The sequence below is a fragment of the Panulirus ornatus genome, chromosome 3, assembly GCF_036320965.1.
Source record: "Panulirus ornatus isolate Po-2019 chromosome 3, ASM3632096v1, whole genome shotgun sequence".
Taxonomy (NCBI): Eukaryota; Metazoa; Arthropoda; class Malacostraca; order Decapoda; family Palinuridae; genus Panulirus; species Panulirus ornatus.
The window spans coordinates 42,519,372-42,663,550 of NC_092226.1; the positions used below are offsets into that span (position 1 = coordinate 42,519,372).

The 144,179-nt window shown below is 40.3% G+C and overlaps 1 protein-coding gene across 3 annotated transcripts; it reads left to right on the plus strand.

Moving 5' to 3' along the window:
- Positions 1-10,285: 10,285 nt before the first annotated feature.
- On the plus strand, positions 10,286-98,225 carry jagn (jagunal). 3 transcript variants are annotated; one of them, XM_071687426.1, is made up of 6 exons: positions 10,319-10,601; positions 73,766-73,894; positions 76,076-76,217; positions 76,511-76,603; positions 96,581-96,703; positions 97,496-98,225. In XM_071687426.1, the coding sequence occupies exons 1-6, from the start codon at positions 10,513-10,515 to the stop codon at positions 97,625-97,627; spliced, it is 708 nt and encodes a 235-aa protein (XP_071543527.1). In that variant the 5' UTR covers positions 10,319-10,512; the 3' UTR covers positions 97,628-98,225. The 3 variants fall into 3 exon arrangements, with proteins under 3 accessions (XP_071543547.1, XP_071543527.1, XP_071543536.1); XM_071687435.1 differs by lacking the exon at positions 73,766-73,894 and adding an exon at positions 59,843-59,872 and having other exon boundaries at positions 10,366-10,601; XM_071687446.1 differs by lacking the exon at positions 73,766-73,894 and having other exon boundaries at positions 10,286-10,601.
- The last annotated feature ends 45,954 nt before the right edge of the window (positions 98,226-144,179 follow it).

Sequence of the window (144,179 nt, forward strand, 5' to 3'; positions counted from 1 at the left end):
ATATATATATATATATATATATATATATATATATATATATAAAGAGCGTGGTTGAGAGAGCAGAAGAGGGTGTTTTGAAATGGTTTGGGCACATGGAGAGAATGAGTGAGGAAAGGTTGACCAAGAGGATATATGTGTCGGAGGTGGAGGGAACGAGAAGAGGGAGACCAAATTGGAGGTGGAAAGATGGAGTGAAAAAGATTTTGTGTGATCGGGGCCTGAACATGCAGGAGGGTGAAAGGAGGGCAAGGAATAGAGTGAATTGGAGCGATGTGGTATACCGGGGTTGACGTGCTGTCAGTGGATTGAATCAGGGCATGTGAAGCGTCTGGGGTAAACCATGGAAAGCTGTGTAGGTATGTATATTTGCGTGTGTGGACGTATGTATATACATGTGTATGGGGGTGGGTTGGGCCATTTCTTTCGTCTGTTTCCTTGCGCTACCTCGCAAACGCGGGAGACAGCGACAAAGCAAAAAAAAAAAAAAAAATATATATATATATATATATATATATATATACCCTAGAGAGAGAGAGAGAGAGAGAGAGAGAGAGGAGAGAGAGAGAGAGAGAGAGAGAGAGAGAGAGAGAGAGTGAGAGAGTTCATGAGATGACATTTGATTAAGACTTCAGCTGCACGCGCTGCCTCTGCTAAAGCAAAGAAAATGCCCAATCAACCTCAAGTCGGTTTCTAAGCAAAATGATGGAAAAAGTAATGAGACAAAATTCTATATTTTCTGGACCGCGTGTAATAACAAACAAAAAAAAAAAGATTTCTTAAATGCTATACATGACAACAGGAACTGAACAACACCTTCAGATGTAATGCACTTAGCTTTTCGCGAGGCTCCTCCTGAGTAATCGCAAAGTATTACTGGTCCAACTTGCCGATTCAGACCTCCAGCTGCCCTGTTGTTCATGATCCTTGGCCAACCTAGCGTCTCTTCGTCCATACCATCGATTAACTTTACACCACAGACGTTGTGACTGAAATGGTTCAGGTTATCCAGGAGGGCCAGAACCTCCTCCCTGCTTACATAGCAGTTCCGCTCTGGTTGGCTGACACTGGTTGAAGCAGACGACGACGCTCTGCTCCTGGCCATTCTGCCACTATAACAACGCATTCACTTCAGTATCTAGGATGGCCGACAAGGTGGGGCCCGGGAACTCTAGTATCACGGCACTCGTCAGGGTGTTCTTCAGACTCTTCTAAGTCCACTTTTCGCGTTATGACAAAGGTGCAAAGGCGCTGCGATGGTAGCGAATTGCTTGACAGACTTCCTGTAGTATTTGCAGACTTAGCCCAAGGATAAATCTTAATTCCTCCACGCTGGCCGGTATGCTTACGTCTTCTAAGAGTCATTCACTCACTCACTACGTGTCTCGGGTAACTTCCTTCTTACGAAGCTAACAGCTTTTCTTGGGATTCAGCTTCAGACGTACCTCACGGAACCTGATGAACACAGTCTCGATCATCCTTCAAGTAGTTCAGCTTCTTAGTATGAACTGCTGGGAACAAGTCTTCGTGTACGTGTGTTTCCAATCTCAAAAAACGAGTGCCCAAGCAGCCATAACGGGGAGGCAAGAAGAAGATCATCCAGCACCTAAGGAAGTGTTCAGCAAAGCCTGCTTGGGAGAGAGTAGCAGCCATCACCTCCGTCACACATCACTAGCAAGCACAGTGGGAGCTTCTACAGTTGGAGGATATCTTGCAACATCAGTAAGAGAGCTGGTGTCACACAAAGGATATCAGAGTTTTGCTGAAGAGGATGTGGACCGCCATTTTGAAGATAGCACGGCTATTCAGCAACCCTAGCAGGTCGGAGAGCCCATAAAAAAAGTTACCATGGTCGGGAACAATAACATTTGGCTTATGCCGTCCCGGCCCAGAAGGCCACCAGTTCTTCACCAGATATGATACAGCGAACGAGATGCACCCGAACCAGGATCAGAACTTCGAATCTGCAGTCTTCTCAGGAGTGCTGCCAGCTGATGGATAGAGAAAGAACCTTGACGACCCTTCTTAGGCCCATATGACGAAAGGGTGAAGTTCATCCGATTCTTGGGACAAGATCCAGAGAAATGTTGATGACATACTAGTTTACCCAGCACGAGTCCAAAGGAAAAACCGAGCGTCAGCTGTGACTGCTGTTTGATACTCTGACAAGACAATCACTGATAGGTCAGAAAGCAATACGTCCTTCCGAATGGGCGAACTAGGCCATGGCCGAGAGCGGCAGCTCAAGGTGGGTCTGCATAGTTTAACAGCTACGTATGTACTTTATCATGTACAATTATGTAGTAAAATCATATGAACATAGAAAGTCACCATGTTCATATGTCAATTTAACCATCAATACTATGCTAAAAAACATGTATACACATAGGTAGCGTTTGGGTATGAGTAGGGCGGTCGCGAAGATAAATCTGCCGTCCAGTTTATAAATGTTGATAAGGCAGGAACAATAGTGGAGACACGTCAGTCTGAGGGGAACTACATATGAGGATACAAAGTGAGGGAGGAAGCCAGAAAAGCAACGCCTGCAGATGAAACATACTTGTTAGATAGGAAAGGACATCACCAACGCAACTTGCCTGATGGTCAGAAAGAAGACTGAGATTCAAGGTGCTTAAAGAAATCTCAGTTGAGGAGAGATTCAAACACTGGAAATAATAGAAGTCAGAACAAGAAGGCGATAGTTGGAAGGGTTGGAGCAGTCTCCCTTCTTTGAGAAAGGCTGTACCAATGTGTATTTCCAGGAAAAAGGAAAGGTTTTGGCTGAAACAGAAGCGGAACAGATGAGCAAACACAGGCGCAAGCTCAGCGACGTTTCCTCAAAACACGAGGATGTATCCCCCCCCCCCCCCCATCTTGTCTTTGTTGTGGGGGAGGCAGGGGAAGACCCATGCGCCCTGCTAAAGTCAAGAGAGAGGAAAGTGCTTAGATTACACAGTACATCACAGGGTTAGGAAAAGTCAGGGTCATGTAAGGTGGAGTTCAAAGAGAAAAGCGAACCATAAAAAGTTATTTTTTCAATGAGTCGCAGTTATTGTACTGTGGGAACGAAACTGAAGAAATTTTAGTACGACAGAGTGTTAGGGATGCGTTTGGCTAAATATTGTAAGAAACTATTAATAGATGAAGAAAACAAGTTGTTGCGTTTCCTTTGGTTAAGGATTGCTTAATATAAAGATAACATACTTACATTGATTTCAAACAGACGACTGCGGAATGCGATGTCCGATTTACCAGGTCACTTGTCGGAATGGCCACAGCACCGGAGAAGGATGGACTGGAAAAAGAGGTAGTGTTAGAGGTAAAGTGGATATATACTTCTGTTTCAACAACAATAACCTATGCTATACGCTCAGCAGAAAAATAAGCATCGACATAGGAGAAACAATAATCTACTGGAAGTGAATACATAAATTTCTGCTTAGTCTCGTATTAGAAAAGTGCCAGTATATGCAAAGGGCTGCTGGATGAGAGAGTGCTGTTAATAAAGATGTATTTACAAGGTGTGACACATGAACCAAATGAAAGTGAGATTGTGCAACTACAACGCAATGGATTACAGGTATTAGGAGAACAGTTATGACAAATCTGAAATATGAGTAGAGGGAATAACGATTTTCGCCAGATCATTAAGAATGGAAACTGTGTGGGCTTCAATACACCATCTGCATGGAAGGAGTTCAACCATTCTCTGTGGTGTAGGTTCAAGTCTCTTACATAGAGGATCACACCTTGAGGATGTCACGACCTCATGATTGCAATCTTGACAGTCGAAGAAAAAAATTATAATATGTAAATTGCAGAGAGCAATGCATGAAATTGAGAAAAATTGTAATTTGGAAACAAATCTTAAACCAAATAACGTTTGAAGTCCTTAAAAAAAATGCTACAGATGTACCGGTATTATCAAACTCCTCCTTTGACTCAGAATCATAAGTAAAGATTATAGTTGATGTAAAAGTGGCTCCAGAATACATTATTAGACAGTAGGATTTCTGAGGTACCAAGCCGTACAAGCCGATGGTGCTCAACAGGAGAAAGGTTTCTAGAAAGACCACAAATGTTGGTGAAAAAGAGGGACGATTAGAAGGGTTGAGATCATAGAAAAGGACGGTACTGCAACAGCTTGTGTCCTTCCTCTAATGGCAACAAAGACAGACGGGACTCACAATTGTTAAAGCTAAGATAAACCTATGGGTCATTTTTGGAGCTAGGATAAACCTATGGGTCATTTTTGGAGCTATGATAAACCTATGGGTCATTTTTGGAGCTAGGATAAACCTAAGGGTCTATTTTTGGAGCTAGGATAAACCTATGGGTCATTTCCTGGGTCATTTCTTGGCCAACTTGTGAGCATGCATATCCTTTTCTCGTTTTACTAACGTTCGCTGGTGTATAGCTTAACCTTAAACTCCTGATATCGACAAACACTTACACCCAGTAACAAGATTCTACGGAGGAACCTATGAGGCGGCCGCCCCTTTCCGTTTCCTCCTTTGCAGCCCAGACATGGAAAGCGTCTGAGCTACTGCCATCACAGTGTTTGGCCGATCAGGTCTTGAGGCAGCTAGTGGTGATCTTTATGAGCGTACAGCTGGTGGTGATCTTTATGAGCGTACAGCTGGTGGTGATCTTTATAAGCGTACAGCTGGTAGTGATCTTTATGAGGATACAGTTGGTGGTGGTCTTTATGAGCGTACAGCTGGTGGTGATCTTTAAGAGCGTGCAGCTGGTGGTGATCTTTATGAGCGTACAGCTGGTGGTGATATTTATGGGCATACAGCTGGTGGTGATCTTTATAAGCGTACAGCTGGTGGTGATCTTTATGAGCGTACAGCTGGTGGTGATCTTTATAAGCATACAGCTGGTGGTGATCTTTATGAGCGTACAGCTGGTGGTGATCTTTATGAGGATACAGTTGGTGGTGATCTTTATGAGCGTACAGCTGGTGGTGATCTTTATGAGCGTACAGCTGGTGGTGATCTTTATGAGGATACAGTTGGTGGTGATCTTTATGAGCGTACAGCTGGTGGTGATCTTTATGAAGTACAGCGGGTGGTGATCTTCATAGGCGTACAGCTGGTGGTGATCTTTATGAGTGTACAGCTGGTGGTGATCTTTATGAGTGTACAGCTGGTGGTGATCTTTATAAGCGTACAGCCGGTGGTGATCTTTATGAGGATACAGTTGGTGGTGATCTTTATGAGCGTACAGCTGGTGGTAATCTTTATGAGGATACAGTTGGTGGTGATCTTTATGAGCGTACAGCTGGTGGTGATCTTTATGAGGATACAGTTGGTGGTGATCTTTATGAGCGTACAGCTGGTGGTGATCTTTATGAGCGTACAGCTGGTGGTGATCTTTATGAGGATACAGTTGGTGGTGATCTTTATGAGCGCATAGCTGGTGGTGATCTTTATGAGCGTATGTCACTTCAGGAATAAAACTGGTCCATTCCGTTACGGGAAACATGGAGCAAGAGGAACATGATCTTGATAGACCATTCTTTTCTTCTTGTTATTAAACGTAATTGTTCTAATCATTCACCCTCCCTTTTGCATTGACCATAAGCCTAGGATGGTGACTATATATCTCCAGTGAAATAAATATAACAGGTTGAAGAAAATTAATGGTAAAATTCACAGATTTTCTTTTTTGGGGGGAGGTGAAATATCAATTGGTAAGTTTGTTAACTTTTTTCGTAAGAATTAGAGATTGGTAGGACTGTAGGTATATTTGGTTATAAAAACTGTGGGTTAGTAAGACTGCAAACATTTTTTTGTTAGGAAAATACGGGTTGGCGAATCCTTAGATTTTTGTTAGTGAAATCTGTTGCTAAGTCAGCCTACTTTCTTGTTCACAAAATGTAGGTTAGTATGACAATAAACTCTCCGTTGGAGAAGTGTGGACTTGTATCCCTGTAAACAAAATTGACAAAATTTGTTAGTGATATATGAGTAGGCAAATCCATCTGCCATTAGTTTTCATTAAACATATGCTGGTAAATCCGCAAACTTTTTTTGTGCAAAATTTGAGGTCAAAGAATATTGTCAACGTCGATAAATGAGTTGGTAAAGTATGTAAAAATACTGTTGTAAACCCGCTGTGCTTTGAATTTTGAGAAGTGGATAAAACCTTTTAGCTTTGATAGGTAGGTTAAGGTTATAAATCCGTACACTTGTAAAACTGTCTTTCCAAAGCCTTGTACTTTATAGTTTGTGAAAAACGGGTTGTATATCTGTAGACAGAATGCAGTTTAAGATTCGTACAACTTTATTTGTGAAACATGGGTTGTAAGTCTGCAGACCTGCTTGTTTATCAACTGCAAGTTTAAAGAAATCGAAAAACTTTAATGACCCCGAGGGTCTGCTTCTAAACAATGGATATAACTGTGTGGACTCCAGCTGTGAGGCGCGGGTTGCTAAGTTTGTACACTGTAAATGTGGGTCGTAAGTGAACAATTTTTCTCGCGAAACGCTGGTTTTATCTCCACCTTATTGTGTATCATGGAATGTAAATCCGCATTTTATTCATTTAATAAGTTATAATTCTTTTAACGTTTTCCTGCGAAATGTGGGTTGTACGTTCGAATACTCTACAATTAAACATTGGATTCAAGTCTGTACATTGCCGAAACACTGGGTTTCATAAACATTTTTGTTTGTGGGTCGTATATCCGCATATTGCTTTTTGTAAAAAAAAAAAAAAAAGCTTTACGTCCGTGACTGGAGCCTTCAACATCAAAAAAAAAAAAAGTTCATGAAATGCGTTGTACGCCATGTAGCCTCCGTGTGAAAGGAACATTCAGCGAGCGAAATTTGTGATGGTATCCTTTCGTGAATATATTTTTACAGGATAAAAAAAAAACAATCGTTAAATTGTCGTCTATCTAGAAACAAATTCCTATTAAAATTTCATTCAATGCCTCCAATTTGATCTATTACTTTCACTGAAAAAGGAACATAGCTCCATTTTCAGAAAGGTTGTGCCACTCTACATTGAACATCCATTTTGGGGGAACCTTTCGTCGTCAGTGATGATGAGCTTGATATTGCCAGAGGTTTGTCAGGGGTCTCTGCACTCTGCTGGAACGATGAGCAATAAATACCGGGATGGGACAGCTAAGTTGCCGGACTGTGTTTTGGTATGACGGGGTCACTTCTCCCGGTGCTGTTCCCCTGAGTTATACTTCTCTTGCTCAACTTCCAGTTGTGCCCTCGTGTCTATGGCTCTCCTCTACCTTCACTGAACTGTTCTATGTTAACGTTGTCATGGCCTCTTAGGAATCCACATGTCGTCACTACGTCTCGTTTTCTACCTTTTCCCAGAGTGGGTGTGATGAGTTTCCCCTGTTCTCTTCTTAGCTTATTCCACTCGGGTGTGGCGACAATTTTTACATTCTTTGGATCATCTCATTTAATGTTTTTTTTCTTTAATCCTTCCCAGCAGGTCTGTGGGATATATGTGAACCAGTGTTCAGGCATATTACAGCTCTGGACAAATCTTCAATATGTAGATCTGTGCTGGAAATGAGTTCAGGAAATTGTGTACTTGCCTGGTGGTGATGGGGGGGGGGGGGGATGGAAGAAGAGGGGTGAAAGGGGGAATGAATGAGAACTAATCCAAATTTTTGTGAAAAAGAAGATCGCCGATATTGTTAAAGTAAACTACCTTTTGATGTTTTGATGTAAGTCGTAACTAGCGAAGATCATATCAATGTCAAGAAAGAACAGCAGCCTAGGAAGTGGACACAGGGCACATACTTCCGTGTGTCCTCAGTTCCATCCCTGGTGTATATATACCATCCCCAACACCACACTGTCCCTGGACCTAAGGATAAATGAGTAACCAAAATAAAATTTGCCTCCTTGTCGATCTTTCTCACAAGGACGTCTCATGCAATTTGTTTTGCCTGACAGATGTATCCAGTCTTTTCAGCACTATGTGCATCAAACTGGTCAGTGGTTATCCACAAAATCGACTCTATGGTTCAACACATTTATGTGCACACATTGTACATGCCTTACCATATCTGACATTCGTACTATACTAGTCAGATTGGTATATAAATATTACCAAGTGGTTAATTTGTGACGGAACACTCTAAAGTGATTGTTGGTCTATACCTATATCAGAAATATATAATTTTGCATTCAATGTGTTAAAGAAACTTTCAATATAATATCAACATTACAAAATATGAGGTTTAACAGCAAACATGAACCAACCTCATTATAATGGTATATGTTCCACTTTCTTTCCATCTACAAATAGATCACTGGCTATTTCCTATCTTTACATAACAGACAGAGAGTTTTACACTCTTACGTTCCAGTCTCCTAAACTTCCTGTTATGTTCTCTGGGTGATTACTCTGGTGCCGCTTTCAGTGTCGTCCAGCTGATGCAGAAACCCAAAGGCTGTTGTCGGGTTCTTCCTCTCTCTCATCCCCTCCACTGTAGCCGTCAGCCTCTCACTGTGGTTAGGTCCTCTTACAGTCCTAGTTACTCTTCTCCATCCCCTCACAATCAAATCTTTGTGCTTCTTCAGGTGCGGTGACCAGGACTGCAAGTCGCTGTCCAATCTTCCTCTGACATTGGTTGATAGCTTACCAAACATATCTTCATCTTTGTAAATGAATGTGATTTCTGTCTGCCAGCAGACAGAAGACAGAGGAACACGTCCAAATTATCCTTGCCCTATCTTACAAGACCAAAGGTTTGGTTATTATGCATAAACTTTTCCTGAAAACATGGCGAGTCGCTACACAAACTAATGCACCACTTCAAAGCACAAGTCAGGTTAGACGCATCTTTACTGAATAATCTAAATATGTGAATCAAAAATATTTTGGGTTAACTTGCTGCTGAGAGCGAGTTGTTTAAAAAAAAAAAAAGGGGGGGGGGGCTTTTGAAGTGACGCTTACGGAGGGGTCAAGCACATCTTTATTACAGCAAGGGGTAAAATTTTAGATGACAGACGCATAGGGGAAAGGGGATAACAGAAATAATCCTTTTGGTTCTGACGGACTTATAATGTGTACAGTGCACAGAGAGTGTGGCATTTTATGTGTAGCACTTGGATGACAGATCTTTATTCTGTTTGTCTAAGTTGATATACAAATCGAAAGAAGCTGTCACTCAAGAAAACTTGCCGGTCCAGATTAAAATGCTCATTTTCCTCTACCATTTATGCATTGCACTGAATGCCGCCATGCATCGTAACATTCAATTCAGTTCAGTTCACATGTGCTGAATTCAGATCTTTGAAACGTTACCTCCCTTTTTCTGTTGATGTATCAAATCAAATGTAATCTTGTTTGCTATGTAAGGTTACTGTAAATTTTTATATTGTTACTTCCCGTCTTCTCTGTTATTTTCCAGAATTTATAAATTCGATCTTTCAGTTCCTAAATTTTCACTTCCAAACGAGATCTCATTATCTTTTGTTCTTCTATACATGGTTGTTGTTCTTCTTCATCAGCTCTACGTAAATCAAAACTTTTATCACCACCGGAAAATAAATTTTTATCACTCAAAGGTACATAGTTTTCCATTTATACTGTATTACAGATGATGACCTACTATAATTTTTCTTCTTTCATATCTTCCTTCTACTTCCCACAGATATCCAGGCTTGGCAAATATCTTGGGTGAGTTCTGACTCTCTATAGATTTAGGGTTCTATTTAATGCTTAAGATCTGTCCTACACAAGGTCAGATTCCTTTATCTATACAGACACTTAAACTCATCGTTTACCTTCCATATCATGGTGTGGTGTAAATGTTTTGATAACATCATGTAACTCATAATAAAACCCACGTGACATCTGAAACATTAAAATAGGCATCTTAACTTTCATGTTTATATATAAGTATCGTATGCTATCCTTTAACTCAACATTTCACTCCCTCATAACCCTACCACTATCCAGTTATTCAAAACCGACAGATCAGTTTTGAAACAGAAAAAAAAGCTACTCCATATCTTTAGAGTAGCAATAATACAACATAAGGAGCGTACATAGAAACCCTAAAAAACGCGCGAAAGTCTAAATTATACAATTTTATTGTCAAAGACCATCTTAACTGCGCCCTCAAATACCTCAAATCACAAGTGTAGACAAAATGAAAACATTGATAAACATGGAGAAAATGTTTCTCATCTCGTTTGGAGAAAAGCAATAAACAAAATATTTAGACATTACTTTCATATTTATAAGGAATTAATGTTCGCGACGGCATGAAACCGCATTATTCAATACCTTGGGACACAGTACAGGATCAGGATATGATGCACACCGTTTTCTGTGTGTTGTGTTGGCCAGACTGACGTGTCCGAGAGACGGCCGCCAGGTGCCAGTGTTGTTGCCAGTGCCAGTGGCTTTGGCTGCAACTGTTGGCGGAGGAGAGGCCCTTGCCCGCCTGCCGGTCCGCTCACTCGACCTTCCATCTCTCGCTAAGCTGGAGGAGAGGCGGAAGGACTGTGAGAGGTCAGGATGGCGTCCCGGGACGGACCAATGGTGGCCGGGACCGATGGTTCCGACTTTATACACAGGGAGACCGTAGCCACACATTACCAGATTAGGTGAGTGTAACGCGATGCCTGATCCAACAGTATTCCTGGCACCTATTTCAAGGCATCTCGGCCACGTTTTCGCTACCGTTGTCTCTCATTCATTCATACGTTCCTGTCATATTCTGCGCTCACAATGACAACTGGAAATCAACAGCTGGTTGCTCAGCATGAGACATGCTTGGCCTGCTGTAGGGGGTGTTTTATCAGCTGCTGGTTTTGCTGTACTTGCCATTTGAAGGTAAAATAGTAACATGGGAAAACAACAACAACTATTTGTCACAGGAAATGGCATTAGTAATTATTTACACTGATAGCATGGCTAATTGGTAACGTTCAGTTTTGGTATGCCCCAAAAATAGTTTTGAAGAAATTGTGCACTATGTGGGGAATAGTATAATTGGCAGTATGATTTATAGCCATTTTTACTAATAGTATGAACATTAGGGAAAATGTAGAGGTAATAATACTGGTGAAGTTTGTAGGAACCACAAAAATATAGAGTAAATAAATAACTTCCCATACCAAATACACATTTACCTTATCTCTAACATACTTGAAAATTATTGTGATTGATAATCCCTCATTTACATCCTGGTTTTGGGCGCTGGATGCAGATGAATATAGTATGTTCCAGTGCACATTCTTTAGCATGTGTAATGCAGTAGAAAACAAAGTTGTTTGAACATTATGATAATTTCACTGAAAATTAAGGCAACTTGATTCATAGGCAAAAGTAGGTGAAGTTTTCATACATTATAAATAAACATCTATTTTAGCTCTGCATCAAAACTAGCTGTGGGAAAATAAGTGGCTACATATGTTTTAGGTGCTTGTATAGTTAATTGTTAAAATAGAACTACCTGCTGCAGATCACTCAAGTATTTGTACCTTGAAAAAAATGAGTATTTTGTATAAAACTTTTGTAAGACCCCCCACCTTGAGGATGGTGTCCTGGATTGGTCTCCTTATTTGAGTAAGGATATTGATATGACTGAAAGAGTACAACAGCATGCCAAATAACTAATCCCAAAAGTAAAAGAATTATAAACAAAGACTTAGAAGACTAGATATGCCAATACTGGAAAATAGAAGGAAAAGAGACCTTATTAAACGTTTACACTTATTAAAGGAGTGGAACTGAATGACAATACAAAACTGTTTGAAGACTAGGAATAATTCCAAGAGGGAATACACATAAACTTTATAAGAAGCAATGTAATAGAAATACTAGGAAGTATTAATCTTAGACAGTGGTGTATGACTGGAATGAGCTTTTAAATTACATAGATCATACAGTGTTTACCATTTTAAGATATGACACTATGATAAATTAAAATGAGTATTGTTATATACAGACAAGTACCCAAGATGACCAATAAAGCATTGATAGGTGTAACTTTAGTCTCGCACATTTCTACTGGTGTGTACATCAGACAAATTGTAGGGTTGATTAATGTAAAAGACTTTTAAGACTCAACAGAACCTTTGAAAACTTCATCTAACTCTCCTAGCTAATGTAAAAGACTATTAAGACTCAACAGAACCTTTGAAAACTTCACCTAACTCTCTTAGCATTCAAGATTTACCTTAATGCTCGATATCCTGTCAGAAATATACCTGTCACACTTCGTGAAAATGCACCTCTAATATGATGTAAGATGTTAACAAACAGATGCTGTATTAAATGGTTTAACAATTTTACTATCATAGGTTATCTTGATATTTTACATATACCAAGAAAATTAATTAACCCCAGATTTTTTTTTCACCATTCATTGACCCAAATTTTCCCTGATATGCATACCCTTTCTCACCTTACTTATTTAATATTGTTTAAGATGTAATGCTCTAACTCGTGCTCTGTTATTACCATCTTATTCTTTAAACATTACACTAGCACTAGAGAACAATGAAAGTTTTCAGATGGTGATGATACCAAGTTATTTTAGACAACTGCTGTTGTACTAGGTATGGGGAAGATGTGGAAGACTGGAAGATGTGACACAAACAAATTAGTATCTTGGAGCGATCTTAGGCATGTTTGTTAAGATAAAAGAGAAAGCAGTACAGGGAAGAAGAGTCACTGGGTCCCATTCCAGAATAATGAAGAGGATTAAAGGACAGCATAGTCCTTCCAACCCAGACCAATGCAGGTGAAACATGGACATGGTCACAGAGCTCATGAATCCAGGCTGTGGAAATGAGCTATTTGAAAGGACCTTTTGGTGTGACTAGATGGAATGAAGAAACTAATGAGGGGAACGTATGAGAAATTTGTTATAGCAGGGAATGCAAAGGGCATGAGTTGAGAAGGGGGGAGTGTGGATGAAACATTATACTTTGAGGTGGTTTGGGCATGTGGAAAAATTGCAGGACAGAGTTCACAAGCAGTGTGTATGACTATGATTAAAGGGGTTAGTGAGATGGTGACCACCTGTGACATGAGAAAACAGAAAGGAAGATTTCTAGAAAGAGGGAAATGGTGAAAGAATGCATGGAACAGTGCATGCGAGGGAGGCATTTAAGGACAGAGATAAGTGGGAGTTCCACAAGGGAACATGCTTCAGAGATGCAGACAGATAGACAGATTACCACTTCCTTTGATTTCTATAGATATTTACCTACTTTTATGTTAATCCCACATTTCCTCACCCCCCAAGCTCCAAAAGCCTCCCCACCTGTGACATTTTATTGGTGAAAAAAAAGAAAAAGAAAATAACTCCTTGCCATTCTTATTGTGTTCTCCACATACTACTTTACTGTTGGAAAACAAAATCACCTATTCCAAAGGTCTACCTAAATTGCTATTTTACCTAATAGATTATTAATATGGAAGAAAATCATATCATTAAACATGCCAGACTTAGTAAAACTATATGAAACATGCAACAGTCATATGTTGTTATGGAAGGATAAGTTCCTTTAAAAGTGGGTAAGGCCTTTAACAGAAAGTGTAAAAACTGGAACTGGGGAAAAGTCCAGTTTAACTCCATTCTGCTGTTAGCTTTGGATATTAAGTGATTTTCTTTCATATCTGTAGTGTAATTTTTAGAGAACAGAAAAGGCGTAGTGGAGCATGATTTAGTACATTGTATTTCATTTTGTGGTATTAAAGCAGTTGTGGGAAGGGCTGCGAAGATCAAGGAAAACTAAGGGACCAGTTATCATAAAAACTAAACAACTGAAAAAAGAATCTATGAAAAGCTTACTTAACTGCCCTTAGCTATACAATTGAAAAAACAAGAATCTATGAAAACTGCCTCTAGCCGCTGAGATTTATATTAAGAAATTACAAAAATTAATGTAGTATGCTGCTTGGAACTGCACAGAATGGTTGCTCATGGAAAAGGGGCACAAACATCCATTCAATTTGCTGTGTGCTTATGTTAACCTATAAATTGTGAATATGATCCTGAGATGCTTTTTTTGTGAAAAAACAAACTTATAAAGCATTTGTGTATTAACCAAAATAAAACAAATTTGATGAAGCATTTGCACGTTAACCCAAATAAAAACCAAAATAAAAAAATAGTAGTGTACTTTCCTCACTATTGTCATAGTAGAGTTTTGAAGAGAACACCGAGTTAGTTGAGTGACCAGCATACAATAATTTTTTTTTCTTAGGAAAGATTTCACAAAGATTTACTTGCAGCATTTAGATACACCTAACCTCAATACATAATTTTTATTTGATTGGTTGGTTGAATGGGCTTTTGGCCAGTCAGATGCCAGGGCTAGTAAGGCAGTCAATATCAACCAAAAAATATTGAACACATCCTTTAATTAATCAGAATAATTTTCAAACCACAAGCACTCTCACTAATTATATAGCCTATGACTTTATATTAAGTTGGTTGGTTGTTTGGGCTTTAGACCTGTCAGCTGCGTTGGTCGTTAAAGCACCACAAGCTGCAACCACAAATCAAAAAATCTTTAATATGTATATGTTAAACATATTCCAAACCTTCATAAACCTTAATGTGATTTCACTATGTATGTAGCCCTTGTTTGTGTAACTTTTTAGGAAAAAATTTCATACTACATGTGCCAGCCATGCAACACATACACACTCACACAAAATCTATATATATATATATATATATATATATATATATATATTTTTTATTATTTTGCTTTGTCGCTGTCTCCCACGTTTGCGAGGTAGTGCAAGGAAACAGATGAAAGAAATGGCCCAACCCACCCCCATACACAATGTATATACATACACGTCCACACACGCAAATATACATACCTATACATCTCAATGTACACGTATATATACACACACAGACACATACATATATACCCATGCACACAATTCATACTGTCTGCCTTTATTCATTCCCATAGCCACCTCGCCACATATGGAATACCATCCCCCTCCCCCCTCATGTGTGCGAGGTAGCACTAGGAAAAGACAACAAAGGCCCCATTCATTCACACTCAGTCTCTAGCTGTCATGCAATAATGCCCGAAACCACAGCTCAATTTCCACATCCAGGCCCCACACAACTTTCCATGGTTTACCCCAGACGCTTCACATGCCCTGATTCAGTCCACTGACAACATGTCAACCCCGGTATACCACATCGATCCAATTCACTCTATTCCTTGCCCTCCTTTCACCCTCCTGCATGTTCAGGCCCCGATCACACAAAATCTTTTTCACTCCATCTTTCCACCTCCAATTTGGTCTCCCACTTCTCGTTCCCTCCACCTCCGACACATATATCCTCTTGGTCAATCTTTCCTCACTCATTATCTCCATGTGCCCATACCATTTCAAAACACCCTCTTCTGCTCTCTCAACCACGCTCTTTTTATTTCCACACATCTCTCTTACCCTTACATTACTTACTCAATCAAACCACCTCACAACACACATTGTCCTCAAACATCTCATTTCCAGCACATCCACCCTCCTGCACACAACTCTATCCATAGCCCACACCTCGCAACCATACAACATTGTTGGAACCACTACTCCTTCAAACATACCCATTTTTGCTTTCCGAGATAATGTTTTCGACTTCCACACATTCTTCAAGGCTCCCAGGATTTTCGCCCCCTCCCCCACCCTATGATTCACTTCTGCTTCCATGGTTCCATCCGCTGCCAGATCCACTCCCAGATATCTAAAACACTTTACTTGCTCCTGTTTTTATTTAGTAATTTTGCTTTGTCGCTCTCTCCCGCGTTAGCAAGGTAGCACAAGGAAACAGACGAAACAATGGCCCAACCCACCCACATCCACATGTATATACATACATGTCCACACACACAAATATACATACCTATACATCTCAATGAATACATATATATACACACACAGACATATACATATATACACATGTACATAATTCATACAGTCTGCCTTTATTCATTCCCATCGCCACCTCGCCACACATGAAATAACAACCCCCTCCCCCTCATGTGCGCGAGGTAGTGCCAGTAAAAGACAAAAAAGGCCACATTCCTTCACACTCAGTCTCTAGCGGTCATGTAATAATGCAATGAAACCACAGCTCCCTTTCCACATCCAGCCCCACAGAACTTTCCATGGTTTACCCCAGACGATTCACATGCCCTGGTTCAATCCACTGACAGCACGTCGACCCCGGTATACCACATCACTCCAATTCACTCTATTCCTTGCACGCCTTTTACCCTCCTGCATGTTCAGGCCCCAATCGCTCAAAATCTTTTTCACTCCATCTTTCCACCTCCAATTTGGTCTCCCACTTCTCGTTCCCTCCACCTTTGACACATATATCCTCTTGGTCAATCTTTCCTCACTCATTCTCTCCATGTGCCCAAACCATTTCAAAACACCCTCTTCTGCTCTCCCAACCACACTCATTTTATTACCACACATCTCTCTTACCCTATTATTATTACTTACTCGATCAAACACCCTCACACCACATATTGTCCTTAAACATCTCATTTCCTGCACATCCACTCTCCTCCGCACAACTCTATCCATAGCCCACACCTCGCAACCGTATAACATTGTTGGAACCACTATTCCTTCAAACATACCCATTTTTGCTTTCCGAGATAATGTTCCCGACTTCCACACATTCTTCAACGCTCCCAGAATTTTCGCACCCTCCCCCACCCTATGATTCACTTCCGCTTCCATGGCTCCATCTGCTGCGAAATCCACTCCCAGATATCTAAAACACTTTACTTCCTCCAATTTTTCTCCATTCAAACTTACCTCCCAATTGACTTGACCCTCAACCCTATTGTACCTAATAACCTTGCTCTTATTCACATTTACTCTCAGCTTTCTTCTTTCACACACTTTACCAAACTCAGTCACCAGCTTCTGCAGTTTCTCACATGAATCAGCCACCAGCACTGTATCATCAGCGAACAACAACTGACTCACTTCCCAAGCTCTCTCATCCACAACAGACTGCATACTTGCCCCTCTTTCCAAAACTCTTGCATTCACCTCCCTAACAACCCCATCCATAAACAAATTAAACAACCATAGAGACATCACACACCCCTGCCGCAAACCTACATTCACTGAGAACCAATCACTTTACTCTCTTCCTACATGGACACATGCCTTACATCCTCGATCAGGGCCTAAACATGCAGGATGGTGAAAGGCACGCAAGGAATAGAGTGAATTGGAATGATGTGGTATACCGGGGTTGATGTGCTGTCAATGGATTGAACCAGGGCATGTGAAGCGTCTGGGGTAGACCATAGAAAGTTCTGTGGGGCCTGGATGTGGAAAGGGAGCTGTAGTTTTGGTGCATTATTACATGACAGCTAGAGAGTGAGTGTGAATGAATGTGGCCTTTGTTGTCTTTTCCTAGCACTACCTCGCGCACACGAGGGGGAAGGGGGTTGTTATTTCATGTGTGGCGAGGTGGCGATGGGAATGAATAAAGGCAGACAGTATGAATTTATATACATGTGTATATATATGTATATGTCTGTGTGTGTATATATATGTATACGTTGAGATGTATAGGTATGTATATTTGTGTGTGTGGACATGTATGTATATACATGTGTATGTGAGTGGGTTGGGCCATTTTTTTGTCTGTTTCCTTGCGCTACCTTGCTATAGCGGGAGACAGCGACAAAGCAAAGTAAAAGATAATAAATAATAATTCTTGAAAGCAAACACCTGATCTACACATCCTCTACCACTTCTGAAACCACACTGCTCCTCCCCAATCTGATGCTCTGTACATGCCTTCACCCTCTCAATCAATACCCTCCCATATAATTTACCAGGAATACTCAACAAGCATATACCTCTGTAATTTGGGCACTCACTCTTATATATATATATATATATATATATATATATATATATATATATATATATATATATATTTTTTTTTTTTTTTTCCCGCGTTTGCAAGGTAGCGCAAGGAAACAGACAAAAGAAATGGCCCAACCCACCCCCATACACATGTATATACATACGTCCACACACGCAAATATACATACCTACACAGCTTTCCATGGTTTACCCCAGACGCTTCACATGCCCTGATTCAATCCACTGACAGCACGTCAACCCCGGTATACCACATCGCTCCAATTCACTCTATTCCTTGCCCTCCTTTCACCCTCCTGCATGTTCAGGCCCCGATCACACAAAATCTTTTTCACTCCATCTTTCCACCTCCAATTTGGTCTCCCTCTTCTCCTCGTTCCCTCCACCTCCAACACATATATCCTCTTGGTCAATCTTTCCTCACTCATTCTCTCCATGTGCCCAAACCATTTCAAAACACCCTCTTCTGCTCTCTCAACCACGCTCTTTTTATTTCCACACATCTCTCTTACCCTTACGTTACTTACTCGATCAAACCACCTCACACCACACATTGTCCTCAAACATCTCATTTCCAGCACATCCATCCTCCTGCGCACCACTCTATCCATAGCCCACGCCTCGCAACCATACAACATTGTTGGAACCACTATTCCTTCAAACATACCCATTTTTGCTTTCCGAGATAATGTTCTCGACTTCCACACATTCTTCAAGGCTCCCAGAATTTTCGCCCCCTCCCCCATCCTATGATCCACTTCCGCTTCCATGGTTCCATCCGCTGCCAGATCCACTCCCAGATATCTAAAACACTTTACTTCCAGTTTTTCTCCATTCAAACTCACCTCCCAATTGACTTGACCCTCAACCCTACTGTACCTAATAACCTTGCTCTTATTCACATTTACTCTTAACTTTCTTCTTTCACACACTTTACCAAACTCAGTCACCAGCTTCTGCAGTTTCTCACATGAATCAGCCACCAGCGCTGTATCATCAGCGAACAACAACTGACTCGCTTCCAAAGCTCTCTCATCCACAACAGACTGCATAATTGCCCATCTTTCTAAAACTCTTGCATTCACCTCCTTAACAACCCTATCCATAAACAAATTAAACAACCATGGCGACATCACACACCCCTGCTGCAAATTTACATTCACTGAGAACCAATCACTTTTCTCTCTTCCTACACGAACACATGCCTTACATCCTCGATAAAAACTTTTCACTGCTTCTAACAATTTGTCTCCCACACCATATATTCTTAATACCTTCCACAGAGCATCTCTATCAACTCTATCATATGCCTTTTCCAGATCCATAAATGCTACATACAAATCCATTTGCTTTTCTAAGTATTTCTCACATACATTCCTCAAAGCAAACACCTGATCCACACATCCTCTACCACTTCTGAAACCACACTGCTCTTCCCCAATCTGATGCTCTGTACATGCTTTCACCCTCTCAATCCATACCCTCCTATCTAATTTCGCAGGAATACTCAACAAACTTATACCTCTGTAATTTCAGCACTCACTTTTATCCCCTTTGCCTTTGTACAATGGCACTATGCAAGCATTCCACCAATCCTTAGGCACCTCACCATGAATCATTCATACATTAAATAACCTCACCAACCAGTCAACAATACAGTCACCCCCTTTTTTAATAAATTCCACTGCAATACCATCCAAACCCATGGAAGCGTAAGTGAATCATACGATGGGGGAGGGGGTGAAAGTTCTGGGAGCGTTGAAGAATGTGTGGAAGTCGAGAACATTATCTCGGAAAGCAAAAATGGGTATGTTTGAAGGAATAGTGGGTCCAACAATGTCATATGGTTGCGAGGCGTGGGCTATGGATAGAGTTGTGCGCAGGAGGGTGGATGTGCTGGAAATGAGATGTTTGAGGACAATATGTGGTGTGAGGTGGTTTGATCGAATAAGTAATGTAAGGGTAAGAGAGATGTGTGGAAATAAAAAGAGCGTGGTTGAGAGAGCTGAAGAGGGTGTTTTGAAATGGTTTGGGCACATGGAGAGAATGAGTGAGGAAAGATTGACCAAGAGGATATATGTGTCGGAGGTGGAGGGAACGAGGAGAAGAGGGAGACCAAATTGGAGGTGGAAAGATGGAGTGAAAAAGATTTTGTGTGATCGGGGCCTGAACATGCAGGAGGGTGAAAGGAGGGCAAGGAATAGAGTGAATTGGAGCGATGTGGTATACCGGGGTTGACGTGCTGTCAGTGGATTGAATCAAGGCATGTGAAGCGTCTGGGGTAAACCATGGAATGCTGTGTAGGTATGTATATTTGCGTGTGTGAACGTATGTATATACATGTGTATGGGGGTGGGTTGGGCCATTTCTTTTGTCTGTTTCCTTGCGCTACCTCGCAAACGCGGGAGACAGCGACAAAGCAAAAAAAAAAATATATATATTTTTATTTATTTATTTTGCTTTGTCGCTGTCTCCTGCGTTAGTGAGGTAGCACAAGGAAACAGACGAAAGAATGGCCCAACCCACCCACATACACATGTATATTCATACACGTCCACACACGCAAATATACATAGCTATACATCTCAACATATACATATATATACACTCACAGACATATACATATATACACCTGTACATAATTCATAGTCTGCCTTTATTCATTCCCATCGCCACCTCGCCACACATGGAATAACAACCCCCTCCCCCCTCATGTGTGCGAGGTAGTGCTAGGAAAAGACAACAAAGGCCCCATTCGTTCACACTAATTCTCTAGCTCTCATGTAATTATGCACCGAAACCACAGCTCCCTTTCCACATCCAGGCCCCACAGAACTTTCCATGGTTTACCCCAGACGCTTCACGTGCCCTGGTTCAATCCATTGACAGCACGTCGACCCCGGTATACCACATCGATCCAATTCACTCTATTCCTTGCACGCCTTTCACCCACCTGTGCATGTTCAGGCCCCGATCACTCAAAATCTTTTTCACTCCATCTTTCCACCTCCAATGTGGTCTCCCACTTCTCCACGTTCCCTCCACCTCTGACACATATATCCTCTTGGTCAACCTTTCCTCACTCATTCTCTCCATTTGACCAAACCATTTCAAAACACCCTCTTCTGCTCTCTCAACCACACTCTTTTTATTACCACACATCTCTCTTAACCTATTATTACTTATTCGATCAAACCACTTCACACCACATATTGTCCTCAAACATCTCATTTCCAGCACATCCACCCTCCTGTGCACAACTCTATCCACAGCCCACGCCTCGCAACCATACAACATTGTTGGAACCACTATTCCTTCAAACATACCCATTTTTGCTTTCCGGAACAATGTTCTCGACTTCCACACATTCTTTAAGGTTCCAGAATTTTCAACCCCTCCCCATCCTATGATCACTTCCACTGGTTTCCATCCACTCTTCAAATCCACTCTCCACGATATCTAAAATCACTTCACTTCCACAGTTTTACTCATTCCCAAACTTACCTCCCAATTATTATATATACTATATATATATATTTTTTTATTATATATATAGATATATATACTATATCTATATATATATATTTTGCTTGTGGCATGAGAAGAGTGGGAGGTGGGTTGTTTAGAGAAAAGGGTTAGTGAGTGGAGGGGTTGGAAGATGTTAAGTGTATTTATGTGAAAAAAGAGAAGAGAGAGATTGGATGATTTTTGCAGGGGGAAAAAAAGCAATTGGGTGGGGGAGAATGTATAAAAGTAAGAGACAGGAGGTCAAGAGAAGGTGACAAGAGGTGAAAAAAAATGCAAAATGAGGTTGGGGTGAGAGAGTATCATTAACATATTAGGGAGAATAGAAAGTGTACTGGAAGGAGGTAAATAAAGTTGTGTAAGACAAGGAGCAAATGGGAACTTCAGTGAAGGGCGCAAATGGGGAGTGATACAATTAGTGGGTGATTGTGAGAAGGAGATGGAGCGTGGAGTATTTTGTAGGTTTGTTTGAATGTGTTTGATGATAGAGTGGCAGATTAGGGTTGTTGTGTCGAGGGTTTGTGTGCAAAAGTGAAGAGGGTTAGGGAAATTGATTTGGTAAATGAGAAGAGGTAGGTGAAAGCTTGTGCGGAAGATGAAAGCCGGCAATGGAAGAGGGTTTGGATGGTATTGCAGTTGGAATTTATTATAAAGGGGAGGTACTGTATTGTTTTGAACTGGTTGGTAAGGTTATTTAATGTATGTATGACTCATGGTGAGGTGCTGAGGATTGGCGGATACGGAATGCGTGAATAGTGCCATTGTACAAAGGCAAAGGGGATTATAGAGTAGTGCTCAAATTAAAGAGGTATAAGTTTTTTTGAGTTTTCCTGGTAATTATATGGGAGGGTTTAATGATTGAGAGGGTGAAGGCATGTACGAGCATCCAGATTGGGGAGGAGCAGTGTGGTTCAGAAGTGGCAGAGGATGTGTGGATCAGGTGTTTGCTTTGAAGATTGTATGTGAGAAAATAATTAGAAAAGCAAAATGGATTTGTATGTAGCATTTTTTGGATTTGAGGAAAGGCATATGGATAGTGTTGATTGAGATGCTCTGTGGAAGATATTAGAATATATGGTGTGGGAGGAAAGTTGTTAGAAGCAGTGAAAAGTTTTTATCGAGGATGTAAGGCATGTGTATACGTAGTAGGAAGAGAGGAATGTGATTGGTTCTCAGTGAATGTAGGTTTGCGGCAGGGGTGGGTTTTGTCTGTCGTGATGTCTCCTGGTTGTTTAATTTGTTTATGGATGGGTTGTTAGGGAGTAAATGCAAGAGTTTTTTTTGGAAAGAGGGGCAAGTATTATGAAGTCCTGTTGGGGATGATGTGAGATTGGGAAGTGAGTAAGTTTTTGTTCGCTGATGATACAGCGATGGTGGCTGTTTCATGTGGTGAAACGGCGGAGCTCTGTATTCTGCTGCTGTTCGCTCCTGGACGGCTGTTAAGAACTTTATGCTTTTCCTAATGCTTTTATTCTTGTGTGGAAGGCTAGCGTGATTGCTGTCTAGCTGTGGGACAGCATGCCTCTTGGCTTTAAGCAGAGCCTGCGCCTCTTTTGGTGTAAAGCCTTCTGCTCTCATCTTCTGCTTCAGGCTGTGAGCCGCGGGCTCTCTCCCTTGTGTACAGCAAGCGAGCTGTGCTGAGAGGCTTCTTGGGGGCCCTATTCCGGCAGATGCAGCCTTCTCTGGCTTCTGTATGTCCAACAGCCTGCTTCTCTCTGATCCCTACCCCCCCCCCCCCCCCCCCCCCCCGCCCCCCCCCGGTTGACTGCTCTGTGCTCAGCTGCTGGCTTGTAGGGGCGCAGCGACTTCTTTTTGTGTGAGCTGCCTCTATACAGCTGGTGGCCCAGCTTTGGTCTCTCCTTGCATGCAGCTCTGTCCTCCCTCTCCTTCCAAGCCGCCTGCGGGCTGCCTTGTGTTGCCTCTTGCTGTGCTTGCTTTCATTCGCTAGCTGCTTAGCTACTGCTGCTGTGGAGCTGCTCCTTCCCTGGGTTTATCTGAGCTCCAGGCTGTCAGGCTGGCTTGGCCTTTTGTTAAGCTGTCTTTATAGCCTTATGTTTTGCAGCTAAGGGGCTGCTGTCCTGAGAGCCTTAGGGCTGCTCTGCTCTGCCTGCCTTGCCTTTGCATGGCTTTCTCTCCCTTGCTAGCTGCCTTTTGCAAGCTCAAGGGCTTGGGTTGGGCTCCTTGTGTGTCTGCGCTTGTCCTTTTGGCTGCTGAGCTGTAGCTTCCCTGCTTGCTGGAGGCCTCTTGGCGCTGGCTAGGAGAGCCCGTTACTCTAGCCTATGCTTCCTGCTGTTTGATCTGATGCTGTTTGCGCTCTCCTGCCTGACTGGTTGCCTGACCTGTCTTCTAGCTGCTGGCTGTTGGCTACCTGGCCAGCAGGCTGTTGCTGTGTGCCGCCTGTCTTTGCTGTGTTGTCTGGCTGTCCCTTTTGTTGCTGCTGTAGCTGCTCCTGTTTTCTTCTTGTTCTTGTGTGCCTTCTCATGCTTAGCCTAAGGGCTTCTTGCCTTTTCCATCCTTCTCTTGGGCTAAGCTCTGTTCTTTCTGTCTCTTGCTTTTCCTCTTCGTCCCGCTGGTGACTGGGAGTTTGGTAAGTAGTTGTGGAAGAAGAAAAGTTAAGAGTAAATGTGATAAGAGCAAGGTTATTTGTACAGTGGGTTGAGGGTCAAGTCAATTGGGTGGAGAGTTTGAAGGAGAAAAAAATGGAGGAAGTGAAGTTGTTTTAGATTTCTGGGTAGTGGATCGAGCAGAGGATGGAACCATGGGAAGCAGAGAGGATCATCGGGTGGGGGAGGGGGCGAAATCTGGGGGCCCTTGAAGAAGGTGTGGAAGTCGAGAAATATTATCTCGGGGAAAACAAAAATGGGTTGTTTGTAGGAATAGTGGTTCCAACATGTTGTATGGTTGCGAGGCGTGGGCTATGGATAGGTTGTGCGCAGGAGGAATGGCAATGTGCTGGAAATGAGATGTTTGAGGACATATGTGTGTGAGGTGTTTGATCGAGTGAGTAACGTAAGGGTATCGAGAGATGTGGGGAAATAAAAGAGCGTAGTTGGAGAGCAGAAGAGGGTGTTTTGAAGTGGTTGGTATTTGAGCACATGGTGAGAATGAGTGGGAAAGATTGCCAAGAGGTTATATGTGTTTGTCGGAGTGAGAGGGAACGAGGAGAAGAGGAGACCAAATTGGATGGTGGAAAGATGGAGTGAATAAGATTTTGTTGTGATCGGGGCTATGAACATGCAGGGAGGGTGAAAGGAGGGCAAGAATAGAGGGAATTGGAGCGATTTTGTGGTATACCGGGTTTGACGTTGCGGTCAGTGGATTGAATCAAGGCATGTGAAGCGTCTGGTAAACCATGGAAAGCTGTGTAGGTATGTATATTTGCGTGTGTATATATTATAGTATATATATATGTATATATGTATATATGTATATATATATATATATATATATATATAATATATTTATATATATATATATATATATATATATATATATTATATATATATATATTCCTTTGAGTCCAAGGGGATAAATGAAACACAATTAAGTTCCAAGTGCACTTTCGTGTAATAATCACGTTATCAGGGGAGACACAAGAGAGAAAATTTGTCAGTTGATTACATGAATAGACGAAGCTAGGACGCCTTTTGGTAAAAACATGATAAAAAGTGTTGTGGTGAGTGTGAGGAGTGCTAATAGGTTGGATTTGATATGTTTTGGGTCACCATCGAGAGAATGAATGAGGGAAGATGTCAAAGAGAAAAATGTGTCAGGTGGATGGACGAGAAAGTGGGAGACCTAATTGGAGGTGAAAGGATTGAGTGAAAAAGTTTTTGTAAGCGATCGGGGCCTTAACATACAGATAGGGTGAAAAGGTTTGTGCAAGGAATAGAGGTGTAATTGGAGCGATGTACTAGGTTTATACGAGATGGACGTGCCGTCAATGGATTGACCAGGGCATGTTGAAGCGTCTGGGGTACCATGGAAAAGTTTAGTGAGGGCCTGGAGGTTGTGAAAGGAGCGCTGTGGTTTCGGTGCATTACACATGACTGCTTGCAGACTGTTTGAACGAATGTGGCTTTTTTTGTCTTTAACTAGCGCTTCTCGCTACCGTGGGGGGGGGTCTTTTTACATTTATGTGGGATGGCGACGAGGATTGGATAATGGCAATAAGTATGAATAAATAATCATGTTTATTTATGTTTATGTATGTGTATGTATTATGGATATATACATTTTAAATGCATATGCGTAGTCGGTAGGTGTTTATGTAGATACATGTGTGTTTGGGTGGGTTGGGCCATTCTTTCGTCTGGTTCTTGCGCTACCTCGCTACGCGGGAGACAGCGGACTAATGTATATTAAAATAAAATATAAAAATATATTATTATTGTTTTTTTATTTTACTTTGTCGCTGTCCCCCGCGTTTGCGAGATAGCGAAGGAAAAAATAAGAAAATCCCCAACCCCCCCTACACTTTGTATATACTTACGTCCAACACGCATATATCATCCCTACCGCTTCTTGGTTTACCCCAGCGCTTAACATGCCTTGATTCAATCCACTGACAGCACGTCAACCCGGTTTTCCAATCGCCCCATTCACTTTTATTCCTTGCCCCCTTTTCCACCCCCCTGCATGTTCAGGCCCCGGGATCACCCCAAAAATCTTTTTACTCCATCTTCACTTCCATTTTGGTTCCCTTTTCCCTCCTGTTCCCTCCCCCTCGACACTTATACCCTTTGGTCAATCTTTCCTCACTCATTCTTCCATGTCCAAACCACTTCAAAACACCTCTTCTGCTCTCTCAAACGCTCTTTTTTTTTCCCAAAACATCTCTCTTACCCTTACGTTACTTACTCGATCAAACCACCTCACACCACACATTGTCCTCAAACATCTCATTTCCAGCACATCCATCCTCCTGCGCACAACTCTATCCATAGCCCACGCCTCGCAACCATACAACATTGTTGGAACCACTATTCCTTCAAACATACCCATTTTTGCTTTCCGAGATAATGTTCTCGACTTCCACACATTCTTCAAGGCTCCCAGAATTTTCGCCCCCTCCCCCACCCTATGATCCACTTCCGCTTCCATGGTTCCATCCGCTGCCAGATCCACTCCCAGATATCTAAAACACTTCACTTCCTCCAGTTTTTCTCCATTCAAACTCACCTCCCAATTGACTTGACCCTCAACCCTACTGTACCTAATAACCTTGCTCTTATTCACATTTACTCTTAACTTTCTTCTTCCACACACTTTACCAAACTCAGTCACCAGCTTCTGCAGTTTCTCACATGAATCAGCCACCAGCGCTGTATCATCAGCGAACAACAACTGACTCACTTCCCAAGCTCTCTCATCCCCAACAGACTTCATACTTGCCCCTCTTTCCAAAACTCTTGCATTTACCTCCCTAACAACCCCATCCATAAACAAATTAAACAACCATGGAGACATCACACACCCCTGCCGCAAACCTACATTCACTGAGAACCAATCACTTTCCTCTCTTCCTACACGTACACATGCCTTACATCCTCGATAAAAACTTTTCACTGCTTCTAACAACTTGCCTCCCACACCATATATTCTTAATACCTTCCACAGAGCATCTCTATCAACTCTATCATATGCCTTCTCCAGATCCATAAATGCTACATACAAATCCATTTGCTTTTCTAAGTATTTCTCACATACATTCTTCAAAGCAAACACCTGATCCACACATCCTCTACCACTTCTGAAACCACACTGCTCTTCCCCAATCTGATGCTCTGTACATGCCTTCACCCTCTCAATCAATACCCTCCCATATAATTTACCAGGAATACTCAACAAACTTATACCTCTGTAATTTGAGCACTCACTCTTATCCCCTTTGCCTTTGTACAATGGCACTATGCACGCATTCCGCCAATCCTCAGGCACCTCACCATGAGTCATACATACATTAAATAACCTTACCAACCAGTCAACAATACAGTCACCCCCTTTTTTAATAAATTCCACTGCAATACCATCCAAACCTGCTGCCTTGCCGGCTTTCATCTTCCGCAAAGCTTTTACTACCTCTTCTCTGTTTACCAAATCATTTTCCCTAACCCTCTCACTTTGCACACCACCTCGACCAAAACACCCTATATCTGCCACTCTATCATCAAACACATTCAACAAACCTTCAAAATACTCACTCCATCTCCTTCTCACATCACCACTACTTGTTATCACCTCCCCATTTGCGCCCTTCACTGAAGTTCCCATTTGCTCCCTTGTCTTACGCACTTTATTTACCTCCTTCCAGAACATCTTTTTATTCTCCCTAAAATTTAATGATACTCTCTCACCCCAACTCTCATTTGCCCTTTTTTTCACCTCTTGCACCTTTCTCTTGACCTCCTGTCTCTTTCTTTTATACATCTCCCACTCAATTGCATTTTTTCCCTGCAAAAATCGTCCAAATGCCTCTCTCTTCTCTTTCACTAATACTCTTACTTCTTCATCCCACCACTCACTACCCTTTCTAATCAACCCACCTCCCACTCTTCTCATGCCACAAGCATCTTTTGCGCAATCCATCACTGATTCCCTAAATACATCCCATTCCTCCCCCACTCCCCTTACTTCCATTGTTCTCACCTTTTTCCATTCTGTACTCAGTCTCTCCTGGTACTTCCTCACACAGGTCTCCTTCCCAAGCTCACTTACTCTCACCACCCTCTTCACCCCAACATTCACTCTTCTTTTCTGAAAACCCATACAAATCTTCACCTTAGCCTCCACAAGATAATGATCAGACATCCCTCCAGTTGCACCTCTCAGCACATTAACATCCAAAGTCTCTATTTCGCACGTCTGTCAATTAACACGTAATCCAATAACGTTTCTCCTGGCATCTCTCCTACTTACATTAGTATACTTAATGTATTATCTCGCTTTTTAAAACCAGGGTTATCCCATATGTCAGTCCTTTTTCAGCACATAAATCTAAAGCTCTTAATTGCCATTTACAACACTGATACACCCCATGTCTTACCAATTATTCCCTCAACTGCCACAATACTCACTTTGCATTCAAATCACCCATCACTATACCGGTATCGTGCATCAAAACCACTAACACACTCATTCAGTGCTGACTCCAAAATACACTTGCCTATCATGATCTTTCTTCTCATTGCCTGGTGCATATGCTCCAATAATCACCACCTCTTCTCCATCAACTTTCAGTTTTACCACATTTTTTTTAATCGAGAATTAACTTTCTTACTATTCTATTCACATTACTCCCACAATACTCCTGTTTCAGGAGTATTGCTACTCCGGACCCCTTGCTCTTGTCCTCTCACTAACCCTGACTGTACTCCCCAGACATTCCCAAACCAACTCTTCCCCTATACCCTTGAGCTTCGTTCACTCCGGCCAAACATCCAGGTTCCTTTCCTCAAACATATACTATCTTCCTTTTTTTTCAAACATCTTTGTTTACATCATTACACATTTAGGCACCCCACTCGGAGCCTTCGAGGAGGTTGAGCACTCCCAGCTCGGTGACTCCTTCTTTGTTTCCCATATTTAGAAAGTTAGTACAAGAGAGGGGAGGATTTCTGGCCCCCCGCCTCCCGTCCCCTTAGTCCTTTATCGCCACGCTCAGGAATACGTGGGAAGTATTCTTTACCCGTATCCCAGGGATTAATAGACATATATGATATATTTATATATTTATATATATAATATATAGATATATATATATATATATATATATATTATATACATATTATATATATAGATTTATATTTATTCTTTCATATATTCGCATTTCCCGCATTAGCGTAGTAGCGTTAAGAACAGGAGGACTGGGCCTTAGAGGGAATATCCTCTCTGGCCCCTTCTCTGCTTCCCTTCTTTTGGAAAATTAAAAAAAAAAACAGAGAGGGGAGGATTTCCAGCACCCGCTCCCTCCCATTTTAGTCGCCTTCTACGACACGCAGGGAATACGTGGGAAGTCATTCTTTCTCCCCTATCCCCTTTATATATATATATATATATATTATATATATATATATATATATATTTATGTTCATGGGGATTAAAAGACTAAAGAATACTTCCCACGTTTCCTGAGTGTCGTACTGAGGCGGGACTAAAAAGGGGAGGGAGCAGGGGGCTGGAAATCCTCCCTTCTCGGTTTTTTTTTGTTTTTTTTTTTTTTTTTTTTTTTTTTTTTTTCACAACAGAGAATTGGGCCAGGTGAGGGTATTCCTCAAAGGCCCAGTCCTCGTTCTTAAACGGTACCTTGCTTAATGCGGGAATTTGGCGAATGTTTGAAAGAAAAAGAAAAGAAAAATATATATATATATATTATATATTATATATATAATATATATAGATATATATATATAATATTTCTTTTTCTTTCTTAAACTATTCGCCATTCCCGGTTAGCGAAGGTAGCGTTAAGAACAGAGGGATATAGGCCTTTTTTGGTATATTCCTCACCTGGCCTCTGTTCTTCTTTTGGAAAAATTTAAAAAAAAAAAAAAAAACGAGATGGGGAGGGATTTCCAGCCCCCCGCTACACTCATATATATATATATATATATATATATATATTTCCCCCTTTTCCCCTCACCATATATTCTTAATACGTCCACAGAGCATCTTATCCTACTCTTTCATATGCCTTTCCTGGCGGGAGACAGCGACCAAAGTATAAGAAATAATTTTATATATATATATATATATATATAATATATATATATATATATATATATATATATATATTAATTTATATATTTATATATATATATTCTCCAGGATTTGCGAGGTAAGCAAGCGGAAACAGACGTAAGAAATGGCCCAACCCACCCCTATACACATGTATAAAAAAACATACGGTTTCCACACACGCAAATATACATACCTACACAGCTTTCCATGGTTTTTCCCCTGACATTCACATGCCCTGTTTCAATCCACTGACGCACGTCAACCCGGTATACAACCAAAATTATCGATCCAATTCACTCTATTCCTTGCCCTCCTTTCACCTCCTGCATTTTCAGGCCCCCATCACACAAAATCTTTTTCAACTCCATCTTTCCACCTCCTATTTGGTCTTCCCACTTCTCCTCCATTCCCTCACTCCCCCCCCCCACACACATATATCATCTTGGTCATTTCTTTCCTCACGCATTCTCTCCATGTTGCCCAATACCATTTCAAAACACCTCTTATGCTCTATCTACCACGCTTTTTTTATTTCCTACCATCTCTCTTACCCTTACTGTACTTACTCGGTCCAAACCACTCAAACCACACATTAGGCCTCAAACATCTCATTTACAGTACATCCATCCTCCTGGCACAACTCATATCATAGCCACGCCCCCGCAAACTTACAGCATTGTTTGGAACCACTATTCCTTCAAACATACCTTTTTGCTCTTGCGAGATAAATGTTCTCGACTTTTCCACACATTATAGAGGCTACCAGGATTTTCGCCCCCTCCCCAACCTATGATCCACTTCACTTCCTGGTTCCATCCGCTGCCAGATCACTCCCAGATTATCTAAAACACTTTACTACATCCAGTTTTTCTCCATTCAAACTTACTCCCCAATTGGGACTTGACCCTCAACCCTACTGTACTAATAGCCTTGCTCTTATTCACCCTTTATTTATATATTATATCTATTATATATTATATATATATATATATATAATATTTATATATTCGTTTTTTTGTTTTTTTCAAACTATTCGGCCATGTCCCGGTTAGCGATAGTAGCGTTAAGAACAGAGAACTGGGCCTTTAAGGGAATATCCTCACCTGGCCCCTTCTTCTATTCATTTTTTGGGAAAAATTAAAAAAAAATAATGAGAGGGGAGGATTCCAGCCCCCCGATCCTCCCTTGTACGTCGCCTTCTACGACACGCAGGAATAGTGGGAAGTATCTTCTCCCTATCCCCAGGGATAACATATATATATATATATATATAGATATATATATATATATATATATATTTTTTTTTTTTTTATATTTGGTCGCTGTACTCCCGCCATTTGGAGGGTATATATATATATTATATTTAGATATATATATATATATATATATATATATTATATATATTTATCCCTGGGATAGGAGAGGGAAAAGATATTTCCCATACATTCCCCCCGTGTAATAGAGGCAACTGTAGGGACGTGGAGCAGGGGGCTAGAAACCCTCCCCTCCTTTTATATTAACTTTCTAAAAGGGAGGAAACGAAGGAGTCATGTGGGGGAGTGCTCATTCATCTCGAAAGGCTCAGATTGCTGGTGTCAAAATGTGTGTGGATGTAACCAAGATGGAAAATAAGGAGAGATAGTAGTAGTTTGAGGAAAGGAATATTTGGATGGTTTGGCTCTGAGTTAAAATCCTGAAAACAGGAGTATGTTGGGGGATCTTACAGTATGTGATAGAGTGTAAGAAGTAAACTGTATTGATATAGGTAAAACTGAGAAAGTGGTTGGGAGATAGTGGGGTTATTGTTGGTGACTAAGCACCTGGGCATGAGAAGAATGATCATGAGAGGCAAGTGTTTTGGGAGGGCTGATGTGAGGGTGTTTGTAGTTTTGTTGCCCTGAGACTGGGTTGATAGTGATGGGTGATATGAATGCCAAAGCCGAGTAATGTTGGAAAGTTGGAGGGGAATAATTGGTGTCATGGGGTGTTTCAGTGTTGTAATTGGAAATGGTGAAGAGCTTGTAAAATTGTGTGCTGAATACCTGGATCAATAAGAAGATTATACACAAAGTATACGTAATATAAAGTATGGAGAGATGCCAGAGAGCGTTATTGGATTACATGTTAATTGATAGGACGTTAAAGAGACTTTTGGTTGTTAATATGCTGAGAGGTGCAACTGGAGGATGTCTGATTGTTATCTTTCTGGATGTGAAGGTGAAGACTTGCTTAGAGGTTTTCAGAAAAGAAGGAGAGAATGTTAGGGTGAAGAGGTGGTGAGAGTAAGTGAGCTTGGGAAGGAGACTTGTGTAAGGGAGTACAAGAGAGACTGAGTGCCAGGAATAGGAAAAAAGTGAGAGGTAAGGAAGTAAGGGGAGTCGGGAGGAAGGGGATGCATTTAGGGGAGCAGTGTATGGCTTGCGCAAAAGATGCTTGTGGCATGAGAAAGAAGCATGGGAGGTGGGCAGTTTAGTTTAGAAAGGGTAGTTTTGCTTTAGTGTCGTGGTGGGATAGGAACTAAGTAGGATTATTAGTGAAACGAATAAGAGCGAGGCTTTGGAACGTGTTTTGAAGGGAAATAGTGCAAATGACTGGGAGATGATAAAAGATTTAAAGAAGGCGCTCCCCCCCTCCCCCCCCCCCCCCCAACCACCCCCCCTCTCACCCCCCACCCCACCCCCCCCCCCCAAAAGTGCCCCCCACCACCCCCAAACAACCCCCCCCCCCCCCCCCCCCCCCCCCCCCCCCCCCCCCCCCCCCCCCCCCCCCCCCCCCCCCCCCCCCCCCCAACCCCCACCCCCCAAAAGGTCAAGAGAAAGGTGCTGAGATGAAAAAGAGGGAAATTGAGAGTTGGAGTGAGAGAGTATATCATTAAATTTTAGGGGAATCAAAGGATGTTTTGGAATGAGGTAATAAAAAAGCACAAGACAAATGAGAACAATTAGGGACATCTGTTGAAGGGGGTTAATGGGAGGTATAACCAAAGTAGGGTGATGTGAGGAGACTGCAGTGTGTATGGTTGAATGTATTTGACGATAGTGTGGCAGGTTATAGGGTGTTTTGGTCAGAGGTGATATGCGATGTGAGAGGGTTAGGGGAGAATGATTTGTAAACAGAGATGAGGTAGTGAAACGCTTTGTTGGATGATGAAAGCTGGCAAGTTGGCTTGTTGGATGGAATTGCAGTGGAATTGTGGTTGTTGACTGCGTTGGTAGGATTTCAGTGTATGGTATGGCTCATGGTGAAAGTGCTGAGGATTGGCGGAATGATGCATAGTGCATTGTACTAAGCAAAGGGATACAGGTGAATGCTCAAATTACAGAGGTTATAAGTTTGTTGAGTATTCTGGAATCATATGGGAGGGTATTGATTGAGAGGGTGAAGGGCATGTTCAGAGCATCAGGACCCTTGGGGAAGGCAGTTGTTGGTTTCAGAAGTGGTAGTGGATGTGTGGATCTGGTTGTTTGCTTTGAAGAATGTATGTGAGAAATACTTAGAAAAACAATTGGATTTTATGAAGCATTTATGGATTGGAGAAGGCATATGATGAGTTGCTTTTTGGAGGTATGAGAGTAATTATGGTTGTGGGAGGCAAGTTGCTAGAAGCAGTGAAGTTTTTATCGAGGATGTAAGGCATATGTTCGAGTAGGAAGAGAGGAAAGTGATTGGTTCTCAGTGAATTTGTTGGTTTGTGGCAGGGGTGCTGATTGTCTCCAGCGTTGTTTGATTGGTTTGTGGATGCATTGTTAGAGGCGAATGCAAGAGTTTTAGGGAGAGGGGCAAGTATGCAGTCTGTTGTGGATGAGTGGGCTTGGGAAGTGAGTCAGTTGTTGCTCGCTGTTGATTGACAAGCACTGGTGGCTGATTCGGTCGTCAGAAACTGCAGAAGCCGGTGGACTGAGGTTTGGTAAAGTGCGTTGAAGAATGTGTGGAAGTCGAGAACATTATCTCGGAAAGCAAAAATGGGTATGTTTGAAGGAATAGTGGGTCCAACAATGTCATATGGTTGCGAGGCGTGGGCTATGGATAGAGTTGTGCGAGGAGGGTGGATGTGCTGGAAATGAGATGTTTGAGGACAATATGTGGTGTGAGGTGGTTTGATCGAATAAGTAATGTAAGGGTAAGAGAGATGTGTGGAAATAAAAAGAGCTTGGTTGAGAGAGCAGAAGAGGGTGTTTTGAAATGGTTTGGGCACATGGAGAGAATGAGTGAGGAAAGATTGACCAAGAGGATATATGTGTCGGAGGTGGAGGGAACGAGGAGAAGAGGGAGACCAAATTGGAGGTGGAAAGATGGAGTGAAAAAGATTTTGTGTGATCGGGGCCTGAACATGCAGGAGGGTGAAAGGAGGGCAAGGAATAGAGTGAATTGGAGCGATGTGGTATACCGGGGTTGACGTGCTGTCAGTGGATTGAATCAAGGCATGTGAAGCGTCTGGGGTAAACCATGGAATGCTGTGTAGGTATGTATATTTGCGTGTGTGGACGTATGTATATACATGTGTATGGGGGTGGGTTGGGCCATTTCTTTCGTCTGTTTCCTTGCGCTACCTCGCAAACGCGGGAGACAGCGACAAAGCAAAAAAAAAAAATATATTTTTTATTTATTTATTTGCTTTGTCGCTGTCTCCTGCGTTAGTGAGGTAGCACAAGGAAACAGACGAAAGAATGGCCAACCCACCCAATACACATGTATATTCTACACGTCCACACACGCAAATTACATAGCTATACATCTCAACATATACATATATATACACTCACAGACATATACATATATACACCTGTACATAATTCATAGTCTGCCTTTATTCATTCCCATCGCCACCTCGCCACACATGGAATAACAACCCCCTCCCCCTCATGTGTGCGAGGTAGTGCTAGGAAAAGACAACAAAGGCCCCATTCGTTCACACTAATTCTCTAGCTCTCATGTAATTATGCACCGAAACCACAGCTCCCTTTCCACATCCAGCCCCACAGAACTTTTCATGGTTTACCCAGACGCTTCACGTGCCCTGGTTCAATCCATTGACAGCACGTCGACCCGGTATACCACATCGATCCAATTCAACTCTATTCCTTGCACGGCCTTTCACCCACCTGTGCATGTTCAGGCCCCGATCACTCAAAATCTTTTTCACTCCATCTTTCCACCTCCAATGTGGTCTCCCACTTCTCCACGTTCCCTCCACCTCTGACACATATATCCTCTTGGTCAACCTTTCCTCACTCATTCTCTCCATTTGACCAAACCATTTCAAAACACCCTCTTCTGCTCTCTCAACCACACTCTTTTTATTACCACACATCTCTCTTAACCTATTATTACTTATTCGATCAAACCACTTCACACCACATATTGTCCTCAAACATCTCATTTCCAGCACATCCACCCTCCTGCGCACAACTCTATCCACAGCCCACGCCTCGCAACCATACAACATTGTTGGAACCACTATTCCTTCAAACATACCCATTTTTGCTTTCCGGAACAATGTTCTCGACTTCCACACATTCTTTAAGGTTCCCAGAATTTTCACCCCCTCCCCCATCCTATGATTCACTTCCACGGTTCCATCCACTCCCAAATCCACTCCAAGATATCTAAAACACTTCACTTCCACCAGTTTTACTCCATTCAAACTTACCTCCCAATTATATATATATATATATATATATATATATATATATATATATATATATATATATATATATATATATATATATGCTTGTGGCATGAGAAGAGTGGGAGGTGGGTTGATTAGAAAGGGTAGTGAGTGGTGGGATGAAGAAGTAAGAGTATTAGTGAAAGAGAAGAGAGAGGCATTTGGATGATTTTTGCAGGGAAAAAATGCAATTGAGTGGGAGATGTATAAAAGAAAGAGACAGGAGGTCAAGAGAAAGGTGCAAGAGGTGAAAAAAAATGCAAATGAGAGTTGGGGTGAGAGAGTATCATTAAATTTTAGGGAGAATAAAAAGATGTTCTGGAAGGAGGTAAATAAAGTGTGTAAGACAAGGGAGCAAATGGGAACTTCAGTGAAGGGCGCAAATGGGGAGGTGATAACAAGTAGTGGTGATGTGAGAAGGAGATGGAGTGAGTATTTTGAAGGTTTGTTGAATGTGTTTGATGATAGAGTGGCAGATATAGGGTGTTTTGGTCGAGGTGGTGTGCAAAGTGAGAGGGTTAGGGAAAATGATTTGGTAAACAGAGAAGAGGTAGTGAAAGCTTTGCGGAAGATGAAAGCCGGCAAGGCAGCAGGTTTGGATGGTATTGCAGTGGAATTTATTAAAAAAGGGGGTGACTGTATTGTTGACTGGTTGGTAAGGTTATTTAATGTATGTATGACTCATGGTGAGGTGCCTGAGGATTGGCGGAATGCGTGCATAGTGCCATTGTACAAAGGCAAAGGGGATAAGAGTGAGTGCTCAAATTACAGAGGTATAAGTTTGTTGAGTATTCCTGGTAAATTATATGGGAGGGTATTGATTGAGAGGGTGAAGGCATGTACAGAGCATCAGATTGGGGAAGAGCAGTGTGGTTTCAGAAGTGGTAGAGGATGTGTGGATCAGGTGTTTGCTTTGAAGAATGTATGTGAGAAATACTTAGAAAAGCAAATGGATTTGTATGTAGCATTTATGGATTTGGAGAAGGCATATGATAGAGTTGATAGAGATGCTCTGTGGAAGGTATTAAGAATATATGGTGTGGGAGGAAAGTTGTTAGAAGCAGTGAAAAGTTTTTATCGAGGATGTAAGGCATGTGTACGTGTAGGAAGAGAGGAAAGTGATTGGTTCTCAGTGAATGTAGGTTTGCGGCAGGGGTGTGTGATGTCTCCATGGTTGTTTAATTTGTTTATGGATGGGGTTGTTAGGGAGGTAAATGCAAGAGTTTTGGAAAGAGGGGCAAGTATGAAGTCTGTTGGGGATGAGAGAGCTTGGGAAGTGAGTCAGTTGTTGTTCGCTGATGATACAGCGCTGGTGGCTGATTCATGTGAGAAACTGCAGAAGCTGGTGACTGAGTTTGGTAAAGTGTGTGGAAGAAGAAAGTTAAGAGTAAATGTGAATAAGAGCAAGGTTATTAGGTACAGTAGGGTTGAGGGTCAAGTCAATTGGGAGGTGAGTTTGAATGGAGAAAAACTGGAGGAAGTGAAGTGTTTTAGATATCTGGGAGTGGATCTGGCAGCGGATGGAACCATGGAAGCAGAAGTGGATCATAGGGTGGGGGAGGGGGCGAAAATTCTGGGGGCCTTGAAGAATGTGTGGAAGTCGAGAACATTATCTCGGAAAGCAAAAATGGGTATGTTTGAAGGAATAGTGGTTCCAACAATGTTGTATGGTTGCGAGGCGTGGGCTATGGATAGAGTTGTGCGCAGGAGGATGGATGTGCTGGAAATGAGATGTTTGAGGACAATATGTGGTGTGAGGTGGTTTGATCGAGTGAGTAACGTAAGGGTAAGAGAGATGTGTGGAAATAAAAAGAGCGTGGTTGAGAGAGCAGAAGAGGGTGTTTTGAAGTGGTTTGAGGCACATGGAGAGAATGAGTGAGGAAAGATTGACCAAGAGGATATATGTGTCGGAGGTGGAGGGAACGAGGAGAAGAGGGAGACCAAATTGGAGGTGGAAAGATGGAGTGAAAAAGATTTTGTGTGATCGGGGCCTGAACATGCAGGAGGGTGAAAGGAGGGCAAGGAATAGAGTGAATTGGAGCGATGTGGTATACCGGGGTTGACGTGCTGTCAGTGGATTGAATCAAGGCATGTGAAGCGTCTGGGGTAAACCATGGAAAGCTGTGTAGGTATGTATATTTGCGTGTGTATATATATATATATATATATGTATATATGTATATATGTATATATATATATATATATATATATATAATATATATATATATATATATATATATATATATATATATATATATATATATATATATTCCTATGAGTCCAAGGGAAAATGAAACACAATAAGTTCCCAAGTGCACTTTCGTGTAATAATCACGTTATCAGGGGAGACACAAGAGAGAAATATGTCAGTTGATATACATCGAATAGACGAAGCTAGGACGCCATTTGGTAAACATGATAAAAAGTGTGTGGTTGAGAGAGCAGAATAGGGTGTATTGATATGGTTTGGTCACATCGAGAGAATGAATGAGGAAAGATTGACAAAGAGAATATGTGTCAGGGGTGGATGGAACGAGAAGTGGGAGACCTAATTGGAGGTGAAAGGATAGAGTGAAAAAGATTTTGAGCGATCGGGGCCTTAACATACAGAAGGGTGAAAGGTGTGCAAGGAATAGAGTGAATTGGAACGATGTACTAGGTATACCGAGATGGACGTGCCGTCAATGGATTGAACCAGGGCATGTGAAGCGTCTGGGGTAAACCATGGAAAGTTTAGTGGGGCCTGGATGTGAAAAGAGAGCTGTGGTTTCGGTGCATTACACATGACTGCTAGAGACTGTTTGAACGAATGTGGCTTTTGTTGTCTTTTCCTAGCGCTACCTCGCACGTGGGGGGGGGGTCTTTTACATTTATGGTGGGATGGCGACGAGATTGGATAAAGGCAACAAGTATGAATAAATAATCATCTTTATATATGTATATGTCTGTGTACGTATATGTATATATACATTGAAATGCATATGCGTGTCTGTAGGTGTTTATGTATATACATGTGTGTTTGGGTGGGTTGGGCCATTCTTTCGTCTGGTTCCTTGCGCTACCTTGCTAACGCGGGAGACAGCGACTAAGTATAATAAAATAAAATATAAAAATATATTATTATTGTTTTTTATTATACTTTGTCGCTGTCTCCCGCGTTTGCGAGGTAGCGCAAGGAAACACATGAAAGAAATGGCCCAACCCACCCCCATACACATGTATATACATACGTCCACCCACGCAAATATACATACCTACACAGCTTTCCATGGTTTACCCCAGACGCTTCACATGCCTTGATTCAATCCACTGACAGCACGTCAACCCCGGTATACCACATCGCTCCAATTCACTCTATTCCTTGCCCTCCTCCACCCCCCTGCATGTTCAGGCCCCGATCACACAAAATCTTTTTCACTCCATCTTTCCACCTCCAATTTGGTCTCCCTCTTCTCCTCGTTCCCTCCACCTCCGACACATATATCCTCTTGGTCAATCTTTCCTCACTCATTCTCTCCATGTGCCCAAACCACTTCAAAACACCCTCTTCTGCTCTCTCAACCACGCTCTTTTTATTTCCACACATCTCTCTTACCCTTACGTTACTCACTCGATCAAACCACCTCACACCACACATTGTCCTCAAACATCTCATTTCCAGCACATCCATCCTCCTGCGCACAACTCTATCCATAGCCCACGCCTCGCAACCATACAACATTGTTGGAACCACTATTCCTTCAAACATACCCATTTTTGCTTTCCGAGATAATGTTCTCGACTTCCACACATTCTTCAAGGCCCCCAGAATTTTCGCCCCCTCCCCCACCCTATGATCCACTTCCGCTTCCATGGTTCCATCCGCTGCCAGATCCACTCCCAGATATCTAAAACACTTCACTTCCTCCAGTTTTTCTCCATTCAAACTCACCTCCCAATTGACTTGACCCTCAACCCTACTGTACCTAATAACCTTGCTCTTATTCACATTTACTCTTAACTTTCTTCTTCCACACACTTTACCAAACTCAGTCACCAGCTTCTGCAGTTTCTCACATGAATCAGCCACCAGCGCTGTATCATCAGCGAACAACAACTGACTCACTTCCCAAGCTCTCTCATCCCCAGCAGACTTCATACTTGCCCCTCTTTCCAAAACTCTTGCATTTACCTCCCTAACAACCCCATCCATAAATTAAACAACCATGGAGACATCACACACCCCTGCCGCAAACCTACATTCACTGAGAACCAATCACTTTCCTCTCTTCCTACACGTACACATGCCTTACATCCTCGATAAAAACTTTTCACTGCTTCTAACAACTTTCCTCCCACACCATATATTCTTAATACCTTCCACAAAGCATCTCTATCAACTCTATCATATGCCTTCTCCAGATCCATAAATGCTACATACAAATCCATTTGCTTTTCTAAGTATTTCTCACATACATTCTTCAAAGCAAACACCTGATCCACACATCCTCTACCACTTCTGAAACCACACTGCTCTTCCCCAATCTGATGCTCTGTACATGCCTTCACCCTCTCAATCAATACCCTCCCATATAATTTACCAGGAATACTCAACAAACTTATACCTCTGTAATTTGAGCACTCACTCTTATCCCCTTTGCCTTTGTACAATGGCACTATGCACGCATTCCGCCAATCCTCAGGTACCTCACCATGAGTCATACATACATTAAATAACCTTACCAACCAGTCAACAATACAGTCACCCCCTTTTTTAATAAATTCCACTGCAATACCATCCAAACCTGCTGCCTTGCCGGCTTTCATCTTCCGCAAAGCTTTCACTACCTCTTCTCTGTTTACCAAATCATTTTCCCTAACCCTCTCACTTTGCACACCACCTCGACCAAAACACCCTATATCTGCCACTCTATCATCAAACACATTCAACAAACCTTCAAAATACTCACTCCATCTCCTTCTCACATCACCACTACTTGTTATCACCTCCCCATTTGCGCCCTTCACTGAAGTTCCCATTTGCTCCCTTGTCTTACGCACTTTATTTACCTCCTTCCAGAACATCTTTTTATTCTCCCTAAAATTTAATGATACTCTCTCACCCCAACTCTCATTTGCCCTTTTTTTCACCTCTTGCACCTTTCTCTTGACCTCCTGTCTCTTTCTTTTATACATCTCCCACTCATTTGCATTTTTTCCCTGCAAAAATCGTCCAAATGCCTCTCTCTTCTCTTTCACTAATACTCTTACTTCTTCATCCCACCACTCACTACCCTTTCTAATCAACCCACCTCCCACTCTTCTCATGCCACAAGCATCTTTTGCGCAATCCATCACTGATTCCCTAAATACATCCCATTCCTCCCCCACTCCCCTTACTTCCATTGTTCTCACCTTTTTCCATTCTGTACTCAGTCTCTCCTGGTACTTCCTCACACAGGTCTCCTTCCCAAGCTCACTTACTCTCACCACCCTCTTCACCCCAACATTCACTCTTCTTTTCTGAAAACCCATACAAATCTTCACCTTAGCCTCCACAAGATAATGATCAGACATCCCTCCAGTTGCACCTCTCAGCACATTAACATCCAAAAGTCTCTCTTTCGCACGCCTGTCAATTAACACGTAATCCAATAACGTTCTCTGGCCATCTCTCCTACTTACATAAGTATACTTATGTATATCTCGCTTTTTAAACCAGGTATTCCCAATCATCAGTCCTTTTTCAGCACATAAATCTACAAGCTCTTCACCATTTCCATTTACAACACTGAACACCCCATGTATACCAATTATTCCCTCAACTGCCACATTACTCACCTTTGCATTCAAATCACCCATCACTATAACCCGGTCTCGTGCATCAAAACCACTAACACACTCATTCAGCTGCTCCCAAAACACTTGCCTCTCATGATCTTTCTTCTCATGCCCAGGTGCATATGCACCAATAATCACCCACCTCTCTCCATCAACTTTCAGTTTTACCCATATTAATCGAGAATTTACTTTCTTACATTCTATCACATACTCCCACAACTCCTGTTTCAGGAGTATTGCTACTCCTTCCCTTGCTCTTGTCCTCTCACTAACCCCTGACTTTACTCCCCAGACATTCCCAAACCACTCTTCCCCTTTACCCTTGAGCTTCGTTTCACTCCGAGCCAAAACATCCAGGTTCCTTTCCTCAAACATACTACCTATCTCTCCTTTTTTCACATCTTGTTTACATCCACACACATTTAGGCACCCCACTCTGAGCCTTCGAGGAGGATGAGCACTCCCCGCGTGACTCCTTCTTCTGTTTCCCATTTTAGAAAGTTAGTACAAGGAGGGGAGGATTTCTGGCCCCCCGCTCCCGTCCCCTCTAGTCGCTTTCTACGACACGCGAGGAATACGTGGGAAGTATTCTTTCACCCGTATCCCCAGGGATAATATACATATATATATATATATATATATATATATATATATATATATATATATATATATATAATATATATATATAATATACTATATATATATATATATATATATATATTCTTTCATACTATTCGCCATTTCCCGCATTAGCGAGGTAGCGTTGAGAACAGAGGACTGGGCCTTAGAGGGAATATCCTCACCTGGCCCCCTTCTCTGTTCCTTCTTTTGGAAAATTAAAAAAAAAAACGAGAGGGGAGGATTTCCAGCCACCCGCTCCCTCCCCTTTTAGTCGCCTTCTACGACACGCAGGGAATACGTGGGAAGTATTCTTTCTCCCCTATCCCCTATATATATATATATATATATGTATATATATATATATATATATATATATATATATATATCCCTGGGGATAAGGGATTAAGAATACTTCCCACGTATTCCCTGCGTGTCGTAGAAGGCGACTAAAAGGGGAGGGAGCAGGGGGCTGGAAATCCTCCCCTCTCGGTTTTTTTTTTTTTTTTTTTTTTTTTTTTTTTTTTTTTTTTTTCAAACAGAGAATTGGGCCAGGTGAGGGTATTCCCTCAAAGGCCCAGTCCTCGATTCTTAACGGTACCTTGCTAATGCGGGAAATGGCGAATAGTTTGAAAGAAAAAGAAAAGAAAATATATATATATATATATATATATATATATATATATATATATATATATATATATATATATTCTTTTTTCTTTCTTTTAAACTATTCGCCATTTCCCGCGTTAGCGAGGTAGCGTTAAGAACAGAGGACTAGGCCTTTTTTGGAATATCCTCACCTGGCCTCTGTTCCTTCTTTTGGAAAATTAAAAAAAAACAAAAAACGAGAGGGGAGGATTTCCAGCCCCCCGCTCCCATATATATATATATATATATATATATATATATTTCCTCCCACACCATATATTCTTAATACCTTCCACAGAGCATCTCTATCAACTCTATCATATGCCTTCTCCAGCGGGAGACAGCGACAAAGTATAAAGAAAAAATATATATATATATATATATATATATATATATATATATATATATATATATATATATATATAAATATATATATATATATATATATTTGTCTCCCGCGTTTGCGAGGTAATGCAAGGAAACAGACGAAAGAAATGGCCCAACCCACCCCTATACACATGTATAAAAACATACGTCCACACACGCAAATATACATACCTACACAGCTTTCCATGGTTTACCCCAGACACTTCACATGCCCTGATTCAATCCACTGACAGCACGTCAACCCCGGTATACCACATCGATCCAATTCACTCTATTCCTTGCCCTCCTTTCACCCTCCTGCATGTTCAGGCCCCGATCACACAAAATCTTTTTCACTCCATCTTTCCACCTCCAATTTGGTCTCCCACTTCTCCTCATTCCCTCCACCTCCGACACATATATCCTCTTGGTCAATCTTTCCTCACTCATTCTCTCCATGTGCCCAAACCATTTCAAAACACCCTCTTCTGCTCTCTCAACCACGCTTTTTTTATTTCCACACATCTCTCTTACCCTTACGTTACTTACTCGATCAAACCACCTCACACCACACATTGTCCTCAAACATCTCATTTCCAGCACATCCATCCTCCTGCGCACAACTCTATCCATAGCCCACGCCTCGCAACCATACAGCATTGTTGGAACCACTATTCCTTCAAACATACCCATTTTTGCTTTCCGAGATAATGTTCTCGACTTCCACACATTCTTAGAGGCTCCCAGGATTTTCGCCCCCTCCCCCACCCTATGATCCACTTCCACTTCCATGGTTCCATCCGCTGCCAGATCCACTCCCAGATATCTAAAACACTTTACTTCCTCCAGTTTTTCTCCATTCAAACTTACCTCCCAATTGACTTGACCCTCAACCCTACTGTACCTAATAACCTTGCTCTTATTCACATTTATTTATATATATATATATATATATATATATATATATATATATATATATATATATATATTCTTTTTTTTTTTTTTCAAACTATTCGCCATTTCCCGCGTTAGCGAGGTAGCGTTAAGAACAGAGAACTGGGCCTTTAAGGGAATATCCTCACCTGGCCCCCTTCTCTATTCCTTCTTTTGGAAAATTAAAAAAAAATAATGAGAGGGGAGGATTTCCAGCCCCCCGCTCCCTCCCCTTTTAGTCGCCTTCTACGACACGCAGGGAATACGTGGGAAGTATTCTTTCTCCCCTATCCCCAGGGATAAAATATATATATATATATATATATATATATATATATATATATATATATTTTTTTTTTTTTTATACTTTGTCGCTGTCTCCCGCATTTGCGAGGTGTATATATATATATATATATATATATATATATATATATATATATATATATATATATATATATATCCCTGGGATAGGAGAGAAAGAATATTTCCCATACATTCCCCCCGTGTCATAGAAGGCAACTGTAGGGGACGGGAGCAGGGGGGCTAGAAACCCTCCCCTCCTTGTATATTAACTTTCTAAAAGGGGAAACAGAAGGAGTCATGTGGGGAGTGCTCATCATCCTCGAAGGCTCAGATTGCGGTGTCTAAATGTGTGTGGATGTAACCAAGATGAGAAAAAAGGAGAGATAGGTAGTATGTTTGAGGAAAGGAATATGGATGTTTTGGCTCTTGAGTTAAACTCCTGAAACAGGAGCTGTGGGAGTATGTGATAGAGTGTAAGAAAGTAAACTAGATTGATATAGGTAAAACTGAAAGTGGTTGGAGAGATATGGGTTATTGTTGGTGCCTAAGCACCTGGGCATGAGAAGAAAGATCATGAGAGGCAAGTGTTTTGGGAGGAGCTGAGTGAGTGTGTTAGTAGTTTTGTTGCACGAGACTGGGTTATAGTGATGGGTGATATGAATGCAAAGCCAAGTAATGTGGCAGTTGAGGGAATAATTGGTGTACATGGGGTGTTCAGTGTTGTAAATGGAAATGGTGAAGAGCTTGTAAAATTGTGTGCTGAATACCTGGATCAAAAAGAGATATACACAAGTATACGTATATAAGTAGGAGAGATGGCCAGAGAGCGTTATTGGATTACATGTTAATTGATAGGCACGTTAAAGAGACTTTTGGTTGTTAATATGCTGAGAGGTGCAACTGGAGGATGTCTGATTGTTATCTTCTGGGTGTGAAGGTGAAGACTTGTAGAGGTTTTCAGAAAAGAAGAGAGAATGTTAGGGTGAAGAGAGTGGTGAGAGTAAGTGAGCTTGGGAAGGAGACTTGTGTAAGGAAGTACCAAGAGAGACTGAGTGCAGAATGGAAAAAAGTGAGAGGAAAGGAAGTAAGGGGAGTCGGGGAGGAATGGGATGCATTTAGGGAAGCAGTGATGGCTTGCACAAAAGATGCTTGTGGCATGAGAAGCATGGGAGGTGGGCAGTTTAGAAAGGGTAGTGAGTGGTGGGATGAACAATTAGGATTATTAGTGAAAGAGAAGAGCGAGGCATTTGGACGAGTTTTGCAGGGAAATAGTGCAAATGACTGGGAGATGTATAAAAGAAAGAGGCAAAAGGTCAAGAGAAAGGTGCATGAGATGAAAAAGAGGGCAAATGAGAGTTGGAGTGAGAGAGTATCATTAAATTTTAGGGAGAATCAAAGGATGTTTTGGAAGGAGGTAAATAAAAAGCACAAGACAAGAGAACAAATAGGGACATCAGTGAAGGGGGTTAATGGGGAGGTAATAACAAGTAGAGGTGATGTGAGGAGATGCAGTGAGTATGTGTTGAATGTATTAGACGACAGAGTGGCAGGTATAGGGTGTTTTGGTCGAGGTGATATGCGAAGTGAGAGGGTTAGGGAGAATGATTTGGTAAACAGAGATGAGGTAGTGAAAGCTTTGTGGATGATGAAAGCTGGCAAGTTGGCTTGTTTGGATGGAATTGCAGTGGAATTGTGTTGTTGCCTGGTTGGTAAGGATATTCAGTGTATGTATGGCTCATGGTGAAGTGCCTGAGGATTGGCGGAATGCATGCATAGTGCCAATGTACAAAGCAAAAGGGATACAGGTGAATGCTCAAATTACAGAGGTATAAGTTTGTTGAGTATTCCTGGGAAATCATATGGGAGGGTATTGATTGAGAGGGTGAAGGCATGTACAGAGCATCAGACTGGGGAAGAGCAGTGTGGTTTCAGAAGTGGTAGAGGATGTGTGGATCAGGTGTTTGCTTTGAAGAATGTATGTGAGAAATACTTAGAAAAACAAATGGATTTGTATGTAGCATTTATGGATCTGGAGAAGGCATATGATAGAGTTGCTTTTTGGAAGGTATTGAGAGTATATGGTGTGGGAGGCAAGTTGCTAGAAGCAGTGAAAAGTTTTTATCGAGGATGTAAGGCATATGTACGAGTAGGAAGAGAGGAAAGTGATTGGTTCTCAGTGAATGTTGGTTTGTGGCAGGGGTGCATGATGTCTCCATCGTTGTTTGATTGGTTTGTGGATGCGTTTGTTAGGGAGGCGAATGCAAGAGTTTTGGGGAGAGGGGCAAGTATGCAGTCTGTTGTGGATGAGAGGGCTTGGGAAGTGAGTCAGTTGTTGCTCGCTGATGATACAGCACTGGTGGCTGATTCGGGTCAGAAACTGCAGAAGCCGGTGACTGAGTTTGGTAAAGTGTGTGAAAGAAGAAAGCTGAGAGTAAATGTGAATAAGAGCAAGGTTATTAGGTACAGTAGGGTTGAGGGACAAGTCAAATGGGAGGTTAGTTTGAATGGAGAAAAACTGGAGGAAGTGAAGTGTTTTAGATATCTGGGAGTGGATTTGGCAGTGGATGGAACCATAGAAGTGGAAGTGAGTCACAGGGTGGGGGAGGGGGTAAAAGTTCTGGGAGCATTGAAGAATGTGTGAAAAGCGAGAACATTATCTCGGAAAGCAAAAATGGGTATGTTTGAAGGAACAGTGGTTCCAACAATGTTATATGGTTGCGAGGCGTGAGCTATAGATAGGGTTGTGCAGAGGAGGGTGGATGTGTTAGAAATGAGATGTTTGAGGACAATATGTGGTGTGAGGTGGTTTGATCGAATAAGTAATGAAAGGGTAAGAGAGATGTGTGGTAATATAAAGTGTTTTTGAGAGAGAGGAGGGTGTATTGAAATGTTTTGGTCTCATGGAGAGGATGAGTGAGGAAAGATTGACAAAGTGGATATATGTGTCAGAGGTGGAGGGAACGAGGAGAAGTGGGAGACCAAATTGGAGGTGGAAGGATCAAGTGAAAAAGATTTTGGGCAATAGGGGCTTGAACATGCAGAAGGGTGAAAGGCTTGCAAGGAATAGAGTGAATTGGAACGATGTGGTATACCGGGGTCGACTTGCTGTCAATGGATTGAACCAGGGCATGTGAGGCGTCTGGGGTAAACCATGTAAAGTTTTGTGTGGCCTGGATGTGGAAAGGGAGTTGTGGTTTTGGTGCATTATACATGACAGCTAGAGACTGAGTGTGAATGAATGTGGCCTTTGTTGCCTTTCCTAGTGCTACTTCGCACGTGTGCAGGGTGAGGGGGGGTGTCATTTCATGTGTGGCGGGGTAGCAACGGGAATGAATCAAGGCAGCAAGTATGAATTATGTACATGTGTACATATGTACAAAAGGTCATATTAGTTCACACTCAGTCTCTAGCTGTCGTGTATAATGCACCGAAACCACAGCTCCCTTTCCGCATCCAGGCCCCACAAAACTTTCCATGGTTTACCCCAGACGCTTCACATGCCCTGATTCAATTCATTGACAGCACGTTGACACCGGTATACCACATCGTTCCAATTCACTCTTTTCCTTGCACCCTCCTGTATGTTCAGTCCCCGATCGCTTAAAATCTTTTTCACTCCATCCTTCCACCTCCAATTTGGTCTCCCACTTCTTGTTCCCTCCACCTCTGACACATATACCCTCTTTGTTAACCTTTCCTCACTCATTCTCTCCATGTGACCAAACCATTTCAATACACCCTCTTCTGCTCTCTCAGCCACACTCTTTTTATTACCACACATCTCTCTTACCCTTTCACTACTTACTCGATCAAACCACCGCACACCACATGTTGTCCTCAAATATCTCATTTCAAACACATCCACTCTCCTCCACACAACCCTATCTATACCCATTTTTGCTTTACAAGATAATGTTCTTGCCTTCCACACATTCTTCAATGCTCCCAGAGTCTTTGCCCCCTCCCCCACCCTGCGACTGACTTCCACTTCCATGGTTACATCCGCTGCTAAGTCCACTCCTTTATATCTAAAAGCCTTCACTTCCTCCAGTTTTTCTCCATTCAAACTTATCTCCCAGTTACCTTGTCCCTCAACCCTACTGTACCTAATAACCTTTGTTTTTATTCACATTTACACTCAGCTTTCTTCTTTCACACACTTTACCAAACTAAGTCAACAGCTTCTGCAGTTTCTCACCCAAATCATCCATCAGCACCGTATCAACAGCAAACAACAACTGACTCACTTCCCAAGCCCTCTCATCCACAACAGACTGCATACTTGCCCCTCTCACCAAAACTCTTGCATTCACCTCTCTAACACTCCCATCCATAAACAAATCAAACAACCATGGAGACATCATGCACCCCTGCCGCAAACCGACATTCACTAACAACTAATCACTTTCCTCTCTTCCTACTTGTACACATGCCTTACATCCTCGATAAAAACTTTTCACTGCTTCTGGCAACTTGTCTCCCACACCATATACTCTTAATACCTTCCAAAGAGCATCTCTATCAACTCTATCATATGCCTTATCCAGATCCATCAATGCTACATACAAATCCATTTGTTTTTCTAAGTATTTCTCACATACATTCTTCAAAGCAAACACCTGATCCACACATCCTCTACCCTTCTGAAACCACACTGCTCTTCACCAGTCTGATGCTCTGTACATGCCTTTACCTTCTCAATCAACACCCTCTCATATAATTTCCCAAGAATACTAAACAAACTTATACCTCTGTAATTTGAACATTCATCTTTATCCCCTTTGTACAATGATATTATGAATGCATTCTGCCAATCCTCAGGCACTTCACCATGAACCATACATACACTGAAAATATCCGTACCAAGCAGTCAACAACACAGTCATCCGCTTTTTTAACAAATTCCACTGAAATACCATCCAAACCCGCCGCCTTGGCAGCTTTCATCTTCCAGGGCCTGATCATACAGGAGGGTGAGACGCGTGCAAGGAATAGAGTGAATTGGAATGATGTCGTATACCGGGGTCGACGTGCTGTAAATTGATTGAACCAGGGCATGTGAAGTGCCTGGGATAAACCATGGAAAGATTTGTGGGGCCTGGATGTGGAGGGGGAGCTGTGGTTTCAGTGCATTGCACATGACAGCTGGAGACTGAGTGTGAATGAGTGTGGCCTTTGTTGTCAATTCCCAGCGCTACCTCACGCACGTGGGGGGGAGGGGGGTGCTGTTTTTCATGTGTGGTGGGTGGCGACTGGAATGGACGAAGGCAGCAAGTATGAATATGCACATGTGTATATATATATGTTTATGTCTGCAAGTATATGTATGTATACTCTGAAATGTATAGGTATGAATATGTGCGTGTGTGGATGTTTACGTATATACATGTGTTTGTGGGTGGGTTGGGCCATTCTTTCGTCTGTTTCCTGGCACTATCTCGCTAATGTGGGAGACAGCAACTAAGTATAATAATAATAGCAGTAAATAAACAGATAAATGAAACACAATTAGTTCCCAAGTGCACTTTCGTGTAATGATCACATCATCAGAAGAGTTACAAAAATGAGATAGAAGATGTAGAACAGTCAATTGATATACAAAGAAGAGATGTAGCCAAGATGCCACTGGTAAACAAGCATTAACAGATGGTTGTGTTTGGCTATGGCAACATGCCTGTCATAATATTACGTGGACAAGAAAGGGAACTTTACAAATTTTGCCTACAATAAAGCTATTCATGTATAAACCTTCACTAATATTGTTACAATTCTTTGTGTATTTAATAGTAGAAGATTCAGTGATATTTCTTGAGGTAAAGGATTTACAATTAATAATTGAAGTTTCTGACCAGTCTAACCAACAGAAAACATTATAATTTTTACAAGGTGTGTAAACACAGCCCACTGACTTTTGGTGAGTTTTTTATTAAGATCTCTTTTATAGTATTGTTACTGCTGAAGGCTACATTTACATAAAAGGATTTAAGCAACCTAGGAAGTACTGTGAAATTGTCACTAGAAGGGAGAAGTAAAAGATTCTTGCAATCAAGATATTAAGGGATATATCAATGAAAGATTCAGGATACTTTAACTTGAATCCAACAGAATATATCTTCTCAAACTCATCGTCAATAAATTCCGGGACTTAACATACATAATGCCATAAAGAACATCGACTGGAATGATGATAATTTAACTCTGTCATAATGAGCTGAGTAACTGAATATATGAAAAAAACATTGGTGGGTTTTTTGTATATGCTAAACTTAAACTAGTTTCTATCCTATAATGGATCATGGAATCTAAAAATAGTAACATACAATTATTTTCCCCTTCTACAGTAAAGCTGATAGAAGAAACTAAATTAAGTATAAAAGAAATTACTGTACATTTTTGTTTGTTGGCCAAACACAAAGAACATCATCTACATACCTAAACCAAATTGCTTTAAAGGGTAAGATATCCCATAGTAACTTTGTTTCAGAGATTACTTAATACTGGTGAAAGAGGGTTACCCATCACCAGACCAAATTTCTGAGTACAATATTTTCAATTATATTGAAATACACAGTCTTTTATATACAATTTTATCAATTCAATAAAAACAGAATTTGAAACAGGTTAATCAATACATCCAAGGACATCAACCAAATATTCTAAGAGGTCATCAACTGGCATTTTTATGAACAAGGATGAAACATAAAAACCAGTTTGAAATCAAAATCATCATGGATATCATTAAGCTTCTTAATTAACTAAATCTACATTCTTTATAACATTAGAATTGGATATCTTACCCACTCATGGGCTTAATAATGAAACTAACCATTTTGATAAATTACATGTGATGGAGCCCACTGAACTCACTATGGGTCTTGCTGGAAAGAGTGGCTTATGTGTTTTGACAAGTCCATGCATATATGGCAATGAAAGGGACAATGGTAAGGATCTTTATGTTATTAGCTGTTACTCCTTTACCAGAAGAAATATCACTGAATCTTTTACTAAAATACACAAAGAAGTGTAACATTAATATTAGTGAAGTTGAAGTTCTATACAAATTGGATAGCTTTATTGCAGGCAAAATTTGTAAACAGTTCCCTTTTTTTGTCTACATAAAAATCTTATGACAGGCATGTTGCCAGAGCTGACCACACCAATCCAAACACCATGGGCTGTTCTTTGTCTGTTTTCTGGTGCTACCTCACTGAATCAGGAGATGGCAATCAAGTATAATGAATAATAGATATATATATATTATTTGTTTTTATTATACTTTGTCGCTGTCTCCTGCGTTGGCGAGGTAGTGCAATGAAACAGACGAAAGAATGGCCCAACCCACCCACACACATGTACATACATACACGTCCACACATGGACATATACATACCTATACATCTCAACATATACATACATATACACACACACACACATATACATATATACACATGTACATAATTCATACTGTCTGCCCTTATTCATTCCTGTCGCCACCTAGCCACACATGAAATGACAACCCCCTCCCCCTGCATGTGCGTGAGGTAGCACTAGGAAAAGACAACAAAGGCCACATTCATTCATACTCAGTCTCTAGCTGTCATGTATAATGCACAGAAACCACAGCTCCCTTTCCACATCCAGGCCCCACAAAACTTTCCATGGTTTACCCCAGACACTTCACATGCTCTGGTTCAATCCATTGACAGCACGTCGACCCCGGTATACCACATCGTTCCAATTCACTCTATTCCTTGCACACCTTTCACCCTCCTGCATGTTCAGGCCCCGATCACTCAAAATCTTTTTCACTCCATCTTTCCACCTCCAGTTTGGTCTCCCACTTCTCCTTGTTCCCTCCACCTCAATCTTTCCTCACTCATTCTCTCCATGTGACCAAACCATTTCAAAACATCCTCTTCTGCTCTCTCAACCACACTCTTTTTACCACACATCTCTCTTACCCTTTCATTACTCACTCGATCAAACCCCCTCACACCACTTATTGTCCTCAAAAATCTCATTTCCAGCACATCCACCCTCCTCCACACAACTCTATAGCCCACACCTCGCAACCATATAACAATGTTGGAACCCCTATTCCTTCAAACATACCCATTTTTGCTTTACAAGATAATGTTCTCGACTTCCACACATTTTTCAACACTCCCAGAACTTTCGCCCCCTCCCTCACTCTATGATTCACTTCTGCTTCCATGGTTCCATCTGCTGCCAAATCCACTCCCAGATATCTAAAACACTTCACTTCCTCCAGTTTTTCTCCATTCAAACTTACCTCCCAACTGACTTGTCTCACAACCCTACTGTACCTAATAACCTTGCTCTTATTCACATTTACTCTCAGCTTTCTTCTTTCACACACTTTACCAAACTCAGTCACACACACCTGAATCAGCCACCTGCACTGTATCATCAGCGAACAACAACTGACTCACTTCCCAAGCTCTATCATCCACAACAGACTGCATACTTGCCCCTCTTTCAGAAACTCTTGCATTCACCTACCTAACAACCTCATCCATAAACAAATTTGACAACCACGGAGACATCACACACCCCTGCCGCAAACCAACATTCACCGAGAACTAATCACTTTCCTCTCTTCCTACACATACACATGCCTTACATCCTCGATAAAAACTTTTCACTGCTTCTAACAACTTACCTCCCACACCATATATTATAAATATCTTCCACAGAGCATCTCTATCAACTCTGTCATATGCCTTCTCCAGATCCATAAATGCTACATACAAATCCATTTGCTTTTTTAAGTATTTCTCACATACATTTTTCAAAGCAAACACCTGATCCACACATCCTCTACCACTTCTGAAACCACACTGCTCTTCCCCAATCTGATGCTCTGTACACGCCTTCACCCTCTCAATCAATACCCTCCCATATAATTTCCCAGGAATACTCAACAAACTTGCACCTTCGTAATTTGAGCACTCACTCTTATCCCCTTTGCCTTTGTACAGTGGCACTATGCAGGCATTCCACCAGTCCTGAGGCCCCTCACCATGAGTCATACATTCATTAAATAACCTTACCAACCGGTCAACAATAGTCACCCCTTTTTTTTCATAAATTCCACTGCAATACCATCCAAACCTGTCGCCTTGCTGGCTTTCATCTTCCGCAAAGCTTCCACTACCTCTTCTCTGTTTACCAAATCATTCTCCCTAATCCTCTCACTTTGCAAACCACCTCAACCAAAACACCCTATATCTGCCACTCTATTATCAAACACATTCAACAAACCTTCAAAATACTCACTCCATCTCCTCACATCACCACTACTTATTATCACCTCCCCATTTTTCCCCTTCACTGATGTTCCCATTTGTTCCCTTGTCTTACGCACTTTATTTACCTCCTTCCAAAACATCCTTTTATTCTCCCTAAAATTTAATAATACTATCTCACCCCAACTCTCATTTGCCCTCTTTTTTTGCCTCTTGCACCTTTCTCTTGACCTCCTGACTCTTTCTTTTATACATCTCCCAGTCATTTGCAGTATTTCCCTGCAAAAATCATCCAAATGCCTCTCTCTTCTCTTTCACTAATAATCTTACATCTTCATCCCACCACTCACTACCCTTTCTAATCTGCCCACCTCCCACGTTTCTCATGCCACAAGCATCTTTTGTGCAAGCCATCACTGCTTCCCTAAATACATCCCATTCCTCCCCCACTCATATATTTTTTATTCATTGATAAGTACTCTACCAAGTTCCAAATTCAAAATAAGCAGGTAACAGGAAATGGGTTAATACTACAGAAACAATTTCCCTTATTCTGAAAATTATTAAAAGTGAGCATGTATCTTTGGCATCATGCCAATATGATGTATGATTATTAGGATTTGTAAGTGACTGAGCTGTGTGATATTTTTCAAGGGGTGGCCAGCAATGTCCCCTGATTTCTCTGTAGGTGTTTCTCCAAATCAGGCAACTGGCACAATGGCGGGAAGAATTAATACTTCTGTTGACATGCACCACAGTTGTGTATGATCATGTCTGTTGACACACGCTGCATTTTAAGTTCAAAACACAACCACCGCAAAGCAAAATAACTTGGTATCCAAAGGCAAATGCATTGTGGAGCTACTCTGGAATTGACACAAAATGGAAAAAAAGAGCTAGCCTACCATAGAAACATTAGCCATTAGAATGTATTTAGTTTTACTTTAGTTAGGAGAGTACAGATCAGCAGCAACAGAATCAAACAAGTGAAACCTTTTGTTGCTTTCAAGACATTATTTAGCAAATGGATTGGCCTTAGTTTTCAAAAGGGATTGTTCAAAAATTAGTATGTATTTACTTTGGGGCATGGTGAACATGACTCTTTTGATGGAAACTATTTCAGTGGATTTGTTTCAATTAGTAGTAATAATCCACAGTGATGTAGCTAATTGGGAGTAGGGCACCATATGCAACAAAAGAAATGAAGGACATACAGTTACCGCATGAATACTATTTTACAAGTAAGCACACCTTATATTTATTCAAGGTAAATTTTACAATGCTGTACTTACTTTCTTCAGTGCATTTTGGTTCAATAATTATTGAAAGCATTGTGACCTTAACCATGGGAAATAGTCTTGATTGGACCATGGCCCCCTTGGCTACTCCAATACTGTTCCACCCACAACAAACATATTAAAAAATGTTAGGTTACATTAAGCTAAGTTTTGTTAGTTGGTATTGTCTTTCTTTAGTTAAACAGCGAGTAAGTATGAAAAGACAGACAATACTAGTTCAAAAAATTTATCTAACATTCTATAATGATGACTGTAGGCAAAATAGAGTTCTACTATTGTAATGAATCCATGATTTTTGTTGATATTGATCATTCATTTTCAAAGTGCCCCTGAAGTAAATGATATTCTAAAAACTTCATATGAAAGCACCTATGCAAGTTCATCTCGTCTCACAGTTCCACACGGGAAGGAGTAGCACTACTCCTGAAACAGGAGTGGTGGGAGTAAGTGATAAAGTGTAAGATAGTAAATACTAGATTGATATGGGTAAAACTGAAAGTGGATGGAGAGAGATGGGTGATTATTGGTGCATATGCACCTGGGCATGAGAAGAATGATCATGAGAGGCAAGTGTTATGGGAGCAGCTGAGTGAGTGTGTTAGTAGTTTTGATGCATGAGACCAGGTTATAGTGATGGGTGATTTGAATGCAAAGGTGAGTAATGTTGCAGTTGAGGGAATAATTGGTGTACAAGGGGTGTTCAGTGTTGTAAATGGAAATGGGGAAGGGCTTGTACATTTATGTGCTGAAAAAGGGCTGGTGATTGGGAATACCTAGTTTAAAAAGAGAAATATACTTAAGTATACGTATGTAAGTAGGAGAGATGGCCAGAGAGCGTTATTGGATTACGTGTTAATTGATAGGTGCGCGAAAGAGAGACTTTTGGATGTTTATGTGCTGAGAGGTGCAACTGGAGGGATGTCTGATCATTATCTTGTGGAGGCGAAGGTGAAGATTTGTAGAGTTTTCAGAAAAGAAGAGAGAATGTTGGGGTGAAGAGAGTGGTGAGAGGAAGTGAGCTTGGGAAATAGTCGAAGTACCAGGAGAGACTAAGTACAGAATGGAAAAAGGTGAGAACAAAGGATGTAAGGGGAGTGGGGGAGGAATGGGATGTATTTAGGGAAGCAGTGATGGCATGTGCAAAAGATGCTTGTGGCATGAGAAGCGTGGGAGGTGGGCAGATTAGAAAGGGTAGTGAGTGGTGGGATGAAGAAGTAAGATTATTAGTGAAAGAGAAGAGAGAGGCATTTGGACGATTTTTGCAGGAAAATAATGCAAATGACTAGGAGATGTATAAAAGAAAGAGGCAAAAGGTCAAGAGAAAGGTGCAAGAGGCAAAAAAGAGGGCAAATGAGAGTTGGGGTGAGAGAGTATCATTAAATTTTAGGGAGAATAAAAAGATGTTTTGGAAGGAGGTAAATAAAGTGCATAAGACAAGGGAACAAATGGGAACATCAGTGAAGAGAGCAAATGGGGAGGTGATAACAAGTAGTGGTGATGTGAGAAGGAGATGGAGTGAGTATTTTGAAGGTTTGTTAAATGTGTTTGATGATAGAGTGGCAGATATAGGGTGTTTTGGTCGAGGTGGTGTGCAAAGTGAGAGGGTTAGGGAGAATGATTTGGTAAACAGAGAAGAGGTAGTAAAAGCTTTGCAGAAAATGAAAGCCGGCAAGGCAGTGGGTTTGGATGGTATTGCAGTGGAATTTATTAAAAAATGGGATGACTGTATTGTTGACTGGTTGGTAAGGTTATTTAATGTATGTATGACTCATAGCGAGGTGCCTGAGGACTGGTGGAATGCTTGCATAGTGCCATTGCACAAAGACAGGGGATAAGAGCGAGTGCTCAAAATTACAGAGGTATAAGTTTGTTGAGTATTCCTGGGAAATTATATGGGAGGGTATTGATTGAGAGGGTGAAGGTATGTACAGAGCATCAGATTGGGGAAGAGCAGAGTGATCTCAGAAGTGGTAGAGGATGTGTGGATCAGGTGTTTGCTTTGAAAAATGTATGTGAGAAATACTTAGAAAAGCAAATGGATTTGTATGTAGCATTTATGGATCTGGAGAAGGCATATGATAGAGTTGATAGAGATGCTCTGTGGAAGGTATTAAGAATACATGGTGTGGGAGATAAGTTGTTAGAAGCAGTGAAAAGTTTTTATCGAGGATGTAAGGCATGTGTACGTGTAGAAGAAAGTGATTGGTTCTCAGTGAATGTTAGTTTGCGGCAGGGGTGCTTGATGTCTCCATGGTTGTTTAATTTGTTTATGGACGGGGTTGTTAGGGAGGTGAATGCAAGAGTCTTGGAAAGAGGGGCAAGTATGCAGTCTGTTGTGGATGAGAGAGCTTGGGAAGTGAGTCAGTTGTTGGTTGCTGATGATACAGCGCTGGTGGCTGACTTGGATGAGAAACTGCAGAAGCTGGTGACTGAGTTTGGTAAAGTGTGTGATAGAAGAAAGCTGAGAGTAAATGTGAATAAGAACAAGGTTACTAGGTACAGTAGGGTTGAGGGACAAGTCAATTGGGAGGTAAGTTTGAATGGAGAAGAACTGGAGGAAGTGAAGTGTTTTAGATATCTAGGAGTGGATTTGGTAGCAGATAGAACCATGGAAGCAGAAGTGAATCATAGGGTGGGGGAGGGGGCGAAAGTTCTGGGAGTGTTGAAAAATGTGTGGAAGTCGAGAAAGTTATCTTGGAAAACAAAAATGGGTATGTTTGAAGGAATAGTGGTTCCAACAATGTTATATGGTTGCAAGGCATGGGCTATAAATAGAGTTGTGTGGAGGAGGGTGGATGTGCTGGAAATGAGATGTTTGAGGACAATATGTGGTGTGAGGTGGTTTGATTGAGTAAGTAATAATAGGGTAAGAGAGATGTGTGGTAATAAAAAGAGTGTGGTCGAGAGAGCAGAAGAGGGTGTTTTGAAATGGTTTGGTCACATGGAGAGAATGAGTGAGGAAAGATTGACCAAGAGGATATATGTGTTGGAGGTGGAGGGAACGAGGAGAAGTGGGAGACCAAATTGGAGGTGGAGAGATGGAGTGAAAAAGATTTTGAGTGATCGGGGCCTGAACATGCAGGAAGGTGAAAGGTGTACAAGGAATAGAGTGAATTGGAACGATGTGGTATACCAGGGTCAATGTGCTGTCACTGGGTTGAACCAGGGCATGTGAAGCGTCTGGGGTAAACCATGGAAAGTTTTGTGGGGCCTGGATGTGGAAAGGGAGTTGTGATTTCGGTGCATTATACATGACAGCTTGAGACTGAGTGTGAACGAATGTGGCCTTTGTTGTCTTTTCGTAGCGCTACCTCACGCACATGCGGGGGAAGGGGGTTGCCATTTCATATGTGGTGGGGTGGCGACGGGAATGAATAAGGGAAGACAGTATGAATTATGTACATGTGTATATATGTATATGTCTGTGTGTGTATATACACGTATACACTGAGATGTATAGGTATGTATATGTGATGTGTGCGGACGTGTATGTATATACATGTATGTGTGGGTGGGTTGGGCCATTCTTTCGTCTGTTTCCTTGCGCTACCTCGCTAACACGGGAGACAGCGACAAAGTATAATGAATAAATAAATAATTATATATATTTTTTTATTATTATTTTGCTTTGTCGCTGTCTCCCACGTTAGCAAGGTAGCGATATATATATATATAATACTGTTGTCCTGTTACATTCAACATGTTTTTTCTATTGAGGGAAGCCAGCAAGTAACATCTTCTGATTAGTAATGTATGTAATTAAGGAGTAGGTTCATGCAAACTTACTCTATTGTTTAAATTTTTTTATTTCATGTATCCATGAGTCACCTAGAGAGTAAAGCTAGAAAGTGTGCAGATCTATATTTACACAATCAAATGTAGATTTTAGATACTTTAGGTACATTTTTTCTTTTATGCACTCATAATGATAATACCCACTAAAAGCCAGTGGGTGACATGAAGAGACATATACTGTATACAGTACAGAGGTTAAATGGCTTTGTACTGTAGCTCATTCTTGGCTCCTTGGGGATGTTAGGTAAAATGATATTGTACTGTTTGTACTGTAGCTTATTCTCAGCTCCTTGAGCACATTATATGGGGTTTTCAAGTATAACGTTGAATTTTGGATATTTTTCATCTAATTTTACTTTATCCAACCTCATATTATTGCTGATCTTCATGGCCCTTTCCATTATCAAGTTATGTATTGTTTTAGTATGCTGAAAGTGAAAATTATCATCTTGCCTTTGATCATCATCCTTACCATCTTTGTATCTTTAATTGGGATAATTTTTGACATCCAATACAATTATCCTCACCAACACTACATCTTGAATTGGTATAATTTTTTAGGGATCAGACATCACTTGCCTCTGATAATTGTCTTCACTTTCACTGTATCTTTTATTTTTGTGATTATATTCACTTAAATCACTTATGCTGGCAAGGATGAAAGATCTGGTGGGTCAGCTGTGGTGTCTGTAAGTATTGGTACAACTGAGAGTAGATTAATATTATTATTATTATTTATTAATGTATGGAAAGTTGTTATATGCATGGATATTGGCTTCTACAAACAATTTTTTATAGTATAGTTTATTAAAATGTTTATGGTAAATTTTCTTCATAGATATATGAAAAATCTCTTTCATGCTTAGCTTAATCACAGATAAACTAACCATCCATATCAGTCCATAACAATATACAACATATTTTGCTAACTTGATATTTAATTGTTGCAGCTGGCCTCCAAAGAAGAAAATTTCTGAAGTGTAAGTGATATTGTGGCTACTTGTCTATTGTCTGCCAGTCCAGTATGTTATCACAGTAAATTAGTATCATGTTCCTGATTTGATGGATATACAGCCGTAGAATGCACAGTAATTAGGAAGAACTGCTTTTTTTATTTTCCCCAACTTAAGAAGATAGCACCAGGAAAATTGAAAAACAGCCCCATTTCCTCACATCTACTCTCTTGCTGCCAAGTGTAATGCACTGAAGCAGAGCTCCATGGACTACTCTGTGGTTTTTCTTGATTGCTACATATGTCCTGTTATGGACCAATGACAGCACTTCACCCCCTCATATATAAAATTGATCCAGTTCACTGTTCCATGCATGCCTCTCACCCTCCTGAATGGTTAGGCCACAATACTTCAGAACCTTCTTCACTTAATTGTTGCATCTCCTCAATCTCCCATACCCACTTGCTCTCACCACTTTTGACAAGTAGGTCTTCCTGCTCATCTTCTCCATGTATCTGAACCTTTTTAGCACACCCAGGTCAGCTCTTTCAGTTGGACAATGTTTACTACCACAACTTGCTGTTGCTGTTACATACTCATTTCTTAAAAATGATCAACCCTCCTTACACTAGGCATTTCATTTCCAATGCATTTACCCTCTTCCATACTTTTGCATTTAGGTCCCAATATGATACTTCCATACAGGACTACTATACCTTCAAACATATCTTTGTTTTCCCAATCAGACACTGCTCTCTCCTTCCACAGATTTTGCAGTGCACCCAGGTCCTTATCCCTCTCTCCCTCCCTATAACTCACTTCATTCCCCATGGTTCCATCCACTGCCATGTCCAATCCCATGTAGCTAAAGCACTCCACTTCTAGTTCCTTTCCATTCAAATTCGCACTTAGACTATCATGTTTCACACCTTCCCCATGCTGCACTTTCCTTTTTCACCCCTACCTTAACTGTACTTTATTACCTTGCTTTCGATCACATTAATTCTCAATTTCCTGCAGCTTCTTGCCATTATAGCATTAATGAATTCAGCATCCACACCGTAAAGAAGGAAAGCAAATCTACCAGGAAAGTCTTCTCACAGCCACCTATGTTGAATATGGTGTTACATCCCAGGCTACCAACATATGTAAAGATGGAGGATGCTCATCCATTTAACTCCTTACCATCCATAAAAAATGTTCTCCCTACCATTACAATTCAGGAATTTCAGGATTAATGGAAAGTTTTTTTTTTTTTTTTTTTTTTTTTTTTTTTTTTTTTTTACTTTGTCGCTGTCTCCCGCGTTTGCGAGGTAGCGCAAGGAAACAGACGAAAGAAATGGCCCAACCCCCCCCATACACATGTACATACACACGTCCACACACGCAAATATACATACCTACACAGCTTTCCATGGTTTACCCCGGACGCTTCACATGCCTTGATTCAATCCACTGACAGCACGTCAACCCCTGTATACCACATCGCTCCAATTCACTCTATTCCTTGCCCTCCTTTCACCCTCCTGCATGTTCAGGCCCCAATCACACAAAATCCTTTTCACTCCATCTTTCCACCTCCAATTTGGTCTCCCTCTTCTCCTCGTTCCCTCCACCTCCGACACATATATCCTCTTGGTCAATCTTTCCTCACTCATTCTCTCCATGTGCCCAAACCATTTCAAAACACCCTCTTCTGCTCTCTCAACCACGCTCTTTTTATTTCCACACATCTCTCTTACCCTTACGTTACTTACTCGATCAAACCACCTCACACCACACATTGTCCTCAAACATCTCATTTCCAGCACATCCATCCTCCTGCGCACAACTCTATCCATAGCCCACGCCTCGCAACCATACAACATTGTTGGAACTACTATTCCTTCAAACATACCCATTTTTGCTTTCCGGGATAATGTTCTCGACTTCCACACATTTTTCAAGGCTCCCAAAATTTTCGCCCCCTCCCCCACCCTATGATCCACTTCCGCTTCCATGGTTCCATCCGCTGACAGATCCACTCCCAGATATCTAAAACACTTCACTTCCTCCAGTTTTTCTCCATTCAAACTCACCTCCCAATTGACTTGACCCTCAACCCTACTGTACCTAATAACCTTGCTCTTATTCACATTTACTCTTAACTTTCTTCTTCCACACACTTTACCAAACTCAGTCACCAGCTTCTGCAGTTTCTCACATGAATCCGCCACCAGCGCTGTATCATCAGCGAACAACAACTGACTCACTTCCCAAGCTCTCTCATCCCCAACAGACTTCATACTTGCCCCTCTTTCCAAGACTCTTGCATTTACCTCCCTAACAACCCCATCCATAAACAAATTAAACAACCATGGAGACATCACACACCCCTGCCGCAAACCTACATTCACTGAGAACCAATCACTTTCCTCTCTTCCTACACGTACACACGCCTTACATCCTCGATAAAAACTTTTCACTGCTTCTAACAACTTGCCTCCCACACCATATGTTTCTAAAAATATCAATGGTTAACAAAATATAGAAAAATATAGAAGTTTAGTTTGTGTCCAAAGCATAATTACAGTCAGACTCAATTTTGCTTGACATATGGTTGCCACCATGGAAACAATACTTTTATGTCATTTTGTATGACTTACATGAAATTTACAGTTTTAATTTACATATTGCACACTTTTTCATAGAATTGAATGTAATACTTTTGAGAAATACTATGTGATGTGTGGATGGCATCATCTGAGGATGGTCATGAGGGTGCATCAGCCTAACTGCCAGCCAGGCAAGCAATTCCTTATGTCATCTCTATTTAGCCTACCTTACTGTACTTTCCATTTTTACAAACACATTTCACTTTGAAAGAAGAAAAATGAAAAATAATGTCATAGTGAATATTACTTACTAATAGAGCAATAGCACATGGTAAATGAATAAAATTCAATAAGACTCTTATAATATGAAAAGAACATTAGCTTTTATTGTATAATCCATGCATATCTTCCTCATACATCCTCCTGATCATCAACCTTTCCTAACCTGCTGCTGAGATGGAAATAACAATCTCTCCTAACATGCTACAGAAAGGAAATAACTGGCTACAGCATCAATTTATGCCAACTAAGATGCACATTTTACCACATACAACACATGTCACCACATACAACACACAACTCCTGGCCTAATTTATACACTAAAAATGAATTACATAGAGTACAACACTAAGAAAAATGCTGTATCAGAAATATAGACAGTACAGCAACATACAGTTTAGAATGTTTCCATTTCAGGGAGGCAAGTGGTTGGTTGTCTCATTGTTGAGAATGTACATAGTACTTGGTGAATGACATGTTAAATTGTATTCTAGGGTGTCAGAATGTGTGAGGATGTAACAAGGATGAGAAGAGAGGTGATGTAGGTAGTATGTTAGAGGAAAGAAACCTGATGATCTGGCTCTCCATGAAATGATGCTCTTGGATTAAAGTAAGGGGTTGCTGAGAAGAAAAGAGCTAAGGAAGGAGTAGCCCTACTCCTGAAGCAGGAGTTATGGGAGTGTGTGAAAGTGTATGGAAGTAAGTTCTTGACTGATGTGGATAAAATTGAAAGTGGATGGTGAGAGATGGTTGATTATATTAGTGCTTATACACCTGGCCATTTGAAGAAAGAGCATGATATGCAAATGTTTAGGAAGCAGCTGAGTGAGTGTGTCAGCAGTTTTGATGTAAGAGACTAGGTATTAATGATGGGTGATCTGAATGCAAAACGCAAAGATAAGTAAAGTGGTGATTGAGGGTATAATTGGGGTATATGGGGTATTCAGTATTATAAATGGAAATGATGAACAGCTTGTGGTGTTGTGTGTTGAAAAAGGACTGATGATTGGGAATACATAGTTTAAAAAGAGGGACATATACAAGGATATGTATGTGACTAGAAGAGATGGTCAACAAGCTTTACTGATTTACATATTAACTGACAGGCATGTAATAGAGACTTTTTGGTTGTGCACGTGCTGAGAGAGAAAGCTGATGGGATGTCTGACCACTGTCTTGCTGAGGAGAGGGTGAGGATTTGTAGAGGTTTCCAGAACAGGAAACAGTGACAGAGAAAAAAGTGGTGAGAGTGAGCTTGTGTGAAAAAATACCAGGTGGTGAGAGTGAGCTTCTGTGAAAAATACCAGAATGTAAAAATGCTAGTGAAAGAAAAAAGCATTTTCGCTGTACTTAGTACAGGGAAGGAGTGCAAGGGGTTCAAAAAGAAGGCAAATGAGAGTTGGAGTGAGTGAGTACCATTAAACTTGAGAGAATAGGATGTTTTGGAAGGACAATAATGTGAAGAAAAAAGTAAATAAATAGGATCATCAGTGAAGGGGGCAAAAGGGGAAGTTGTAACATGTATAGATGAAGTGAGGAGGAGATGGAGTGAATATTTTGAAGGACTGCTGAATGTGTTTGATGACAGGGTGGCAGATGTAGAGTGTTTGGCTCGGGGTAGTACATGAAGTGAGACAGTCAAGGAGAATGATTTGGTGAAGAAGAGGTGGTGAAAGCCTTACATAAAATGAAATGTGGCAAGGCAGATGGAGTGGACGGTACTGCAGATGAATTTATCAAGAAAGGGGGTGATGGTGTTGTTGATTGGTTGGTAAGGATTCTAAGTGTAGGTATGGTTCATTGTGAGGTGCATGAGAATTGGTGAAATGCATTTATAGCACCATTGTATAAAGGCAAGGTGGATAAAGGTGAGTGTTCAAATTACAGAGGTATATGTTTGTTTAGTGTACCTGGTAAGCTGTATGGAAGGGTACTGAGAGGGTGAAGGCATGTACAGAGTGTCAGATGGGAAGGAGTTGTGTGGTGTCAGAAGTGGTAAAGGATGTGTGGATCAGGTTTTCGCTTTAAATGTGAGTGAGGACTGCTTAGAGAAACAGATGGGTTTGTATATGGAATTTCACATGTGCTGAAGATGTATGCAGTGTATGATGTTCAGTCAGCCACAAATGAGGCTCATACTATGTCTGACCACAAATGTGACACAGATCAATGAAAGAGTTAATGGGTCTGCTCTTTAAGTTTAATGATAAGCTTCAAGAAATGTGGTGTTTCTACACTGTAACAGTATATTCTGGTTAACTTGAGACTTTGAATGATATGAACCTTTTATAGATATAATATTTCAGCTTAACTTTTCTCTCAAGTAATCTATGTGTGTGTGTGTGCTATGTTATGTCAATACTGCATCTTTTCCTTAAAAGGTTACATCTTTCATATAGCTAAATCTTCCATTATCATAAACTAGTCTCCTGAAAGTCTGGTGTGATTTATTCTAGATGCAAAATGGACTAGGGACTTTTTCATACCACTAAATTCCCTACCCCTACAACCTGGTATGCATCTTTGGTACATTCCTGTACGTTGACATTTGCAAGAGACAGCACTAGCATTATCACCCAACTGTTTCAAAACACTTAAACCTTAGAAAGAAGGTTTGGAAGAGTTTTGGTCTTTGGTTGCCCACCTACCTTTTAACTTTAACCACTTAACTCCAGAGTTTGGTTTCTTTTCCAACTCTGTGAATCTCAGTTTTTCAAGTTGTATTAAAACTATTTTACAATTTAGAATATATAACAATAACAATGAAAATAAATCACTTCATGAGTATATTTCATGAGTATATTTCATCCACTGCACAACTCCTAAAAAGGACTGTGTTGCTTTGCTACTACATGTTTTTATCATTTATTTTATGTACACTGGAAATGATTCCCGATTTATTTTATCTTATGTAATAATAAAAGTCCTTATGTGAATTACTGATAATTTCTAAATAATAGCAAAATGACCAGCTGCACTAGTCACACAAAGTGTTGTCAAGGTCATGTATATGCTGGAAACAGTAACACTGCCTCCAACACATGAATTTGAAATACCTTCTCCTGCCTCATCTTGGTCCACTTACATTGCTGGAAGTAATTTCTATAAAATCACTCTCTACACACTCAAAAGGAAATCATCATCAAGTGATTTAAGATAATCTACATGATCCTCTAAATCCCTGAAACTGTTCAGTGTCCTTCCTAGAAAACCATGAAAATGTGCTTTTCTTGATATGGCTGGAGGATGATTAATTGTGGAAAGAAATTATCATGGACAGTTAATGTGGCAATCATCCAGGCTCAGCAAGCAACCTTAAAATATAGCTGTAAAACTTGATGCATCAATTTGTGTTGAGTGGAGTCACTCTCCTTGCATAAATATCGATTTACAGGAATTAAGGGGATAATGCCTAATTATTTGTTATGTTGTTAGACCATAATTAGTGTAATTGATAGTGAAAAGTGTTGGACTGCTAGGTTACCAGTGTACCAATCAGCCAGACTGTCTGGAGTTTAATGCACTATGATCACTCTTCCACTGGCTGGAGTTTAATGCACTATGATTACTCTTCCAAACTCATATATTCCTCTTTGAAATTCATCAGATACAGTTATGTCCACTAATAATATTTTTCATATGTTGGAATAGCTACTGTACTACAGAAATAGACTTATAATGATGCTTATCCTTTTTTCATTTACTTAAAGAATTGCATTTCTTGATGAAAACTGCAGTTCTGTTGAAGCACTGTAAAACTATTTCATATGCCATAGAGGTTCCCAGGCAGTAAACTAGATATTCAGCTTAGACAGTTGAACAAAATTACAATTAGGGCTGTAAGACAGGACAAGTAGCCACCTGAGTGACAGGCATTGACCTTTGTGTTTCTTGTGTTATGCAAAATTGCTTGATGCATGCTGATCCCAAGATCTTCATGCAAGAGAAGGGAGACTGAAAACTCTTAACATATTCTATTTAGAGCTTTCTTTTGTGCAGAAACTGAATGGAAAAAGCTTTAATGATGGTATCTTAATAAAAGATAAATAAATGTGAGGTATAGCGTAAGCCATGATTACTACGAAAAATTGATGACAGAGAGATTCGAATGTTTGCTTTCTTTGATTTTTGTGTATGTGTGGTTCATTTATATTTCCACAAGTTCCTCTGTTGTACATTTTACTTTTTTCTCATCAGGTTCAAGAATGAATGCACAGTATTTTAAGTTCTTATAATAATAATGTGCTTCTTATATATTAGCATTTGGTTTTTACTGATGAGTGTTTTCTGTAACCCCTTTCTTTAACCTGCTTGTAGGTGCTAATATGGTTTTGCACTCTAGTTTTAACTAATCATTATTGATTACCTTCCGATTTTTCAGCATCACTGCTTATTCATATCCTTTCCAGTTGTGCATGGTAAAACCTCCAATTAACATAAGTGATGAAAAGATAAGGATGATCATTGATAATTATAACAATCCATACCATTCCTGTTACCCTCTGTACTTTCTCTAGGAAGTGAATCACATCAAGCAGAGGCACAATGGTAATGTTTTTAGCCCTCTTAAATGAAACCAGTGAGCTTATGCCATGTTCTCATTCATATGTGCATCATCAAATATCTTTTATATTTTCATCAACAATCAGCCAGATCAACTTGATATATGAATGATGAAATATCATGACCAGTCAATTGTGACAAGGTCCATAAAGAGTTGGCTTGGGAAAGATTCTTTAGGCTAGGAATGTGATGTTTGGTTATCGAGAAACAGGATAAGAAGTTAACGCAGTTGAAGGAGGAAATAAACTGAGAAATCAAATTGTAGATCATAAAAAGTGTCATCAGGTGGGATAGGAAATTAAGGAATTGAAAAAGATGTTCAATGGGCATGAACATAAATCAAGTAAGTTGAGGGGATTCAGAAGGTACAGTATAATACAAAAGGAAATAAGTAGCAATGAATGAAAAGCAAACAGGGTCAGAAGGGTCTGTTCTGGATGACCAAAAGACAGTTCAACAAAAGGAAATGCCCATAAGATATAGTACAGAGACTATTGACAGTACATAGTACAGAGACTATTGACAGTACAGCTTTATGTAATGGAACTGGGACCAGGGTACAATGAAATGGGACATGGAATATATGGTCTGGTAGACAGAAGTTGTAAAAAGTGCAAGTATACAGAATTAATGTATTTTGACAAAAAGATATTTTTAGAAAACCAGAGACATGGAGGTTGCTTAATCAACATCAGTGGATTATCATACAAATAGATAGCACCAAAATTAAGATTACTAGTGGAGCAGTAGGTTGACATGTAACTCACTGATGATTTACTTTTCTGTGGCATGTACTGTGGCCTTAAGATATGGAATGTAGGGTTATGATCATCCCTACCCTCACTGAAACAGTCTTTGCTAATCAAAGAAAGTTTATTATCAGCCAATCAGTGAATGCCAGTAGGATGACATCACCAACCCTACAGTTCCCAAACAGCCAGACCCTCACGATTCCTTAAGATTGCTTTATGTTCACACATTCTGTCATCTGCTGCAATTAGTTGGCTTATCATAAATTAGTATCCCTTTTCTTTTGTTTGATAATTATTCATTCTGATACATGTACATACACTTAGTTGATTCATGTATATATATATGCCTACGAGTTCACGGAGAAATAAAACATGATAATTTCCCAAGTGCAATTGTATGTATAATAAATAAATAAATTATTTCCCAAGTGCAATTTCATGTAATAATCACATCATCAGGGGAGACACAAGAAAGAATCATAACAGTCAGTTGATATACAATGAAGAGATGTAACTAGAACGCCATTTGGTAATCAAGTGACTACCCGAATGGAGGTCCAGTGTGTTTGAGTCTGGCAACATGCATATCATAAATTTATTATGTGGACAAGAACTGTTTACAAAGTGTATCAACAACCAAGCTATCCAATTTGCACAGACCTTCGCTAATTATATTTTATTTATTTTGCTTTGTCGCTGTCTCCCGCGTTTGCGAGGTAGCGCAAGGAAACAGACGAAAGAAATGGCCCAACCCACCCCCATACACATGTATATACATATGCCCACACACGCAAATATACATACCTACACAGCTTTCCATGGTTTACCCCAGACTCTTCACATGCCCTGATTCAATCCACTGACAGCACGTCAACCCCGGTATACCACATCGATCCAATTCACTCTATTCCTTGCCCTCCTTTCACCCTCCTGCATGTTCAGGCCCCGATCACACAAAATCTTTTTCACTCCATCTTTCCACCTCCAATTTGGTCTCCCACTTCTCCTCGTTCCCTCCACCTCCGACACATATATCCTCTTGGTCAATCTTTCCTCACTCATTCTCTCCATGTGCCCAAACCATTTCAAAACACCCTCTTCTGCTCTCTCAACCACGCTCTTTTTATTTCCACACATCTCCCTCACGTTACTTACTCGATCAAACCACCTCACACCACACATTGTCCTCAAACATCTCACTTCCAGCACATCCATCTTCCTGCACACAACTCTATCCATAGCCCACGCCTCGCAACCATACAACACTGTTGGAACCACTATTCCTTCAAACATACCCATTTTTGCTTTCCGAGATAATGTTCTCGACTTCCACACATTCTTCAAGGCTCCCAGAATTTTCGCCCCCTCCCCCACCCTATGATCCACTTCCGCTTCCATGGTTCCATCCGCTGCCAGATCCACTCCCAGATATCTAAAACACTTTACTTCCTCCAGTTTTTCTCCATTCAAACTTACCTCCCAATTGACTTGACCCTCAATCCTACTGTACCCAATAACCTTGCTCTTATTCACATTTACTCTTAACTTTCTTCTTTCACACACTTTACCAAACTCAGTCACCAGCTTCTGCAGTTTCTCACATGAATCAGCCACCAGCGCTGTATCATCAGCGAACAACACCTGACTCACTTCCCAAGCTCTCTCATCCCCAACAAACTTCATACTTGCCCCTCTTTCCAAAACTCATGCATTCACCTCCCTAACAACCCCATCCATAAACAAATTAAACAACCATGGAGACATCACACACCCCTGCCGCAAACCTACATTCACTGAGAACCAATCACTTTCCTCTCTTCCTACACGTACACATGCCTTACATCCTCGATAAAAACTTTTCACTGCTTCTAACAACTTGCCTTCTACACCATATATTCTTAATACCTTCCACAGAGCATCTCTATCAACTCTATCATGTGCCTTCTCCAGATCCATAAATGCTACATACAAATCGCTAATATTGTTCCAATTCTTTGTGTATTTAATAACTGACACGGAATTACCCCAGTCATTACAGTGATCATGATTTTTAATATGATTATACAAAGCATTTGATTCTTGTCCTGTTCTTATACTTTATTTATGTTGCTTCAGTCTAACAGAAAGATCCTTACCAGTCTGTCCAATATAAAACTTATTACAATTCCTACATAGCACTATATAGATGCATCCTGTAGAACTTTCTGGCGAGTTCATGATTAAGATATTCTATATAGTATTGTTGTTGCTGAAGGCTACATTTTCATTAAAGGATTTAAGCAATATGGGAAGTAAAGTAAAATTATTATTAAAAGGGAGAACTAAAAAGTTCTTGGTGTCAAGGGGAGGTTTGGGTTGAACTCTATCAATTGATTCCTTTTTGAACTTAAGGGATTTATCAATGAAAGAGCTAGGATACTTTAACTTGGATCCAATAAAATATATCTTCTCAAACCCATCATCAGTAAACTCTGGACTGCAAATACGTAATGCTCTAAGGAACATATACCGAAATGATGATAATTTAACTCTTGTCGAGCGGAGTAATAATGATCTGTATATGCTAAATTTAAACTTACTTCCCAGGCCCTCTCATCCCCAATAGACTGCATACTTGCCCTTCTCTCCAAAACTCTTGCATTTGCCTCCCTAACCACCCCATCCATAAACAACTTAAAACAACCTTGGGGACATTTCACACCCCTGCCACAGACCGACCTTCACTGGGAACCAATCACTCTCCTCTCTTCCTACTCACACACATGCCTTACATCCTTGAAAAAAATTTTCACTGTTTCTAGCAGCTTACCTCCAACATCATATACTCATAAGACCTTCCACAAAGTATCTCTATCAACCCTATCATATGCCTTTTCCAGATCCATAAGTGCTACATACAAATCCATCAGTTTAAGTATTTCTCACACACATTCTTCAAAGCAGACACCTGATCCACAAATCCTCTACCACTTCTGAAACCCCACTGCTTTTCCCCAATCTAATGCTCTGTACATGCCTTCACCCTCTCAATCAATACCCTCCCATACAATTTCCCAGGAATACTCAACAAACTTATGCCTCTGTAGTTTGAACACTCACCTTTATCCCTTTTGTCTTTGTACAGTGGCACTATGCATGCATTCCACCAACCCTCAGGCACTTCATCATGATCCATACATACATTGAATATCCTTACCAACCAATCAACAACACAGTCACCCATTTTCTAAATAAGCTCTACTGCAACACCATTCGCCTTGCCGGATTTCATCTTATGCAAAGCTTTCACTACCTCTTCTTTCTTAATCAAACCACTCTCCCTGACCTTCTCACTTTGCACACCACCCCGACCAAAACTCTACATCTGCCACTCTATCATCAAGCACTTTCAACAAACCTTCAAAATACTCACTCCAGCTTCTTCTCATGGCATCACTACCTGTTATTACTTCCCCCCTCACCCCCTTCACCGATGTCTCCATTTGTTCTCTTGTCTTATGAATGTTATTTACCTTCTTCCAAAACATCTTTTTATTCTCCCTAAAGTTTAATGATACTTTCTCACCCAAACTTTCATTTGCCCTTTTTTTTTCAACCCTTTCACCTTCCTCTTGACACATGCCAACACTGCTTCACTAAATACATTCCATTCCTCACCCACTCCTCTCAATTCATTTCCTCTCACCTTTTGCCATTCTACACTCAGTCTCTCCTGATACTTCCTCACACAAGTCTCCTTTCCAAGAGCACTTACCCTCACCACTCTCTTCTCCCCAATATTCTCTATTTTTTTTTTTTTTTGAAAACCTCAACAAATCTTCACCTTTGCCTCCACAAGATAGTGATCAGACATCCCTCAAGCTGCCCCTCTCATCCAAAAGTCTCTCTTTTACACACCTATCAATTAACACATAATCCAACAATGCCCTTTGACCATCTCTCCTACTCACATATGTATACTTATGAATATCTCTTTTTAAACCAGGTATTCCCAATCACCATCTCTCACTTTATGCTGGGGTTTGGTTCTGCGAAAACCTAAAACAAAGAGAAACCACACGTAATAAACCAATGAACACAGAAAAATGGGGTATGTGTAGCAGCTTTGAGGTTAGCTCTAGAGGGTTCTCCCATTAACTTTACATTATGTAGCTACTGACATTGAATAAACTTATCTAGCCATCCTTTACTTGCTTGAAATAGATCTGGCTAAGCTACACTGTCTTCTTTACATTTTTTTTTATTTATTTCATTATACTTAGTTGCTGTCTCCCATGTTAGTGAGGTAGTGCAAGGAAACAGACAAAAGAATGGCTCAACCCACCCACATGCACATGTATATACATAACCGCCCACACACGCACATATACATACCTATACACTTCAACGTATACATACACAAACATAAACATATATACACATGTACACATCCACACTTGCTGCCTTCATCCATTCCTGTCACCACCCCGCCACACGTGAAATGGCACCCCCTCCCCCAAATGTGCACGAGGTAGCACTAGGCAACAAAGGCCACATTCGTTCACACTCAGTCTCTAGCTGTCATGTGTAATGCACTGAAACCACAGCTCCCTTTCCACATCCAGGCCCCACAAAACTTTCCATGGTTTACCCCAGACACTTCACATGCCTTGGTTCAATCCATTGACAGCACGTCGAACCTGGTATAATACCACGTCATTCCAATTCACTCTATTCCTTGCACACCTTTCACCCTCCTGTATGTTCAGGCCCCGATCACTCAAAATCTTTTTCACTCCATCCTTCCACCTCCAATTTGGTCTCTCACTCCTCCTTATTCCCTCCACCTCTGACACATATATCCTTTGTCAATCTTTCCTCACTCATTCTCTCCATGTGACCAAACCATTTCAATACACCCTCTTCTACTCTCTCAACCACACTCTTTTTATTACCACACATCTCTCTTACCCTTTCATTACTTACTCGATCAAACCACCTCCCACGACATGCTGTCCTCAAACATTTCATTTCCAACACATCCACCCTCCTCCACACAACCCTTTCTATAGCCCACGCCTTGCAACTATGAAACATTGTTGGAACCACTATTCCTTCAAACATACCCATTTTTGCTCTCCGAGATAACATTCTCACCTTCCACACATTCTTCAACGCTCCCAGAACCTTTGCTCCCTCCCCCACCCTGTGACTCGCTTCCGCTTCCATGGTTCTATCCCCAGCCAAATCCACTCCTAGATATCTAAAACACTTCACTTCCTCCAGTTTTTCTCCATTCAAACTTACCTCCCAATTGACTTGTCCCTCAAACCTACTGAACCTAATAACCTTGCTCTTATTCACATTTACTGTCAACTTTCTTCTTTCACACACTTTACCAAATTCAGTCACCAACTTCTGCAGTTTCTTTCCCGAATCAGCCACCAGAGCTGTATCATCAGTGAACAACAACTGACTCACTTCCCAAGCCCTCTCATCCACAACAGATTGCATATTTGCCCCTCTTTCCAAAACTCATGTAATTTCCCAGGAACACTCAACAAACTTATACCTCTGTAATTTGAACACTAACCTTTATCTTCTCAACATAAATGCTCATAAATCTTCAGAGCTTTAAACCTGAGCTGAAGGTTACCAAGGCTGATTTTTTTCTTCATCTTGAGCTCTGTGTATAATGAAAGCATTTCCTCCATCTTTGGATTTCTAATCCTTATGACTAATTACCTTGGCAGACAGTGGAATGGAGTGGACCACAGCCCTTCAAGTTTTCTCTGCATTCCTCTTTGTGTTGCAAAGTGTAGTTTCACTCATCGTAAGCATACACCCAAGTACGAACACTCCCTCATCACCATCAGCAAATTGTAAGATTTCTAGCTTTATTTCTAAGGTCAGAGAGGTTCTCTTCCATTTAACTGCTGCTTCTGGGGTAGATGATGATGTCCAATATTAACAAACACAGCAGGCTGCATGAAAATCATATTTGTAGTTATATCACACAAGTAGCAGAGATCCACACACAACAATGGTGACTGTGAGACCCATACTTACCTCATTCGTCAAGACTCATTGATACTTTGGCTCACTTTCATTTCTAAGATCAGAGAGATTCTCTTACATTTAACTGCTGGTTTGAGGGGTAGAAGATGTTGATGGACATTTGGATGCCATATCAAACACAAACACAGCAGGTTACAAGCAAATCACATTTGCAGGTATACCTAAATCACACAAGTAACACAGATCCTCACAATTGTGGTAACCTTGTGACTCATGGTTACTCCATCTATCATTTCTCACTGAAGTTTTGGCTCACTTTCTACCGTGCTGACATTCCTCACCAGCATCAGCATGTGCAATTTCTAGCTTCATTTCTAAGCTCAGCGAGGTTATATTCCATTTAACTACTGGTTCTGGGGATGGAGATGTTCCTGGATGTTTGGATGCCTTATTAACAAACAAAAACACAAGTTGCAGCAAAATCATATTTGCAGGTATACTCAAATCACACATGTAGCACAATGGTGGTCACTGTAAGACAAACCCAGAGATGGGAATGTGGCACACTCCACCTGCAAATTTCTACCTACCAGCAAATTTTGACTACATAAAAAGAGGGACATAGTGAATGATTTCACATAAAGCGAAGAATGGTTGTATATTCACAATGGAACTGGGGCAAGTAAATTATCCAAACTCGCAGGAAATGAAAGCACGAGTCCCATGCTTTTGTCTGTATTGCATGACATTCTCAAGGATACTAATCACAAAAAGCACAGGAGGTAACTATAAATAGGTATGAACCATGTTCCCAAGTGAGGCCAGGAAACTCCTACCTCCAAGCAAGGCCACCCCCCACCTGGCAACTCAGCTGTGAGGCAAGATAAGGTCACACCTGCAAAAACCAAAGTGAGAGAGCCTCAAAGAAGAACAACAACAACTGCAGGCAAGAAGCAAACCTGAACCAAAAGGCATACACCATGCACGCCTAGCTACCACCCAAGAATTAACAGGAAAAGAAAAATTAACATATAATGTAAATGTTGAAATCACAATGTAAAAATTGACTGAGTAAAGGTACTAGTGTTACATTTGTCAACTGCCATTTTGATCTTAAAACTTTTTAGGTAGTTCTGACACAGTGTTTCATTTTATATCATTCAGATTCATTAATTGTTATAAATCAATGCAATTCAATGAATTACTTTTGAATTCAATGAATTACTGGAACAGTGTTGACAAATGCTCTTTACTTGGTTGGTGTAATGGAAACCAATTTATATTTTTTTTCCAAAGTAACAGGGGAGACATTCTTTACAGAATATCTGGTTTTAGGGATATAGTAACTGGTAGCCCAAAAAAGGAACAACCAACCTTACTGCCAAAACTCCAACTCTGCCATATTCCTTAGTTGATGCTTTTTTTTTTTTTTATAGAGCACCTCGCCTTTTTAAGAAGTTTGACCTCAAAGCTCTGGACTCTAGAATCTATATGTATGGTTTGTCTCTAACACTTTTCAGGCAGAATTTTTTGGTGGACTGCTGTGTCATTGTTCTTAAGGAGAGTTCATTGATAATCTTAGCCATGGCCTTTCTGATTGGCAGATTATAAGTGGTACACATGTGTCACTGGATTCATCAGTACAGTGTGTCTTTTGCTTAAAGAGTTACTGGAACAAATTAGTGAACTTTGGGATAAAAAATACAGCCTAGATTGAAAACTGCTTTGAAGACATACTGGGACAAATTAGTGAACTTTGGTAGTCTGAATAACATTGTGATCTTAAGAATGATCCATTTTAACAGTTTTGATATATTACTGAATATATTCCTATTTTTTTTATTAAAGTATTTGCATTAATAAAGTACTTGTATTTCTCAGAAGGTACAAAACCCTCTTGTGTAGTTATTTTCTTGTCTATAAACGTTTTGTCTAGTTCATTATTATTTCAAACATCTTTAACCAGTTTACCTACTTTTTCATACTATTAAAAAGAAGTTATGTGATTACCCAAAATGTTCTTTCATTTCCTATATATTTAATAGTGCGCTGAACAAAGGACGACTACGAAAATGTGTGTTCTCACATCTCCTGCTGGCCCTCCTCATGGTAGTAAAGATGGTTCCTGATTTCCTTGACAGACTGGACATTTTTATTCTTGAAATTGAAGAATTGGAAGTTCCACAGGTTTGAATATTTCTTTAGTTGTAAAAATATTTTAATGACTACATGACATAAGGTTTGATCTTTGTTTGTTAATAAATGCCTTTGGAACATATTACCAGTGGAGTCCTTGATTAATTTTAACCATTTCATTAATATGAACCTTTCTTTGTATGTTCATCAAAGATTTTTTATTATAAGAGACCACAGGCAGATTAGAAATTTGGGCCTAGATTTTAGTAAATACTCACTTTGGATAAACTCCATCTGTATCCAAATGAAGTATAACTAGATCATGCAGAGTTTATTTGTTGCAGCCACTGAAATGGGAATATGTCTGGCTGATGGGGTCCTTGGCCAGCTTCTTGGGTCTCACAGCCATTCGTAAAAACCGGGTTATACTTCTGCAGGTAAGACCACTGAATTGATGTAATGCATGACCAGAAGGTCATGGATCAGGAAAACCCAGCTTACGAAAGGGGTTGTTCTTTGGAGGTTGTATGGGATAATCAGTAGTATTATTTTTAAGCCTCACTACTCGAGCACTGTAATATTGAAATAATAGAAAAGTAGATGGTTGCCATAGTTTTATCATGTGATCCAATCAGATTTTTGTGGCGAACATAATGATAATTGGAATGAAAGATTTCATTCTTGATGTTAGTTAATTATGTTTGTTTCATAGCTCTTTTACAGGAAATGGGACAAAGGTATGAGCTTCAGCAGGATATAAGAGAGTTTTCAGACATACCTACAAAAAGTATGAAGATCAGGCATTAAAAAAATCCATAATCAAGAGTAATCTATATTTAGATTTTGGTATTATTCGGATTATTTTTTAGAAATATATATACCCATGGATTGTGGTCATGAGTATTGTATACCGTATACAAAGTTATAAGAAAAACAGTAATTTTATTTAATGTTACACTTAGTCGAATACTGTTATCAAAATTAAAACTAATATATCATACAGTATTAGCTCTGAAATTCAAATTCTAGTTTAGAAACCTCTGATCAGATAATTTCAGGCCAAAACTGTATTCCAAAATTGAGAAAATTCTCTGAAATATATAAAGGTAGTGAAAGCTTTGTGGAAGATGAAAGCAGGCAAGGCGGCAGGTTTGGATGGTATTGCATTTGAATTTATAGAAAAAAAAAGGGGGGGGGTGACTGTATTGTTGATTGGTTGGTAAGGATATTCAGTGTATGTATGGAGCATGGTGAAGTGTCTGAGGATTGGCAGAATGCATGCATAGTGCCATTGTACAAAGACAAAGGGGGTAAAGGTGAGTGTTCAAATTACAGAGACATAAGTTTGCTGAGTACTCCTGGGAAATTATATGGGGGGGTATTGATTGAAAGGGTAAAGGCATGTACAGAGCATCAGATTGGGGAAGAGCAGTGTGGTTTCAGAAGTGATAGAGGATGTGTGGATCAGGTGTTTGCTCTGAAGAATGTATGAGAAATGCTTAGAAAAACAGATGGATTTGTACGTAGCATTTGTAGATCTGGAGAAGGCATTGATAGGGTGGAGAGAGATGCTTTGAAGAAGGTTTCAAGAGTATATGGTGTGGGAGGTAAGTTGTTAGTAGTGGTGAAAAGTTTTTACCAAGGATGTAAGGCATGTGTACAAGTAGGAAGAGAGGAAAGTGGTTGGCTCCTCGTGAATGTTGGTTTGCGGCAGGGGTACGAGATGTCTCCATAGTTGTTTAATTTGTTTATGGATAGGGTGGTTAGGGAGGTGAATGCAAGAGTTTTGGAGAGAGGGGCAAGTATACATTCTGTTGTGGATGAGAGGGCTTGGGAAGCGAGTCACTTGTTGCTCAATGATGATAGAGCACTGGTGGCCAATTCGGGGGAGAAACTGCAGAAGTTGGTGGTTGAGTTTGGAAAGTGTGTGAAAAAAAGTTGAGAGTAAATGTGAATAAGAGCAAGGTTATTAGGTTCAGTAGGGTTGAGGGACAAGTTAACTGGGAGGTAAGTTTGAATGGAGAAAAACTGAAGGAAGTGAAGTGTTATAGATATCTGGGAGTGGACTTAGCAGTGGATGGAACAATGGAAGCGGAAGTGAGTCATGGGGTGGGGGAGGGAGCAAAGGTTCTGAGAGTATTGAAGAATGTGTGGAAGGCAAAAATGTTATCTTGGAGAACTAAAATGGGTATGTTTGAGATATAGTGGTTCCAAAATGTTATATGGTTGCGAGGCATAGGCTATAGATAGGGTTGTGTGGAGAAGGGTGGATGTGTTATAAATGAAATGTTTAAGGACAGTACAAGGTGTGAGGTGGTTTGATCGAGTAAGTAATGAAAGGATAAGAGAGATGTGTGGTAATAAAAAGAATGTGGCAGAGAGAGCAGAAGAGGGTGTGTTGAAATGGTTTGGACACATGGAGAGAATGAGTGAGGAAAGATTTATACAGAGAATGTATGTGTCAGAGGTGGAGGGAAGAAAGAGGAGGACAGAGTGAAAAAGATTTTGAGCTATCAGGGGCCAGAACATACAGGAGGGTGAAAGTTGTGCAAGGAATAGAGTGAACTGGAACGATGTGCTATACCGGGCTGGATGTGCTGTCAGTGGATTGAACCAGGGCTTGTGAAGCATCTCGGGTGAACCATGGAAAGGTCTGTAGAGCCTGGATGTGGAAAGGGAGGTGTAGTTTCAGTGCATTACACATGACAGGTAGAGACCGAGTGTGAACAAATATGGCGACGGGAATGTGGATATACATATGTACATATTCATACTTGCTTGCCTTCATCCATTCCTGGCACTATCCCACCCCACAGGAAACAGCATCGCTTTCCCCTGCTTCAACGAGGTAGCGCCAGGAAAGCAGACAAAAAAAGGCCAAATTCGTTCACACTCAGTTTCAAGCTGAAACCACAGATCCCTATCCACATCCAGGCCCCTCAGACCTTTCCATGGTTTGCCCCAGATGTTTCACATGCCCTGGTTCAGTCCATTGACAGCACATCGACCCGGTATACCAAATCGTTCTAATTCACTTTATTCCTTGCATGCCTCTCATCCTCCTGTATGTTCAGGCCCCAATCACTCAAAATCCTTTTCACTCCATCCTTTCACCTTTAACATGGTCTCCTGCTTCTTGTTCCCTCCACCTCTGACACATGTATCCTCTTTTGTCAACCTTTCATCACTCATTCTCTCCATATGTCCAAACAATTTCAACACACCCTCTTCTGCTCTCTCAACCACACACTTTTTATTACCACACATCTCTTAAGTTTTCATTATTGACTTGATCAACCACATATTGTCCTCAAACATTTCATTTCCAACACATCCACCCTCTTCCGTACAACCCCATATATATAGCCATGCCTCACAACCATATAACATTGTTGGAACCACTATTCCTTCAAACATACCCATTTTTGCTCTCTGAGATAACTTTCTTTTTCCACGCATTTTTCATCACTCCCAGAACCTTTGACCCCTCCCCCACCCTGCAACTCACTTGCGCTTCCATGGTTCCAGTCACTGCCATGCACACTCCCAGATATCTAAAGCATTTCACTTCCTCAAATTTTTCTCCATTCAAACTTACATCACAGTTGACTTGTCCCTAAAAACCCTGCTGAACCTAATAATAACCTTGCCTTTATTCACATTTATTCTCAACTTTTTCCTTTCACACACTCTTCCAAACCAATCACCAGCTTCTGCAGTTTCTTTCTTGAATCAGCCACTAGTGCTGTATCATCAGCATACAACTGACTCAAGTCCCAGGCCCTCTCATCCCCGACAGACCACATACTTGCCCCTTTCTTTAAGACTCACGTGTTTACCTCCCTCACCACCCCTCCATAAACAAACTAAACAACCATAGAGATATCACAACCCTACTCGTACATATGCCTTACACCCTTGATAAAAACTTCTTACTGCAGCTTACCTCCAGCACCATGTTCTTAAAGCCTTCCTCAAAGCACATCTATAAACCCTATCATATGCCTTCTCCAGATCCAGAATGCCACATACAAAGCCACCTGTTTTTCTGAGTATTTCTCACACATTCTTCAAAGCAAACACCCAATCCACACATCCTCAACCACTTCTGAAACCACACTGCTCCTCCCCAGTCTGATGCTTTGTACATGCATTCAACCTCTCAATCAATATTCTCCCATACAATTTATCAGGTATACTCAATAAACTTATGCCTCTGTAGTTTGAACTCTCACTTTTATCTCCTTTGCCTTTATACAGTGGCACTATACATGCATTCTGCCAATCCTCAGGCACTTCACATTATTCATACATACATAGAAAATCCTTCCCTACTAATCAGTGACAATCACCCCCCCTTTCTTAATAAATTCAACTGCAGTATCATCGACTCCTGCAGCATTGCCACATGTCATATTACACAAAGCTTTAACCACATCTCTCTTCACCAAACCACTCTCTATGACTCTCACTTAGCATACCACCCCAGCCAAAAAACCAAAACACCCTTACATCTGCCACTATCATCAAACACATATATCAATCCTTCAAATACTCACTCCATCACTACCTTTTTTCTTTTTTTTTTTTTTATGTTGAAGGCTTCAGTCATGGACAAAAGTCCACATCATGGCCAGGCCCTAATTGAAATATAGAGGGAATTGTGAAAGGAAAAAGAAAAGACAAGGGAAAGTATAAATGAATTTTTGAGAAAGTGTAAAACCAGTCTTTTGAAATGTGTTAGGTCATAGTTATTGGGAAAGACATGAGAGGGTAGAGAGCTCCAGTGCTTCGACGAGTAAGGAAAGTAGGTATCAAAACAGCCCTCTCTTGCATTGCTGATGGCCACACAATAATCATGTGATGCAGCAGCTTGCTGAGTATTGCGTGGTCTAGCTCATGGTGTGGGCACAAAAACAGGCAGCTCTCGGGAGCAAAAACCAAAATTATACCTATAGAAGAGGGAAATTGAACCAACATTGCAGTGTAGGGTAAAGGGAGTCAAGTTTTGAAGTCAGCCTGGGACAGCTTATAATGCCGATCACTTTCAACTCAACTGTCAAGTATGGATGCAGAGCTAGAACCATACAAGGACGAGTCAAGCCCTTGTATAAATGAAGCAAGTGTTCGGAAGAGAACTTTTGATATCTAAACAGGACACCCAGTTTCTGAAAGGCAGACTTAGCTATTCCTGTAATGTAGGGTTTCCAAGAAAGAGTGGATGTTACAGTAATGCTAAGTATGTTCATCGATTCAAAAAAGGAAATACAGAACCATAAAAGGAGAGATGAGAGTTGTGAGGAGCTTTCGATAGGTGGGTAGAAATTGGGTCTTGGAGATATTAAACTTCACAAGATTTTGTCTACCGCACTGAGATATCCTGTCCAAGTCTGAGTTTACTTAGGTGGCTGTGTCAAGATAAGATACAGATCATGTGAGAGAAGAGAGAGCAGAATTGAAGGATGTGGTTGAATGCAGTGATGAGTCATCAGCGTATGAGTGCATTGGATTATTCATGGAGGAAAAGGAAATGTTGAAAATAAAAAGAAAAATGTAGGGCTCAGGACAGAACCTTGAGGGACACAGCTGTTTATGGAGAAAAGGGAGGAGCTTGACCAATCAACAACCACAGAGATAGATCGGCCGAAGAGGAAGCTAGATATGAAGGAGCAAAGTGAAGGAGGGAAGCCAGAAGAGGGGAACTTAGAGATGAGACCCCAATGCCAGTGTCTAGGGCAAGTACACATCTCTAAGAATCTTTCAGAGATGATGACCAGACATCAGTAAGGTAGGAAAGAATATCACCAATGGGTCTTGCCTTATGGAAGCCATAATGGTGATCAGAGAGGTCTTATCATTTCTCCTTTATCCCCATTCAGCAGTGTTCCCGTTTGTTCTCATGTCTTTTGCACAGTTTTTATCTCCTTTCAAAACATCTTTTTATGCTCCCAGAAGTTTAATGATACTTTCTTAACCCAAATCTCATTTGCCCTCTGTTTCAATCCCTGCACTTCCTCTTCACCTCCTGTCACTTTCTTTTATACATCTTCCAATCATTTGCTCTCCTTCCTTGTAAGTACTGCCCAAACTCTTCTCTTTTTTCTTGCACGAGCAACTTTACTCCTTAATCCCACCACTCACTAACCTTTCTCATCTGTCCACCTCCCTCCCACATGCATCTCTTGCACATGTCACTGCTTCTCTAAATACCTCCCATTCCTCATCCACTCTCCTCACTTCATCTGCTCTCACCTTTTGCCATTCTACACTCAACCTCTCCCAGGATTTCTTCACATAAGTCTCCTTTCCTAGCTCACTTACTCTCACAACTCTCTTCTTTATGTCTATATCTGATGCCTATTCCCTTCTGGAACTCCCTCTTGGCAATAGGGTCTCCATAACTAGTGAGCTCTAGTGCTGCTTCTTAGCTTTTAGTGCCTCACCCTTAACAGGCCACTGGCAGAGGGCAACTCTAGTGCTAACACATAGCGCTCACCATAGGAAAATCTAGAGTTACAAAGAGTGAGCTGTGTAAGTAGTGTTGTCAAGTGTTATGTGTGACAAAGAGAGATTGTATATTTGTTGACAGAATGCCAGCATTCCATGTATGAGTGAGGCAGAAAGAAGACAGCTTCCTGTATCAGAGGAGTGCAGCTTAACAACCTCTGACACATATATCCTCTTTGTTAACCTTTCCTCTCATTCTCTCTATATGTTCAAACTAGTTGTTGTTTGCTGATGACAGCACTGGTGGTCGATTCGAGTGAGAACCTGCAGATGTTAGTGACTGAGTTTGGGGGTGTGCATGGTAGGAGGAAGATGGGAGTAAATGTGAATAACAGCAAGGATATTAAGTTTTGCAGAGCAGATGAATAGATTGGTTGAAGCTATATACGATGAAAATTTGAAAGAAATTAAGTGTTTAAGATACCTGGGAGGGGATATGGCAACAAATGGAACCATAGAAGTGGAAGTGACTCATACGGTGGGTGAGAGGGGTAAGGTTCTGGGAACACTGAGGAATGTGTGGAGAGAGAGGTCATTATCAGTGATGTATAGATGCAAGGTATGGGCAAATGATAAGGATGTGCAGAGGAGGGTGAATGTGTTGCAAACGAAAACTTTTATATGTAGTGTGTAGGGGTTTGACTGAGTAAGTAATAAAAAGGTATGATTTAGGTGTGGTAATAAGAAGAGTGTGGTTTTGAGAGCTGTAGAGGATGTGCTGATGTGGTTTGGAGATAGGGAGAGAATAAGTGATGCAAGGTTGACAAAGAGGCTATTAATGTATCAAAGGTCAAAGGGGAGAGGGGGAAAACCAAAACTGGAGATGGTAGGATGGAGTGAAAATGATTTTGAATGACCAGGGCCTGAACATGGAAGAGGGTGAAAGACATGCTCAGAACAGAGTGAAATGGAATGACGTGGTAAACAGGTGTTGACATGCTGTCAACAGACAGAACCAGAGCATAGGAAGTGGCTGGGGGATATGATGGAAAGGTCTGTAGGTCCTGGTCCTGGATAGAGGGCTGAAGTTTCAGTGCATTGTACATGACAGCAATCATTAAAGCAATGACTCCATTTTTCCATCATGTTTGGTCTCCCCTTTCTCCGTTTCACCTCCACATCCAATACATATATCCTCTATATTAACCTCTCCTCCCTTTTTCTCTCCATAAGTCCAAACCATTTATATAATAAATACCATTCCACCTCATCATGTTCAGCACTCAGTTCTATTGAGTAGCACTAGACCCCTCTCATCCAAACTACTCTATAGCTAACCATCAACCCCAGGTAGAAATAAAAAGCTTACCCCCTCCCTCTCACTTCACTAACCTCTATTTACAAATCCCTCCATCTATCACAAATGTAATGGACAAAACACATGCACACTGAAATAATCCAGCAATCACAAAACAACTGACCTTCCCACTCAATCTTAAATTCCATCCTACCAGACATACACCCACCAAAAAGCCACACTTGTCAAGCTTTCACACTTGTGCTTTTGACATCATCCATCACTACAACACTAAAAAAGAACCTTTTCAACATATTTTAATACTGCTACCATAAAGCAGAAACCAAGCACTTACTACTCAATTGCCCTTTACTCTCATCACATAATGTTACTATCATAAAGATAACATCAAACACTTACAGTTCATTTCCCTGCACTCTTTTCACACAATTATCACAAAACTTTATGACATGTGGTTCCAATGGGTGGTTGTGGCCAGCTTTCTGAGTACTCCTGGAGCCTCATTACGAAACAAGGAACTTCTGGGGCAATATTACCTCATGAAAGAGTACTGATGTTACCTTGGACCTTTTCAAGGCTTTTGCAGCTTAAGACTGTGCTACTTCCAGGAATAGGGAAATACAGACACCTTTAGAATGAGTTCTTTAGCAAGATACAATCTTGCCAAAGGTCACTTTCCACTCATGGTGTACCCTCATGCTGGTAGAGTCCAGTATCCTGGCACTAAATTGCTGACACAGGAAACAGCAATTATGTATAATAAATATAAATATTTATTGGTGTCTATGTACCTGGGCATGAGAAGAAAGATCATGAGAGGCATTTTGGGAGCAGCTGAGTGAGTGTGTTAGCAGTTTTGATGCACAAGACCGGGTTATAGCGATGGGTAATTTGAATGCAAAGGCGAGTAATGTGGCAGTTGAGGGAATAATTGGTGTACATGGGGTGTTCAGTGTTGTAAATGGAAATGGTGAAGAGCTTGTAGATTTGTGTGCTGAAAAAGGACTGGTGATTGGGAATACCTGGTATAAAAAGAGAGATATATATATAAGTATACGTATGTAAGTAGGAGAGATGGCCAGAGAGCGTTATTGGATTATGTGTTAATTGATAGGCGCATGAAAGAGAGACTTTTGGATGTTAATGTGCTGAGAGGTGCAACTGGAGGGATGTCTGATCATTATCTTGTGGAGGCAAAAGTGAAGATTTGTAGAGGTTTTCAGAAGAGAAAATGTTGGGGTGAAGAGAGTGGTGAGAGTAAGTGAGCATGGGAAGGAGACTTGTGTGAGGAAGTACCAGGAGAGACTGAGTGCAGAATGGAAAAAGGTGAGAGCAAAGGACATAAGGGGAATGGGGGAGGAATGGGATGTATTTAGAGAAGCAGTGATAGCTTGCGCAAAAGATGCTTGTGGCATGAGAAGCGTGGGAGGTAGGCAGATTAGAAAGGGTAGTGAGTGGTGGGATGAAGAAGTAGGATTATTAGTGAAAGAGAAGAGAAGCATTTGGATGAGTTTTGCAGGGAAATAGTGCAAATGACTGGGAGATGTATAAAAGAAAGTGGCAGGAGGTCAAGACAAAAGTGCAAAAGGTGAAAAAGAGGGTAAATGAGAGTTGGGGTGACAGAGTATCATTAAATTTTAGGGAGAATAAAATTTTCTGGTGCGGGAGATGGCGACAGAGTATAATGGTAATAGTAAAAAATACAAATATATTATTTTACTTAATCACTTTCCTGTGTCAGCGGGGTAGCTCAAGAAAACATGAAAAATGGCCCAACCCCTCCTATACACATATACATACATAAACATCCATACATGCACATATACATACATATACATTTCAGCATACACATACACAGACATACACATATATACACATGCACACATTCATACTTGCTGCTTTCATCTATTCCCGTCACCACCCCGCCATATAGGAAATAGCATTACCCCCCCCTCCCCTTCAGTGAGGTAGGGTCAGGAAAAGACAGAAAGGCCACATTTTTTCACGGTCATTCTCTAGCTGTCATGGGTAATGCACCAAATCCACACCTCCCTTTCCACATCCAGGCCCCACAGACCTTTCCATGGTTTACCCCAGATGCTTGACATGCCCTGGTTTAATCCATTGACAGCACATCGACCCCTGTATACCACATTGTTTCAGTTCACTCTATTCCTTGCATGCTTCTCACCCTCCTGTATGTTCAGGCCCCGATCCTTCAAATCCTTTTCACTCCATCCTTCCACCTCCAATTTGGTCTCCCACTACTCCTTGTACACTCCACTTCTGACATATATCCTATTTGTCAATCTTTCTTCTCTCATTCTCTCCATGTGTCCAAACCATTTCAACACACCCTCTTCTGCTCTCTCAAGCACACTCTTTTTAGTACCACACATCTCTCTTACCCTTTCATTACTTACACGATCAAACCACCTCACACCACATACTGTCCTCAAATATTTCATTTCCAGCACATCCACCCTCCTCTGCACAACCCTATCTATAGTCCATGCCTCACAACCATATAACATTGTTGGAACCACTATTCCTTCAAACATACCCATATTTGCTCTCCGAGTTAATGTATGTTTGAAGGTGAAGTAGTTTAATGATGTTGTATGGATGAGGCATGGGTTATAGATAAGGATGTGCTGAGAAGGGTAGATGTGTTGAAAATGAAATGTTTGAGGACAATATGTGATATGAGGTGGTTTGACAGAGTAAGTAAGAAGAGGGTACAAGAAAGAAGTGGTAATAAGAAGAGTGTGGTTGAGAGAGCTGAAAATGGCGTCCTGAAATTTGATGTGTGGTGGATTGGCGATGGGAATGGATGAAGGCAGCAAATATGAATATGTACACATGTATATGTCTTTGTATGTATATGTATGTATACACTGAAATGTATATGTATGTATATATGCGTGTGTGGGCATTATGTATATACATGTGTACGTAGGTGGGTTGGGCCATTCCTTGTCTGTCTCCTTGCACTACCTTGTTGACACAGGATATGGCGATTAAGTATGATAAAAAAATGGAAATGGTGAAGAGCTTGTAGATTTATGTGCTGAAAAAGGACTGATGATTGGGAATACCTGGTTTAAAAAGAGAGATATACATAAGTATACGAATGTAAGTAGGAGAGATGGCCAGAGAGCGTTATTGGATTATGTGTTAATTGATAGGCGCGCAAAAGAGAGACTTTTGGATGTTAATGTGCTGAGAGGTGCAACTGGAGGGATGTCTGATCATTATCTTGTGGAGGCGAAAGTGAAGATTTGTAGAGGCTTTCAGAAAAGAAGAGAGAATGTTGGGGTGAAGATAGTGGTGAGAGTAAGTGAGCTTGGGAAGGAGACTTGTGTGAGGAAGTACCAGGAGAGACTGAGTACAGAATGGAAAAAGGTCAGAACAAAGGAGGTAAGGGGAGTGGGGGAGGAATGGGATGCAGTTAGGGAAGCAGTGATAGCTTGCGCAAAAGATGCTTCTGGCATGAAAAGCATGGGAGGTGGGCAGATTAGAAAGGATAGTGAGTGGTGGGATGAAGAAGTAAGATTATTAGTAAAAGAGAAGAGAGAGGCATTTGGACGATTTTTGCAGGGAAATAATGCAAATGAGTGGGAGATGTAAAAAAGAAAGAGGCAGGAGGTCAAGAGAAAGGTGCAAGAGGTGAAAAAGAGGGCAAATGAGAGTTGGGGTGAGAGAGTATCATTAAATTTTAAGGAGAATAAAAAGATGTTTTGGAAGGAGGTAAATAAAGTACGTAAGACAAGGGATCAAAGGGGAACTTCAGTGAAGGGGAGGTGATAACAAGTAGTGGTGATGCGAGAAGGAGGTGGAGTGAGTATTTTGAAGGTTTGTTGAATGTGTTTGATGATAGAGTGGCAGATATAGGATGTTTTGGTCGAGGTGGTGTGCAGAATGAGAGGGTTAGGGAAAATGATTTTGTAAACAGAGAAGTAGTAGTAAAAGCTTTAGGGAAGATGAAAGCCGGCAAGGCAGCGGGTTTGGATGGTATTGCAGTGGAATTTATAAAAAAAGGGGTGACTGTATTGTTGACTGGTTGGTAAGGTTATTTAATGTATGTACGATTCATGGTGAGGTGCCTGATGATTGGCGGAATACTTGCATAGTGCCATTTTACAAAGGCAAAGGGGACAAAAGTGAGTGCTCAAATTGCATAGGTATAGGTTTGTTGAATATTCCTGGGAAATTATATGAGAGGGTATTGATTGAGAGGGTGAAGGCAAGTAAAGATCATCAGATTGGGAAAGAGCAATGTGGTTTCAGAAGTGGTAGAGGATGCTTTGAGGAATGTATGTGTGAAATACTTAGAAAAGCAAATGGATTTGTATGTAGCATTTATGGATCTGGAGAAGGCATATGATAGAGTTGATAGAGATGCTCTGTGGAAGGTATCAAGAATATATGGTGTGGGAGGCAAGTTGTTAGAAGCAGTGAAAAGTTTTTATCGAGGATGTAAGGCATGTGTACGTGTAGGAAGAGAGGAAAGTGATTGGTTCTCAGTGAATGTAGGTTTGCGGCAGGGGTGTGTGATGTCTCCATGGTTGTTTAATTTGTTTATGGATGGGGTTGTTAGGGAGGTAAATGCAAGAGTTTTGGAAAGGGGCAAGTATGCAGTCTGTTGTGGATGAGAGAGCTTGGGAAGTGAGTCAGTTGTTGTTTGCTGATGATACAGCAGTGGTGGCTGATTCATGTGAGAAACTGCAGAAGCTGGTGACTGAGTTTGGTAAAGTGTGTGAAAGAAGAAAGTTGAGAGTAAATGTGAATAAGAGCAAGGTGATTAGGTACAGTAGGGTTGAGGGTCACGTCAATTGGGAGGTAAGTTTGAATGGAGAAAAACTGGAGGAAGTAAAGTGTTTTAGATATCTGGGAGTGCATCTGGCAGCGGATGGAACCATGGAAGCGGAAGTGAATCATAGGGTGGGGGAAAGGGCGAAAATCCTGGGAGCCTTGAAGAATGTGTGGAAGTCGAGAACATTATCTCGGAAAGCAAAAATGGGTATGTTTGAAGGAATAGTGGTTCCAACAATGTTGTATGGTTGCGAGGCGTGGGCTATGGATAGAGTTGTGCGCAGGAGGGTGGATGTGCTGGAAATGAGATGTTTGAGGACAATGTGTGGTGTAAGGTGGTTTGATCAAGTAAGTAATGTAATGGTAAGAGAGATGTGTGGAAATAAAAAGAGCGTGGTAGAGAGAGCAGAAGAGGGTGTTTTGAAATGGTTTGGGCACATGGAGAGAATGAGTGAGGAAAGATTGACCAAGAGGATATATGTGTCGGAGGTGGAGGGAACGAGGAGAAGTGGGAGACCAAATTGGAGGTGGAAAGATGGAGTGAAAAAGATTTTGTGTGATCGGGGCCTGAACATGCAGGAGGGTGAAAGGAGGGCAAGGAATAGAGTAAATTGGATCGATGTGGCATACCGGGGTTGACGTGCTGTCAATGGATTGAATCAGGGCATGTGAAGCGTCTGGGGCAAACCATGGAAAGTTGTGTGGGGCCTGGATGTGGAAAGGGAGCTGTGATTTCGGGCATTATTGCATGACAGCTAGAGACTGAGTGTGAACGAATGGGGCCTTTGTTTTCTTTTACTAGTGCTACCTCGCACACATGAGGGGGGAGGGGGATGGTATTCCATGTGTGGCGAGGTGGCGATGGGAATGAATAAAGGCAGACAGTGTGAATTGTGTGCATGGGTATATATGTATGTGTCTGTGTGTGTATATATATGTGTACATTGAGATGTATAGGTATGTATATTTGCGGGTGTGGACGTGTATGTATATACATTGTGTATGGGGGTGGGTTGGGCCATTTCTTTTGTCTGTTTCCTTGCGCTACCTCGCAGACGCGGGAGACAGCGACAAAGCAAAATAAATAAATAAATAAATAAATAAATATATATATATTATATATAATATATATATATATATATATATATATTTTTTTTTTTTTTTTTTTTTTTTTTTTATACTTTGTCGCTGTCTCCCGCGTTTGCGAGGTAGCGCGAGGAAACAGACGAAAGAAATGGCCCAACCCCCATACACACGTACATACACACGTCCACACACGCAAATATACATACCTACACAGCTTTCCATGGTTTACCCCAGACGCTTCACATGCCTTGATTCAATCCACTGACAGCACGTCAACCCCTGTATACCACATCGCTCCAATTCACTCTATTCCTTGCCCTCCTTTCACCCTCCTGCATGTTCAGGCCCCGATCACACAAAATCTTTTTCACTCCATCTTTCCACCTCCAATTTGGTCTCCCTCTTCTCCTCGTTCCCTCCACCTCCGACACATATATCCTCTTGGTCAATCTTTCCTCACTCATTCTCTCCATGTGCCCAAACCATTTCAAAACACCCTCTTCTGCTCTCTCAACCACGCTCTTTTTATTTCCACACATCTCTCTTACCCTTACGTTACTTACTCGATCAAACCACCTCACACCACACATTGTCCTCAAACATCTCATTTCCAGCACATCCACCCTCCTCCGCACAACTCTATCTAAAGCCCATGCCTCGCAACCATATACCATTGTTGGAACCACTATTCCTTCAAACATACCCATTTTTGCTTTCTGAAATAATGTTCTCATTATATATATATATATATATATATATATATATATATATATATATATATATATATATTTTTTATATACTTTGTCGCTGTCTTCCGCGTTTGCGAGGTAGCGCAAGGAAACAGACGAAAGAAATGGCCCAACCCCCCCCATATACATGTATATACATACGTCCACACACGCAAATATACATACCTACACAGCTTTCCATGGTTTACCCCAGACGCTTCACATGCCTTGATTCAATCAAGGCATGTGAAGCGTCTGGGGTAAACCATGGAATATATATATATATATATATATATATATATATATATATATATATATATATATTTTTATATATATATATATATATATATATATATATATATATATATATATATATATATATATATATTTTTATATATATATATGGAGTGCGCAAAAGATGCATGTGGCATGAGAAGCGTGGGAGGTGGGTTGATTATAAAGGGTAGCGAGTGGTGAGATGAAGAAGTAAGATTATTAGTGAAAGAGAAGAGAGAGGCATTTGGACAGTTTTTGCAGGGAAAAAATGCAATTGAGTGGGAGATGTATAAAAGAAAGAGACAGGAGGTCAAGAGAAAGGTGCAAGAGGTGAAAAAGAGGGCAAATGAGAGTTGGGGTGAGAGAGTATCATTAAATTTTAGGGAGAATAAAAAGATGTTCTGGAAGGAGGTAAATAAAGTGCATAAGACAAGGGAGCAAATGGGAACTTCAGTGAAGGGCGCTAATGGGGAGGTGATTACAAGTAGTGGTGATGTGAGAAGGAGATGGAGTGAGTGTTTTGAAGGTTTCTTGAATGTGTTTGATGATAGAGTGGCAGATATAGGGTGTTTTGGTCGAGGTGGTGTGCAAAGTGAGAGGGTTAGGGAAAATGATTTGGTAAACAGAGAAGAGGTAGTCAAAGCTTTGCGGAAGATGAAAGCCGGCAAGGCAGCAGGTTTGGATGGTATTGCAGTGGAATCTATTAAAAAAGGGGGTGACTGTATTGTTGACTGGTTGGTAAGGTTATTTAATGTATGTATGACTCATGGTGAGGTGCCTGAGGATTGGCGGAATGCGTGCATAGTGCCATTGTGCAAAGGCAAAGGGGATAAGAGTGAGTGCTCAAATTACAGAGGTATAAGTTTGTTGGGTATTCCTGGTAAATTATATGGGAGGGTATTGATTGAGAGGGTGAAGGCATGTACAGAGCATCAGATTGGGGAAGTGGTTTCAGAAGTGGTAGAGGATGTGTGGATCAGGTGTTTGCTTTGAAGAATGTATGCGAGAAATACTTAGAAAAGCAAATGGATTTGTATGTAGCATTTATGGATCTGGAGAAGGCATATGATAGAGTTGATAGAGATTCTCTGTGGAAGGTATTATGGTGTGGGAGGCAAGTTGTTAGAAGCAGTGAAAAGTTTTTATCGAGGATGTAAGGCATGTGTACGTGTAGGAAGAGAGGAAAGTGATTGGTTCTCAGTGAATGTAGGTTTGCGGCAGGGGTGTGTGATGTCTCCATGGTTGTTTAATTTGTTTATGGATGGGGTTGTTAGGGAGGTGAATGCAAGAGTTTTGGAAAGAGGGGCAAGTATGAAGTCTGTTGTGGATGAGAGAGCTTGGGAAGTGAGTCAGTTGTTGTTCGCTGATGATACAGCTCTGGTGGCTGATTCATGTGAGAAACTGCAGAAGCTGGTGACTGAGTTTGGTAAAGTGTGTGAAAGAAGAAAGTTAAGAGTAAATGTGAATAAGAGCAAGGTTATTAGGTACAGTAGGGTTGAGGGTCAAGTCAATTTGGAGGTAAGTTTGAATGGAGAAAAACTGGAGGAAGTAAAGTGTTTTAGATATCTGGGAGTGGATCTGGCAGCGGATGGAACCATGGAAGCGGAAGTGAATCATAGGGTGGGGTAGGGGGCGAAAATCCTGGGAGCCTTGAAGAATGTGTGGAAGTCGAGAACATTATCTCGGAAAGCAAATATGGGTATGTTTGAAGGAATAGTGGTTCCAACAATGTTGTATGGTTGCGAGGCGTGGGCTATGGATAGAGTTGTGCGCAGGAGGGTGGATGTGCTGGAAATGAGATGTTTGAGGACAATGTGTGGTGTGAGGTGGTTTGATCGAGTAAGTAATGTAAGGGTAAGAGAGATGTGTGGAAATAAAAAGAGCATGGTTGAGAGAGCAGAAGAGGGTGTTTTGAAATGGTTTGGGCACATGGAGAGAATGAGTGAGGAAAGATTGACCAAGAGGATATATGTGTTGGAGGTGGAGGGGACGAGGAGAAGTGGGAGACCAAATTGGAGGTGGAAAGATGGAGTGAAAAAGATTTTGAGTGATCAGGGCCTGAACATGCAGGAGGGTGAAAGGCGGGCAAGGAATAGAGTGAATTGGATCGATGTGGTATACCGGGGTTGACGTGCTGTCAGTGGATTGAATCAGGGCATGTGAAGCGTCTGGGGTAAACCATGGAAAGTTGTGTGAGCCTGGATGTGGAAAGGGAGCTGTGGTTTCGGGCATTAGTGCATGACAGCTAGAGACTGAGTGTGAACGAATGGGGCCTTTGTTGTCTTTCCCTAGTGCTACCTCGCACACATGAGGGGGGAGGGGGATGGTATTCCATGTGTAGCGAGGTGGCGATGGGATGAATAAAGGCAGACAGTGTGAATTGTGTGCATGGGTATATATATATATATATATATATATATATATATATATATATATATATATATATATATATATATGTGTGTGTCTGTGTGTGTATATATATGTGTACATTGTGATGTATAGGTATGCGTATTTGCGTGTGTGGACGTGTATGTATATACATGTGTATGGGGGTGGGTTGGGCCATTTCTTTCATCTGTTTCCTTGCGCTACCTCACAAACGTGGGAGACAGCAACAAAGCAAAATAAAAAAAAAAATATTTATATACTTTGTCGCTGTCTCGCGAGGTAGCACAAGGAAACAGATGAAAGAATGGCCCAACCCACCTACATACACATGTATATACGTACACGTCCACACACGCACATATACATACCTATACATCTCAACGTATACATCTGTATACACACTCAGACATATACATATATACACATGTACATAATTCTTTCTGTCTGGCCTTATTCATTCCCGTCGCCACCCCGCTACACATGAAATGACAACCCCCTCCCCATGCATGCGCATGAGGTAGCGCTAGGAAAAGACAACAAAAGCTACATTCGTTCACCCTCAGTCTCTAGCTGTCACATATAATGCACCGAAACCACAGCTCCCTTTCCACATCCAGGCCCCACAAAACTTTTCATGGTTTACCCCACACGCTTCACATGCCCTGGTTCAATCCACTGACAGCACAACGACCCCGGTATACCACATCGTTCTAATCCACTCTATTCCTTGCACGCCTTTCACCCTCCTGCATGTTCAGGCACCGATCGCTCAAAATCTTTTTCACTCCATCCACCTTTTTCACTCCACCTCCAATTTGGTCTCCCACTTCTCCTCGTTCCCTCCACCTCTGACATATATATCCTCTTTGTCAACCTTTCCTCACTCATTCTCTCCATGAGACCAAACCATTTCAAAACACCCTCTTCTGCTCTCACAACCACACTCTCTTTATTACCACAAATCTCTCTTACCCTTTCATTACTTACTTGATCAAACCACCTCACACCACATATTGTCCAAAAATATCTCATTTCCAACACATCCACTCTCCTCCGCACAACTCTATCTATAGCCCACGCCTCGCAACCATATAACATTGTTGGAACTACTATTCCTTCAAACATAGCCATTTTTGCTTTCCAAGATATTGTTCTCGCCTTCCACTCATTTTTCAACACTCCCAGAACTTTCGCCCCCTCCCCCACCCTGTGACTCACTTTCGCTTCCATGGTTCCATCTGCTGCCAAATCCACTCCCAGATATCTAAAACACTTCACTTCCTCCAGTTTTTCTCCATTCAGACTTACCTTCCAATTGGCTTGTCCCTCAACCCTACTGTACCTAATAACCTTGCTCTTATTCACATTTACTCTCAGCTTTCTTCTTTCTCACTTTACCAAACTCAGTCACCAGCTTCTGTAGTTTCTCACCCGAATCAGCCACCAGTGCAGTATCATCAACAACTGACTCACTTCCCAAGCCTTCTCATTCACAACAGACTGCATACTTGCCCCTTTCTCCCAAGCTCTTGCAGTCACCTCCCTAACAACCCCATCCATAAACAAATTAAACAACCAAATGACTTACACCCTTGATAAAAACTTTTCACTGCTTCTAGCAACTTTCCTCACACACCATACATTCTTAATACCTTCCACAGAGTACCTCTGTCAACTCTTATCTTATGCCTATTCCAGATCCATAAATGCTACATACAAATCCATTTGCTTTTCTAAGTATTTCTCACATACATTCTTCGAAGCAAACACCTGAGCCACACATCCTCTGCCACTTCTGAAACCACACTGCTCTTCCCCAATCTGATGCTCTGTACATGCCTTTACCCTCCCATATAATTTCCCAAGAATACTCAACAAACTTATACCTCTGTAATTTGAGCACTCACCTTTATCCCCTTTGCCTTTGTACAATGGCACTATGCATGCATTACACCAATCCTCAGGTACCTCACCATGAGTCATACATACATTAAATATCCTTACCAACCAGTCAATAACACAGTCACCCCCTTTTTAATAAATTCCACTGCAGTACCATCCAAACCCGCTGCCTTGCCAGCTTTCATCTTCTGCAAAGCTTTTACTACTACTTCTCTGTTTACCAAACCATTCTCCCTAACCCTCTCACTTCGCACACCACCTCGACCAAAACACCCTATATCTACTGCTTTATCATCTAACACATTCAACATAACTTCAAAATACTCACTCCATCTCCTCACATCACCACTACTTGCCATTTGCCCCTTTCTCCGATGTTCCCATTTGTTCTTTTGTCTTACGCACTTTTTATTCTCCCAAAAATTTAATGGTACTCTCTCACCCCAACTATTATTTGACCTCTTTTTCACCTCTTGCACCTTTCTCTTGACTTCCTGCCTCTTTCTTTTATACATCTCCCAGTCATTTGCACAATTTCCCTGCAAAATTCGTCCAAATTCCTCTCTCTTCTCTTTCACTAATAATCATACTCCTTCATCTCACCACTCACTACCCTTTCTAATCTGTCCACCTCCCACACTTCTCATGCCACAAGCATCTTTTGCGCAAGCCATTACTGCTTCCCTAAATACACCCTACTCCTCCCCCACTCCCCTTACATTCAATGCACTCACCTTTTTCCATTCTGCACTCAGTCTCTCCTGGTACTTCCTCACACAAGTCTCCTTCCCAAGCTCACTTATTCTCACCACTCTCTTCAACCCAGCATTCTCTCTTCAATTCTGAAAACCTTTAATCTTCACCTTCGCCTCAACAAGTTAATGATTAGAAATCCCTCCAGTCACACCTCTCAGCACATTAGTATCCAAAAGTCTCTCTTTCATGCACCTATCAATTAACAAGTAATCCAATAATGCTCTCTGGCCATCTTTCCTACTCACATACAAATACTTATGTATATCTCTTTTTATTAAACCAGGTATTCCCAATCACCAGTCCTTTTTCAGCACACAAATCTACAAGCTCTTCACCATTTCCATTTACAACACTGAACACCCCATGTACACCAATTATTCCCTCAACTGCCACATTACTCATCTCTGCATTCAGATCACCCATCACTATAGCCCAGTCTTGTGCATCAAAACTGCTAACACACTCACTCAGCTGCTCCCAAAACACTTGCGTCTCGTGATCTTTCTTTTATTTTTTATTTTGCTTTGTCGCTGTCTCCCGCGTTAGCGAGGTAGCGCAAGAAAACAGACGAAAGAATGGCCCAACCCACCCACATACACATGTATATACATGGGAAATAACATTGTTCATAATTTGATTTTGGTAACAAGGCTCATGCATGACAGTGAGAATCCAAGAGCAGTCTGTTTTCTTTGCAGATTTATTTTGGGCTTATCAATCTCCTCTCAACAGTACCAATTCTTCTGGCAGCAATGATTTACTTCAAAGAATTCTTTGAATATTGTACAGAAGATGAACCTCAAGGCCTGCAACTATGGCAGGTGAGTAGGTGCTGTAAATGGGCTTGAATTGGTTCTGAAATGTCTTAATGAGGGGTGAAGCAGTATCAGTTATCAGGGAAGAGCTAAAATTGAACATCTAAGAGCTCTTGTATTTGTTACTTTGTATAAATGGCAAATGGGGGATAATGCAAAAGATATATGTCATTAATTCTAAATTCTGAAGTCTGAATTTGCTTCCAGTATAAAAATAGGAAGCAGGATATTGATATGAAAATCAAAAATTGTATTCCACTTCTTCAGCAGGTAATCTAATTATAGAACATTTGGTTTTATTAACTTTTTGCTGTGTGTGTGTCTATTAATGTAGCTGGGTTTTCTTTGTCAGAGACCAGCTTTAACTGGAGGGATATTTGCTCTTCAACCCTTCTCTTTCAAAGTACGAAACGTAGGTATATCATACTATTAAACTTAATGTGATGAATGTAAGTGACTCTGTAGTGTATGTAAATGATATTGGTTTGTTACAGAAGAATGGCTAGTAACAGTCCAGGCTGTTGAGATTGTGCACTAAAATGAAGAGATAAGAAAATGGATACAGAAAGGAGTACAGATGTAGTGGAGCAAATAGTATCATGAATTAAAAGATTGTATCGTTTCTTCACATGAAAAGGGAACATATATGTATGAGAAAGGTGTTATGGCAAAGGATTATGCAGAAATTTATAAAATGTATTTGGAGGAGGTTCAGTGTGAATCATCCATTTCCATAGCCAAAGAATACTTACAGGGAATAGTTTCATTTCGTTAATTGCCTTTTATTGTCACTTCCAGGGTTACCCAGTGAGTGTTTTATGGTACAGCTTCATCGTTATTGCAATGCAGGTCCACATCTTCACTCTGATCTTTGCCTGGAAACTTATACTGGCATGGAAAAACAGAGGGATGGCTAAAAAGGTCCAGTGATGGGAGTCAGCACTCAGCGAGTAATGTTGTCAGAGCATGGAGTCAAAATTTGTTGTTTAGGATAAGAATTATCATTTGAAGGTTATATTTTCCTAAGCCAATACTTTTTGTCCACTATGTATAAGATCTTATGATAAGTGCATGAAGCAATCATTGAAAGCCTATATTATATTCATCTTTCTCAAAGTCTAAACATTGTTAGTGAAATGACCAATACCCTTGTAGTGCATTATCATGTCATTGGTTCATGAAAATATTTACAGTTTTTCGAGTTTCTTTAAGAAACTAGGGTGTTAAGAAAAATTTGCTGTCATTGTAAGTGCACTGGCAAAAGTGGCAAGAGCAGGACTCTTTGCTCATGAATGCTTGTCTGTAGTAAATGGCAGCATACTCCCAGCTCTGTTACAGCTGTGTAATGCCTTTCACAGTTACCATGCAACTTCTCAACAATAAAACTTTAATGATACCCACTGAAGACAGTTCAGGAAGCTGAATTTTAGTCAGCTAGTCTATCCCTTTCTCTCTGCTCAATATTGTAATGCTGAAACATGTTTTGTTGGAAGAAATCTACAAAATAAATTTATCCTTTTGACTGTTATCATTTAAAAGTTTTATTTATATTTTTGTAGTAATATTGTTTCCCTATGCTGTTAGGAATAGTAAAATTGGGAGGTTAAACATAGTTTTGAAGCAGTGTCCCTCTCCATAATTTGCATTTTCCAGCCCAAAGAGTTTGTTGATATACAGAACAAGCAAAATCTTCTTGAAATATTTTTGAAGATCCAGCAGCCCCACTCACATTACCTTTGTTGATGTGCCTGTCACAAGGAAAAAAGAATAGTTGTAAAAAGTGAACATTGCCTAAGCAGTTACACACCTGAAAGAAAACAGTTGGAAGTAGGAAAGAATTAAGGTAAAAGGAGACATTAAACAAGAAAACTGGAAAAAGTAATTTTGAAAATGTGAATTAGTGTTTTGAAAATGTGTTCCACACCACTAAGTGGTAAAAAGAGCCAAAAAAAAAGAACAGGAAAAGGAATAATTCTACTTCAGTAAATATTTCATAGACATTTGAGACAATGTACATTAGTAAACTGCTTGTGAGCAAGAGAAACATTAATAAAATTAATGCCTCAGTGTAAATTGGGTTTGTGGGAAATGATTTTGAATGCACAAGTACCCCAGCCACATTCAACAGGTAGCCATGAATTGTTTTTAACACCAGCTGCAGACTCAGAGATAGTATCACCCAGAATATGAGAGCCACTCAAAAGATTTGTGGTATCTGCTTGCATACCAAATTTTATTTGTTACTTTTCTGTGCTAGAAGTTATCATATTCACAGGGAAGCATAGGAAATCAAAGTTAAAAAGGGTATTGCAAAACACCAACTCTCCCTACTCAGGATTTGGTGCTCTTTATTCAAGCCTGTTTAGATATAGATGAATGAAGTTTTATGCAATGTTCTTTCATGCTTTGTACTGTGCTGCACAACACTGCAAAAGAGTATTTCTTACTGGAAGAATTAATTTGGTCAAGTAGCTTTTTCTGATTGATTTAATTGCTGTAAATTGATAAATATATATCTCAACATCTAATAATCAAACATACTCTGACAGGTATTATAATGGTACAGCATTGTCTTTAGATATTGTTCTTGAGGTAGGGAGAGGTAGCAATATATGAATGTCTCAATATCTAATAATCAAACATACTTTGACAGGTAATATAATGGTACATCATTGTCTTTAGATATTGTTCTTGAGCTAAGGAGAGGTAGCAAGATGCATGTTCATATGTGCAGAGCTGGTCATATTATGATTTTTAGGTCAAATTCCAAGGAGAAAAGGCAGCCTACAAACATGAAAATTATAAAGTAATCATACCTACAGTTCTGCTCTCTCTCTCTCTCTCTCTCTCTCTCTCTCTCTCTCTCTCTCTCTCTCTCTCTCTCTCTCTCTCTCTCTCTCTCATTTTCCTTTAGTTAGATCAGACTTTATTGAAATGTCACATCCATGTTTGTCATATGGTAGCATTACAATCTTGTTAAAAGAATTAGCTCACCCATAACAAGTGAATAAAGAGAGAGAGTGGGTAAGTAGACCAGACTTGTTCAGTGGAGCAAATAGAGAAATTTCTAAGGAAAAAAGAAGAAAATATGCATCAGTTATAGATTTTGAAAAGTTATGTGATAAGGTTATTAGAAAAGGACTTTGGGAAGTTCTTACTCAATATGATATGCAGGGAATGCTGTTAAGAACATTCATTGTGGAAGTAGTCCTTATCTAAGAGTAAATATAGTACAGGTGCATAGTTTGGAATGAATATGGGGTTTTTTGAGCCCTGTTAGGAGTGAAGTACAGTGACTGTGGGCTAAAAGTGAACAATACTGGAGCAGAACTGAAGTTACCACATTTGTTGTATGCTGATGATATTCTATTCTGCAAGTTGAATCTGAGGGGTTGGATAGAAGGGGTGGTGGATTCTTTGAGAGGTGTTTAGGAAGAGGATACTGAAAGTAAATATAAGAGAAAAAGTCTGAGAGATATGGGCAGTCACAGTGTAAAGTCACTCTGTTTGAAAATTCAGTCATTTGGTGTGATCATTAACAAGGATGATTGTGGGACAGTTGAAGTTCCTTGTAGAATCATTAATGATTCAATTGGAGTGTGCAGAAAGCATGGATGATGGAGTGCTTGTTCTATCACTTATATATGAACATGAACCCTGTTTTCCTTTGTTGTCCAGAGTAGCAAAAAGTAAGAGCAGTGGAAATGGGTAACTTACATAATTTAGTTGTGATCAGAATATAAAAATGTAGGATGAATGTTAGGTAATTTGAAGATCATGTATCTTATAACAGTGAAAGCAACAAGAGGAGAGGTAGACTATGAAAGAAATGGTATGATGCTGTAAGTGCTTTGTTTAGAGATGGAAATATTTCAGAAGAGAATACCTAAGGATTTTCTTTGTCTCCCTCTGCCCATTTTATAATAAACAGTATATGTTTTGGATATTTGATGGTTAGGACCTAACACTCACCTAAGCATTCCCCAGTTGTTGCTAAATACCAACTCCTAGAAACAGGAGTTTGCTTGTTTTAGACCCATTGTCAACCAATCTTAGTCTACCATAGTGATGATTTCAGAGGCCCATCATTCTGTGGACTAATCCACCTAACAGCACAATTCTCTCAGGTCACATGTAGACTGGACATCTTTGTTTCTTTTTTCCCACCCTTCTATGGATTGTTATCTTTTTATAATTGCATAAGGATGTGGGATGTTGTTCACTGTAAGTATACTTTGGTCCGATTTGTAGGATATATAATCTTTATTTTTATGGCTATTATTATATATGGACTGATTCGTGTTGCCAATATTAACTGTTCATCCCCCTCCCCATTATTGCCAGGGTTTCTCCTTCCCATGCAACTGGTTTTTCCTTAAGCTTGAGTTGCATTTCTGGTTCTCTTGGAGGCTTAAAGTGCATCAGTCTGAGGCAGAAGGTAACCAGAGGTTGGGACTAGAACAGAAATGCTGTTGTAAAATAAAAGCTGCCACACATTTCAAACCTTGGGTAAGTGTCAGCCTTGGGATGATTATCATCCAGTTAACCTTCCATTTTCTTTGGTTCTGTCCTGTTGCCTTTGGTTAACATTTCTCTTGGCAAGTAGCTCCCACAACTCAGTCCTTAGGGAAGGCAAATGTCTATTTCAGTAAAACTTTGTTTTAACATTCCAAACAATGCAATTAGAGCTGTGACAGTCCTCATCCTTAAGTCTCTTTTCTTTATTTCTCCATGAGGCCTTCTAGAAGATGAATTGAACTAGATCCTCTAGAATCATCAGTATTTAATCTTTAAATGGTGGACATGGTCCAGAAATTCTATCAAGCAGTGCACACAAAAAATTCCATTTCTGCCCTACTTTGAAATTACATTATCATTTAAAGGTAAACTACAGAGAAAGTCTCATAACTTTTATGATGGCTTGGTTCAGTATTAAGTATCTGGAGTGTAAATGATTTATTTGACTACTACTGATAAGAGAGCAAGACATAAGTTTTGTTCTTTCCCTTGAGCTTGTTTTCTAACTTGAATTTCATGCACAGCATTAGTGGTAAATACTATTGCGTACATATACTTAGAGAAACATTACACCTTGCTTACTGACATTCTGTGTGATGGAGACTGGCTAGCTAATGTTAGAAGGACACAGAGAAGGATTTGTTTCGTTCTTTAAAATGATCTCTACTATTATTTCATACACTTATTTCATGCATAACATAATAAAGATAAATACTGCATGTTTCATCTACATATAAGTGTGAGGGCATTAAGTGGCTGGCATATGTGGGGAGGATGTTAAATAAAGTTGTTTTGTTTTAGGAGATATTCTAGCTCTTTACCCAACCATGTTACCAAAGTCCTCCATTAGCCCAAGACTCCATGAAAGAGATAATTAGGTACAGTTGTTACAGAGTTTCTTCCACAACTGCAAGTTTAGTGTGACTGACCTCTTACAAGCCTTCTTCCTTTTTATATTTTCCTCAAAAGTACTTTATAAGGACTTTCTTCACATTTCTCATGTTATTGTTCTTCAGTAACTATTCCTCCTAATAACATAAGTTATCCAACAATTTACAGATTTTCACTAGGAAACTGTGTATGCTAAACCTTCAAGTGGATGGATGTGCATATATAAAGTAAATCTCCCACAGTTTGAATTCAAAATAACTACCACGTGTGTCTTTTTTTCTGGGTCAGTTTGAGTTGCATGCACTCCTTTGGTTCAAAACATTCAACATACCAGCTTGGGTAGGAAGCAACCTATTGGGTCAAAAATTTCAACACATAATCAGTCAAATGATATGGTAACTTGTAATTTTCATATAGTTTTTGTTCACAGTTCTCTTTGTTAGGTTCTTACTGAATGCAAGAATTAATAATTATCTATAATATTCATAAAATTATTTGAGCAAAATAGGTAAAACACATGGAGTTTGTACCTCCAGCTGATCAATAGGGACAAGTGTCTACTTAGACATTCATGTTCTAATTGATAAAAATAACGTTTATTGTATTAATATTTTCCCCTCCTCTTCAGAAGGTTCTTGCCTCATGATCAACTTAAAAACAATCTAAATACTTAGAAAGATATAAGAGAATATAGCTAAAGCAGACCAGGTGTGACTCAGTCTCAAAAAACTGTGTGCTGAGAGTAGCCAAAATATACCCAAATAACAAACACCATGGAAGCCCTTAAAATTGCTGAAGTTGTGTTCAAATGTGTTTGCAATTTAATGTTTAATGTAGGAAAATATATGTATACTATGAAAAGAAAACCAAAATTACTTAGCCCTAGTGCACTTAAGATTAGTCTCCCAAACACGAAAATACATCTTTAATACCGAAACAGCTAAGTGGTAAGAAGATAATTTCTCCCATAAAATAAAAGAACCATACAAGAACTATTTAACTAACAATTAATGAAAGATATTGTCCTTGACTTACACATAGAAAACTGGGAGTGTATTGGTAAAAATATTTTACCAATACATGCCTATCTTTAGCTATTTCCTCATAATTTTTTTCAAATACAAAGATTATTATTAATTTATTCATCTGGTAAGAAACTTCTGCAAAGAATTGTGAAGAAAACTATATGCAAAATATACTATATCGTTTTATCAGTTATATCTTGAAAGTTTCGAGATGAACACCATCCCTAACAATTGGTAGGAGGTACAACCTACATCTATTTCATTTAATTTTTCATTATTTTCTGAATATATAGATAATTATCAATTTATGCATTAGATAACAGAATTGTTAAAACTATAAAATATGCATTTTACTTTATCATTTTATCAATTATATAGTGCATGTCTTAACTGAAGGGGTGTGGGAGCTAGGTAAGAATTACATCTTGGTTCAGCATATGACAGTACAATACAATGTATGCCATCCAAATTGCCAAATTTGTGTTCAAATGAGCTAGTACAACATTGCTTGTGCTCTCACAAGATCAGTCTCCCATACACAAATTATATCTTAAATACTGAAATAATAAAGTGAAACAATTTCTCCCTTATGTGATGAAAGAATATTACATAAGAACAACTAAGCAACCTAGAAACAAATGATTTTATTTACTACTTACGTTAGGAGAAATTAATTTGTGGTGGAAAAAGATGTTTTTACAATACACTCCCATCTTCTTTGGGTATTTTCTCATCTATTTATCTAAAATTAAAATGATTATTGCTCATCAAGTAAGAACTTTATGAAGAGAAGTTTGGAAACGCCCAAGAAATAAACTGCATAGGATTTTACCAATTAGGACCTGAATGTTCTGAAACAAAACATTGTCATTAACAACTACTTTCTCCCATAAAATTCTGAATATGTACTGATTATCAATCACACATTAGGTAAGAATCTAGTGAAGAGAACTATGTACAAATAATTTATGAATTTTTCCCATCAATTTCATCAATTATATGTTTAATGTTGTGAACCAAAAGGGTGCAGCAGCTACTAGGTAGGATCTCCATCTCCTTGATATGACAAAATCATGAAGGTAGCTTAAATATAGTAAAACAACACAGTGCATGCCATCTAAATTGCCCAATTTGTGTTCAAATGAGCTAAGAGAACAGTATTAAAAAAAAATTCATAGCCAAGAAAAAAATAATTTTGTCCTATTGCTCACCAGATTGGTTGTACTAGCATTTATTTGCATGTGCAGATGAAGTTTAGGTTTCCACAATCTTTCTTTTTTTTTCAGTAGTTTTAGAGGCACTGCATATCAGAGGTGGGAAAAGGTGGAATGTCAATTGTTGTTGGTCACCTTTCTCTAAGAGCATATCAGTTTTTGTTGGCTGCCATTCAAACAGTGGAGAAAATCATTTCAATTCTGTCTCTTCAGAGGAGGGAGCAGTGAGGAAACAGCATGTCCAAAATCTTTTCACTCCTGACCATAAAAGTAGTTCTTGGGGTATCATCTTTTTCTACCCCTAGAAGTAAGAGCTTTGTTCAGCTAAGTCTGACCATGCAAAGAACCGTACATGATGGTGAGAATGTGAATGATTAAAGAATTATCTTAAGCACCCAAAGGTGTTAAAGATTGTTTTTTATTAGTTTCCAAAATGTTGGTAGCCTAAATAACCCTGGCAGTGGCCAGACCAAAAAACAAAATTACCAGCCAATAAACTGACCCTACAGAAGGCAGGGGTTCCTTTTTGAAGCAATCCTTTCAAGGCAGTCTACCTTAGTCTTCAAACAGTTTCCTTAAAATACTGCCTTGCCAGTCAAGTATCAACTCTAGAACTACAGAGTCTTCAGGACATTTGATAGGCAAGCATATGTAATGGCATGGGGTTGAGTTTGAATTCATAGCCATCTGTCAATGAAAATAATAGGACACCCTCCCATCAACTTCTATATGATTATGCCACAGAAGTGATTAAATGCAGGGACATATAGAGCCTGTGATGAGACCAGGTTTGATTCCCTTATTTTTTTAGTCCCCAAAGGAATCATTCGGAAAAGATGGGATTTTTCGTGGCTTAATTCCTGAAGTGCAAGTTTAGTCGACTGCCTTTCAAAGTATCCACCTGACTCGGTGAAAAAAAAAAAATCAGTCTGGATGTAAAAGGGCCTCATTAGCATATTACTTCTCCCCAGGAGGAGGAAGTTTTTGATTTTCATGTAAGTGCCCAAGACCTGGCAGTTCAAGGTGATGCCTTTTAACTTGTGCTTAGCCCCACAAATTAAGAGAATAGGAAGGTGCTAAACATGACCTTTGAGTTCTCACACCTTTCAAGAAATAGGATTTTATCATTACTTGCGCAAGTCCTGTATTAATCCCAGTCAAACACATTAGCAAGGACAGAGGGATGTTATTAGGCAAGTCTTTCTCTTTTGTCACCCTAATGACAAAGCACTGGACTTTGCCTTTTCTAATTTGGCTTTGCTATGGTAACAGAGCATGGTTTCTTGATGTCTTTGTAGATCCTCTGGGGAAGTTCAGTTTTATAACCCTTTGCAATGACATGCTGAGGGTACAAGCCAAAAGAGTTAGATTCTGGGTAAACAGAATCATCTAAGATTGACTCACCAAAACCTCTCAAACCTTTATTTTGGTGGACTGAAAGAGTTTCTCTAAAAACCATGCCATGGAGAATTGTAAATTCTTCTCTGGTAGTTAGGGTTAACACATCAAATCAGGGTAACACTTATGCTTTTTAAAGAGTCAAGAAGTAGAGGAAATATTGGTCCCATGGTGTTCATCTAGAATATACCGAGTCAGAGTGCATAATTTTATTTCTGCTGAGAAATCCTTTTCCTGTCTGTTATCTGATGAACACAGGTTCATCCAATCCTTTCTTCTTGAAAGAAAATTCAGGCAATGTCCACATACCTTTTTTTCTCTAAGCTTCTTATCTTCAGGAAGTATGTAAGGTCCATGCAGATGCTCCGTCAGGATCAAATACAATACTTTTTTTTCATTCTTTTTTTTTCCCAGTGGAGTGGCACCCTAAGTGAATCTCCTTGTCACCAATTCAGTTTATAGCTGTCTACATATAACTCTCCAGAGTTTGACATGAATGCACTTGCAACATATGCTTAGTACTTATTTGGAACTATTACAACCTAGCGTATCTGCCAGTTATCATCTGCGAATGTTTTTTCATATATTGCTTTTTTGGAGTTTTAAAAACAGGTACACTAACTGAGACAACCATAATGCCATCAGCTCATCTGGTATGTCATTCTCCGTGGATGGTACCTCAGATTTTATTTTCTCAAAATCACCACAGCCTTTTACAGGAACACAACCTAAAAGATATGGATTTTAGAATCTATACGTAAATTTTTTTCCTCGAACACTTTTCAAGAAGTTTTGAGAATGGCACTCATCTGGAAAGTTGTGAACCTCTCCTTGAAGAATCTGACTACTCAGCAGTGAAAGTAACCTTATGCTGGAGTTGTTCTTTAGCTGCCCACCTTCTTTTTTCTTTTTTTCCATGATAATAAGGCTAGTTAACACCTTGCCTCTTTTAGGAGTGCCCCATAAAAACCCCTTTTACCAGGATTTGGTGTTAACCAATGGGACCCACTTTTTTCTAGGCTATGGTGTCCATCTATGGGGCCCAAGTTTCGGATAAACTTTCCTGATCTACTGATAAAAGAATGGTTGCTTCACTGGAGCAGTCAAGTAAGGTTCTTTCAGAGGTCCTAGACAATTTATTGTTTTAAGTTTTTCTGGCAGTTTGACCATCAAAATCTCATTTGGAAGAGTAATTTCCTCTGGGCAAAGGAATATTTTTTTCTAATGTTGGTATCTTATGGACAGTCCTAATAATGCTGTATGGTTGTGAGACATGCTAAAGATGATGAGTGGAGGGTGGATGTGTTGGAAATGAATGCTTGAGGACAATATGTGGTGTGAGGTGGTTTAATCAAGTAATAAGGTGTGGTAATAAAAAGAGTGTAGCAGAGAGAGCTGAAATGGGTGTGCTGAAACAGTTTGGGCATATGGAGAGGATGAATGAGGAGAGTTTGACATGTTTCAGAAGTAGATGGGACAAGAAGGACAGTGAGACCAAATTGGAGATGGAAAGATGGAATGATCGGGGCCTGAACTTGCTGGAGGATGAAAGGTATGCACACGTTTGAGAAAACTGGAACAATGTGGCATACAGGGGTTGGGCATGTGAAGCAGCTAAGAGAAACCATGGAAAGGTCTGATGGGCCTGGTTGTAGATAGGGGGCTGTGGTTTCAGTGCATTGTACATGTCGGCTAAAGAATCGGTATGAGTGAATGTGGCCTTCCCTGTCTGTTCCTGGCGCTACCTTGCTAATGTGGGAAATGGCAATCAAGTATGAAAAAAGTGGTTTAAATAAAGAAACACTAAATTTTTCATTATGAAACTAAGAGATTTCAAAATACTGTTTTTATCATCACCTCTTGGAAGACCAAAAGATAAGAACTCTCTCTTTCTGGCAAGTAAAATCTGTCAGAGAAAAAACACAATGTCCACAGTGGATAAGTCTTCACTTTGGTAGAACCTTGTGATAAGTTTGGGTAAACCATGCTTTAGATTTTTATGTGGTTAAGCATGAAACTTAAGTCTGTGAATATCCCTTTAATATCATTTTTCAGAAAATTTCTGGAGATTAGCACTTTTAACCATAAAAATCTCTTTTGGTGATATTTTTTTGAGGAAGAACATGTATTTGTCAGTTCAAGAATATGTGGAAAAAAAAAAAAAAAAAAAAGGAAATGGTAAGAAACAACTCAATCCAATGAGGTCCTTTAGAAGCGATACCTTCCGATGTCTCACAAGCGCTATGAAGAAGAGGCATTTCTCAAAAGTCTCTTAAGTTTAGATTATTTTAACAACAGTGCATTCCATGTGCATGCAAATACACTCAACAACTATGTATTATACTTCTTGACTTTATTATATAAGAGTGGTAATGAATTAGTTTACTTCTCAACTTTATCATGTAAGAGTACTAATGAACTGAATCATTTATACTATCCATTTATTTACATTTATTATACACAGTCGCTGTCTCCCACATTAGCGAAGTAGCGCAAGGAAACAGACGAAAGAATGGCCCAACATGCCCGCATACACATGTATATACATAAATGCCCACACATGCACATATATGTACCTATACATTTCAACACATAAATACACAGACATATACATATATACACATGTACACATCCACGCTTGCTGCCTTCATCCATTCCCGTCACTACCCCACCACATATGAACTATCTCTGGGGATAGGGGAGAAAGAATACTTCCAAAGCATTCCCTGCGTGTCGTAGAAGGCGACTAAAGGGGACGGGAGCAGGGGTGCTAGAAACCCTCCCCTACTTGTATTTTAACTTTCTAAAAGGGAAAACAGAAGATAGACAGATATATATATGGGGAAGGAATGGAATGTATTTAGGGAAGCAGTGATGGCTTGTATAAAAGATGCTTGTGGCATGAGAAGCGTGGGAGTTGGGCAGATTAGAAAGGGTAGTGAGTGGTGGGATGAAGAAATAAGATTATTAATGAAAGAGAAGAGAGAGGCATTTGGATGAGTTTTGCAGGGAAATAATGCAAATGACTGGGAGATGTATATAAGAAAGAGGCAGGAGGTCAAGAGAAAGGTGCAAGGGGTAAAAAAGAGGGCAAATGAGAGTTGGGGTGAGAGAGTATCATTAAATTTTAGGGAGAATAAAAAGATGTTCTGGAAGGAGGTAAATAAAGTGCGCAAGACAAGGGAACAAATGGGAACATCAGTAAAGGGGGCTAATGGGGTGGTGATAACAAGTAGTGGTGATGTGAGAAGGAGATGTAGTGAGTATTTTGAAGGTTTGCTGAATGTGTTTGATGATAGAGTGGCAGATATAGGGTGTTTTGGTCGAGGTGGTGTGCAAAGTGACAGGGTTAGGGAGAATGATTTGGTAAACGGAGAAGAGGTAGTAAAAGCTTTGCAGAAGATGAAAGCCAGCAAGGCAGCGAGTTTAGATGGTATTGCGGTGGAATTTATTAAAAAAGCGGGTGACTGTATTGTTGACTGGTTGGTAAGGTTATTTACTGTATGTATGTGTGGAAATAAAAAGAGCGTGGTTGAGAGAGCAGAAGAGGGTGTTTTGAAATGGTTTGGGCACATGGAGAGAATGAGTGAGGAAAGATTGACCAAGAGGATATATGTGTCGGAGGTGAAGGGAACGAGGAGAAGAGGGAGACCAAATTGGAGGTGGAAAGATGGAGTGAAAAGGATTTTGTGTGATCGGGGCCTGAACATGCAGGAGGGTGAAAGGAGGGCAAGGAATAGAGTGAATTGGAGCGATGTGGTGTACAGGGGTTGACGTGCTGTCAGTGGATTGAATCAAGGCATGTGAAGCGTCCGGGGTAAACCATGGAAAGCTGTGTAGGTATGTATATTTGCGTGTGTGGACGTGTGTATGTACATGTGTATGGGGGGGGTTGGGCCATTTCTTTCGTCTGTTTCCTTGCGCTACCTCGCAACCGCGGGAGACAGCGACGAGGTATAAAAAAAAAAAAAAAATGACTCATGATGAGGTGCCTGAGGATTGGTGGAATGCATGCATAGTGCCATTGTACAAAGACAAAGGGGATAAAAGTGAGGTATAAGTTTGTTGAGCATTCCTGGGAAATTATATGGGAGGGTATTGATTAAGAGGGTGAAGGCATGTACAGAGCATCAGATTGGGGAAGAGCAGTGTGGTTTCAGAAGTGGTAAAGGATGTGTGAATCAGGTGTTTGCTTTGATGAATGTATGTAAGAAATACTTAGAAAAGCAAATGGATTTGTATGTAGCATTTATGGATCTGGAGAAGGCATATGATAGAGTTGATAGAGATGCTCTGTGGAAGGTATTAAGAATATATGGTGAGGGAGGCAAGTTTTTAGAAGCAGTGAAAAGTTTTTATCGAGGATGTAAGGCATGTGTACATGTAGAAAGAGAGGAAAGTGATTGGATCTCAGTAAATGTTGGTTTGCATTAGGGGTGTGTGATGTCTCCATGGTTGTTTAATTTGTTTATGGATGGGGTTGTTAGGGAGGTGAATGCAAGAGTTTTGGAAAGAGGGGCAAGTATGCAATCTGTTGTGGATGAGAGAGCTTGGGAAGTGAGTCAGTTGTTGTTTGCTGATGATACAGCTCTAGTGACTGATTCAGGTGAGAAAGTGCAGAAGCTGGTGACTAAGTCTGGTAAAGTGTGTGAAAGAAGAAAGCCGAGAGCAAATGTGAATGAGTCAATTGGGAGGTAAGTTTGAATGGAGAAAAACTGGAGGAAGTAAAGTGTTTTAGATATCTGGGAGTGGATTTGGCAGCGGATGGAACCATGGAGGCGGTAGTGAATCATAGGGTGGGTGAGGGGGCGAAAGTTCTGGGAGTGTTGAAAAATGTGTGGAAGTTGAGAACGTTATCTTGGAAAGCAAAAATGGGTATGTTTGAAGGAATAGTGGTTCCAACATGTTATATGGTTGCGAGGCGTGGGCTATAGATAAGAGTTGTGCGGAGGAGGGTGGATGTGCTGGAAATGAGATGTTTGAGGACAATATATGTTGCGAGGTGGTTTGATCGAGTATTAATGAAAGGGTAAGAGAGATTGTGATAATAAAAAGAGTGTGGTTGAGAGAGCAGAAGAGGGTGTTTGGAAATGGTTTGGTCACATGGAGAGAATGAGTAAGGAAAGATTGACCAAGAGGATATATGTGTCAGAGGTGGAGGGAATGAGAAGTGGGAGACTAAATTGGAGGTAGAAAGATGGAGTGAAAAAGATTTTGAGTGATAGGGGCCTGAACATGCAGGAGGGTGAAAGGCGTGCAAGGAATAGAGTGAATTGGAATGATGTGGTATACCGGGGTCAACGTGCTGTCAATGGATTGAACCAGGGCATGTGAAGCGTCTGGGGTAAACCATGAAAAGTTTTGTGGGGCCTGGATGTGGAACGGGAGCTGTGGTTTCTGTGCATTATACATGACAGCTAGACTAAGTGTGAATGAATGTGGCCTTTGTTGTCTTTTCCTAGCGCTACCTCATGCACATGCGGGGGGAGGGGGTTTTCATTCCATGTGTGGCGGGGTGGCGACGGGAATGAATAAGGGCAGACAGTATGAATTATGTACATGTGTATATATGTATATATCTATGTGTATATATATATGTATACGTTGAGATGTATAGATATGTACATGTGCTGTGTGTGGACGTGTATGTATATACATGTGTATGTGAGTGGGTTGGGCCATTCTTTTGTCTGTTTTCTTGCGCTACCTCGCTAACACGGGAGACAGTGACAAAGTATAAATTATATATATATATATATATATATATATATATATATATATATATATATATATATATATATATATATATATATATTTATTTTTTTTTTTTTTTTATACTTTGTCGCTGTCTCCCGCGTTTGCGAGGTAGCGCAAGGAAACAGACGAAAGAAATGGCCCAACCCACCCCCCATACACATGTATATACATACGTCCACACAAGCAAATATACATACCTACACAGCTTTCCATGGTTTACCCCAGACGCTTCACATGCCCTGATTCAATCCACTGACAGCATGTCAACCCTGGTATACCACATCGCTCCAATTCACTCTATTCCTTGCCCTCCTTTCACCCTCCTGCATGTTCAGGCCCCGATCATACAAAATCTTTTTCACTCCATCTTTCCACCTCCAATTTGGTCTCCCTCTTCTCCTTGCTCCCTCCACCTCCGACACATATATCCTCTTGGTCAATCTTTCCTCACTCATCCTCTCCATGTGCCCAAACCACTTCAAAACACCCTCTTCTGCTCTCTCAACCACGCTCTTTTTACTTCCACACATCTCTCTTACCCTTACGTTACTCACTCGATCAAACCACCTCACACCACACATTGTCCTCAAACATCTCATTTCCAGCACATCCATCCTCCTGCGCACAACTCTATCCATAGCCCACGCCTCGCAACCATACAACATTGTTGGAACCACTATTCCTTCAAACATACCCATTTTTGCTTTCCGAGATAATGTTCTCGACTTCCACACATTCTTCAAGGCCCCCAGGATTTTCGCCCCCTCCCCCACCCTATGATCCACTTCCGCTTCCATGGTTCCATCCGCTGCCAGATCCACTCCCAGATATCTAAAACACTTCACTTCCTCCAGTTTTTCTCCATTCAAACTCACCTCCCAGTTCACTTGACCCTCAACCCTACTGTACCTAATAACCTTGCTCTTATTCACATTTACTCTTAACTTTCTTCTTCCACACACTTTACCAAACTCAGTCACCAGCTTCTGCAGTTTCTCACATGAATCAGCCACCAGCGCTGTATCATCAGCGAACAACAACTGACTCACTTCCCAAGCTCTCTCATCCCCAACAGACTTCATACTTGCCCCTCTTTCCAAAACTCTTGCATTTACCTCCCTAACAACCCCATCCATAAACAAATTAAACAACCATGGAGACATCACACACCCCTGCCGCAAACCTACATTCACTGAGAACCAATCACTTTCTCTCTTCCTACACGTACACATGCCTTACATCCTCGATAAAAACTTTTCACTGCTTCTAACAACTTTCCTCCCACACCATATATTCTTAATACCTTCCACAGAGCATCTCTATCAACTCTATCATATGCCTTCTCCAGATCCATAAATGCTACATACAAATCCATTTGCTTTTCTAAGTATTTCTCACATACATTCTTCAAAGCAAACACCTGATCCACACATCCTCTACCACTTCTGAAACCACACTACTCTTCCCCAATCTGATGCTCTGTACATGCCTTCACCCTCTCAATCAATACCCTCCCATATAATTTACCAGGAATACTCAACAAACTTATACCTCTGTAATTTGAGCACTCACTCTTATCCCCTTTGCCTTTGTACAATGGCACTATGCACGCATTCCGCCAATCCTCAGGCACCTCACCATGAGTCATACACACATTAAATAACCTTACCAACCAGTCAACAACACAGTCACCCCCTTTTTTAATAAATTCCACTGCAATACCATCCAAACCTGCTGCCTTGCCGGCTTTCATCTTCTGCAAAGCTTTCACTACCTCTTCTCTGTTTACCAAATCATTTTCCCTAACCCTCTCACTTTGCACACCACCTCGACCAAAACACCCTATATCAGCCACTCTATCATCAAACACATTCAACAAACCTTCAAAATACTCACTCCATCTCCTTCTCACATCACCACTACTTGTTATCACCTCCCCATTTGCGCCCTTCACTGAAGTTCCCATTTGCTCCCTTGTCTTACGCACTTTATTTACCTCCTTCCAGAACATCTTTTTATTCTCCCTAAAATTTAATGATACTCTCTCACCCCAACTCTCATTTGCCCTTTTTTTCACCTCTTGCACCTTTCTCTTGACCTCCTGTCTCTTTCTTTTATACATCTCCCACTCAATTGCATTTTTTCCCTGCAAAAATCGTCCAAATGCCTCTCTCTTCTCTTTCACTAATACTCTTACTTCTTCATCCCACCACTCACTACCCTTTCTAATCAACCCACCTCCCACTCTTCTCATGCCACAAGCATCTTTTGCGCAATCCATCACTGATTCCCTAAATACATCCCATTCCTCCCCCACTCCCCTTGCTTCCATTGTTCTCACCTTTTTCCATTCTGTACTCAGTCTCTCCTGGTACTTCCTCACACAGGTCTCCTTCTCAAGCTCACTTACTCTCACCACCCTCTTCACCCCAACATTCACTCTGGTTTGATCGAGTGAGTAACGTAAGGGTAAGAGAGATGTGTGGAAATAAAAAGAGCGTGGTTGAGAGAGCAGATGAGGGTGTTTTGAAGTGGTTTGGGCACATGGAGAGGATGAGTGAGGAAAGATTGAACAAGAGGATATATGTGTCGGAGGTGGAGGGAGCAAGGAGAAGAGGGAGACCAAATTGGAGGTGGAAAGATGGAGTGAAAAAGATTTTGTGTGATCGGGGCCTGAACATGCAGGAGGGTGAAAGGAGGGCAAGGAATAGAGTGAATTGGAGCGATGTGGTATACCGGGGTTGACGTGCTGTCAGTGGATTGAATCAAGGCATGTGAAGCGTCTGGGGTAAACCATGGAAAGCTGTGTAGGTATGTATATTTGCTTGTGTGGACGTATGTATATACATGTGTATGGGGGGGGGTTGGGCCAGTTCTTTCGTCTGTTTCCTTGCGCTGCCTCGCAAACGCGGGAGACAGCGACAAAGTAGAAAAAAAAGATATATATATATATATATATATATATATATATATATATATATATATATATATATATATGGTAAAGTGTGTGAAAGAAGAAAGTAAAGAGTAAATGTGAATAAGAGCAAGGATATTAGGTACAGTAGGGTTGAGGGTCAAGTCAATTGGGAGGTGAGTTTGAATGGAGAAAAACTGGAGGAAGTGAAGTGTTTTAGATATCTGGGAGTGGATCTGGAAGCAGATGGAACCATGGAAGTGGAAGTGGATCATAGGGTGGGGGAGGGGGCGAAAATTCTGGGAGCCTTGAACAATGTGTGGAAGTCGAGAACATTATCTCGGAAAGCAAAAATGGGTATGTTTGAAGGAATAGTGGTTCCAACAATGTTGTATGGTTGCGAGGCGTGGGCTATGGATAGAGTTGTGCGCAGGAGGATGGATGTGCTGGAAATGAGATGTTTGAGGACAATGTGTGGTGTGAGGTGGTTTGATCGAGTAAGTAACGTAAGGGTAAGAGAGATGTGTGGAAATAAAAAGAGCATGGTTGAGAGAGCAGAAGAGGGTGTTTTGAAATGGTTTGGGCACATGGAGAGAATGAGTGAGGAAAGATTGACCAAGAGGATATATATGTCGGAGGTGGAGGGAACGAGGAGAAGAGGGAGACCAAATTGGAGGTGGAAAGATGGAGTGAAAAAGATTTTGTGTGATCGGGGCCTGAACATGCAGGAGGGTGAAAGGAGGGCAAGGAATAGAGTGAATTGGAGCGATGTGGTATACCGGGGTTGACGTGCTGTCAGTGGATTGAATCGGGGCATGTGAAGTGTCTGGGGTAAACCATGGAAAGCTGTGTAGGTATGTATATTTGCATGTGTGGACGTATGTATATACATGTGTATGGGGGTGGGTTGGGCCATTTCTTTCATCTGTTTCCTTGCGCTACCTCGCAAACGCGGGAGACCGGCAAAAAAAAAAAAAAAATATATATATATATATATATATATATATATATATATATATATATATATATATATATATATATATATATATATACATATTTTTTTTTCATACTATTCGCCATTTCCCGCGATAGCGAGGTAGCGTTAAGAACAGAGGACTGGGCCTTTGAGGGAATACCCTCACCTGGCCCCCTTCTCTGTTCCTTCTTTTGGAAAAAAAAAAAAAAAACGAGAGGGGAGGATTTCCAGCCCCCTGCTCCCTTCCCTTTTAGTCGCCTTCTATGACATGCAGGGAATACGTGGGAAGTATTCTTTCTCCCCTATCCCCAGGGATATATATATATATATATATAACCAGGGCATGTGAAGCATCTGGGGTAAACCATGGAAAGTTCTGTGGGACCTGGATGTGGAAAGGGAGCTGTGGTTTTGGTGATTTACACATGACAGCTAGAGACTGAGTGTGAACAAATGTGACCTTTGTTGTCTTTTCCTCGCGCTACCTCTCGTACACATGGGGGAAGGGGAGGTGCCATTTCATGTGTGGCAGGGTGGTGGCGGGAATGGATGAAGGCAGCATGTATGAATATGTACATGTGTATATATATGTATATGTATGTATACGTTGAAATGTATAGGTATGTATATGTGCGGGTGTGGGCGTACATGTGTATGAGGGTGGGTTGGGCCATTCTTTCATCTGTTTCCTTGCGCTACCTCGCTAACGTGGGAGACAGCAACAAAGTATAATAAAATATAAATGAATAAAACAATTCACTGAAAAGTGAACTGCTTAGCAACACTTTATATCTTATGGTTAGTATTTTGTCCTGGTGATATATGATATGGTCTACATAGTTATTTATCATCACATGAGTACTATCCAACATGCAGATACTGCATAATCCTGCTAATAGGAAACAGCAACTTTGCATTTAAAACACAAATATTCTATTCAGAGAACATCCAGCATATTTGCAACAACAAGGGCACATCCAGCATATCTGCAGCAGAGTAGATATTTGCCTATGGTTACTAGATAAGTGAACTCACTGGACTCCTGGTGAAAACAGCTGCCTCATGGCACATGTGCAATGGTGTCCTTGTTGTACCTCACGACTTTAGGTAACCATCCACTCTGCTGTTACAGATGTGTGTGTATAATGCAAAGTTGCTACTTTCTCCTGCCAAGATTAAACAGTATCTGTATGTGGGATAGCATTACTACTGACATTAAAAAACTATGAAGACCATATCATGTTTCATGTATATGAAAAAATAATGAGGCGTTGTTAGGAATGTAAAAATGTCAATGAAGTGTTGTATATAAATATGATTAAATTCATTATTTGGTGTCACTACACACCATCAGCTTGAGGTTACACAATAAGTGAAAAAGTCAACTTTGGCCAGACTCCATCTGTGGGAGTACAGTCTTGACAAAGGACTCACCCCAAAAGAGTCTGCATTTCCCTACTACTGGAAGGAGCAAAACATTGAGCTGCAGAAAGGTCCCAGACACCACCTGCTTGAGGTTACACTACAAGTGAAAAGTCACTTTTGGTGGGGCTATATCGCTGAGAGTACAGTCTTGCCAAAGAACTTACTCTATAGGAGACTACATTTCTTTGATACTGGAAGGAGCATAGCCTTGAGGTACAGAAGCCTTCAGAAAGGTCCTGAGTAACACTAGAACTTGTTCACAGAAACTGGTTCTGGGATAGTTATAAATATATAATTTCATCAGTAATATTACATAAGTCAAGCATAAAACAGTTGTTGAGTGTATATGTAAGCACATATAATGCAATGTTGCCAACATAATCTAATCTTTATGACACCAGTTTGGGAGATGCCTTCTTATCATACTGCTAGCACATAAAACACCTGGAACAGTTGCACAACATGGTCTTTATGTGTGTGAGAGGGGTGACTTTTATAAAACTCTTGCCTTTCGTAGAAACCTGACAAGGAATTTCCAGGAAATGAACAAAAGAGGACTCTGACATCCATCTAACACATTCATCACGTGGTTCCATTGTCTAGCCATTATGCATCTACCCTGTGTTACCTGAGATTCCTCCCTCAGGGGATTTGGTTTCTTGTGTACCTCATTCAGAAGGTATTTGTTTCCACTTTTGGGTTGTCTCTTAACCTGAAAGTTTTTCCATAAGCCCCTCCTTAATGCAAGCAGAAGGGAGAAATGTACATTTTGTAGTTTAAGAAACTTTTTCTCTACAGTGCAGTGTCTTACAAGCAATTTTACAGTTTTCCTACCCTGCCGTCTTCCCTTCTTTCTTCTTGAAAAAGCTTTCTCTTTAACAATGGGGTCCATTTTGGGTTGATGCACACAATTCATGAATTCTGATGTCAGGGTGATCAATCCCCTTGGACTGAGAGGGTCAGTGATGTCATTACTATGGTCAGAAATGAGTGGTGCAACAAGCAAGGTAATGTTAAGCAATGGGTAAGGGACACTTGGACTATCCCAACTCGTATATGGTTTTAAAAGGTTCAAACCTCAAAAATATCAGAAACATGTTCCTAATTGCATGCATAACTCTTGGAGAGAAAGGATTTTCAGACTTCAAAGCCTCCATTTATTTTGTGTGTTACGAAGTTAGGTTGTGCATGAGGATGGATGGAAGTGTGAATGTAGATGTTAGTCCCAATTTATGAGTCGCCTTAATATGGCATGTGGAAATCTAAGAAGAGATAGTATAGTATAGAAGCCAATCAATTTACAAGCTCAGTGCACTTATTCCACTTCATGTAAATGGGAAGAGAATTGAAATTTATACAGGTAAATTGGCAGAAACTTGCTTATATTTCTGTTGATCAGTGGTCATATATCTTCAGTTCCACTTAGCTTTAGAACTGCAAACACTCCTTCAGAGAATAGTGTTATGCCTTTAGAGTTTTGGTATTTCTCTTTCTTCTTTTTCTGTCCTTTGATGCTTCCTTACTTTATCCTTTCTCTCTCTTACCCTTTTATTACTAAATCAAACCACCTCACTTCAAATATTGTCCTTAAACAATTAATTTCCAACACATTCACACACCTCAGCACATCTTCATGTATAACCCATGCCCTACATCCATACCTTCAAATACACCTATGTTTGCTGATGTCTTTCTTCATCTCTTCCTGGTGCTACCTCACTCACACAGGAAACAGTGATCAAGTATGGAATTTTTTTTTCATATGTGCTCTCCATTTTCCACTTTCCCACTTGAGAGAGAGAGAGAGCCTCAAGAACAGAGCCTTAGAGGGAAAATTCCTCACTTGGCTCCTTGTTCTGTTCCTTCTTTTGGAAAGTAATAAAGGTAAGAAGAATTTCCAGCCAACTGCTCCCTCCTCTCTTAGTCACTTTCTACAACAAGCAGGGAATATGTGGGCAGTATTATTTCTCTCCTATCCCCAAGTTTAATCATTTTAGAATCAACTCAGGATCAATTTCTATAAAAGGGTCATGGTATTCTCAAGACTCCAAATGATACAGCCTTGCCTAAGGTGACTTTTCATTTGCAGTATAACCTCAAGCAGGCAAAGTCTGGGAACAACACATATTTCAAACATCTTTCATAATTACCCCAGGGCTAATTTCTTTGAAAGAGTCCTGGTGTTATCCAGGACCTTTCTATAGGCTCCTATTTTCAGTAGCTAGAAAATGTAGACTACTTTAGGGTGAAAATTTCTTTAATGAGCCTCTACTTAAGTAATACCAACTTGTCAAATGTGACTTCTTTTCCTGCTCCTGGAATCCCATTTATCTTTACCGAGTTCTTACAGCACCCAAGTTGGCCACACACATTGGTTGGGGCCACAAGTCATAAAGCATTGTGATGATGTGTGTGCATCTATTTGCAGAGAGTGCAGGGCAATTGAGTATTAAGTGCTCAGGGTCTTTTTTACAATGGGTGCATTATGGGCATATGCTGAATTGGTATTTGTAGTTTTGTAATGATGGGTGATATCTAGAGCATAAGCAGGATAGTGTGGCTTGCATTCGTCTGGGAAGTGTTGTTTCTGATAGGTGTATATTTAGTGGGGTGGAGTTTAAGACTGAGCTGGGAGGTTGGTTGTTTAGTGCTTGGTGGGGATAGAGGACTCTGTGAGTATACTGGTGTGCAAAAAGATTAAAATTTTTATCTCTTTCGGTTTTGGTGGTTCGTTACAGAATGGTATGGGTAGGAGGGGACTAATGCTATGCCACAGAACTGAGTGCCAAGCACACTTGGGTGGGACTGTAACAGGATGATGTTTGTCTCATTGTGAAGATGTTGAGTGTTTATGATGACTAAACAGCCAGTTATTGTTCTGAGTGTCCTATTTTGCATGGTTTGCATCTTTGTTTATTTGCTTTTGAAAGGATATATAAGACCAGGCAGGTGAGGCATAGTTTAAAGGTGAGCAGATGAATAGTTTGTATATCATGTCGTGGGATTTTTTTCCTGTCTAAATCTGATGTGAAGTGTTCTGGGGACATTTACTTTGTGTGATGTTTTTCTGTAGATGTTATTGGTGTGACGAATGAATGTGATGTGTTTCATATATCTGCTCAATAGGAGAAACAGACTTTAATGTTACAAATTCCATTTGATTCTAGGCAGTCCTTCATTCTTCTGTGTCTGTATTTCTGTTTGCAAGCAGAAGTCATTGCTGCATAAACATGAGAGCCAAATACAAAAAGAATTTTGCAGCATCAGGTAGGACAACTTTGCATGTGCAACCCTTCAGTTAATGTGAGAAAAGTTGTACATGATAAAGTTTGCTTGGATGACATGCAGCTTTTGAAAAGAATCATACAGGTAGAATATGTTTAAGTGTTTTTCATTTGTTGAATATATGGTTGTTTTACTTTTCGTGCCACTGTCATCATTTATAACTGATTTTAGGTACAATGTCTTAAAATTTGTGAAATTAACACAGATATTTCAGAGGAGAATACAGAGTCTGACTAAGACTTTTAAAGAAGTACTTTTTTATTTTAATGTTAAACATAAGTTCTTTTCAGTGAAAGTACTGAGAAAAAGACCAGTCTCATGACTATCATTTTTGTATTACTTTAGGCTTACTTTATATTTTTTCCACGTTATCCAAAAATCACAGAACATATACAAGAATGACCAATAGATGTATGACAGCCCCCTTTGCTCATGTGTTTGAGCCTTTTATGAAGAATAATCTACTTTTTCCTGTATTATTGTTACTTTCATGGTTGTTTTTCATGGCACTTCTTGTTACTACATTTTAAGACATATCATTGTTCTCATCAAATATCTAGAACATTTTCCCATTGCTATAATTACATTCTGCAAAGTTAGAACTGATTAGTATGGCTTTATCATGAATGTATTAGAAGAGTTAAATCACACTTTACTGCTGTTCTCATTTAGTTCTATACAGGTTCTTTATGGAGGTAGAAAATAATGTCACATGGAAACATATGCTTAACATTCTGATGTTTTTCTCTAATTGTACTCCAGAACTTAATGTGCCTTATTGATACTGGCAACATAGTAACTATGTAATTGAGGCATATTTTCATTTGTATTGCATAATATTGCCTACTACACCTTCTGCAGAGGATGTCATACCCTTTGATACCCAGGATGAGTTACTAGTTTTGAATATAAGGGCAATAGTTTTTAGTTTAAGTAAAAAAAAAAAAGCTAAAGCTGAATATACTTAATACTTGAGAATCGTTATGTCTGAAAGTTCATTTCTCAGGAAACCAACATGCTGCCATAGGTATGATCGAGGTAGTTACAGTCTTTGGGTTGAGGTCCTCTGTGCTGGTTCAGTGGCTATGGAATTCTAGAGGAAGCAAAAAGAAAAAATAATTTTGTTTTTTCTTTTGTATGTAATCAGTTGATATGGTTGTTGCCTCACTCCTTTCAAGAATCATTATTATTTAATTTATAACTGTTAAATTCCAACCCAGTTGTATTAAGTATCATGATTAAAACTGAAAAATAACTTGTGTTAACAAGAAAACCTACTAAAATCATAAAGTGTGAGTGAATGGTGATGGAAAAATGGTCATGCAAGAGAAGAGCTTTAACAGAAATTTTTTTTTTAGTGTGGTATTTCCTCATGAATGGTTGGCGTAATCAATTACCATCAAGAAATCTATTACTCTTATTATTCCTCTTATATGTTCCCATTGTTAAGTCAGGTGAATACATTTTCCATTAAAGGTAACAGTACTCTTAGCTTATTGAAAAACAGCTTAAGGATGCATCATAACCAATATCTACAGTTCCAAATGGTGCTGGAACTGAACCTGAAAAAAGTTTAAGCTGAAATCACAGGCTGGAACATTTTATTTTGTCCATCTTTCTTCCTCTACTTGTCAGTTTTTTCCCAATTTTTCCATTCATACATTCTGATTCCCAATTGATATATCTGACAGGTGCGTCTGTGTGTGTACCTGGTAAAGTCTACAGAAAAATTACTTGCAGTAAATGTAATGTAACCAATAGATTTTCATAAAGTACAATACCATCACTTCATAATAATGGTAGTAATTATAGAATCTGCCTAAAGTCAAGGATGTTAAGGACATCAGAAGCATTATTTACAACATTATTTTCTGGTGCTTACTGGTCTTCGGGAAATGGTCAGTGAGAACCTAACTTGTATGAGTGTATCTCTTCACAATATTTTCCATCAGTGGAGAAATTTAAAACAGTATACTATTTCAAGCTTACCTTAGTAAAGTGGCTTAGATTTCATGACACCCACTCAGTTGATAAAGTTAATGGCTAATTAAACATTTACTACAGCTATTTTCCCATTAGGTGAAGGAAAGTTAAGCAAGTGTTTATTCACAGGCATCTTCCTGGAAGCCACAAGGATATCAACAGATGAAATGACACTAAGCCATTCAGTGTAATATCTAGCTGCTAGTATGGTAGGATATAAGTGTTATGAATTACTATTCTGTTAAATTAAAAGATGAAAACAGTAAAACAGATTTCTAAGAAGAAGATATCATAGAAAATGTACTTCAACTTGGAAGAAGTTGAAAAGTAAGATGAAAAAGACTCCAGAAGGCACTCTGGATAAAGAGATCATGGGAAGTACTAGAAAGTGATGTACACCTTACAGAACAGAGATGAAGACTGGTTTAAAAAGCAAAGCAAATCTCACAGAAAATGGAAATGGCCAAGAAACAATAACCCAGAATCTAGTTTAGAGTACATCACCAAAAGAGAAATCTATTATGTCTGAATCAAAAACCCAATGAAGAATCACAGAAAGAACTGTCATCTATAAAAGATAGATTACTTCCAAAATAAGACCATATATAAGTCAGCAAAGCATTTTGGGAAATGAGAATGTGAAAAATTATTCATTAAAGGTGAAGATGAGTCTAGTGGACCCAAGTGAACTGAATGAAACGAATGATTTGAAAAATTCATAAGTGTACCACTAGACTGTCTCAGACAAGGAAGAACTTGATTATAGTTAACCCCAAAGGGTTCCTATTAGCATGTAAGAAATAACTGAAATACAATAAATAATGGAAAAGCTACCAGCATAGATGATATGCCTAAGAGACTAAACAATTTTTTCATACTTTTCTCCATTTCCCACATTAGCAAAGTAGCATCAAGAACAGATGAACAAATGGCCTCATTTCCTCACATCGACTCTCTAGCTGTTATGTGTATAGCACCAAAACCACAGCCCCCAATCCACAAGCAGGCCCCACAGACTTATTTATCCATTTCCAATGCCTATGTTTAGTCTACTGCCCGCATACCACAATATTCCAGTTCACTCTATTTCATGCCCACCTGATACCCTCCAGCATGTTCAAGCCCTGAGCACTCAAAACATATTTCACTCAGTCTTTCCTTCCCCAGTTATTTCCCTCTTCTCCATGTCGCCTCCACTTTTGACACACTTGCCTTCTTTGCAAACCTCTTGTCATGCATACTCTCCATTTGTCCAAACCATTTCAGTATGTCCTCCTCCTTAGCTCTCTAAACCATATTCTTATTACCATATCTCTCTCTTACCGATCCTATCTTAATTGATCATCCCTCCTTACACCAAATAGTGTCCTCAAAAATTTCCTTTCTAAAACACCCGATCCCTTCCCCCAATATCCTCCCCATGTTGAAGGCTCCAGTCATAGAAAACTGTCCCCATCAATGCTGGGCCTTAATTGAAATACAGAGATTAATGAAAAGTAAAAAGAAGAGAAAAGGGAAAGTATGAATTTTGAAGAAAGTGAAGAACCTGCCTTTTAAAATGTGCCGGGTCATGGTTATTGGGAGGTCATGCTTATTAAGAAAGACAAGAGAGGGTAGAAAGTTCCAAAGCTTTGACGTGTAAGGAAAGAAATTGTTATCAAAATGGCCCACCCTTGAGTTGCCAACAGCCACACAATAATCATGTGACATAGCAACTTTCCAAGTATTGCATGGTCTAACTAAGGGTGGGGGCACAAAAGCTGCCAGCTCATGGGAGCAAAAACTAATGTAATACCTACAGATGATGGAAAGTGAACCAACATTGCAGTATAGGGTAAAGGGCAAGTGGGTCAAACTTTGAAGTTAGCAGGAAGAGTATACAAGTTGGACTGCTTTCGACTTAATTCTGTCAAGTACAGATGCAAAGCCAGAACCACCCCAGATGTGATAGTAGTACTCCGTACACAGACAGATCAATCCTTCATATCAACTGAGCAACTGCTTGGAAGAAAAGAAGTTTCAACATCTAAACAGGACCTCCTTAGTTTGTTAGGGGCAGACTCGGCTATTTTCATAAAGTGGGGTTTCCAAAAAAGAATAGATGTAATAAGAAGTATGTTCATTGAGTCAAGAGGAATATTGTAAAGAATTTTTGATAAAAATGGGTAGAAACTGGGTCTTGGATGCATCAACAAGATTTCCTCTACCTCACTGAGATATTCTGTTCAAGTCAGAGTTTACTAAGGAGGTTCTGTCAAGACGAGATGCAGATCAAGAAGGAGAAGGAGCAGAATTGATGGATGTGGAGGAATGAAGTGTTGAATCCTCAGCATATCAGTGCATTTGGTTATTTGTGGAAGAAAGGAATTTTTTGATAAAAAGGTAGGAGACAGGACAGACCTTGAGAGACATCACTGTTCATGGAGAAAGAGAGAGTCTGATCTATCAACAAACACAGAGATAGATTAGCCAGAGGGGAAGCTAGATATGAGGGAACACAGTGAGAAAGAGGGAAGCCAAAAGATGGGAGCTTTTGAGATAAAACCCCAATGCCAAACCCTGTCAAAAGCTTTGGATATATCAATCACCTATGTTTACGCACATTGTAAAACACACGTACAACCTTCTGCAACTGCCCTTCACTCTCAGCAAACACCACAGTATGATCCACAAAGAGGCTTGTCACTAGCCACCATGCATCACCAGCACGCTCCTTCTCTGCACGCCCTTTCCTTAGTTTTGCTTTCACCTTTCTTACAACTCCATCCACATATATGTTAAAAAGCCACGATGACATCACACAACCCTGCCTCACAAATACATGTAAACTAAAATTTTCACTTAACTCTCCATCCACTCTCTTACAAATCCATTTTCTACTATACTTGAGGCTTTCACACCATCCAGTGGTTGTCTCCCTCCCCTGTATATCTTTAACTCATCCAATAAAGCATTCGATCAACTCTACACTCTTTCCAGATCCATAAAAGCTGCACACAGCTTTTTACCTTTTGCTAGATACTTTTCCCTAGTCATTTTCATCCCAAAAGTCTGATCCACAAATCTCCTACCTTTCCAAAAAAAATACCTTTCTCCTCATTCATTCTAAATTCAGTCCCTTCCTTCACTCTATCTGTCAATACTATTGCATACACTTTTCCTGGTACACTTAATAGACTTATTCTTCTTTAACTGATTGGCACCTTTTCTTTCGAATAAAGGAACAGTAATAGCTCTCATCCACTCCTCAGTCACAAACTTGTTTCCATGCTAAATTACATATCAAATGCATCCACTCTATCACATTTTCTCCTTTCAGCATTTCAACAATAATCCCATCCACTCTAGATGCCTCCCCTCCCTTCATCCTCATTATTGCCCTTTTTTACCTCTCTTTGTTGTGATAGGCACATACACTTGTATCCTTTTCCTTTCATCCTCCACACTCATGCCTGCAACAACTGCTGCTTCACCTTCTCCCACATTTGTCAGTTCTTCAAAATACTCTTTCCATCTTCCTTAGGATTCGGCAACTCCTATTCCTTACTTCTCATATAAACATTTCCAGTCTTACATCCATTTCCAGTCGTAAATTCCTTTTCCACCTCCTTCCAGTAAAATCTTTAATTTTTCCTTAAATTTTCACTCAACACTCTTCCAAAGTCATCAACTTTTTGTCTGCTTTCCTCTCTCAGCTCCTTAACAGTCTGCTTACACATCTTATGTTATTCCCTCCTTTGCTTAACTTTCAACGGTATATAGTCATTTCAAACAATCTACCCTGTTTTTGTTATTAACACTGCTTAATTTACACTGGTATACTCCTTTCAAGTTATCTATCTATATTTCTGATGCCTGTTCCCTTCTGGAACTCCCTTAAGCAATCTACCATATACTTCTTTTCTTCTCTTCCACAGCATTTCTAATCTCATCCATCTACCATGCATTTCCCCTTTTATTGTTATATCACATGCCCTCGTATCCAACTACTAATTCTGCAACCTTTAACAGCCTTTCTCTAAATATTTCAAACACCTCATTTACATAATGACTGCATCCTTATTTAAACTGCACTTCCATATGAACTTAAGTCACTCTCCTTTCATACTCCTTCTGATTCATCTCGCTTCCCAACACTTTTGCCGCTCCATTCTTCCTTACACCACACCTCCACTATTCCCTGATCCTTACCCCAACAAGGACCATGAAATGGTCAAAGTTTCTAAAGAATCATCTCAAAACACTAACATCTAGCACAACCTTTCATCCACTGCCACATAGTCTCCTCTATCCCATGGAAAGGGAGCTGTGGTTTCGGTGCATTCACACATGACAACTAGAGAAGTCTCCTCTATCCAATGGACAGGGAGCTGTGGTTTTGGTGCATTAACACAGGATAGCTAGAGAATGAGTGCGAGGGGATGTGGATATTCTTTGTCTGTTTCCTGGCACTACCTTGCAGATACTAAGGGTGGCAATGATGTTTCCTAAGGAGCAGGGTGGCACTAGGAATGGATGAAGGCAAGCAAATATATGAGTATATATGTATATGTATACCAATTATTTCCCTCTACTGCCACATTATTCACCTTTGCATTCAAATCACCCATCACTATAACCTGGTCTTGTGCATCAAAACCACTAACACACTCATTCAGCTGCTCCCAAAACACTTGCCTCTCATGATCTTTCTTCTCATGCCCAAGTGCATATGCACCAATAATCACCCATCTCTCTCCATCAACTTTCAGTTTTACCCATATCAATCTAGAATTTACTTTCTTACACTCTATCACATACTCCCACAACTCCTGATTCAGGAGTAGTGCTACTCCTTCCCTTGCTCTTGTCCTCTCACTAACCCCTGACTTTACTCCCAAGACATTCCCAAACCACTCTTCCCCTTTACCCTTTAGCTTTGTTTCACACAGAGCCAAAACATCCAGGTTCCTTTCCTCAAACATACTACCTATCTCTCCTTTTTTCTCATCTTGGTTACATCCACACACGTTTAGACACCCCAATCTGAGCCTTCGAGGAGGATGAGCACTCCTCGCGTGACTCCTTCTTCTGTTTCCCCTTTTAGAAAGTTAAAATACAAGGAGGGGAGGGTTTCTGGCCCCCCACTCCAGTCCCCTTTAGTCGCCTTCTACGACACATGAGGAATGCGTGGGAAGTATTCTTAATCCCCTATCCCCAGGGACAGGGGATTAAGTGAAGAGCTTGTAGATTTATGTGCTGAAAAAGACTGGTGAGTGGGAATACCTGGTTTAAAAAGCGAGATATACATAAGTATATGTATGTAAGTAGGAGAGATGGCCAGAGAGTGTTATTGGATTACGTGTTAATTGATAGACGCACAAAAGAGAGACTTTTGGATGTTAATGTGCTGAGGGTTGCAACTGGAGGGATGTCTGATCATCATCTAGTGGAGGCGAAGGTGAAGATTTGTAGAGGTTTTCAGAAAAGAAGAGAGAATGTTGGGGTGAAGAGAGTGGTGAGAGTAAGTGAGCTTGGGAAGGAGACTTGTGTGAGGAAGTACCAGGAGAGAATGAGTACAGAATGGAAAAAGGTGAGAACAAAGGAGGTAAGGGGAGTGGGGGAGGAATGGCATGTATTTAGGGAAGCAGTGATGGCTTGCGCAAAAGATGCTTGTGGCATGAGAAGTGTGGGAGGTGGGTTGATTAGAAAAGGTAGTGAGTGGTGGGATGAAGAAGTAAGATTTTTAGTGAAAGAGAAGAGAGAGGCATTTGAACGATTTTTGCAGGGAAAAAATGCAAATGAGTGGGAGAGGTACAAAAGAAAGAGGCAGGAGGTCAAGAGAAAGGTGCAAGAGGTGAAAAAGAGGGCAAATGAGAGTTGGGGTGAGAGAGTATCATTAAATTTCAGGGAGAATAAAAAGATGTTCTGGAAGGAGGTAAATAAAGTGTGTAAGACAAGGGAGCAAATGGGAACTTCAGTGAAAGGGGCTAATGGGGAGGTGATAACAAGTAGTGGTGATGTGAGAAGGAGATGGAGTGAGTATTTTGAAGGTTTGTTGAATGTGTTTGATAATAGAGTGGCAGATGTGGGGTGTCTTGGTCGAGGTGGTGTGCAAAGTGAGAGGGTTAGGGAAAATGATTTGGTAAATAGAGAAGAGGTAGTAAAAGCTACGGAAGATGAAAGCTGGCAAAGCAGCAGGTTTGGATGGTATTGCAGTGGAATTTATTAAAAAAGGGGGTGACTATTGTTGACTGGTTGGTAAGGTTATTCAATGTATGTATGATTCATGGTGAGGTGCCTGAGGATTGGCGGAATGCTTGCATAGTGCCATTATACAAAGGCAAAGGGGATAAGAGTGAGTGCTCAAATTACAGAGGTATAAGTTTGTTGAGTATTCCTGGTAAATTATATGCGAGGGTATTGATTGAGAGGGTAGAAGCATGTACAGAGCATCAGATTGGGGAAGAGCAGTGTGGTTCCAGAAGTGGTAGAGGATGTGTGGATCAGGTGTTTGCTTTGAAGAATGTATGCGAGAAATAATTAGAAAAACAAATGGATTTGTATGTAGCATTTATGGATCTGGAGAAGGCATATGATAGAGTTGATAGAGATGCTCTGTGGAAGGTTTTAAGAATATATGGTGTGGGAGGCAAGTTGTTAGAAGCAGTGAAAAGTTTTTATCGAGGATGTAAGGCATGTGTACGTGTAGGAAGAGAGGAAAGTGATTGGTTCTCAGTGAATGTAGGTTTGCGGCAGGGGTGTGTGATGTCTCCATGGTTGTTTAATTTGTTTATGGATGGGGTTGTTAGGGAGGTGAATGCAAGAGTTTTGGAAAGAGGGGCAAGTATGCAGTCTGTTGTGGATGAGAGAGCTTGGGAAGTGAGTCAGTTGTTGTTCGCTGATGATACAGCGCTGGTGACTGATTCATGTAAGAAACTGCAGAAGCTGGTGACTGAATTTGGTAAAGTGTGTGAAAGAAGAAAGTTAAGAGTAAATGTGAATAAGAGCAAGGTTATTAGGTACAGTAGGGTTGAGGGTCAAGTCAATTGGGAGGTAAGTTTGAATGGAGAAAAGCTGGAGGAAGTGAAGTGTTTTAGATATCTGGGAGTGGATCTGGCAGCAGATGGAACCATGAAAGCGGAAGTGAATCATAGGGTGGGGGAGGGGGCGAAAATCCTGGGAGCCTTGAAGAATGTTTGGAAGTCGAGAACATTATCTCGGAAAGCAAAAATGGGTATGTTTGAAGGAATAGTGGTTCCAACAATGTTGTATGGTTGCGAGGCATGGGCTATGGATAGAGTTGTGTGCAGGAGGGTGGATGTGCTGGAAATGAGATGTTTGAGGACAATATGTGGTGTGAGGTGGTTTGATCGAGTAAGTAATGTAAGGGTGAGAGAGATGTGTGGAAATAAAAAGAGTGTGGTTGAGAGAGCAGAAGAGGGTGTTTTGAAATGGTTTGGTCACATGGAGAGAATGAGTGGGGAAAGATTGACCAAGAGGATATATGTGTCAGAGGTGGAGGGAACAAGGAGAAGTGGGAGACCAAATTGGAGGTGGAAAGATGGAGTGAAAAAGATTTTGAGTGATCGGGGCCTGAACATGCAGGAGGGTGAAAGGCGTGCAAGGAATAGAGTGAATTGGAACGATGTGGTATACCGGGGTCGACGTGCTGTCAATGGATTAAACCAGGGCATGTGAAGCATCTGGGGTAAACCATGCAAAGTGTGTGGGGCCTGGATGTGGAAAGGGAGCTGTGGTTTCAGTGCATTATTACATGACAGCTAGAGACTGAGTGTGAACGAATGGGACCTTTGGTGTTCTTCCTAGCGCTACCTCACACACATGAGGGGGGAGGGGGTTGTTACTCCATGTGTGGCGAGGTGGCGATGGGAACAAATAAAGGCAGACAGTATGAATTATGTACATGTGTATATATGCATATGTCTGTGTGTATATATATATGTGTACAATTAGATGTATAGGTATTTATATTGTGCGTGTGTGGACATGTATGTATATACATGTGTATGTGGGCGGGTTGGGCCATTCTTTCGTCTGTTTCCTTGCGCTACCTCGCTAACGCGGGAGACAGCCACAAAGCAAAATAAAATAAAATAAATGTATATGTATACATACACATATGTACATATAAAAGCACATGTATGTATTTGTACATGTATGTGCAAAGATGAGTAATGTGGCAGTTGAGGGTATAACTGGTGTACATGGGGTGTTCAGTGTTGTAAATGGAAATGGTGAAGAGCTTGTGGATTTGTGTGCTGAAAAAGGACTGGTAATTGGGAATACCTGGTTTAAAAAGAGATATACATAAGTCTGCATGTCTGATTAGGAGAGAAGGTCAAAGGGTGCTATTGGATTACATCTTAACTGATAGGCATGTAAAGGAGAGAGTTTTGGATGTTAATGTGCTGAGAGGGGCAGCTGGAGGGATTTGAAGGGGAAGATTTAAAGAGTTTTTCAGAAAAGAAGAGAGAATGTTAGGGAGAAGAGAGTGACAAGAGTAAGTGAGCTTGGAAAGGAGACTTGTGTGAGGAAGTATCAGAAAAGAATGAGTGTAGAATGGCAAAATGGCAAAAGGTGAGAGCAAATGGCATGAGGGGAGTGGGGGAGGAATGGGATGTATTTAGGGAAGTAGCTATGGCTTGCACAAAAAATGCATATGGTATGAGAAAGGTGGTAGGTGGGCAGATTAGAAAGGGCAGTGGGTGGTGGGACGAAGAAGTAAGGTTGTCAGTGAAAGAGAGAGGCGTCTGGACGATTTTTGCAGGGAAGTGGTGCAAATGATTGGGAGATGTATAAAAGAAAGTGGCAGGAAGTCAAGAGAAAGGTGCAAGAGGTGAAAAAGGACAAATGAGAATTGGGGTGAGAGAGTACCATTAAATTTTTTGGGGAAAAAGTGATGTTCTGGAAAGGAGGTAAATAAAGTGCGTAAGACTAGAGAACAAATGGGAACATCAGTGAAGGGGGCAAATGGGGAGGTAATAACAAGTAGTGATGAAGTGAGAAGGAGATGGAGAAAGTATTTTGAAGGTTTGTTAAATTGTGTTTGATGACAGAGTGGCAGATATAGGGTGTTTTGGTCAGGGTGGTGTGCCAAGTGAGAGGGTCAGGGAGAATGGTTTGGTAAACAGAGAAAAGGTAGTGAAAGCTTTGCGGTAGATGAAAGCCAGCAAGGCATCAGGTTTGGATGGCATTGCAGAGGAATTTATTAAAAATGGGGGTAACTATGTTGTTTATTGGTTGGTAAGGATATTCAATGTATGTATGGATCATGGTGAAGTGCCTGAGGATTGGCATAATGCATGCATAGTGCCATTGTACAAAGGCAAAAGGGATAATGGTGAATGTTCAAATTACAGAGGCAAAAGTTCGTTGAGTATTCCTGGGAAATTATATGGGAGGGTATTGATTGAGAGGGTAAAGGCATGTACAGAGCTCAGATTAGGGAAAAGCAGTGTGGTTTCAAAAGTGATAGAGTATGTGTGGATCAGCTGTTTGTTTTGAAGAATGTGAGAAATACTTAGAAAAACAGATGGATTTTTATGCAGCATTATGGATCTGGAAAACACATATGATAGGGTTGATTGAGATGCTTTGTGGAAAGTTGAAAGAGTATATGGCACGGGAGGTAAGGTGCTAGAAGCAGTGAAAAGTTTTTACCAAGGATGTAAGGCATGTGTATGAGTAAGTAGAGAGGAAAGTGATTGGTTCCCAGTGAATGTCGGTTTGCAGAAGGGGTGCATGATGTCTCCATGGTTGTTTAATTTGTTTATGGATGGGGTGGTTAGGGAGGTGAATGCAAGAGTTTTGGAGAGAGGAGAAAGTATGAAGTCTGTTGTGGATGAGAGGGCTTGGGAAATGAGTTAGTTGGTGTTACGCTGATGATACAGCACTGGTGGCTGATTTGGGTCAGAAACTGCAGAAGTTGATGATTGAGTTTGGTAAAGTGTATGAAAGAAGAAAGTTGAGAGTAAATGTGAATAAGAGCAAGGTTATTAGGTTCAGGAGGGTTGAGGGACAGAGTAAATGTAAATAAGAGCAAGGTTATTAGGTTCAGGAAGGTTGAGGGACAAGTTAATTGGAAGGTAAGTTTGAAGGGAAAAAACTAGAGGAAGTGAAGTATTTTAGATATCTGGGAGTGGACTTGGCAACAGATGGAACCATGGAAGCAGAAGTGAGTCACAGGTTGGGGGAGGGGGCGATGGTTATGGAGCACTGAAAAGTGTGTGGGAGGTGAGAACATTATCTCTAGAGAGTCAGAGAGCAAAATTGGGTATGTTTGAAGGAGTAGTGCTTCCAACAATGGTTGAGAGGCATGGGCTACAGATAGGGTTGTGTGGAGGAGGGTGGATGTGTTGGAAAGGAAATTTTTGAGGACAGTATGTGGTGTGAGGTGGTTTGACCGAGTAAGTAATGAAAGGGTAAGAGATATGTGTGGCACTAAAAAGCCTGTTTGAGAGATTAGAAGAGGGTGTGTTGAAATGGTCTGGACACATGGAGAGAATGAGTGAGGAAAGATTGACAAAGAGGATATATGTGTTGGAGGTGGAGGGAAGAAGGAGAAGCAGGAGACCAAATTGGAGGTGGAAGGATGGAGTGAAAAAAAATTTGAGCAATCAGGGCCTGAACATACAGGAGAGTGAAAGGCGTGCACGGAATAGAGTGAATTGGAACAATGTGGTATACCGGGGTCAACGTGCTGTCAATGGATTGAACCAGGGCTGTGAAGTGTCTGGAGAAAACCACAGAAAGGTCTGTGGGGCCTGGATGTGGAAAGGGAGCTGTGGTTTCAGTGCATTACACATTATAGCTAGAGACTGAGTGTGAACAAATGTGGCCTTTTTCGTCATTTCCTGGCACTACCTCGCTGGTGGGGGAGAGGGGGGGGGATGCTATTTCATGTGTGGCAGGAATGGATGAAGGCAGCAAGTATGAATATGTACATGTGTATATATGTATATGTCTGTGTTATGTATATGTTGAAATGTATATGTATGTATCCATCAGTTTTTCTAAGTATTTCTCACATACATTCTTCAAAGCAAACACCTGATCAACACACTGCTCTTTCCCAATCTGATGCTCTGTACATGCCTTTACCCTCTTAATCAATACCATCCCATATAATTTCCCAGGATTACTCAACAAACTTATACCTCTGTAATTTGAACAATCACCTTTATCCCCTTTGCCTTTGTACAATGGCACTATGCATGCATTCTGCCAATCCTTGACACAGTCACCCTCTTTTTTAATAAATTCCACTGCAATATATGTACATGCACATACGTACATATACATACATATGCATTTATATGTACATACCCATTCGCAAACATAAACATATATACTAATGTACACATTCATACTTGCTTGCCTTCATCCATTCCCAGTGCCAACCAACCCCAAAGGAAACATCATTGCTACCCCCTGCATCAGCGGTGTCAGGAAACAGGCAAAGAAAGACCACATCCATTCACACTCATTCACTAGCTGTCATGTGTTAATGCACCGAAACCACAGCTTCCTATCCATGGTGTAGAGGAGACTGTGTGGTAGTGGATGAAAGGTTGTGCTAGATGCTAGAGTTGTGAGAAGGATCTTTAGAAACTCTGACTATTTCATGGCTCTTGTGGGGGTAAGAATCAGGAAGCAGTGGAAGTAAGGTGTAAGGAAGAATGGAGAAGCAAAAGTGTTGGCAAGTGAGAAGATGAATCATAAAAAATATAAGGAGGCGTTTGAAAGGAGGGTTACCGTAAGTTTAAATGGAAGTGCAGTTTATGTGAGGATACTGTCATTAGTAAATGAGGTGTTTAAAATAATTAGAGAAAAGCTGTCAGAGGTTGCAGAATTAGTAGTAGGATATAAGGTCCTGTGATATAACAATAAAAGGGGAAATGCATGGTAGATGAGTAAGGTTAGAAATGCTGTGGATAAGAAGAAAAAAAAAAGCATATAGTAGACTGCTTGAGGGAGTTCCAGATATAGACATATAGCTTGAAAGGAATACACCAGTGGAAGTTAAGCAAAGGAGGGAATGACAAAAATATATGGGAGACTGCTTGAAGGGAATATACCAGTAGAAGTTAAACAAAGGAGGGAATAACACGAAATGTGTAAGCAGACTGTTAAGAAGATGACAGAGGAAAGCAAACAAAAAAGCAGATGACTTTGGAAGAAAGTCAAGTGAAAATTTAAGGAAAATTTTCAAACTGTACTGGAATGAGGTGAAAAAGGAATGTAAGACTGGAAATGGATGTAAGACCGGAAATGTTACTTTGAAAAGTAAGGAATAGGAGGTGCTGAATTCAAAGGAAGATGGAAAGAGTATTTCAAAGAACTGACAAATGTGGGAAAAGGTGAGGCAGCAGTTGTTGCATGCATGAGTATGGAGGATGAAAGGAAAAGAATACAAGTGTGTGCCTATAGCAATGAAGAGAGGTAAAAAGGGCAGTAATGAGGCTGAAGGGAGGAGAGGCATCTAGAGTGGATGGGATTATTGTTGAAATGCTGAATTATGCAGGAGAGGCATCTAGAGTGGATGGGATTATTGTTGAAATGCTGAAATATGGAGGAGAAAATGTGATAGAGTGGATCCCTTCAATATGTAATTCAGCATGGAAACAGAAGGGTGTGCCTGAAGGCTGGATAAGAGATATCACTTCCTTTATTCAAAGGAAAAGGTGCCAAGCAATTATAGAAGAATAAGACTATTAAGTATAAGGAAAAGTGTATGCAATGGTGTTGACAGACCAAGTGACAGAGGAGACTGTATTCAGAATAAATGAGGAGCAAGGGGTTTCTAGGAAAGGTACGAGATGTGTGGATCAGACTTTTGGGATGAAAATGACCAAGGAAAAGTACCTACCAAAAGGTAAAAAGCTGTGAGCAGCTTTTATGGATCTCGAAAAATGTAAAAGAGACAATCAAATCCTTTATGGGATTAGTTAATGATATACAGGGTAGGGAGACAACTGCTGGATGGTGTGAAAGCCTCAAATATAGTAGAAAATACATGTGTAAGAGAGTGGATGGAGAGTCAAGTGAAAGTTTTGGTTTACATGTAGCTGTGAGGCAGAGCTGTGTGACGTCACTGTGGCTTTTTAACATAGATGTGGATGGAGTCGTAAGAAAGGTGAAAGCAAAACTAAGAAAAGAAGGTACAGAGATGGAGTAAGCTGGTGATGTATGGTGGCTAGTGACAAGCCTCTTTGTGGATGATACTGTGTTGTTTTCTGAGAGTGAAGAGCAGTTGCAGAAGGTTGTAAGTGTGTTTTACAATGTGCATAAACAGATGCAATTGAACATAAATGCAGGTAAAAGTAAATCAATGGTGTCTGAAAGGAAACTATGAAAGTAAATATTTTGCAAAACCCTACAGAGTGAAAGAAGAAAGTGTATTAAACTGTGTTATAGATATGGAGGGAGAGAGAGACTGGAAGAGTGTGTTTAGGAGGTATCTTGGGAAAATTTGGTGATATGGAAGGACAGATAAGGGGGAAAGCATTACTGGTTAGAAGAATCACTGGATTTCTTAATAAAATAATGAAGTATATGGGTGACATGGGAAGACAAAGCGAAAGAATACTGGAGAGATAGATATGGTGGAAAAATTATGGAAGTAATAAATGGACTAAGGGACAGCATAGTCGTCCCAACTATAATACATGCAGCCAAAACATAGACAGAGTCAAAGAGGTAAAGAATCCAGGATGTGGAAATGAGCTATTTGATGGGAGCATGTGGTATGACTAACTAAATGGAATGAAAAAAAAATGAAGGGGTGTATGAGAGATATGGAACAGCTAGAAATGCAAAGGGAACAAATTGTGGTGAGGTAGAGTAGGTGAATTGTAATACTATGAGGTGGCTTGAGCATGCGGAAAGAATGCAAGACTGGGAGTTTACAAGGAGAATGTATGATAGTACAATTAAAGGGGCTGGTGTGAAAGGAAGACACTTGTGACATGGGAAGACAAAGCAAAAGAATAATGGAGAGATAGAAATGGTGGAAAAATGTGTGGAATGGTGTATGAAAAGCAGGCATGTAAGGACAGGGATATGTGAAGACTCTTTTGCCATGGCCACCCCATTGATGGGAGCTCCCAGAAGGAACAGGCATCAGATATATTGACATAAATAAACGAGAGGAACATACTCAAGTATGCACATGCAAGTAAGAAAGATGGTACGCTAGCATTACTGGATTACATTGTAAGTGATAAACATGCAAAAGAAAGACTCATGGATGTAAATGTGCTAAAAGGGGCAGCTGGTGGAGGATTTGTAGAGGTTTTCAGAAAAGAGGAGACAGTATGGGTAAGAAGAGGGAAGTGAAAGTGAGTGAGCTTGTAAAAAAAGACTTACGAGAGGGAATACCAGATGAGACTGAACGAAGAATAGCAAAAGGTGAGAGTAAATTAAGCTAAGGGAGTGGGTGAGAAATGGAAGATATTTTGATACAGTATTATTGGCAAGCTTGAAAAAAGTCTGTGGCATACAGAAGTGTGAGGTGGGGAGGTGAGAAGGGTGGGAGAATAAAGAAATGTTGCTTATGAAAGTGAAAGATATGGAGAGATGTGTATGGTCAGTACTTACAGGGAGGGCATGCAAATGATTGGGAGATGTTCAAGAGAAAATGCCTGGAGGTCAAGAGAAAAAAAAAAACAGGAATTGAAAAAGAGGGCAAATGAGAGTTTAGGTGAGTAATTATCGTTAAACTTCAGGGAGATTAAGATGTTTAAAAATGAGGCTAAAAGTGTGGGAAAACAAGACAACAAATGGGGAAATTGTAACAGATAGTGATGAAGTGATGAGAACAGAGTGAGCATTTTGAAGGACTGTGGAATGTGTTTGACAATAAAGTGGCAAATGTAGGGTGTTTGACTTCAGGAGGCATGTGAATTGAGAGAGAAATACAAAGTGGTTTATTGAAGAGAGAAGAGGTCATGAAAGCCTTATGCAAAATGAAATTAGGATTTTCAATGTATATATGGATTATGGTGAGGCACCTGGGGATAGTCAAAATGCTTGTATAGTGCTATTGTATAAAGGCATAGAGGACAAAGATGAGTGTTAAGACTACAAATGTTAACTTGTTGAATTTATCTGGTATGCTGTATGGGGCAAGGGTGATTGAGAGGGTGAAGGCATGTGCAGAGCATCAGATTAGGAAGGAACAACGTGGTGCCAAGAAGAGTAGAGGATAAGTGGATCAGGTGTTTGCTTTAAAGAATGTCTAAGAAATACTTGAAAAAACAGATGGGATTTGTATGTGAAATTTAAGGATCTGGAGAAAACATATCATAGCTGTGAAAGATCTTACAAATAAATGGTGCGAGAGAAAAGCTTATAGAAGCTGTGAGAAGATTCCGTCAAGAATGTAAGGTATGCAAGTGAATAAGAAGAAAGGAGAGTGAGTATTTCCAGGTGAAGGTTGGTCTACCACAGGGGTGATATCACCATGGCTATCTTATAACTTTATAGATGGGGTGATGAGGGAGGTGAATGCAAGAGTCTTGGAGAGAGGGGCAAGTATGAAGTCTGCAATAGGTAATGGGGCCTGTGAAAAGTGTCAGTTGTTGTTTGCTGATGACATAGGACTAGTGGCAATTTGAATGAGAAGCTGTAGAAACTGGTGCCCAAGTTTGAGTGTGTGAAAGGAGGAAGATAGGAGTACATGTGAATAAATACAAAGTTATCATGTTCAGGAAGGCAGAGGGACAAGTTAGTTGGGGTATGAGTTTTGAATGGAGAAATTCTGGAGAAAATGTAGTGTTTATAGATACCTGGGAGTGGACAAGGAAACCATGGAAGCAAAAAGGAGCCACAGAAAGGGCAAGGGGAGAAATGTTCTAAGATCAGTGAAGAATGTGTGGGAAGAGAGGTCATCATCTTCAAAGGCAAAAATGGTCATGTTTGAAGGTATTGTAGTCATACCAATTTTGTACAGATACGAGACATGGACTATAAATGTGGATGTGTGAAGGAAGGTGGATGTGTTGAAAATGAAGAGTTTGAGACCAATATGTGGTGTGAGGTAGTTTGATCAAGTAAGTTATAAAAGGGTGAGAGAGGTATGGTAATAAGAAGAGAGTAATCAAGAAAGCTGCAGAGGGTGTGTTAAAATGGTCTAGACATATGGAGAGAATGAGTGAGGAGAGGCTGACTTAGAGGATATATGTGTCAGAAAAGGAAGGGGCAAGGAGAACAAACTGGAGGTGGAAGGATGGAGTGAAAAAGATTTTAAATGCTCAGGACCTAAACATACTGGAGGGAGAAAAGTGTGCATGGGATAGAGGGAACTGGAGTGGTGTGATATAAAGGGGACAATGTGCTGTCAACAAACTGAACCAGGGCATGTGAAGCAGCTGAGGAAACCACAATAAGGTCTGTGGGGCCTGGATGTGGATAAGGGGCAGTGGTTTTAGTTTATTACATATGACAGCTAGAGAATGGATCTGAGTAAATGTGGCCTTTCTTCATCCATCCCTCATTAACCCAAGAAATGAACATGAAAAAAAGGAAAACATATAATTTTTAGTCATACAGCTTTGAGGCTGCAAGAGCATGGATATGATAGAATTTTTTAATATGAGGATCCTTGACAAGTCTTAACTTCTTTCCATCCAATGAATATTCAGCCTTGCCAAAGGTGACTCTTGCTCATGGTGTACCACTAGCAGGCAGAGTTTGGTAAAACCTAGAGAATACGTACATACTCGTATATACTGTTGTTTCACAATCAGTCCTAAAAGCTTTATTGTATGTATTTCAGTAATTAAACAAGACTGAGTACAATTTACTTTTAAGAACATGTATGCTTCTTATAAGACAGAATAATAATACTTAAGGGTAGAAAGGGACAAATATAAATGAATATATGGAACAAATATTCATCAAATAAGAATGTATATACATACATTCTTTTTAATGAAGAAATGATTATGCATGAAAAAGTATTTTTTTGTTTACTTGTTCTTTTAAGTGTTACAGACATATATTGTGTATACATGCTCTTTAAAGTAAATTGTACTATGCCTTGTTTTAGTACTGAGGTACAAAAATCTTAATGCTTTTACAACTAATGGTGAATCAAGTTTTGCTAAAACATTATCCCAGTACTTAAGAGACAGTACTCGACACTGGTGCTTCAATTAAATGTAGCAGGGCCTCCCACTCTGTAAAAAAGTTATATTCCTGGAAAACCTGTCATTATGCAAAATGTCAGATGAGCAACTGAAACACATTATATGATGGGTGATTACATTCCTCAGCAGTAATTTTCCATATAAAACTCTTAAGCATGGAATTTATATGCAACAACTTGGCTGAAGAACAACTTAACACAGACTGCTATCTTGTACTTTAACATTTAATGAAGAACTTACCATGAAATGTGATGATGAGGGCTTGATGTGGTGGTGGATTGTGACACGGTGGAGTGAGGGTTACAAGATTTTGCCATAATGGCAGGGATAGCACACAGCATTCACCAACTGACTTGTATGTTGAAAAACAATGCTTTCCTCTACTGCCTTTCCTCACCCCATCACATCTTGATTGTTGTAAAAACTATATTTTTTCAGCAGCGACTCTACAAGCAAATTCATCTATTCTAAGTTAATCTGGTACTGTCTTCAATCAAGAGTCTAATCTTCTTTTGTAACCACTCTCAGATCATCAGGTATTACATTACACAACCACTCCAACTTCCTTGCCAGGCATCTTGTATCTTTGAAACCTTTTTGTTATGTTTCCAGAAAATACTCTTGGCTTTATGTTTCTGTATATTCCCTGCTAGGTGGCTTTCAGGTTGAAAACACTGTTCTTTAATCATTCTATTTGCTGCCAAGCATATCATATATCTCTCTTTAACATTCAAGACCAGAAAGCTCTAACTCCAAGATCTTAATCTATAACGGTAGTTCACATGCTCTAATGTAATTATTTTACTTGTGCAATGTTTCTGTACTCTATCTAGTTTAATTCAATCTGTTTTACTAATGACCAAACAACTGTTTACTTTCCATTAATACATAAAACATTTTCATCATTGTCAGTCTCTTGTGGCAAATGTTCTCAATCTCAATCCATTCATCATCTGACTTCAAAGCACTATCTTTTCACTATGTAACTTTAATCAAATTTTTTTCATCTGTAATGATTCCAAATCTCTGATGTTTATGTAATCTTCTATTTCTTCTACTGAAGGATCTCTGTATATAAACTCTGTAATAGCATTAACTGTGCTATGACTTGTTTGTTTAACTTTCTGTTCATTAAATTCCATTAAGTTATCATCTGCCCATCTGCATATGACATCCAAATCACTATGAAGATTTTCTTGATCCTCCACTGCTTTACTTACTCTTGTGTCATCTGTAAAACATCTGACTACACTCTTTCTTCTTCCTTTTCTGTCTGAAATCATGATTACAAAGAGTTTTGCAGCTTGAACCTTCCGTTCCAAGATAGGGAAGGGCACTAGGGTTGTCTGTAAACCCCTGAATTGTCTGATTTTGTAACTGTTTCAATTAGATGTGGATGAAAGGTTTTTCTAGGCCTTTTGAAAAAGTTATCCAGTATTTACTGTGTGGCATGAATCTTTCAACATAATTCTCCTTGTGGCCCTACAAAAGAACTGTCATCCTTTAGAAAGCACCATGGCACATTCACAGTTTGGATCTATATCATTACTGAGGGCCAAAAATTTTTCTGTGTAGCTGAACATTTCTGTTAAGCCCTTAACAGAAAACTGCTCAGGGTAAAGGATGTTTTGTGCCCTTTCCTTTGGGGCTTTCTGCCTCCAGCTTCAATGCTTTTCAAATCTCTCCTAACTAAGAGGGGTTACAAGTTGTTTAATGAGTTTGTACCCTAATTCTCAAATTTCATAATTGCAGAATATTACCACAGGAGCTCTCATTTTACAGGGGTTCCTTGTATACATACATGGACTCCTCCTTATTCCAAAGTGTGAGACTCCCAGAGGTTGCCAAAATCTTGATAGGAGAAAGGCAACCTTTACTTTCTAATCAAGTCTCCTCTAAAGAAAGAATCCCCATGCATCTATTTGCTAATTATAGAATTAATTGTTGAAATCAGGCAAGAAACCATTAATCTTGTTTGTAGGCCCAAAAGAAAAGAAAAAAAACACAGAGGTTATGATGAAAATAACTAGTTTTAATTCAGCCCATTGAATAGGTTCACAATTATGGAACCCAAACTAAAAGAAACATACTAGGACAAACCCCTTCCTGATGTACCCTTATGTATCATTAAGTAGGCTAAGTGGAACACACACAGTACTATAGAAATACCTGCTCATCTTTGCATCCCCCAGCAATGGCACAGAAATAAAAACCGATCTTTTCCTATGATCCTCCTGAGGACAAGATCCCATCATGCACTTCCTTCTACTACAATGTACTGGCATTACATTCAAATAATGATAAGAGGCCCTTAGGCTGGCTTGAATGGGCTGATCATCAAAAAGATCAACTAGTATATCACTGGTATACTAGCCAGGGCAGAAGGACTTTTATATCCCCTAGTGATGACTTAGGTTCCGAAAGCTATCCTTTTTAGCAAGATCTTCACTGAATATGAGCTTCACCTTATATGCATTGTGGGGCAAAAGACTGGTAGGCAGCTCAAGAAGTGAACAAAAACACCAAGAGGGATAGTATACTCCAGAGTATATCAAAATAAGTTAAGCTAGCAATTAATCTATCACATCAGCTGGGCCAAAAAAAACTATCTTGAAATCTCATAATAAGCACACAAGGAAAAACAAAATCTCTACCGACATGAACAACCTAGGAAGACACAAAAACCACAATCAGATATGCCTGGAAAAGCAAAGCTCTTCCAAATAAATACTCATCTTTTATATGAAAGGGTTAAGCCTTTGAAGGTATTAATTAATTGCATTTTCCTGCCTTGGGACAGTCCTGGTGCTCCAGTGCATCATGGCACTACAATGGTTAAGGACAGGAACTGCTACGTTACTTGGAACAAGTGATTCCAACCCTCCTTATATGTCTTGGGGGTCATTATCATCCAGATTAACATCCCAATATTCATAACCCTGTGAAAAACAGTCTTTAAAAAAGAAATAACTTTCCCCAGGACTGGGCTACAGGAACTTCTTGTCCACCAATATGTTAGTCAAGGTCAACAGGATAAAACCAAAGAAGTGAAGGCTTGACTGACTGAACATCTGACCCTGGGTAGCAGGACCCTTGGGTTTAAGTCATTGCCATCACTCTGGGACAGCATCGTTCTCGTCCCTTCCTCTGTAAGTTTTTCCCTGGAAGGGGCCCATACATTGAAATCCTCCAAAGAAACAAAAAACAAAACTAAGAAGCAAGCAAAGAGAAGAAGGTGGAGAAAAAACTTTCCATTAATACATAAAACATTTTCATCATTGTCAGTCTCTTGTGGCAAATGTTCTCAATCTCAATCCATTCATTATCTGACTTCAAAGCACTATCTTTTCACTATGTAACTTTAATCAAATTTTTTTCATCTGTAATGATTCCAAATCTCTGATGTTTATGTAATCTTCTATTTCTTCTACTGAAGGATCTCTGTATATAAACTCTGTAATAGCATTAACTGTGCTATGACTTGTTTGTTTAACTTTCTGTTCATTAAATTCCATTAAGTTATCATCTGCCCATCTGCATATGACATCCAAATCACTATGAAGATTTTCTTGATCCTTGAAACTGTCACCATCTATTCAGGAAAGGTAAATACATACCACACATACAAATATAAGTAAATGTAAAAGTCATCTAAATTGATTCAGCTACATAATACACCAAACCCTAACTAAACCAGAAAGGATACTCATCTATGGTAAGGCGGAAGAACCCACAATAAAAGAAAAAAAGGTTGGTGTTAAAAGTCCATACACATCTGAGATCTAGAGATTCATTGAGGCACAACACAAAATCAACAGCCTGGGGAAAAGGTAATTTCAATCATCCATACTAGTGAAGACTGCTAATTTGTTGGCAAGCGGACCTATGCCATGCCTATAAACCACAAACATTGAAAAGTTAGACAGTGTGGATGAGGAGAAATTACCTCACCAAAAGGCATGGGCTAAAGAGGTTTCTAGCCCCTGGGGATCCTAGAGATTCTCTCAAGGCCCTTATGATGATCTGACCCTGGAAGAAAAAGGACTACAAAAAATGACAAGTGTTGATAAAACAAAAACAGTATAGCCACAGTCATAGTGACTAAAACTTCCCAACTTGCAAGACCTAACCAAGACTACACCCAAACTTTGTGTGAATGTCTCTGAATGTACAGAACAAAAGATGTAAAATCAAAAATTCAATAGATTAAATGATTATGCCATCAATTATTTTAAGATACATTCTCCAAGTCAGCTGATGTGGAAAATGAAGCCCTGACTCATATCTACTTTCTGATGCTGGTATATCATCTCTACAGTATACATCTATTTCAATTTCCTCTTCATATAGAAATATGCATCAACTTGAGGTATATGTGAAATCCACCAAGTCTGTGGCTTAAAGGAATAAAAAGCCCTTCATTAATCCTATATCTACTGTAAGCAGACAAAATCAGTATAATAGCAGGACTTTTACTAACGGATATTTATACAATGGCAAGGATTAATCTCTTAGTAACTCCAGATATATCAACAAACTTATATTACACACGCTTAGAACTTGAAATAACTCATACCCATATAATGTAAAATGAATCATGACACTGTCATACTAGCTCAATAGTGAGCCCATAATTATGATTCATGGTGTTACAACCTGTTCCCTGCTTAAGAGATAGCAGAATGCAACACAAATCTACTAACACACAGGCAGGCTTAACAACACATTTGACTTTAAGGCTCCATAAGCTACCAACTAGTATCTATTTCAGAGACACAGATGTCCTTTCAAATGATCATGAAAACAGTTTTGCTTTTAGGTACAATATAATTTGTACATCCACATGACCCATGAAATCATCACAAAAGACCCAACACAAGGGCCTGGGTACTTGTACTGAATAACTACTTGAAAAGTCTGCTGGACATGTACCACATGAAAAT

Excerpts from the sequence above, each read along its gene's own strand:
- jagn (XM_071687426.1), top strand. The coding sequence starts at position 10,513 with ATGGCGTCCCGGGACGGACCAATGGTGGCCGGGACCGATGGTTCCGAC. Across the intron at positions 10,602-73,765 it reads GCCACACATTACCAGATTAG|ACAGTGGAATGGAGTGGACC; the intron begins GTGAGTGTAACG and ends TTACCTTGGCAG. Across the intron at positions 96,704-97,495 it reads AAGGCCTGCAACTATGGCAG|GGTTACCCAGTGAGTGTTTT; the intron begins GTGAGTAGGTGC and ends TGTCACTTCCAG.